At 44.1% G+C, this 127529-nt stretch overlaps 2 protein-coding genes and 1 long non-coding RNA gene across 5 annotated transcripts; 1 reads left to right on the forward strand and 2 right to left on the reverse strand.

The window, feature by feature from the left end:
• Positions 1 to 1086: 1086 nt before the first annotated feature.
• Positions 1087 to 75152, forward strand: TNIP1 (TNFAIP3 interacting protein 1). 3 transcript variants are annotated; one of them, XM_053296665.1, is made up of 18 exons: positions 1087 to 1359; positions 31395 to 31565; positions 34043 to 34165; positions 43458 to 43546; positions 44382 to 44453; positions 53128 to 53346; positions 61629 to 61723; positions 65484 to 65574; positions 65987 to 66073; positions 66461 to 66526; positions 67141 to 67272; positions 68258 to 68386; positions 68512 to 68634; positions 69838 to 69963; positions 71038 to 71118; positions 72082 to 72276; positions 72860 to 72950; positions 73914 to 75152. In XM_053296665.1, exons 2-18 carry the CDS (start codon positions 31433 to 31435, stop codon positions 73955 to 73957), a joined length of 1896 nt encoding a protein of 631 aa, XP_053152640.1. In that variant the 5' UTR covers positions 1087 to 1359; positions 31395 to 31432; the 3' UTR covers positions 73958 to 75152. The 3 variants fall into 3 exon arrangements, with proteins under 3 accessions (XP_053152640.1, XP_053152639.1, XP_053152641.1); XM_053296664.1 differs by lacking the exon at positions 1087 to 1359 and adding an exon at positions 1733 to 1862; XM_053296666.1 differs by lacking the exon at positions 1087 to 1359 and adding an exon at positions 1733 to 1862 and having other exon boundaries at positions 53128 to 53319.
• An 840-nt stretch (positions 75153 to 75992) lies between these two features.
• Positions 75993 to 90721, reverse strand: GPX3 (glutathione peroxidase 3). The gene is made up of 5 exons (XM_053296667.1): positions 90524 to 90721; positions 82410 to 82563; positions 78901 to 79018; positions 77858 to 77957; positions 75993 to 77082 (listed from the first exon to the last, which is right to left on the reverse strand). The coding sequence occupies exons 1-5, from the start codon at positions 90608 to 90610 to the stop codon at positions 76870 to 76872; spliced, it is 672 nt and encodes a 223-aa protein (XP_053152642.1). The 5' UTR covers positions 90611 to 90721; the 3' UTR covers positions 75993 to 76869.
• Positions 90722 to 114172: 23451 nt separating this feature from the next.
• Positions 114173 to 119885, reverse strand: LOC128342062 (uncharacterized). Its single transcript, XR_008314750.1, has 3 exons — positions 119730 to 119885; positions 115611 to 115700; positions 114173 to 114405 (listed from the first exon to the last, which is right to left on the reverse strand). It is a non-coding gene; the product is annotated as an uncharacterized LOC128342062 (long non-coding RNA).
• Positions 119886 to 127529: the final 7644 nt, after the last annotated feature.

Here is a 127529-nt window from a genome sequence, read left to right on the forward strand (position 1 = left end):
ATATATATGCTTTCACTCATGAGACCAACATCTGCTGGAAAACTTTATCCCAACAACAGAAAAGGATAACTCCTTTGGTATTTATGTGTCGAAATAGACTTGACAGCATACTTTACCTTTAGAAAGCAATCATTTTAACTCACTCAACATCTACTTACCTGCTGGCCAAAACTCTGAGACACCACCACCGCCACACCAGGGAGTGAGCTCCTTCCCTCATATAGATGATGTGTTTATAAGGTCATTTTTATTTTATTTAGCCTCTTCCATTCCTCCAAACCATTATGACGATGATGATGTTTTTAAGACTGTGAGTCCCTTTGGGACAGGACTATTATATCCTGTCCCCAAGGGTCTATTAAGTTTTAGAAAAAATTCTAGCTGACATCCAAAGTTACTCAATAGCACTACTCAGAAATTGTGCAATAGGATTTCCTCTAGTAAATGTAGTCAGGATGTCAGCCACTTTATGCCACTATATGGCACAGTCCATTGTAGCTGCTTCCATTTAAACAAATGATCTGCAAGTTCCTCCAGGACCTAACAGCCAGATCCATCTATTTTTATTCTTTCTCTCTCTATGTCTGGTTGAGATGAATTCATAAGCTCCCCCCCACCGCCCTTTTAGCCACTAGTAGTCAGCTCAGTCTAATGGTGCAGCGGGGACTTGCTTAGCAAGCAAGAGGTTGTGGTTGCTGCTATGTTTCCCAGTCTATGAGAAACCCCTATATTGGGCAGCAGCGATATAAGAAGATGCTTGAAGGCATCATCTCATACTACTACGGGAGAGGCAATGGTAAACCCCTCCTGTATTCTACCAAAGACAACCAGGCTCTGTGGTCGACACCGACTCGAGGGCACAACTTTACCTTTACCACCTCAGCCAAAGAAATGGACTCCCTCGCTCTGTGATTCTCATGACAACCTCATTTAAACTTCTTTGTTCGGCCTAACTTTCGCGTAAAGTGTTTTGTTTCTAAAACGAATAAGCTTGAGAAAACCAGTCAAGTCCTCCCTAGTTCCAACCCCCTATTGCCAAAGGAGCAGAAGACGGGACTTGGTCTCTGATGCTGTTGAGGGCAGGACTAGAACTTGAAGGTTGAAAAATGGCAAGGAAGGAAGCAGGTTCAGGCTAGAGATTATGCGGAATTTCCTAACTCTCAAAGCTGTTCGACCGCGGAATAGTCTGCCGCCTGCACACGACGGCGAGAAACCAGTCCTTTGCTAGAAATTTGCAAACAGAGGCAGGCTGGCCATCTGTTAGGAATGCTGTACTAGCAGACTTCTGCAGCCGACCACCAGATTTCCAGGGTCGCTTTCGGCTCTGTGACCACATGCGGAAGGGCAGAGAGGACGCAGGTCAGTCCGTGTTTACAGCTCTGAGAGCGTGTTTACTCAGAAGTAGGTTTACACACAAGTAAGTGTGCTTGTTCTACCCGCTAGAGCAGTTAAGAGGGTCGGTGGGAGATGTACCTCGACGCTATAGTTAATGGCCGGAAGTGCAATATTTTTGCATTTTTAAAGTTGCATTTATAATGCTTCAGGCCAAACAAACCACTCGCGTGGTCTCTGCAGATGTCAGTTCAGCACGTCGGCCCGTGGGCTTTCCCTAGTTCCGCTCCTCTGAGCAATTTACGCAGCTCCCTTTATCGCTGAGGCTGAGAACGTTTTGTGCTAAAAGGGGAAGTGTGCTGATTAGCTGTTCGGCCTGTCAATCATAAGCCAGGGAAATTCCAAATGGGCGGTTTTGACTCACGCTTCCTCCTGGGCAATCGGAGAGGAAGTAGTAGAGGAGATGTCAGCCGTGTAGTTTCAAGGAATGCCGGGAGCAGGTTGGGTCCCTATCCTTAGATCTTTCACAGGTAGGACCCTAGGGATCTTCCCTAGCTTTCCACTTGAGGGGGGAAAGTGAGACCATTGCCTATGCGGTGCCTCTCGGAGGAGGGCGGGTGTCGGTGCCTGGGGGCTATCATTACCAGGCTAAACCTGGATGGAAAAGTGGTACTCGTGATGATGGTTGTGAATTATGGGGTGCCTTCCGTATTTTATGGACCCATGGAGTTATGAAATAAGGCCACAGTCCTTTAAAACAAGTTCGGCTTACTCCTGTTTGATAAACTGTTGTAATTGCTCCGTGAGTTGTCAAAAGTAGGCGTGCTATATTAGCAGGGATGTCCCTTCCTTCAGCCCAAAACTGCCTGTCCCTTACAGGATGCCATTTCTCCCTTATTTTCAGCGAATGGGAAGAACCTATGGTTGAGTTCAAACCAGTTATTTTCACTAATAATGAAATACTTAATGAGCTCCAACTCCTTTCCCTTCTTCCTCCTTACCAGAGTACTCTGTGGTTCTGGTGGGCTGCGGGTTTAGGCTTGCCAACAGTCCTATATTGGGGACATTAAGCCATCAATGACTGGCTAACTTAGCATTATCATCAAAACCATGGGAGTGATGACTACTAGATAGTGTTCATGTGTGGAACCTATTTTTACTGGCTAAAAATGCTTCTCTTTCTGGAAAGCAGAATTATATTACACCCAGTTTGACTAACCATGGTTATATCAATAAGCAGAGGAGAAGCAATCTAAGTTGAAAGATATGCCATAATATAAGTTGAAAGTAGTAAAAACACATACAGCATTCCTTCTCCCAATTACTCCAGCATACTCCCTGCTTTGTGTCTCTTATTTGGGCAGTGGAATGTTAGCAGCCACTGTCTGAGAAATAGTTTTTCTTTATTTGTTTTGTATGCTACATACTGGTGATGTGCTAGATTAGATTTAGCATGGCAGCAGGATGGTGATTTGCACTGTGCTCTTGAATACCAAAGTAAGTAATAAGTGGTTATTAGCACTGAGTGAAAACATAGCTTGTTGATGTACCGTGTGCCTCATTTTGACTTGATGTACTTACTATGTGTGCTTCCTTTGATGTGAATAGGGAGGATGTCAGACTATATAACAATGGATTTAAATTTTACTTTTCCTCAGGGTCTTTTTCTTTTTAAAAGTTGACTGAAAACTATTTTAAAAGGTCTCTGGCAGTGGCAAGAATATAATATATCTCTCAGGTCAGATCACATGAAATTCACCTCCCTTGTTAAAGGATGTTGGATCTATGGTATTAATGAGATGCATGTGTTGGAAGCATGGGTGGAAAGGTCACTGTAAATTGTTGAGGCAATTGAAGTCAAGAGTCAGTGATTATAGTGCATGTGTGGCAGCAGACCTAAGGCTGCAGTACTGTGTGTGCTTATTTGGGTGTAAGTCCCATTGCATTTAGTGCTGTTTACACATGGGGGAACATAGGAAGCTGCCATATACTGAGTCAGACCACTGGTCTATCTAGCTCAGTTTTGTCTGCACAGACTGGCAGCGGCTTCTCCAAGGTTGCAAGCAGGAATCTCTCTCAGCCCTATTTTGGAGATGCCAGGGAGGGAACTTGGAACCTAGATGTTCTTCCTAGAGTGGCTCCATCCACTAAGGGGAATATCTTACAGTGCTCACACATCAAGTCCCCCAGTCATAAGCAACCAGGGCGGCCCATGCTTAGCTAAGGGGACAAGTTATGCTTGCTACCACAAGACCAGCTCTCCTCCTATATGATTTGGTTTGAGTCACAAATCTGTGTTCACACATTTGGACTTGCTACAGAGAACTGCAAATGTCTCCTTGGCAGTAACCTCTGGAGAAGCAGAAATAAAAATAAATATTTTTTTATTTTTGCTCTGGGAGAAAGATGTGTGTTTGATCAATATTAATTCAGCATCCATAGAAAATCAACTCATATTTTTCATATCATCAGATTATATATCTATAATCAAATAAATGGTAAAGCATATTCTTATTGTGGTCTGACTGTAAAAGTGACTTCTAAACTGGGGTGAATACAGCACATCTAGTTTCTAAGACACCTTCCTACTAGGAACATAGGAAGCTGCCATATACTGAGTCAGACCTTAGGTCCATCTCGCTCAGTACTGTCTACACAGACTGGCAGCGGCTTCTCCAAGGTTGCAGGCAGGAATCTCTCTCAGCCCTATCTTGGAGATGCCAGGGAAGGAACTTGGAGTCTAGATGCTCTTCCCAGAGCGGCTCCATCCCCTAAGGGGAATATCTTACAGCGCTCACACTTCTAGTCTCCCTTTCGTATGCAACCAGGGCAGATCCTGCTTAGCTTAAGGGGACAAGTCATGCTTGCTACAGAAGTCATGCTTGTTACCATGCTTGCTACTCTCTGATCAGTTTGAGAGAGGTACATGCTCTTTTAGGCTTTGCTGGTTTGGTCTAGCCAGTTGACTAATAAACTAATAAATGATAAATGCCGCCTTCTGTATGATCCCCATTGCATGTTGAGGTCCATCTCCAGTTACCGCCAGTATGTCTGGTGGTGGCTCGGAACTAGGACTTCTCTGTAGCTGCTTCTGGCCTATAGAACGCACTCGTGACACATATCCGCAGTTTAGGCTCACTATTGGCCTTTAAGAGAGTCCTTATTTGTTTGGCCTGGCCTTCCAAGGTTTTTAAATTGTTTGGGGGTATTTTAATTGGTTTTGAATTGTGTTAAAATTGTTTCTATATTGTTTTAAGTAGTGTGTTTTATATGGTATTTTATGTTTTTTAAAAAACTTGTGCACCGCCCAGAGCCATTGGATGGAGCAGTCTATAAATGTAATAAATAAATAAACAGCAGGAATGGTCCTGCCAATAGATTGCCTTTCTGTCTCCAGCAGTTGTTATCCCTAAGATATTTGGTCTGCAGAGGTTTTTGTGTGTGTGTGTGTGTGTGTGTGTGTGTATAGCATAGCTGAAGTTGTCACTCCACAGCTGTACTTAAATTTAGTTACAGTAGACTATGGGGATTTAGGAGCTGTGCCAAAAGCTTCATGGAAAAGGTGGTTTTTAAGAAAGGTGGTGAAGGAAATGAGAGAAGGCATTAGGCTTCTCCTAGGAGGTAGTTCCAGTTATAAGTGGCAGCCAAGGAGAAAGCTGGGATTGTTTGAGGAAGCAGAGGGTGGAGGCTCGAATGTAGTAGCAGGAGTGTAAAGGGTATGAGAACTGATAGGGAGGGGCACAGCCACAGAGGGCTTTGAAGGCCAGGACAGGGAGCTTGTGCTAGGTTTAGGAGCCAACCAGCAGCCCGTTAAAGGGTCTGAGGGAGTGGGGGTTGATGGGGTCACAGCGAAAGAGAGGGTTGATTTTAGCAGCAGAGTTCTGGATGGAGCAGAAGTGATCCAGGTGAGCCAGTGGAATACTGGAGAATATTCTTGCTGGGAAAATGCAAAATTTCCCCAGCTAGTGGAGCCATGGCAATATAAAGTGCTCTGTGGGAGGCAGCTGTGGACTTCACAGGCATGTATTTGGCAATATCTCTATCATCAGTGATGATGAATGACACCACACTTCCCTGCCACTATGCTGTGCTGTTTGTGTTGTTAACTAGTGCTCAGCCCACATTAAGCAGCTTAAATGGAGCTGGAAAAAATCCAACTAGTCTCAAGGCAATGTCTAGAAAAGCCCCTTGTCAGTTTCATCCCTTCCAATAATCTATGGATTTTGCCATTATTTTGCCTGCAGCTCCTCTTATGATTCCTTCTTTGCAGGCTCAGCGCTCCTCCTGGTATGCTGGAGCATAGGCCTTGCATTGGAATAACGCTTCAGAGACAATAACCTTTGGTAGACTTTGCTGATTGTCTGGTTAAGCCCTTAGTATAGCTGTCTTCAGGGCACAGAGATCAAGACAGTTGAGTAGGTTTATATGGAAGGTTTATTGTGACCCACACCTTTATTAAAAAAAACCCCAAAACCAAATAGAAGAAGAATGTTACTGCCCACTCAAAATAAACCTAGCACTCCATGTTTGGCATCTGATGCTATATGCCAAGAAATGCCCACTCTTCTTCCTAATCCATGAATCCCACACTCTTATGCGACACGGTTCCAAATGGGATATGCTCTTGCAAAGTTCCTTTCGTCCTTCCTTTTGCTCTTCACCATACAGGGTAGGCTTTTTCCAGCTTTCCACTGATGGAGACCCCTTACCTTTTCTGTGCCATATACAGGTTTCCTCTTGGAACATCTGTCACCTGCAGTGACCACACAGCACTCATTTGGGGGATCATTTCAACCAATGTCTGAAGCATTGGTTCAAACATTGAGGCCTGTACCTCCTTCCCACCAGCACTTTGATTATTGGAAGTGGGGGCACTTTTGAACTTGAAACCCTTCTATGCCTTCATTAGGTGAGGCTGAGAGAGGAGTGCTTGCTGAGGAATGTGTTCTTGACACAAGAGTTCCAGTTCCCTTACACCCGTTATCCTTTGGAAATACTACAGCAACTGTATTTGCATTGAGTGAGAGGGTCAAATGCTCTGGGTAAAACGTAGCAAGTACTAATCTGCTAAAAGAGAAGAATTGGGATCACTCAACTTCATGGTTGCAGTTTATTTGCACAGCTGATCAGGCCTTTTGATTTTCCTTGCTTTTCACATTGCTGACAGAGTCCAGTTCTGCCTGACATGAGTGAGAGAAGCTTGTCATTTTACCTGGCTTGCTGGTACGGGGTGTGTGTGTGTGTGTGTGTATGTGTTTGAATTTGATGCAGCTGTGCATTTTGTTTGCTTTTCTTGTTTACACAATTGTGCAGTTCTCCATGCCTTTTGTTTTCAGCCTCATGACTCTAGTAAGATGTCCAGTGAGCAAAAGTCTAAAGCAGCTGAGGGAAGCTGCAGTCTGGATTGGAAGTTCATATACTTGCATGCATGTGTGTGTATGCTTATTAGGGATGTGCACGAATCAATTTTTTGATTCGATTTGTGCCCAAATTGAATCACCCCTGATCTGTTTAGTGTCCGAATCTGTCCCCCGAATATGCCAAAGAATCCAAACACTTGAACAATAGTGACCACACATTTTGCTCCATAACTCCATTTCTACAAGGGCTAGAGCTTAGTTTTCTTTTTTAATTGGAATCTGGGAATCTGGGGGAATTAATAGGAGGAATCTGAATCTCGAATCGATTTGAATCTAATCTGGCACAATTCGATTTGGACCTGAATCTAGCCAATGGACCACAGAGGCGATTTGTTCTGTCTTCAAATTGCCTGAATCGGCTAGATATGGGTACAGTTCAATTTGTACCTGAATCGATTCGCACCTCCTTAATGCTTATGTCTTTCCATAAAAGCAATTTAAAAACAAAATCAAAATCACCCTCAAAGCTGTTTTCTACTTTTTCTTCTTTTGCGCCACAGAGGACAAGATACAAGTATCAACCAGTGATCCCTGTAATAGGGATTCCTAGACATTTTTTACTACAACTCCCATCATCCCCACCTGCAGTGGTCTTCGGCTTGGGATTATGGGAGCTGTCAAGAACATCTGGGAATCCCTGTTACAGGGAACACTGCTATCAGCCTAGCACTTGAGCTGGACCCAGTTTGGACCATCCAGTTGCGAAAGGGAGTAAGCACTGGTTTCAGTTTACATTCTAGAAAGATTGACAGTGTCTAGCCTCATTTGATGCTCTGAAGCACATGGAGTTTCACTGCTGGTGCAGCAGCGGTTTGCTACACTTGTGTTTCTAGGTGCGTGGGCTTTTCATGAAAGGTCAGTGTGCTGTGTGTCTATTTGCAGGTTGTGCAAGGCAGAGCTTGTGGGAGGAAGGAAACATGATGCCAGCAGTTGCAGTTGTGCCCAAACCTCCGCAGACTAGAAAGCTGTCTTTGCCATGATGTGACTGTCAAGTGTTGATTGCTCTTATGTGACTTTTACCTTTTAAAAAAAAATTGTTTTCTATTGCAGCCTATCCATATCCTTCCATTGTTTTCTCTTGTGAATACAATTGTGGATATTTCTTTCTATTTGTGTGTAAGCCTTAACATGGGTGTCCATGGAAATGTGCAAAAATCCTAATCCATAAAACTTTCAAAAATAAATTATTCTAGATTTGTGCAGGATAGTTTGTGAAGCCATGCTCATATATGTTGGAGTGAAAAGTTCAGATTTCTATTATTAACAACTGAAACTTTTCTAGCTAATCTCCTCCTTTTGTTTATGTGCAGTGTCCAGTCTAATGCTTATTTAATGCCATGTGTGATTAGATATTTTCTTTCCTCTACATGCAATGCCTCTCTTCATCTCTAAAGCTGGCAACAATTTATCACCCATCTCTGGACTTAAATCGTCTTAACTGTTGTCATCTTTTCATATTTGCATTGCAATTATGGGGGTGAGAAGAAACACAGTAGTGTTGTGTGTTTTCCTTTTTCAGCGTTTTTTCTTTATCACAAAGACATTCAAGTTCCCTGAATTATGTCTGGGAGTATCTGTGGAGCAAACTGGTCTGGAATAACATTTTTTGTATCTGATGACACGGACTATAGTCCAGAAGAAAATAAACTGGCTAGTCTTGAAGGTGCCACAAGGCTTTTTGTTGTCTTTGCCACAACAGCTACCCCTTTGGAAGGGACATTCTGTAGCCTGCTAGCTGATTTGCTGTTCTTTTGCCTCTCCCCTATCCTCTGGGAGACCTGTGTTTTAAAAGGCTGCTATAAGTCTACTCTGTGAATGCTATACTTTGCAGTTTTTTCAGCATAAGCAGCTGCATAGCCTTGTCTCCTTCTTTCACATTCACACAGTGGCCTCTGGGAAAATGCCTTTCACACAGATGCCACTGGGAAGCCCACAGGCAAGGGCATGCCCTCTCTCCTGCTGCTGCTCCCCTGCAATTGGTATTCAGAGGCATTTTGCCTCTTAGGCTAGAGGTGGCCTATAGCCCTCAGTAGCCACTGATAGACTTGTCCTCCATGAATTTATCTAAGCCCTTCTTAAAGCTATCCAGGCTGTTGACTCTACCACATCTTGCAGCAGAGAATTCCATAGGTTAATTATGTGTTGTGTGAAAAAGTACTTCCTTTTGTTGGTCCTAAGTTGCTTGGGAATCAGCTTCACAGGAGGAGCCCTGGTTCCAGTGTTATGAGAGAGGCATAAACATTTCTCCTCTCTGTAGGGGGCTTCTTAACCTTGGGCCCCCTGATGATGATGTACTACAACTCCCATCATCCTCAGCCACAAAGGCCATGTCTGGGGATGATGGGAGTTATAGTCCAACAATATCTGGGGGCCCAAGGTTAAGAAACCCTGCTCTAAAGGTAAAGTGTGCCGTCAAGTCGATTTCGTCTCCTAGCGCCCACAGAGCTCTGTGGTTGTCTTTGGTAGAATACAGGACAGGAGGGGTTTACCATTGCCTCCTCCAGCGCAGTATGAGATGATGCCTTTCAGCATCTTCCTATATCGCTGCTGCCCGATATAATACCAGCGGGGATTCAAACTGGCAGCCTTCTGCTTATTAGTCAAGCATTTCCCCACTGCACCACTAAAGGTCTACACCATGCATAATTTTTATAGACCTCTATCATGTTGCCCCTCGGCCATCTTTTTTCTAAACTAAAAGCCCCAGGTGTTGTATCCTTACCTCGTAAGGAGAGTGCTCTAGGCCCCTGATCATCTTAGTTGCCCTCTTCTGCACCTTCTCCAGTTCTATAATGTCCTTTTTGAGGTATGGTGAATTGTACACAGTACTCCAAATGTGGCCGCACAAGATATTTGTATTGACATTATGATATTAGCAGCTTTATTTTCGATCCCCTTCCTAATGATCCTATGCATGGAATTGGCCTTTCCCCCCGGTGTTAGGAGATCCTCAGAACGGGTTATGGAGTGTGCATGCTCGAGACAGAACTGGACATGTGACTCTTTGTAGGCGTAGCTGCCTCCCAGTTCCAGTTCTGTCTTGCTCGGGACTAGACGGCAGTTGAGAGAGCTCTTAGTGTATACAGTCTTTTGTCTTCTGTCCTAGTATGCATCACTTTACACTTGCCATGTCTGCCATTTTGTTGCCCACTCCCCCAGTTTGGAGAGATCCTTTTGGAGCTCATCACAATTTGTTTTGGATTTCACTACCCTAAATAATTTTGTGTCCTCTGCAAATTTGGCCACCTCACTGCTTACCCCAATTTCTAGATCATTTTTGAATAAATTTAAAAGCATTGGTTCCAAAACAGATCTCTGAGGGACCCCACTTCTTTCCTCTATTTAGAGAACTGTCAGTTTATCCCTACCTTCTGTTTCCTGTCCTGCAGCTAGTTAGCAATCCACACATATGCTTGTCCCCTTATCCCATGATGATTCAGTTTTCTCAGGAGTCTTTGAAGAACTTTGTCAAAAGCTTTTTGCAAGTCCAAATATACTATGTCAACTGGATCAACTTTATCCACATACCTGTTGACAATTTCAAAGTATGCCAAAGGGTTGGTGAGGCAAGATTTACCTTTGCAGAAGCCCTCAGCAGTGTCTGTTCTTCTATATCAGGCCTGCTCAACTTAGGCCCCCCAGCTGTTTTTGGACTACAACTCCCATAATCCCCAGCCACAGTAGCCAATAGCCAGGAATTATGGGAGTTGTAGGCCAACATCTGCAGGAGGGCCGAAGTTGAGCAGGCCTGTTCTATATGCTTAACAGTTTTATCCTTGAAAATGCTTTCCATCTGTTTGCCTGGCACAGACATTAAGCTAATGGCCTGCAACTTCCCAGATCCGCCCCCCCCCCCCACCGCTTGACCTCTTTTTGAAAATCAGTGTTACATTGGCTGTTTTCTAGTCCTCTGGTACAGAGCCTGATTGTAGGGATGAGTTACAAATTTTTGCTAAGAGGTCGACAATTTTACATTTAAGTTCTTTAAGGACTCTTGGGTGGATGCCATCTGTCCATAGCGATTTGTTAATTCTTATTTTTTCCAGTTTAGAGGTCATCTCTCATCACCTCTATCTGATTCAGTTCTTTAGCTTGTACCCCTGGAAGCTCAGGAACATCCTGTGGCAGCTTCATTTATTTGCCACTTTGCTTTCCGCCTAGTCCCAAGCCATGTAGGGCATCTCTGTTTGCCCATATAAGCCTGCCAAGGCCTTCCATTCTGCATCACAAGCCCTGCTTGTGGCCATGCCACTGACTGAGATTTGATGGGCAGGGACTAGAGGCAGGGTCTTCTTGGTTGTGGCCCTTTGGCTTTGGAATGCCCTCCCAGGGAAGTTTTGCCACTCTCACATTCTTAAGGTTTTTAAAAAGCATTTGAAAATCCTATTCTTCAGAGAGGCCTTTTTGTGCTTTTTATCTGCTGTTTGTATCCAGTTGGTTTTTAAACATTTTTAAAGTTGCAGTTTTAGGCTATTTTTATCAATGCATCTGTCTCAACTGTCCACTTTTATTTCTGTGTTATTTTGTGGCTTCTCTGAGCCACCCCAAGCAGCATTGCATTGGAGGCAGTGTTCCCTCTAACAGGGGATTCCCAGATGTTGTTGACTACAGTTCCCAGAATCCCCAAGCAAAAGCCATTGCAGCTGGGGATTCTGGGAGTTGTAGTCAACAACATCTGGGAATCCCTAAAATAGGCAGTCCAAATAGGTGTCTGGGATACATCTGGAAGCATTAGTAGAACACAGATAGTGGCATGGAAGCAATGGTACAGTGAGAGGAGAGAAATCAGTTTTTCGTACACTCGGTGATTTCACAACATAAGCCCTTTCTAGTGTTGCTACAGTTTATAATGGTTCACATTTGCTTGTGCTAAAATGTCTTTGGAGAACATGACTGGAAAGACACAGAACTTCACCTGAATTTAAAAATGTACTTGTGATGTAATCCTGTGCTTGTTTACTTGGAAGACTTACTTACATAATGCAAGCAAGCTTGTTTGGGAATGTCTTCATTCGTTTGTACTGGCTAAGAGCCCATTGTATAACAGACCTGGGGTCCCTTAGCAGTCCACAGGAATCACTATGACTCATATTTTGTTACTGAGAGCTTATTGGGGATAACAAGGATGGAGCTGAATGAATTTGGTTCATACCTCCTAATACGTACAGGTATTAACATGGTTTGAGGTGAGGAAGAATATTGGTTAGTAATAGTTTGATCTATATCGGTGATTCATAAAGAGACTTCCAAGAGGACTTTAACCAAGTACTTATAAAATTCCAGATTGTCAGCACAGGGAATTGCTGTAGATGCCTGACCACACCATGACCCAAATGGCAGGGAGTCCTGAGCAAAGGCCAGGTTCTGTTGACACATTGATTGCACTAGCTACCATTTGCTGTCAGGCTCAATTTGAAGTACTGGTCTTGGCCATTAGTCTTGCATAGCCTACTGGGATCAGGCTGTCTTCAGGAAGGTCTGCTCCCACATGAACCTGGTCATGCTTTGAGAGTGGTGTCTGAAGCCTGGCTCTCTGGACTACCCTTGACTGAGATCTGTTTGGCTTATTATTATTGATAGAATCAGGATCCTGCTTTTCTACAAATTTGTACTCATAATGGCAAATCAAAAGGAAGAGCAGGATATAAATGTAACAAATAAAATGGCTGTAAAGACCACCATATACATTGCTACCAAAAAAGAAACCCTGATATAAAACGTACAGCAGTAGCCATCTAAGAAAATATTTCAGTGTTGAAAGACTTAACAGCAATCTGTGTTTCTGCGATAAGGAACATTGCAATATTCTCTCCTAGGCAAGAAATTATTATTATTTTTTTTAACATTTTATATCCTGCTCTTCCTCCAAGGAGCCCAGAGCGGTGTACTACATACTTAGGTTTCTCCTCACAACAACCCTGTGAAGTAGGTTAGGTTGAGAGAGAAGTGACTGGCCCAGAGTAACCCAGCTAGTTTCATGGCTGAATGGGGATTTGAACTCAGGTCTCTCCGGTCCTAGTCCAGCACTCTAACCACTACACCACACATACTCTCGTGCACTGCTTTCTATGCTGTGTTACAAAGTGCTGAGTCTATGGAAATTAGAACATGGGCTAGAGGTGTGTAATGCTTGGGATCTGTGAACAGGCAAGGTTTCGTGGTTGGTCGTGGAATACCAGGTGTTGCAGTGATGCAACATACCCAGTTTCAGAGTAAGAATGTAGTCTATATACAGAGCAGAACTAATGAAGAAATAATGAATATGGCACTTGACAGTAATGGAATATACAGATTATCTAGACCAGGGTTTCTCAACGTGCGAGTCCCCAAGACCTTGTGCCAAAACAATCGAGTTGAGTTGTAGATGGTGGACTCTCCTTGCCCCAGTCAGTTTGTCTTCCCAGTGTAGCCAAATGAGGAACCAAAAAAGACTTAAGTCACCAGTACACATGGATTGGGAAGTAGATAAACTCTGTGAGAACATTTTGACCCCCGCCCACACACACCCCTCAAAAAGCAAAGTGCAGAGGTGCCTTGAGAGAGACTAACAAAACAAATGCTATGCAAAACCTATCCTAGATATAATAATTAATAATCATCATAATACTACAGAAAAATGTTGTTATGTTGGTCTCAGGGAGCAACAGAGAAGAGAGGAACGCAGCAGTAGTCATTCTTAAATTATCGTCATAGTCATGTTTACTTGGAAGTAAATCTCACTGCTTTCCATAGGATTTACTCCCAAACAAGTTGGATTGTAGCCTTAGGCCAACTTCTATTGATGGGGCAGAACGCACGGGATTCAGATCTGGACCTGCAACCCTATCCACAATTCAGGCTAAACCTACTCATAGTTAGGGTGCTTCTCAAGCAGATACTTGAATACAATATGCCTGCTTTGTTATGAAGGATACCAAGGACATGTCCCTTTATTGTACATGGAAGCAGGGGCCCAACTTCTATTTCCTAAGTAACCTCGTTAATGAATTTTAAAAGAAAAAGTTGTGGTGTACAAATATCAAAAATAAAAATGCCAAGTAATACACATGTGCCCTACACAGTGGAAATGGTCCTTGTATATTTTGTTCATCAAAATATAAAATGCCATGCAAGAAGTCATCCTCAGTGTGGTGTCAATTGTTATGGATTCTTAGTTAACAGTCAGCTGTAGGTCACTTTGAATTTTTCAGAAAATAATATTTCAAATCCGCCAGCCAATGCAGACTAGTTGTCTCTGTCAGGGTGTTGCTCTGCTTACTCATGTCTCAATATTTCTCCTTAGAGTTATGAATAAGTAGTATGCTTGCAAACCACAGAGTACTGTTCATATCCATTTTACACAGCTAGGTCAGAGATAAGCATGTGCATGTCCTCTTAAGAGTCACTGGAAAGCACATATCCTATTGCATTTGGAAAGTCCCCTGACTTTCATAAGAACAGCCCTGCTGGATCAGGCCCAAGGCCCATCTAGTCTAGCATCCTGTTTCACACAGTAGCCCACTAGATGCCTCTGAGGAACCCACAGGCAAGAGGTATGTGCATGTCCTCTCTCCTGCTGTTGCTCCCCTGAAACTGGTATTGAGAGGCATTGTGCCTCTGAGGCTGGAGATGGCCCACAGCCACCAGACTACTAGCCATTGCTAGACTTGTCCTCTGTGAATTTGTCTAAGCCCCTTTTAAAGCCATCCAAGCTGGTGGGCATCACCACATCCCATGGCAAAGAATTCCATAGATTAATTATGCGCTGTGTGAAAAAGTACTTCCTCTTGTCAATCCTAAATTTCCCAACCTTCAGTTTCATGGATGACACCTGGTTCTAGAGTCGTGAGAGAGGAAGAAAAATTCCTTTCTGTCCACGTTATCCACTCAGTGCATAATTTTAAACACCTCAATCATATCTCCCATTAGTCACCTCTTTTTCAAGGTAAAGAGCCCCAGATGCTGTAGCCTAGCCTCATAAGGAAGGTGCTCCAGGCCCCGGATCATTTTGGCTAACCTCTTCTGCACTTTTCCGGTTCTACAATGTACTTCTTAAGATACAGTGACCAAAGCTGTACGTAGTACTCCAGATGTGGTCACACCATAGATTTGTATAAGGGCATTATAATATATTAGCATATTAATTTTCAATCCCTTTCCTAATGACCCCTAGCATAGAATTGGCCCTTTTTACAGCTGCCATGCACTGAGTCGACACTTTCAGTGAGCTGTTCACCGCGACCCCAAGATCTCTCTCCTGGTCAGTCAACTGTCAGCTCAGATCCCATCAGCGTATATATGAAGTTGGGGGGTTTTGCCCCAATGTGCATCACTTTACACTTGCTTACACTGAACTGCGTTTGCCATTTTAGGAGCATAGGAACATAGGAAACTGCCATATACTGAGCCAGACCATTGGTCTATCTAGCTCAGTACTGTCTTCACAGACTGGCAGCGGAGTGGGCATTTTGCCGCCCACTCCCCCAGTTTGGAGCAATTTGTTGTGGATTTTACTACCCTAAATAATTTGGTGTCATCTGTAAATTTGGCCACTTTGCTGCTCACCTCAACTTCTATATCATTTATAAACAAGTTAAAGAGCACTGGTCTCAGTACTGATCCTTGGGGGACCCCACTTCTTACCTCCCTCCATTGTAAAAACTGTCCATTTATTCCTACTCTGTTTCCTGTCCTTCAACTAGTTACCAATCCACACACAAATCTGTCCCCTTATTGCCTGTTGACACTCTCAAAAACTCCAAAAGGTTAGTGAGGCAAGACTTTCTCTTGCAGAAGCCATGCTGCAAGGCCTTTTCTTCAGCATGGCCTTTTCTTCTTTCTATATGTTTAACAATTTTGTCCTTAAGTATGCTTTCCATTAATTTACCCAGCACCAAAGTTAAGCTGACTGCCCTGTAATTTCCCAGATCTCCCCTGGATTCCTTTTTGAAAATTGGAGTCACATTGGCTATTTTCCTGTCCTCTGGTACAGAGCCTGATTGTAGGGAGAAGTTACATATTTTTGCTAGGAGATTGGCAATTTCACATTTGAGTTCCTTCAGAACTCTTGTTTGGCTGCCATCTGGCCTGGGCGATTTAATTTTTAGTTTTTCAAGACAGTTTAGAACATCTTCCCTTGTCACCTCAAATTTCCAGATGCAATGGGATATTGGATTGCTGACACCTGCACTCTTCATCCTTTGACCTCTTACCTTTGCTGCTTCACATAGCTCTAATCAGTATTGTGTACAAACCATGAGCTTTCAGTTAGCACCCTGTTAAGGTTACCCATCTGTCACAAACTATTCCTTGGAATCTTCTGTGGAAGAGACCCACCTCCTTCCAGGGACAACAACTTATGGCCTCTGATTGGCTTAGAGGTTTTTTTCTGAAGAGGTGCTAAAAGGGAACATCAGTGGAACGAGGCAATTAATGAGGTAAAGAAGAGCAAAATGAGAGTGGCTCAGGGAAAGCTTGAAAGCTATAACAAATATAGATGATAAAGTAATATGAACATGTAAACTTTATAGTCTGTATATAGGCGTGACACATCATCATCCGTAGAACAAAACATGCTACTTATGTGTGATGATATTGTACAAATTAATACTGGCACATACCGCTCAAGCAATTCTTTCTGTTTTGTTTTATTTATTAAATTTCTATATCACCTCACCCAGATGGCTCTAGAAAGTTTACATAAACAAAAAAACATGAACACAAAATTAAAACCACTTAAAAATCACTAAATGCCAGGTTAAAAGGATGTGTTTTCAGGACTCTTTTAAAGGCTGGTAAAGATCTTAAGCCTCTAATATCTATAGGGAGCGCATTCAACAGCCCAGAAGCAGCTACTGATCCTGAGTCACCAGACAAGCTGGCGGCAGCTGGAGATGGACCTCTCTTGATGACCTTAATGTGTGTTGGGGATCATGTGGATGAAGGTGCTCTTCAAAGAAATTTGTCCCTGCTTTAGGAAACCATGAGAACTCTGCAGTCATGTGATATAATCATACTGGTTCCATATAAAAGCAGTGTAGATATTACCAGGGTGCTGTGGGATGTGTTTCACACAGCAAAAATCCTGTATGATCCAAGATGTAGGTCAGAATTAAGAACTAATCAAAGAATTTTTCATGTAGTATGGCCATAAGCTCATGGCATAAGACTTTATTTCAGGCACCTTGTGCTTTTCTCTCTCAGAAAGGCTCACAACTGCAGGGGATCCATAGGAGAGTTTTGAGCTCATGTTTAATTCTCTTATTGGATTCAACTGGCCTTAGCTTTGGCTGGATTGTGTCTTTGCTTCAGCAACAGAAACTGGTCCTAGAAATATGTCCTCCCTTCTATATTATGTGTCTCTGTGGAGAATCTGTGTAGGCCAGATTTATAACACAGTACTGTGAGCATTTCTGTGCATTTCACTGGGTTTTGTTTTTGCTTTTTAACATAGAGCGCTAGAGAAAAAGGGCAAGTAAATGAAAAGGGATGTTTCTGCAAAGAAAGGTTTCAAGGTTGAGACTGTGGGGACTGACACTGCAGAATCTAACAGAATGATGGATTTTTTTTTAAATGAGAGAACAAAAACAACGGGTTTCTATAAGGAATCCTTAATTTCATTTGTACATTTATTTTGCATCATTCATATCTCATATTACAGACTCAATCAAATTAATGTTGCACAGTTTAGGTTTTGCAAGCATTCTCTTCTTCATGCAGACTGCTGGGAATGGGGCCAGCCCTACCATGGAACTGGCTACTCCAGGGGACAGATTGTGGGCCAGTTCTTGGGACAGCAAGGCAGGCCAACCAGGGCCTTTCCCATAGCAGGTGTGCAGAGGGAGGGAGGCTAAGTAGCACCATGCTACTCTCCCTCTTCTCTTCCTAGTAGAAAGAGAAAGAAAGGGGAGAGAGATCTGAGAGGAGGACTTATTGGGTGGGGGTGAGTTTAGCAGAAACAAACAAAAAAGGGATTGGAAGGGGGTGCTGTTTGGTGCTGGCTTTGCTTCAGGCAATAGATCGCCATGGGCCAGCACTGACTGGGAATGTTCCCAGTGGTGGGGGGTGGGGGGGAGTCATAAATACTATCTATGCAGTGATTTGTTACACATTATCTTTAGGTGAGTTAGTAATCTTGTTTAACTTCTTAAAGATGTCCAGTAACAATACAGATCGCTTCTAGAAAGCCTCATTGTTGCAGCAAAATATAGGGAGGCTTCAAAATCTCCTTTAGCTTTAAAGCAATTTTTAAATGTTTCTGTATGCAGGAACAGAAAGACATATGTATAGAACGGACCATACCTCCGTGAAAGATGGTTTAATGAATATGCATGACACCCCTCTGTAAACCAAGGAAATCAATTTTCTAAAAGTTTATCAGCAGATCGCAATCACTCCAGAGTTTGGGGTCTTCCAATGAAATGGATTTGTAGCAGATTCAAAACATACAACCAGTTCAAGGCCCCTGTGTGCCTGAGGCAGGGTGCCAAATCCTGCCCACCTTTGTGCCTATGCTCTGCCCTTTCTTCCCCCCTTTTAAAAGCAAGGGGCAGAAAGGCATCTTGCCATCTCGCCATTGCCTCAGTAATCTACAGCCTGAGGTGACCACCTAACTCTGCCTTATGAAAGGGTTTCCCCTACATATAACAGGGGGAATAATCACACACCTCATAATTAACTTATAGAATTAGTGATCACATGTGATGCCAACTTTAAAATATGTGGTTCTAGTAAGAACTAATCTGCCTACTTTCCTTTCACTATCCCTACAACTGGACTATAATTGGTCCAAAACAGTTAGGCAGTTCACAAATTAGCCCATTTGCATCTCAAATGTTCACATGTCTGCCATCTTGAACTGGGGTGGATGATATTGCTACAAACTACTCCCTTGAGCCAGCCCTATGTGTCCCCTATACCTGTAGAAAATTTGGTTCAAATCGATTAGACTGTCTACAAGTTAGTCCACTTGCACCTCAAATGCTTACACGTCTGCCATCTTGAATTTGGGTGGTTGACATCATCACAAACTATGCCATTGAGGTGTCACTGTGGGTCACTCACTACAACCATACCAAATTTGGGTCAAATCAGTAAGATAGCCCACTTTTGCCTCAAGAATTCATGTGTCTGCCATCTTGAAATGGGGTAGATGGCATCACCACAAACTATGAGTTTGAGGTGTCCCTACAACTGTACCAGATTTGGTCCAAACCAGTTCCCACTTGCACCTCAAACGTTCACGTGTCTGCCATCTTGAATCAGGGTGGATGACATCACTGCAAACGACGCAGTTGAGGTCTCCCTACAACTATACCCAATTTGATTCATATTGGTCCAGGCACTGCAAAATTATGGGGGGGGGGACACACACAAAGAATGCTGAGTGATCTCATAAGCCTACTGTAAAGTAGCTAAAAATGGCCTGTCCTCTATAAACAGATCCATCAGGAGCTATTGGCAGGGACAGTGGACTTCTTATTAGCCGATACTGAGGACAGACCACTGGGAGGTTTGAGGTCTTTATGCCTCACTTGCAAGTTTCCCAGGCAAGTCCTTGGTCTGCTTCTGCGAGACAATTGTTATTCTTTTCCACATACGAGAAAAGCGCTTCCTATTTGAGCATGGTACATTTACATCCTGGTCAGCAAGTCAGTTATCCAAAGGGGTCCAGTGTTCCCTCTAACAGGGATTCCCAGATGCAGTTGACTACAACTCCCATAATCCCCAAGCAAAACCCATTGCAGCTGGGGTTCTGGGAATTGTAGTCAACATCATCTGGGAATCCCTGTTAGAGGAAACACTGGAACCCTTTGGTCTGATACAGCAGGTTTCAAGTGTTCACATTTTGAGTTCTCCATTGCAAGATGTGGCTTTCCTTATCACAGAACCATCCCAACCCCGTAAAAACATAAAAGAGCAGTTTTGGCAAAGCTTTGCCATAAAAGGAGAACAGCTGTAGATGTCAAAGGAGGAACAGGCAGGTGAGTCCCACACAAAGACTCCAACTGCAGGAGGATGACATGAACAAGTGATCTTAGCCACAGTATAAGAGCGTCCAAGATTTCTTCTGCAGAGACATTTCCCAATTCACAAAACCTGACTGTCAGGAATGGCGGGGATTTTCCAGCTAATCACTGAAACCTGGCAGATCCAGCACCAGAACAGCAATTATGTTTCTGGTGGTTAGGAGAGTGGGGAATTTTTACCCCTCCAGAGAGGAAGATTTAAAGCAGCTAGTGAGAGAGTGTTGCCTAAAATATTTTCAAGAGCTGATACAGCCATTCTGAAATAAAAGTCTCCATGTTGTATTGATCTAGAGGTGCTCTCAATGAGTCATTAAAATACTACTTTAAAATTCCTACCAATTTATGCTGTGGTTATATGACTAAGAAGGAGGCATATCTCAACTCTAAATATGCATACTCATGAGTCCCAATGACTTCAGTGAGGTTCACTTCCTAGTGAGCCTGCAAGATTGGAATTTTGCAGAAATGGAATCCAAGAGCCAGTGTGGTATAGTGGTTAGAGTCCTGGACTAGGACCGGGGAGACCCGAGTTCAAATCCCCATTCAGCCAAATACTTGCTGGGTGACTCTGGGCCAGTCACTTCTCTCTCAGCCTAACCTACTTCACAGGGTTGTTGTGAGGAGAAATTTAAGTATGTAGAACACCGTTCTAGGTTCCTTAGAGGAAGAGCGGGATATAAATGTAATAAATAAATAATAAATTCAATATTACACAGTTCTTTACGCACCCTCCATTGAGTGCAGTGAGGGACTGTGGGATCACATGGGATCCTCATGTAACTCCCCCATTCGCTCTGCCTGTGTGCTGCCACGCAAACACGATTAGAGTTCTACGCGCTCCACAAGATCAGAAAGCACATCTCTGGCCCTCAGCAATATGTTTCTAATCTTAGAGAGCCCTTCTGGAGCATTTGCACAACACCACACCCAGGGGAATGGGGGAGCTGCATGAGGGTTCCCATCATGCTCCTGCAGTCCCCCAAAGTGTGCACACTTCTTTGGCCAGGCCGAAACCTATCCTAGTTTGGGAGCTCCACACTCTCCTAATCTGCTATAGTCTCTGGGTGTAAAGCCAATCTGGAGATGGCAAGCTTGCTCATGTGCTAAGCCGCAGCTGGGCAGGAGGGCTTTTCCTCATTCTGAAGCTGGGGATGAAATCTGAGTAGGGCATGCTCATTCTGCCCATGTAGGACTTGGCACATGAACAAGATCCCCGCCTCGGGACGTGTTTTGCACTCACAAATGACCAGAAGTTAGGGGCACATGCAGCCTCCAAACTTGGATAGGAGGCATTTCCTGCCATAGCAATCATTGTTTGAACCTTTTCTCCCTGTATGTTTCATCCTTTCCATTCTATATTTTCAAATATACAAGATGAGTACAGGGCTGAAAGCAGAAAAAGGTCAAGGCAGACTGGGCTAATTTTTAAAGTAGCTCCCCAAAAACAAGCACTGGCCCCATTTTTAACTTGCCAACCAGGAGCAAAAACTCATGACTACATTCCAACTCCCAAAGAGCTTCTCTCCAACCTGAACAGGTAGGGCATGCTCAATAACTAGTAGCTACTATGGCCATTTACATTAAGGAAGTGTCTTTGTCTAACAAAAATGTCATCTTTGAACACAGCAATAACAGCTCTCAATATGTGTTTCCATCTGTTGGGTGGGGATGCTTGAAAACGCAAGCACCATGTAACCCTAAAAGCCAAAGACACATCAGAAGAATTCAGAATGAAAACAGCAGGCAGGGGGAATGAACGACTCTGTGAGGCTATTATGCCTCCGGTTTCCAAACTTTGTGTTTGCCATGATTTAATGTAGGGGGTTTCCCTTGAAGGAAACCACCACATCTTTTGAAGGGAATGTTTTGTAGTAAACTAGCAAAGAAGAACCCTTCTAAGGATATGCCTTCTTGGATAATTTCTCCCTTGGTACGTGTCTATAATGCTGTAGTGTTTGCAGAGATCCTGAACTTACAAGGAAGATCATAAAAGCTTTTGCGCGTCTTGTCTCTCCCCACTGTTTTCAACCCGCCTGCCTCATTTGGAGGAAGGCGGGGATGAGGAAGGGAGTCTTTCTCCTGCCTTCTCTCTGACTCCGTCTGTCTGTCCCTCCCCCTGCAGTCAGTCAGTGGCGGCCACGGCAGCGAGCGCTTGAGTGCCTTTTCTTTTAGCAACAGCATGCTCACCCCAGCCAGCCCTACCCCAGGGAGCAGCCATTCTTTTCCTATAGTTTGGGAGGTGGGAGAGCTCTCACCGCTGTCCTGCTTTGCCACCGCTCAGCAGTGGCTTGAAAAGGGGTGTGTGTGTGTGTGTGTGTGTGTATGTGTGTGTGTGTGTGTGTGTGTGTGTGTGTGTGTGTGTGTGTGTATATATATATATATATATATATATATATATATATATATATATATGTATGTATGTCAAAAAGCAGGAGAAGTTGTATCCCAAACACGACAAGCATTCCCCACTGAAAGTCAGGACACCCCGCACAGTGCAGGACCATTGGCAACCCTAATTCAAAACGACTGGGAGACAGAGAGAGCCCTTATATATAGTCTCTTGAAGAGGATACATCATTAGAGGGGGAAGGAATCAAGCAAGGTTTGATTTTGTGGTTTTCTTTTCTGAGCACTGCTGCTATAACTATCTGGTTTTGCTGGATCTGACTGACAAAGTCAGTCAGTTTTTATTGACACAGTCACAGATCAGCGAATACTCAGGCAACATACAGGCTCGGACTGGCTCACTGAGCAGCAAGGCATTTTCCCAGTGCACCCTCACCTGGTGCGCCCTGCTGCTCTCACTGGGCTCTCCCCGCGCCAGCTGCCCAGCTCCCCTTTCCCTGTCCAGAGAGCCCCACCTCCTCTCCTTCCAATTGGTCATGAGAAGTAGGCTCAGACTGCCCTTAGGGCAACATGGCATATTCCCGGTGCGCCCCACCCACCCCACCCCACCCAGTGCGCCCCACCCTACCCCTGTGCCCCAACTCCCACCCTTAATTACCCATTCTGCTCAAAACCCGGCCCCCTCCCCACATACATTCCACCACCCTCTCAGTGCCCCCAGTCTGGCCCTGGCAACATTTAGAGATCTCCAATCTTTCTAGTCAGAAAGTTTAAAAATTACATAAAAGATGGCCTGGGAAGTTTAGATTGACAAAGGCAGAACTTGGGTGCCTACCTTCCTTGAGTTATGATTTGTTTTGTTTGTGAGATAGTGTTGTGGTGAGAAATAGACACAGGTAGGGGTGTGTGTGTGTGTGTAAAATATTTCTTGGTGACTGCTGTGAGGAGCTCTATGTCTGACTTTGAGATTAACTTGTGCTTCACTCACTGCTCTGTAATCTGTATTAAAGTGTACTCAGTCAAAAAAGCTTATGGCTATGCTTCCTGCCAAGGGTGCTGCTATGGCAGCTGCTGCAATGCTAGAAATGTAAAAGGACTTATAATTGTGTGTGAGAGCAACATGTGCCAATAATGTTACTACAGCACAGACACTGTGGCTGGCAGTGGTCAGTGATTCTTTTTTGGCCATTTTTAGACTGTGTTTGAAATGTGTGTTCTATATTGCGTGGGATAGATGCCCTTTTACTGTGTGCTTGCAATGTTTTTCAAGGCAGGGTTGCAAAATGCATTCCACTCTGAGTGCAGCTTGTTCCGGGCCTAAAGAACAATGGGAAAACTCGAAACACCCTATTGTTCATGTGTAGCAGCTCCTAGGGACACCAAAGTGGGTTGGGTAACAGGGCATGATGGGTGCTACCCATTACCCAACCCACAAAAGAAATGGGCAAGTGGGATTTTAAACAAAATGTTTAACCTGTCTCTAAAACCCCCATAGGATTCTATGGGGAGGGGGTTTCCTATGGATCAATGGAACAAGCTCGAAATAGAACATAAAATCCATTTTGTGTGCATCCCTAACAACAGGTGAGAGATTGCAGGATGTGGTGCAGATGACACCATCACTTTGTATGATTATCAGCAGCAGATTGTATGGGACAGCAGATGCTAGCCTGGATGCACCTTTAGGGACCCGTCATTAGCCACAATAGCTAAAGAAAGAGTCACATTCAGTGGCAGCATACCTCTGAATAATGGAGCAGATGAGAACCACTACCTTCATTCCCTGCTTTTAAACTTCCTAAAAGCATTTGGCTGGTGCTGAACCATAGAACACCTCTTTAGTTATAGGAGGCTTGAGTGTGGGTCACTTGCTGGTAGAAGTAATCTAAGTGGCACACAGAGGGTAACACCCAGACCCACAAATGGCTTATGAGGTATTATTATTATTATTACTACTACTACTACTACTACTACTACTACATTTATATCCCACTCTTCTTCCAAGGAGCCCAGAGCGGTGTACTACATACTTGAGTTTCTCTTTCACAACAACCCCGTGAAGTAGGTTAGGCTGAGAGAGAAGTGACTGGCCCAGAGTCACCCAGCTAGTTTCATGGCTGAATGGGGATTTGAACTTGGGTCTCCCCGGTCCTAGTCCAGCACATGTGCATCTCAGGACAGGATGCATTTATTTCAGCACTCCTGCTTTGCCCTGCGGATCAAGGACAAGTCAGCAGATTAATGTTACCCAGATGACAATGAAGCAGAAAGCATAGCAAAGCGGTGAGACAGAGTCACTGGCTCACCAGGTGACACATGAGTAAAGCATCTATTTTGGGAGAATGTTAGCAGCTGACAGGAAGCTGATCAAGATATGGAGTTTGAGTCTGTGTGTGCATGTGCGTGCAAGCCTCCATATGTGCTAATCTCATATAGCACAAGTGCCAGCAAAAGAAAACCCTAATCTCTGCTAGAAAATCAGCTAAAGGTTGAGCGAGGCCACATGAAACAGCAGCATCCCAGATGTGGGACCATCAATAGCCCTATTCTCACATTATATTCAATGTTCAAACAACATATAGTTTATACAGGTACAGAGTACACAGGTACAGTTATTTTATATTGAACACAGGGACAGCAGTATACTTATCTGGATTGAGGGACCTGTACCCAGGTTCACTTTTTAAATGAACACAGGTACAATCATTCACAGAAAAACAAGTACAAGTGTACATACTTCAGTACACTCATACAACATGATGTCTGAATAGGGCTAATAGCGCTCTGCATAGCTCCAGGTGGGCCACAGCTAGGATCACTATACACAGCTTTACAAAGCAATGTCATTTATTTTATTATTGATCACTATCTTGCCTCCTGCCCAAGGAGCTCAGGGAAGAGTATATAGCTCCCACCTTTTATCCTGACAATAACCCTGCAAGCAGGGACGTAGCAAGGTTGGAGTGGACCCTGGGACAAGAAGTGTAGATGAGCCCCCGAGATCCCCATGTTCTCCTCCTCCAGCCACCCATGTTTTTGCTGCAAAAAAAATTGTAAGGTCATGGTGAAACCTGACACCTTCTCAGCATGCTCTTTCTCTTGCTTTTATGCACACACACACACACACACACACCCTATCTCTCTCTGTATGCATGCATTCATTCCCCTGCTTCAATAACCTTTAAAAAACACAAGTGTGTACCTACTACAATTTTCTCATATCCAGACTTCATCAAATGTGAAGAGCAAGAAGTGTGCTGTCACCCAGCTGGTCCCCACCACCCCTACTCAGGGCCCCAGGGACAATTCCCCCCACACACCTTGGTCAGTTATAGCTAAGTCCCTGCCTGTAAGGTTAGGCTGAGAGTGCATAAATGGCCCAAGAACATCCATGGGGCTGAACAGGGATCAGCCCTCCAAGATCCTAGTCAGACACTAACCATTACACCACACTGTCTCTCTATAATCACCAGATGTTATCAAATTAATCTACCCTCCTGGAGAAGGATGAGTGGACATGCTGGCCATGTCATTCTGAGGTTCCCAATTAATTTGTTCAAGGTCTGGAACTTATCCAGTTATGTGGGTTAGAAGCTTCTCAGTAATCAAACACACTAATGAATGGATACAATACCAGTGAAAGTGCTGTAATTAACTTTTTTCAGATGACCACACTCCTCTTCTCATGTATTCATTCAACGTGTGGAGGGGAAGCAGGATCATGGCTGCTGGACCCACTCCAACTTCCATGCGTCTGCTGAATGCACCCAACCGTCATATGGCAGGCATGTGAAAAGAAATCCATGACTGTCATGTCTAGTTCAGTCCTTACATGCAGTTAATTGGAACAGCATATTCCAAACCCGATCCCCACATTCTGAAGGGTCCAAAGGACCCTGAACTGACATTTGTGGGATCAGGTCAGATCCGATCCTGACATCTGCAATTGTGCTCAGTCCTATCAAATAATGCCTGGCTAGGAAGCCAGCCTCTCTCTGATACATGAAGGAACTCTGGGCAAAGTCCAGGCAGCTTTGAACACTCACACCTAGGACTGTCATCTCATTAAAGAACTCTTGCAGAGCAATCCTAGGCAAGTTTATTTGGAAATTAGCTTCAATGTGGTCAATACCTCTTACTTTCAGATAAATATGCAGAAGATTGCAAAAATGATCCATTGGTTAACTCTGCAAATAGATTTGCATATATGAAAATGATTTCTGAAGCAACACACACTAGATTGGTCACTCACGCACTGAGGCTCCCCAACTGTCACCAAGCTAAATCTTCCACCATCCCCAACTAACACCCCCCCCACCCCCAGCCTGCCCTGCTCACATATAAAGCAGGAGCGGAGCGGGGTTATTTTTTAGATGGAAAGCAGCAAAATCCTCTCCTTCCTTGCATTAGTGTGTGTGGTTCCCTGTGTTGCTTGAGCTAGAGATGGTCAACCTCATGGAGCCCCCCAACCCGGCCCACAATGTTGTCGCCCGTGGAAGGTTTCTTGGGGAAAGCAATATATGTAGCTGACTGGCGAACCCGGTGGTTCAACGGCAGCTAGCCTGCCTAAATACCCCTCCCCCTAAATGAGGTTAACGGAGTGGGCGCTCTGTTAACCTTGTTTTTGTAATTGTGTGTCAATGGCGGCCCCTTGGAGCCATGGCAGACACACTTGGATGGGGGGGGGGAGGGACCCCAAGATTGCACAGTGCACTCGCTTGGTGCAGTCTTGGGACTCCGGGGACCGGGGTGCTGTACAGCAGCTCTTCCCTTCCCGCTGAGCTCCCGAGCAAGCTGCGGCCAGGCACGGGAGCACGCAGCCAAAGCTGCTGCTCGTCTGGGCAGCTGGATCGGCCGCCCAGCAACGATCTACTGCTCGTCTGCGGGGAGAGAAGGTCAAGCCTGCTCTCCCTGCAGAACCCTTTAAGGTTTCATTCGGAAGCTGTCTGTGTCTGTCCCAAGTGCCCCCCTGCACAGCTGCATTTTTCTTTTTACACACATACATCAAGTGGAGGATGGATATGTGCCACCGTATAAGGCTGTAATGATTACCCCATGAGGGGACTTCAGGCGCCTTAACATCCCATTCAGTCCTTGCACCATCAATCAATGATCTAACTAAGAAAGGTTCGCCAGCCAGCACTCATAATCACGATCCCAAATTCATTACAATATCACCCGAGCCACTTCGATCTGCCAACTTGGTTTTAAAGAGAGAGACTGACTTATTTTGAAAGACATAGTGGTGTTCTCAGGAAGACGCACACCCTCACATTGAAGTCATGAGACAGTGTCTTCAGGCTTGGGACATGCAAGAGATGAAACCACAAGGTAGCTTTTTCTCTGCTTTGCCCACTGGGCTAGCAGCACAGCCATTTTAAATGGGCCCTCGACTTATTACAAGTAGAATCAAACAAAGTAAAGATAGAGAGGAAGAAGTCAGCTTTGTTGAGAAATGGGAGAAGAGGATACATACAAAATCTGAAACACCACACCCACCCACCCCCTGCCAAAAAAAGGGGGGGAAAAGCTTCAGCTTCTGGGAGTAGATGAGATCAATGAAATATTCAACTTTACATCCTGAAGGTCTCCCAGAGGAAGAGAGCTGGTCTTGTGGTAGAAAACATGAATTGTCTGTCCCCTTTGCTCAAGAGAGTCTGCCCTGGTTTGCATTTGAATGGGAGACATGTGTGAGCACTGTAAGAGATAGTCCCCTTAGGGGGTGGGGCCACTTTGGGAAGAGCACCTGCATGCAGAAGGTTCTAAGTTCCCTCCCTGGCATCTTCAAGACAGGGCTGAGGGAGACACGTGCCTGAAACTGTGGAGAAGCTGCTGCCAGTCTGGGTAGACAATGCTGAGTTAGATGGACCAACAGTCTGACTCTGTAGAAGACAGCTTCCTATGTTCCTATGTCTTGATGTAAAATGGAACAGCAAAACCCTCATGAATGATGCTCACCCTATTGCTTACCTTGAGAAGACGGCTCTCTCCTTCTCCCCGAGTGCTACTACCGATAAAAACATTCCCTGTTTTTATGCCCATTCACACATTACTTCTGGGGGCAGAGACCAGTCTTTTCCATTTATTTAAATATTTTAAAATTTCTATACTGTCTTTCATTAAAATAATCTCAAGGTGGTTTACACAACATTCAACAATATAAAACCATTAAAAAGCTATACAATAAGCATTAAAATGAAGTACAAAAATACAAATCTAATTAAAAGTTTAAAAAATATGTACAATATAACCATAAGATACAAAGCAGCAGAAAACAAAACACTCATCTAAAAGCCTGGGTAAAAAGCCAAGATTCTATTTGCTTTCTAAAAACTGTGATGGAGACTGGGGAGTGGAGGCTCACCGGGAGAGCATTCCAAAGTCTGGGGGCAATGACCGAGAAGGCCCTGTCCCGCATGCATGACAGGCAAGCCTCCCTCATTGTCAGCACACGGAGCAGGCCCCCTCTGATGACTAGTAGTGTGTCCGAACCGGTCCGGCGGCCATTCCAAAGAATGGCCGAACTGCCGGACCGGTCCGGCCCTGCCTGGTTCAGGTCCGGGTGGGGGGTATGCCTTTAAGGGCGGGAGGGCTTGCTTAGCCCTCCCGCCTCCTTGCCCCCGCCAGCGCCCGTATTTTCCAGTATAGGGGCGCTGGAAACCAGCCGCGCCCCCGCTGCCGCCGCGGCGAAAAAACTCCCAATGGTACTGCCAGCCCTCCCTCCCAGCTAGCTGCCCGCCCACCCGCTCACCGCTCACCCGATAGGAAACGAGAGGAGCTCCGGCACAGAGCTCCTCTCGTTTGGAAGGCCTCCGGCATAATGGTGTTTTGTGCGCGCGCGCATGCGCGCGCCACAAAGCACGCCGTTCGCCGGAGGCCCGGTCTACCCGCCGGGAAAGGGCCGGGTAGACCGGGCCTCCGATCGCTGGGTAGACCGGGCCTCCGGCGAACGGCGTGCTTTGTGGCGCGCGCATGCGCGCGCGCACAAAACACCATTATGCCGGAGGCCTTCCAAACGAGAGGAGCTCTGTGCCGGAGCTCCTCTCGTTTCCTATCGGGTGAGCGGTGAGCGGGTGGGCGGGCAGCTAGCTGGGAGGGAGGGCTGGCAGTACCATTGGGAGTTTTTTCGCCGCGGCGGCAGCGGGGGCGCGGCTGGTTTCCAGCGCCCCTATACTGGAAAATACGGGCGCTGGCGGGGGCAAGGAGGCGGGAGGGCTAAGCAAGCCCTCCCCGCCCTAAAAGCAAGGCCCCCCTTCGTTGCCGGTCCGGACTTCTCCGGACCGTGCACATCACTACTGATGACCTCGTTGAGCAGGCTGAAACCCTTGGGAGCAGGCAGTCCTTAAGGTAGCCAGGGCCAAACCATTTAGGGCTTTAAAGATCAGAAACAGCACATTGAATTGGACCCGGAAACAGATTGGCAGCCAATGTAGCTCTTTCAAAATGGGGGTAATATGGTCCCAGCGGGCACCTCCGGATAACATCCTAGCTACCGCATTTCGCACAAGCTGCACTTTCCGAATATTCTTCAAGGGCAGCCCCACGTAGAGCATGTAATAGTAATCCAGCCGTGACGTGACTAAGGCATGGGTAACTGTGGCCAGATCTGTCTTCTCGAGAATGGGATACAGCTGGCACACTAGTCGAAGCTGTGCAAGGCACCCCTGCCCACTGTCTCCACCTGAGCTTCCAAAAGCAGAGCCAGGCCCAGCAGTACCCCCAAGCTGCACACCTACTCTTTTAAGGAGAGTGCAACCCCATCCAGAACTGGTAGAATCTCCTCATCCCAATTGGCTCTCCTACTGACCAACAGTACCTCTGTCTTGCCTGGATTCAATCTCAGTTTGTTAGCCCACACCCAACCCATCACTGCCTCCAGCCCCCAATTCAGGACTTCCACTGCTGGACCTTCACTGAGAGGTCCAGCAGGACCAATAGGGATGTACCCCCCATCTAGTGCCCGGTGTAGGTCATCACAGCGACCTAGACACTTTCAGTCCTATATCCAGGACAGAAACCAGATTGAGAAGGGTCTCTGATGGCTGTAGTAGTCATATTTAGAAGGTTGACTTCCATCTTGAGAAATATGACTGGGTTGGACCATGGGATGTCTTCCTAGAAGCAAGTGGGAGCAAGAATTTTATTCAGATTTTTCTAAAATTTTAAAGAAAATTTATCTTAATTCTTGTCTTGTGTGATGAGTGAGTGCTTTCCTGCAGCACCCAATAATGCCTCATAAAGTCTAGCACTGTGATGTGGCACAGCTATGTCAGGGTACTGCTCATTAGAAGTTGTCGACTTGTTTTATTTTTGCTTTGAGAAGTGATTAAAAAAATATTTCCCCCTTTTTAGATTAACCTCCCCCACCCCCTGTCTCCGTCTTGTAATGCGAATATATTTGTATATTTTGCTTCTACCTGCACTAATATCCCAGGATAAGTTTTGAATTATTTCCCCCCCCTCCCCCTGCATTGGTTATATTTACATGGACTTAAGCCTTGCTTTCCTCATCTGAGTGGCTGTCTAGGTTGGAGCTTCTGTGGCTTCAGGGCTATTGTTCAACTTTTAACAGGACCCTTCCTTCTTTATGTGATCCTAGTCAATCTGGGATCATACAGTGGATACAATGACATCACAGAGCCAATTGGATTCAGCTACATGATTCTGTATATGTATACAAAATGCTCCCAGTCTCTTGATGGTTAACCACAGAAGAGCTTGAGTGCTATGGATCATAGCACTACCTGGGTTCCCTCTTAACCAGGCTGTTGAAACTTACTTCATATTCTGGTTAATATGGGAATCCTGGTTAGGGTTAATAATTGGTTGAAGTCAATGCAGGCATAGTCGTTAAAGCCATCAGGAGAAGAGCAAGGAAATTCATGTTGAAGAGAAGAGATAGTGAATAATCTTGCAACCTGTTCCTGAGTGCTTAATCATGGTTAAGAAATTAGTAGTGTTATGTCTATGCCAGACACATGCAGTGTTCCCTCTAACAGGGATTCCCAGGTGTTGTTGACTACAACTCCCATAATCCCCAAGCAAAAGCTCTTGCAGTTAGGGATGCTGGGAGTTGTAGTCAGCACCTGGGAATCTCTGTTAGAGGGAACCCTGGACACATGTGGATGCTGCCACCAGTGACAGAAGGCAATTCTATCTGGGAAGCTCTGAAGTCCCAGTTGCTGCGGAGTGCTACTATTCTCCCCTCTATTAAATGTGTTTAAATGCTGTTCCAGCATTCTTAAAGGATCTGCTCCAGGAACACTAACCTTCTGATCTGTCATTTCAGGCATGACTACCTGGGAGTCGGATAATTAAGCTGCAGCCATGGAAGGCAAGGGGCCTTATCGTATCTATGACCCTGGCGGGGGGACACCAGAAGAAGCATCTGCTGCTTTTGAACGCCTGGTGGAGGAAAATACTAAGCTGAAGGAAAAGATGCAGGGGATTAAGTCTCTAGGTAATGGTGAGGATGAGATGGAAGCTGAAGAGTGCAAATGCTTGATTTCCAGAGTTTGTGACAAATTTAGGAAAGCAGCTTTATTAAGCTGTAGCAATATAACTTCTGTGGCCACTTAGAAATTGATTAGCTGCAGCTCTTCCATAGAGAACAGGTTTCTTCATCATTTGCCCCTGCTAACTGGGCAAAGAGGCACCTTTTTAAAGTGGTGGTTCTCTGCATTAAGCAGGAGGAGAGCAACTGGCCTGATCCATCCCCAGCTCAGCATCCCTCCAGTGGCCGTTGCTGGTGTCTATGTCTCTTTTTAGATTGTGAGCCCTTTTGAGGACAGGAATCCATCTTATTTATTTATTGTTTCGCTATGTAAACCACTTTGGAAACTTCTGTTGAAAAGCAGTATATAAATATTTGTTGTGTGTAGTACTAGTTGTTGCATGAAGCAGGCTGAGAGAGTGGGTTGAGGTACGCTGAAAGATAACTGTAGTTAATGTTATGAGAATACATAGATTAGAGTGGAAAAAATACCACTCTAGCCTTTTAATAAAGTATAATTATAACCATTTGCTTGAGTGTGTTAAAGTCCGACGCTTGATTAAGATGACCTGTCTCTTATGTGCTGCACCACCAACGAGCCTTATCTTTTGGTGATAAGGATGTCACTCTACCATCTAAAAAGATCTTGCCTTGTACCTGCACACCACTGATGTGTGCCTCTGGTACTGATGTAAGGAACTATACATACGTACGTACGTGTGTGTGTGTGTGTGTGTGTGTGTGTGTACACAGACACACACACTCTCTCTCTCTCTCATGAATGGACTAAAAACACTTCTAAAAGTTACAACAGCTTTGTGGAATGCAATATAGATCTGGGCTTTTAAGCAGTGCTGCACACAGGAGACATTGCATTAAATTGTCCTTGAATACTGTAGCATCATCTGGTGAATAAATGACTATAGTTCCATTGTATGGAGAATGATCCATAATCCTTCTCAAATGCTGGCAAACCTTCTTGAATGTGTTGTTAATCTTCCAATAGCATTTTCGACAGATGGTGTCTAGGACTGGAGCCATAACAGGAAATATTTCCCTTCTATCCTTTTTCTATTCAGCAAGGTGGCTGATTTGTGTCCTTTGTCTGCCCTGGGACTATTAACTGCTTTATAGTCGTCCCTCACAGCCTTAGAGGATGCAATAGGGATGTGCACAGAATGGATTTTGTGTTTTATTTTGAGCTCGAAATAAAATGTGAAATGGTCAAAAACAGTGGTTGAGTCAGCTGTTGACGAAACAACTAAACATTTCAGGTGTTTTGGCCATAGGGAACAGTGGGGAAACCCCATTGTTCACCATGGGTAGCTCCTAGGGACACCAAAGTGGGTTATGTGATAAGACATGATGGGTGCTACCTTTGACCCAACCCACAAAAGAAATAGGCAAGCGGGCAATTTTTAACAAATGTGTAACTTTGCTCCCAAACCCCATAGAACCAATCAGCAAGGGAAAAATGATTCTCCAAAATGCCACTCGAAATATCAAAACGTTTCAATTGAAATGGTGTGTGTTGGGGGGGGGGGTTGTTTCAAGCTCGAAACACTCAAAACAGCCAGTTTTGGGTTGAAATGTTCACTGTTGAAACATTTTGCACATCCCTGGGATGTAGAGGGGTGTGTGTGTTTTTTGTTTATTTATTTTGCTACTCTCTCCTTCTGCCATATGAAGTTTTTAACTCCAGGAAGTGTGACTCTCTTGGACAGATTCCTGATGTTACAAACTCCACCTGCAGGGAGAAGAGAGCAGTGAAAACCACACCCCCTCTGTAGCCCTTCAGAGAACTTCATCCATTAGCATTAAAACTGAGCTGTGCATATGTATATCTGAAGTTCTTTGTTTGTTTCTTTGTTTCTTTATTTATTTTACATTTGATATCCTGCTCTTCCTCCAAGGAGCCCAGAGCGGTGTACTACATACTTAGGTTTCCCCTCACAACAACCCTGTGAAGTAAGTTAGGCTGAAAGAGAAGTGGCTGGCCCAGAGTCACCCAGCTAGTATCATGGCTGAATGGGGATTTGAACTCGGGTCTCCCCGGTCCTAGTCCAGCACTCTAACCACTACACCACGCTGGCTCTCTACATGCAGTACAGGATCAACGCGCATGTTAAACATTGCTATTAAACTCAGATAGCTTCATGAGTGATCCTTTCCGTATACAGAGATTGTCTCCATGATCATGCTGCTGCCTACAGTCAGATAGTCCTTTGCGCTACACTTCATACCTGTTGAACTTTTTTTCTTTTTCCAGAGAGTGAGTGAGTTTAAATAATATATGAAGTAGTTGTTAGAATGGAAATGCAATAAAGCAAGGCTAGGAATTGAAATTGCTTTTGGATCACACTAACTCTGCTGCACAAACCACTGGAAAGAATGACTGTGTAAATACAAAGGTATTTTAAATCATGTATTTGCTGTTTTGCCAGGGGAGTTATTGGAAGAATCACAGTTGGAAGCATCCAGACTACGTCAGAAAGTGGAGGACCTAGTGAAGGACAATGAAATGCTGAGATCTACCTCCTCTCTGGATAAACTAGCTGAAATAGCAGGTATGAGCATAAAAGGACCAATTAGTGACCATCTATCAATATATGTACTTGGGAACAGTGCTCCCTCTGAGGTGTGCGCATGCACACAAGTTTTTATATGTCCATCCAGTTAATTTGAGATCCTTCTCAGGTTGAATCATGAAGGCCCCATTCTGAATGCACATGTGCACACACTGCCTTGATATTGCCACTCAGAAGAAAACTCATTCCCCGCACAGGTGAAAGAAACTAGAGGGAACACTGCTTGGGAAGACTTGGATTGGTGTGTGTGGGAGGGGAGTTACATTTCACATAGTGAGGAAGCCTGTGGTTGTGGGGAGGTGAGAAGAAACATCAGGTCATAGGAAGCTGCCATATAGAGGTCATAGGAAGCTGCCATATAGAGGTCAGACTGTTGGGGACTTCTGGTTGGACTGCTAACGAGGCTGCATGCTTCCCACAGGGGAGACCAAGGAGGAGTTATTTTGGGGTTTTTTGAGTCTTCATAATACCACCACCACCACCACCCTGGATTAAAGGGTTTGGATCAAGATTGCCCATTGCATCCCCCGGAGCCTGCTCCTTATCTCAAATGCTGTGCCGGAAGGTACAGTTTTGATTCAAGTTGAGCGGTGGGGGTTGGGATTCATCAAGCTGTACTCCTCCTTTGGAAATCCACGGACAGAAGCCTGTCAGGCATCCAGTTTCTTTCGGTTTGGATTATAATTAATGGTTAAAGTTCAAGAAGTTCACCCCGAAGCGTGGTCAGTGATAAATTGCTGGAATTCTACTTGCTGTTGTTGTAACGATTGGATTGATGTCAAGCCGTTGCTGTGAAGTCCTCGTGAGTTTGCCAACCATAAATTAAGGTTAGGAATTTGATCTGTGTGTTGAACGGATGGTTAAAAGCTTCAGAACTTAAAAAGCAAAGCAGTTGGGACTATTTTGTTAGTCCTCCTGAGAGAGTTAAACTTAAGGAACAAGTGAATTGTTGTTTGCTGCTGAATATGTCCATCAGAAAGTGCACCAATTAGATGAAGAAGGCGGCTCATTGAACCATGGGAAAATTAAACTTGCGGTGATAAGATAGAATGGTTGTGGTTTGGAGCTGAGTTTATTGGGAAATAATTGGAGGCCTGTACATTTTTGGATAACAAGGAGACTGAATCTGGCTGTAAGAGCTGTATTGCTGGGTTTGAGCGTTCACATATTGAACGTTCACATTTTGAACTATGAGAACAAGAGTTGAAAATAATGCAAAAAGCTAAACAGCAGAACCAAACACAAGCCAAAAGGCTTTCTGTCTCAAACGCAAGCCTGGGTGAAGGGAAAATGCCTTCAGAGTTGAATGAGACACTAGTTGCTATGAAACAGTTACTAGAAGCTAATTCTGGCACCTTGCAACAAGTTAGTCAAGTCATACAAACATTGAATAAGAGAACATCAAATATTGAGGAGACAGTGAAAAAATTAGCTGATGACAATAAAGAATTTAAAAGAAGGGTGGAAACTTTGGAGCAAGACTTAGGATCATTAAGAGATGATAGGGAGAAATTATTAGATCAGATGGCTTTGCTGGAACTGAGGCAAAAAGAGCATTTTCTGAGGTTTAGAGGAATCCCAGGAAAAACTGGGCAAGATATCAAAGTGCTTAAGGAGGAACTTGCACTACTTTTGGGAATTTCAGTTGAAGAGATGGAAAAGCAGATAGACTCAGTTTTTCATGTGAATTCGGCCTATGCTACAATAAACAAGGTACCCAGAGATTGTATGGTTCAATTTAATTCCAAATCAAATACAGAGCAGATACTGTAAGCACATTTTGCTAAAGCCCTTACCATTGAAGGCCAACAGGTAGAAGTTTTGAAAGAAATACCATCCAGGAGCTTAACGAAACGTAAGGATTACAAATTTTTAACAGATGCTTCAAATGCCAATGGAATACGCTTCAGATGGGAAGTGCCTGAAAGGGTCTCCTTTTTTAACAAGGGGAAGAGGAACAGAATTACAGAGCTCCTCAAAGCGCAAGAATTTTGGCATAAATACAAAAAACCTTTAATTTCAGAGCACCCAGTGCCTTGAACACACAATTCTAACTAGTCAAGATGGATTACAGAATAGTCTCATGGAATGTCAATGGACTAAATAACAGAACTAAAAGGACTAAAAATTTTCATTTTCTTAAAAAACAAAGTTTGGGCATTATATGCTTACAGGAGACACATATTAGAAAACAAGACAGAAAATATTTGATTAATAAGGCCTTGGGGCAAGAATTCATTTCCTCTGACAAGGGAAAAAAAAAAGAGGGGTAGTGCTCTATGTGAAGCAACAATTTGAATCCAAGTTGATTTTTAAAGATGAAGAGGGTAGGGTGCTTGCTCTGGAAATTATAGCTGCCAGAGTCAAAACGGTGATAATTGGAATCTATGCACCCAATGAAAAAAAAGTAGAATTCTATAAATATTTAGAACAGAAGATGGCTGAGTTATCAAATGCTAACTTAGTCTTACTGGAAGATTTTAATGGGGTCGTCTCTACAACTTTGGATTGAAAATCGGATACGTCTGAAAAGAATTTGGAAGGCAGGCTACCAAAAGCCTTCTTTGATTTAGCAGAACACATGGATCTGTATGATTTGTGGAGAATTAAAAATTCAAATGCAAGGGAGTATACCTATTTCTCTGAAAGATACAACTCCCACTCAAGGATAGATATGGCCTGGACATCTAAATCTATTACGTTGTGTATGAAAAGAATGGATATTTTGCCCAGAACTTTTTCAGATCATAATGCAATTTGCTTCACATGGAAGAAGACGGGAACGGTAGCCTTTCGCTGGAGACTGAATGAATACTTGTTGGAAAAAAGCGGAAATTGTGGAGAAAGCCAAAAGGAAGTTAAAGAATTATTTCGAACTGAGTTTAAACCAAGGAATGGACAATAAAATAGTTTGGGACGCAAGAAAAGCAGTTATGAGATGCTTTTTTATACAACAGAATGCATACCTTAAAAAACAAAGGGGATTGAAAAAAAGAGAGATTACTGATGGAGATTTCTAAAAAAGAAAGAGAACTCCTATTGACTAAGGACAAGCAGAAAACTATTTAAGTCATTAAAATGCTTCAGCAACCGCTCTCTATGTTGCTATTAAATGAAATTGAACGGAATTTAAAATATGCGAAGCAAAAGACATTTGAATTTGCAAACAAGCCAGGCAAGTGATTGGCTTGGAAAATTAGAAGTGAGAAAAAGAATAAGCACATTTCCAAGATATCAACAAAAATGGGCTTTCCTATGATGAAAGGGAAATAAAAGGGGAATTCTTCAGATATTACGCTGAATTATATAAAGGAAACAAAAGTAGAAGATATAAAAATCGATAAATTTCTGAAGACACAAAATATTCCACAACTTTCCAAGGATCATATAGAAATTATGAATGCACCGATATCAATAATGGAAATAACTGAAGTAATAAGCCAAAGCAAAGCCAATAAAGCGCCAGGGCCCGACGGCTTACCAGCTTTGTACTACAAATCTTTTAAAGATCAATTATTACAGCCTTTGCTATGGACGATGAATGATATTTTGCAAAGAGGAAATATGCCGGAGTCTTGGAAGTATGCCAGCATTGCAGTAATTCCAAAACCGGATCAAGATTCAATGCAAGTTAAGAATTACAGGCCAATCTCACTGTTAAATAACAATTATAAACTTTTTGCTGCCATTTTGGCAAGGAGAATGAAGGTTGTACTAAGATCAAGCAGGCTTTTTGCCAAAAAGGCAATTAAGAGAACAGTCCTGAATGTATTGGAGTATTATGAAAAACATAATGATAAACAGATAGCTATGATCTTTCTGGATACAGAGAAAGCATTTGACAGTGTCTCCTGGCAGTTTATGTGGAGGCTGCTGGATGCAATGGGAGTTGGTAATAATTTTATTAGGGCCATTAAGACAATATATTTAGAGCAATATGCTAAAATTATTATAAATGGGGAACTATCAAATAATTGTAAAATACAAAAAGGAACTGGACAAGGCTGTCCACTTTCCCCATTACTTTTTATATTAGTTCTGGAAGTGCTTTGTAGAAATATTAGAGAAGATGAACAAATACAAGGCCTGAAAGTAGGGAGACAGGAGTATGAACTTAGAGCCTTTGAGGATGAAGTGGTGTTTTTTCTAGAATATCCATTAGAGAAGATCGGAAGGCTCTTGGAAAAAATAGAACAATTTGGGCAATTGGCTGGGTTTTGTATAAATAAGAGTAAAACGAAGGTGTTGACAAAAAATACAGACCAAAAATCCATGATAGACTTTATGAAATAAGCAAATTGAAAGTGGAGAAGAAAATTAAATACTTGGGCGTCTGGCTGACAAAATTCTTTGTTTTCAAATAATTATATCAAAACATGGAATACAGTAAAAATTGATTTGCAAAGATGGACTAGAATGAACTTATCTTTAATGGGAAGAATTTCAGTTGTGAAGATGAATGTTCTACCTAAAGAACATTCCAAACTATTTCTTTTCCAAACTATTCCTATAATTAATACGTTAACCTGTTTCAAGCAATGGCAAAAGGACATAGCTAAATTTGTTTGGCAAGGGAAAAGACCAAGAATTAAATTTAAAAATTTAACAGATGCTAAAGAAAGAGGTGGTCTTACCCTGCCGGATTTCAGGTTGTATTTTGATGCTGTTTGTTTGACGTGGTTAAAAGAATGGATATCATTAAGAAATCCCAGAATACTTGATCTGGAAAGATTCGATAGAAGGTTTGGATGGCATTCATATCTGTGGTATGATAAAACCAAGTGCATAAAGATTTTCTTAATCACTATGTAAGAAGGAGTCTAATGGGAGTGAGGGTAAAATACAAAAAATGGCTGGAATCTAAAATTCCACTATGGGTATCCCCGATTGAAGCTTTGGCACGTAAAGAGACAAATATGCAATCTGAATGGGGTACCTATAGGGACTTGTTATGTTCTCAAGAGAAGGGCTGTAAATTAAAAAATCTAATCAAAGTACAAAATTTGCTTAGAAACTGGTTTCAGTATCATCAGCTAAACGAAATTTACAAGAAGGATTTTAAAGTTGGTTTTGAGGATCAAATGTTGAGATTCGAGAAGGAGTTGTGTGAAAATTATGAAAAATTAGTCTCTAAGATGTATAAGTTGTTGCTTTTGGAGGATACAAGAGATGAAGTGGTTAAAACGATTATGATAAAATGAGCTCAAGATGTGGGACATAATATAGATATGGCTGCTTGGGAAAAATTATGGAAAACTGATTTAAAGTTCACTACATGTTATACTTTAAAAGAAAATTATTATAAGATGATGTACAGGTGGTATTTGACACCGAAAAAATTAGCATTAGTGTATAAAAATGTTCCAAACAAATGTTGGAAATGTGGACAATGTGAAGGAACTTTTTTCCATATGTGGTGGTCATGCGGGAAGGCAAAGGCTTTTTGGGATATGATATATAATGAGCTGAAGAAAATTTTTAAAATGACATTTCCTAAGAGGCCAGAATCCTTCCTGCTGGGAATAACTCAAGGAGAGTTCTCTAGAAGAAACTTAACTTTTTTTATGTATGCAACCACGGTGGCTAGAATAGTATATGCGCAGAAATGGAAAGACACTAAAATGCTCTCAAAAGAAGACTAGTTGATAAAAATTTTGGAATACACTGGGGAGGGAACTTAAAACCTGCTCTTCTCAGAGTGGCTCCATCCCCTGAGGGTAATATTTTACAGTGCGCACACATCAAGTCTCCCATTCATATGCAACCAGGGTGTACCCTGCTTAGCTAAGGGGACAAGTCATGCTTGGTACCACAAGACCAGCTCTCCTCCTCCTTGTGATGCCATCGGCTGCTTTGTATGGTGATACTAGGAAATGTAAACCCTTGCTTAATTAATTAATTTAATTTAATATGCACACCAAATCCATTGTGCTCCTTGAAGAAGACAAATTTACTGCAACATGAAAACATGTATAGCAAAGCTATGAAGACTCATTTTTTTCATCCCAGCTTTTAACTAGACTTAGAATTTTAAAACTGTTTTAATGTTTTAAACTTGTTTTAATTGGTTGTTTTATTGTAAACTACCCAGGGCCATGAGTTTTGGGCAGTATATGAATATGTTAAATAAAATAAATAAATCAACGTAGAACTAGCTTGCCCACCTAGCTTGCTCTAAGATAAGAGAGTGCTTGTCTCGGTGGCATATTTTTCCCACTAGACATAAAGCATGTTGGCAATGGCCTAAACCAAAGCTATGTGATACCATAACATTCTATTTTTAAATGGTTATTCTTAAACTCTTTCAATAAAGATGCTCCTTGAACTGGTTTTAGAAATACAAATAAGAATCCTGGGGGTTTAAAGTATTATGAATATGGATTTTTTGAACTTCTTTCATTATTGCCGTATTTCCTTGCAAATATAAAAACATTTTTGAGTGTTGGCAGAGAATTGTGTAGCACAATTTCTGAAAATAGTGTGACTGTTCTGGGCATGGCCAAGCCCGACCTTAGGGTGGGGCGACCAGGGTTGTAGCCCCAGGCCCCTTGTTTGGAGGGGTTCCGCTGTGCCAACAAGTGGTGGGCAGCCATGCAGACTGCCTGCATGTGCGGCAGCCTGCTGCCACCATGTGTGCTTGCCTAGGGCAGGGGGGATACAAGCCCCTTGCTCCCTGCGCCTCACGCAGGGAGCACGGCTCCACTTTGAAATGGGACCGTGTGCTCCGTGTTCACAGAGTGGCCGGGAGCTGCTCCCCTGGCGTTTCAGAGTGAGGCCACGCCCCCTGCTGCATCTGACATCAGATGACATCAGGCACAGGGGGTGGGCCCCGAGCCCCGCACCCCACAAGGGATGGCTCTGGGCCTGGCTTTCAATTCCTGTGACACAAATGCTGTCCCTGGAAGTATCAGCAGGATGTGGCAATAGTCACATCATCAGCTTATCCTCCTGAGAGTGATGGCTCTAAGTTAGGAAATGGCAACCTTTAGACTGGTTCAGACATTCAAAGCAACCTTATCTGGCCCCATGGTGACTACCAAATGTTAACCAAGGTATGCTTAAAACAAACCTTTGCTCACAACTTTACTTGTAAAGAGAATAAGTAGAGACTCTGTGCATTACAGAGTAGTTCAGAACACTGGAGCCAGGTAGGTCTCTGGGTCATCTAGGAGAGACCATATTACTACTCTGTTGAAGGAATTGCACTGGCTACCGATATGTTTCTGGGCAAAATACAAGGTGCTGGTCATTACCTATAAAGCCCTTAACAGCTTAGGCCCTGGCTATTTAAGAGAACGTCGTCTTCACCATGAGCCCCACTGCCTGCTAAGATTATCTGGAGAGGTTTGCCTGCAGCTGCTGCCAGCTCATCTGGCAGCTACTTTGGAACGGGCCTTCTCCTTTATTTCACTCCTTGTTGAAATGAGAGCCTCCCCATCTCTGGCAACTTATAAAAAGCCACTGAAGACACATTTATTCACCCAGCCTTTTAATTAGATTTATAGTTTTAAATAGTTTTAATGCTGGGTTTTAAATGTGTTTAATCTTTTAAATTATTTTAATTGTTAATTGATTTAATGTTTTAAATTATTTTAATTATAAACCGCCCAGAGACACAAGTTTTAGGTGGTATAGAAATATTTTAAATAAATAATATTATGGCAAAGGTATCCTACTGAAAGCTGGTCTGGGGACAGATTTCTTAGTTTTGATGGGAGGAAGGACCAGAAATAGGTCCAGTGCTTGATGTCTAAAAATAACCTTCTGTTGTCCAACCCTACTGTGCAATCCTTCTGCATCCTGCCTGCCAAAATCCTTCACCAGCACTCCAGTCCCCTTACCTCCTCAAGTCTCCCAGATGTCTGCCTGCAAAGTTCCCTTTCTGTATGTCACTGATTATCCTCCGAAATCTTCTTGCATACCAAAACAGCTGCTCCCCCTCCAGTACTGCCAGCCTAAACATTCCTGTAATGACACTCTCTGATGCCTGAACTGCTTATTTAAATAAAGTGTGGGAGAGGCTGATTGAGTCATGAAGTAGTAGACATTCCTTTGTAAAGAAGTCCTCTGACACACAAAAGTTTTGAAAACTTCTGCTTTAGGGGGCAGCCTCTCCCATACCTCGTTAATTGAGTTCAGCACAAGAGGTAGGATATTTGCGGTTGGGGCTGCCAACCCCCATGAATTGTCCTGAAATTTCCAGGAATCGGCATCAGTCTCCAAGTGGCTACTGTAAGCAATCTTGGAGATTTCAGTGGCTAGATATAATTAAAAATTGCGGGATGGAGGGGGGGAGGAAACTCCAGTAATAGCTTTAGTCAGAGTTAGCAGCCCTACATGCAGTAATGTAAAACTCCTTCAGTTGAGATCACCAGGCCTGCTCCTTTGAAATCTTTAGATAATCTGTAAAAAAAGATATCTTTCCCAATAGATTTCCAGGATTTTTTAAAAGTTTAGGGTTATTTAAAGCAGAATCTTCTACTACAATTACTACTAAATATTTATACCCTGCCACAGAAACAGCAACCATTTATCCTCCTGTGCGAGCTGAATGGGCTGCAAGTGGAAATGTTGAAGGGCGATTTTGATCTTTCAGTATTACATGTGCTGTGCCCACGAGGAAAGGGGGAAATTTCAGCTGACACTGAGCTAAGGCTATTTGTATACATTTGCATTGCACACCAAAAATTGCTCGAACCATCTCCTCTGAGACCAGCCATTGCTTTCTGCATGTGGAGAAATGCAGAGGTATGTGGAGTTGTTTTTTAGGGTGTGTGATTAATGGGACTCTGGAACTGCTTAAAACAAGACGGCAAAATAGTGAATGCCATGACTTTAGACCGAGGGTGGGCAAACTTGGCCCTCTAGCTGTTGTTGAACTACAACTCTTAAATTGTGGCTGGGGGTGATGGGAATTGTAGTTCAACAACAGCTGGACAGCCAAGTTCCCTAGCCCTGCTCTAGATTCTTGGACATACTTTCTTAATTGTTTGTATTAACAGTTCGTTTGGTTTAGCCATACCTGACGGGGCCAGTTAAATACAAGTAATGGTTGCGATGGGGTCATGTTGTCTTCCCGAAGAAACTAAAACCCATTTCCTGTAATTCAGGAAGTGAGATTCCCTCCCTACTTGTCTGTGCATACATTTTCCTTCTTTGCCCTCCTTTTCCTCCTTCCCTTTTCTGTACCTCTTCACTGCTGTTATTTCTGCCAAATCATATCTCTGGAAACAGAAACATGTACTTATATTATTTTACTTCTCTTTTACAGGAGGAGTGCCAGATCGTTGTTCTTCCCCAGTAGCTCCAAGTGAAGCCCAAAAAGAGCTGGAAAAAGTCACACAGAAGCCATCCTCCAGCGTAAGAAATCTTGAGTGGTAAATTGTCTGGGTAAATACAATGAGTAAAGTTGCACTCCTGTGCTCACTTGCTAGGGAGTAAGCCCCATTGTACTCAGTACGGCTTACTTCTGAGAAAGCATGCATAAAATTGGGTTGCTAGATTGCTAAGTGAACTCAAAGAAGGGAATATATATAAATAGTTCTGATGAACCATTGGAATTTGAGGGTTATGCCTTTTTAGTACAGCTTTATTCTTGGAAGAAGGGAACTGCTGAATTGGAACTGCTGAATTCCATAGCAATTGGCCCTTGCTAATCCTCACTACTACTTTTGTGAGGTGGGCTATCAGAGAACCCATTTTACAGATGCAGAACTGGGGCTGAAAGAGCGACATCTTAAACCACCCAGTGAGCATTATGACAAAAGGCTGTATCTTATCCCAGCATCTTGCATCTGAAGATAAAATAATTGTTGTATTCTGGCAAATTATTTGAGAATGATCATAGCTCTATTTCACTCTGTAGCATCGAAACTATAATTTTCTAATAGTTACTAGGTAGAAATTATCTTAACACTTCTCTAGTTTGGATAACATGCTACCTTGCTATCCACGTTCTCTTTTGTGTGGAGAAATTTGCAAGTTAACATGGCTAGCTGCTCAAATAAAATATATCACTTCACCTGTTTGTTTTTAAAACAACTTGATCACTAGCATAAGCAGTTTCTCCCTCCAGACTTGTTAAACTTGGTTAAATGGGTTAATAATGTAATCCCTGCATTGTTCACTTCAGTGAAGCCTGGTGGGATTTAGGATGTTTAACTCTATTTTCTTTTCCTTCTCCAACTCTCTACAGGGGTCGTCTTCGGAGTTTGAAATTGTTGGTGCTGAAGAGAAGAGGTCCTCCCAGGGGAGCAGCAGGAAATCTGTAAGTGGATCTAAAAGTTTATTTAGGCTGAAATGTGAAGAAAAGTCTTATATGGACTGCTGTTCAGCAGCTCAGAGTGTATAATGTGTTGTGCAGTTATACTGCATGTTGCTCCTTATGAAATTTAGATAGATGGGAATGTGATACGGGGAACAGGGGGCTAGGGAGCCACCTAGAGGAAGAAAACCAAACTAGTCAGTAGGCAGTTATTGTTACATCATATACAGTGTGTTTCAAAATAAAATAAGCAAACAGTAAGATAGGTCCATGAACCAAGTTGATTATAGGACCATTTTCGACCGTGGAAAGATGGCACATAGCAAGGAGGGAAGGAGTGCATCTGAACCAAATGTGCTGGGTTTATTTTCCATTTGTGCACTACCCTTTTCCTGGGAGCCCAGGGTTAGTCAGCAAACTAAACAAATCGGTGAGCAAAATAACCAAAAAATTAAACATTCATTTTAAAATATCTAATTAAAAGCCAACAAACACAGCCACAAAAATCAAACTAAAAGGCAGAGGCGCTCTTACCCCTGGATTTTGGGGTTGAAGGCCAGGGTCTCCACAGTCCCTGGGGGACCTCAAATCCTCTTTGGTCTGTCCCAGGAAGTGTGGTCACCTGGGGGAGCATGAAGTTGCTTAATTTGCAGGGGAGGGTGAGCCTCCAAAGTTCTTTAGGTTCAGGTTCCAAAATTAGCTAGGTGCACCTCTGAGAGGACAACTCCTCACTGGCCAAATACAGTCTTTAATAATCTCTGGAAGACCAGGATGCGGGTCTCACGATCAAGGAGACCCACCTTGGGTGGGTTAGCGAGGAGGGCGGGCTTAGCCTGCTCTCCCTGCACATGAGAAGTCAGTCGGCTCCGGGCGGCCTAATCGGCCGCCCACATGACTGCCAACTCCGTTACGGAGTCGGCAGGGGCTGGGGGGATCGGGGGCTGCGCGGCCCCCAGAAGTTCTAGTATGCCCTGCTGCTCTTGAGCCTCCCAGTTGGAGGGTCTACTTGTGAGTCTTCCAAGCTGCTTTTTCTTTTTAACCCTGTAGGAGAAAAGGTATACATGTACTTGCTGTGTTCTTCCTTGTGGAGCAAAAGACAGCTGGGGAGGCAGTTTTGATAGGAAAATGGTCCACGGGGAAAGAGGATTGCCTCTTCCTCCCCACAGCTTCCCTCTGCTGCTTTGGGTAACAAAATTAAAAAACCAAAAACCCGTCAGAGACAACCTTCTTGTAACTGTGCTTCACAGGGAGCTTTCCCCCTGAGAATGAGTTTTTCTAGGTATGTTGCTAGGCCACCAGCTGAGTCTACTTGCCGCTGGTGTGCTGCCATCCAAAGAGGATGTGACCACAGAAACCATGCACATGCTGCACCATTTCTTCACTTGGCCCCTTTCCCAGAACAAGCTGATGGGAACTGTCCGCCTGAGATACGAGAAGAGTAATGCAAAAGTGCTGCTGTTGAGAGGGTTTTTTTGCTCATATATGCAAAGCTCCTTGTGCCGGCTACTTCCTTGTCCTGAGCTAGCAGTACATGGTCTCACAAGCCTGAAACCACATGCATCAGGTCAGGGTGCAAAGGCATTGATGAGGAGAGGATCTGTAAAGCCCTGAGTGACGAAACTGGCTGGAACAATCCAGGGGAGCCTTTAACTCTTTGCACCTTGGGTTTTAATCAAGTGGAACTTGGTTCAACAAGGCCTTCTGCTTGAACTGTGTGTGTGACATATTTAGCACTTGCCTTCAGTACTGCCCCGCCTCTCTTTCACTGATGTCTGAAGATTTCAGTCTTTAATTCACTGGATGAGGTAGAGAACGACTGCTAGTTTTTGTTTGTTTGTTTTTTACTTGGATAAGCAAGATTGGATTTGAAGAGCCTGAGGGGTTCCTCCAGAGTTAGTTTTGCACTCGATCTTACCTCTGTACCTAGCTCCATTGCTAAATCCTAAATGCATTTTTAAAAACCCCAAAACTAAGTGGCCTACAAACAATTGATATTCCAAAACAAATTTGCTGTTACTTCCCCCAACTGCTCAGGGGCTCTGCTATATTGATCCAGCTTGAAATTGTTTTCAGCCGATGGCAGGACAAAAAATGGCATCAAAGTCTCTTACTGTCCAGATCAGGCTCCTGTGCACACGATGAAGGAATATTTATGGCTGCTTTCTATCAAAGACCAATCTCTCCTTCCCTTACCAGTGCTTTTGTTCCCAGAGTCAAGTCCCTCCTACTGGACATATTGTTTGTGTCTTCTCTGGTGCTGTTATGCAAAGAAAGGGGGACTCCCAACTGTTCTAAAATGGCAGCAGAACAAGTTTATTCATGCACTGCTGTTGAGCCCACATAGGTGAGGCTAGCTAAAGAGAAGGTTAAAGAAAACAATGGTGGTTACATAAAAATAAAACCTTGGAGATTTGGGAAAGGTGTGGAACAGGCAAAGCGTCAATGATTGAGGAACTAGGTGGGGCAAATAGTTGTTTCTGCTAACAATAAACTCAACTTTCTACCCTAATATATAGCAAGGTTGTATCAGTTGTTCTGACAACACATAAGATTTCTTTTGCCTAAAAAAAGGTTCACAATCAGAGGTGCAGCTAGGTGATTTTGGTACCTGGACCTAAAGGCCTTTGGAGCCACCGTGCCCCACCCCCCACAGTTGCAAATGAAGCATCATCCCCCCCCCCCATGCAAATATGCATTAGCGGAAACACACAACTTAACATATCCCCATCCCACATATTTATTTCCCCACTTCCCCCTTGGTCTCTGAAGGATCCAATACTTATGCAACCGAATTTGTAAGAATGCAAAGCAGTACAAGACTCTTGGTTGCTCACAGCTGGGGGCCAGGGAGAAACCAAGTTAGTATTTAATTCTCAAAAAGAGAGATGTGCACTCAGATCTTTGTTGAAGCCAGGCCCTTTGCCCTGGAAGCACTGCCTACAATTTCTCCCAGAGGTGCAAGGAGAGTGCTCAGCAGTAAACAAAAAATACACTCTTCACGTGCTCAGAGGCACACTTCTTTGGCTTGCCTTCATATACCTAAGGACTAAACAACAGCTTTGAAAACAGCTGGGTTCCAATGAAGTTCCCATTTGGGTTCCAATGAAGCCCTGTGGCTAAACCTTTCATGGGGAAGAAAAATGGGGAGTTTCTCTCATTAAACAGTCAGAGTTGCTGTGAGTTCCTTCCTTTTTGCAAAGTGGACCTGCCAGCCCCATGCGCATTGCTCTCCCCTTTGATTGTGAGGAGGATATGCAGAGACACGCCATATAAATATACAGAAGGGGCAGCTTCCCTGGCCCCTTTCCACCCGCTTGCCACATTACATCTGGACACTGCTCCTTCCAAAATCCTTCTGACCTCACCTTCTACTACTAGGCTGACCCAGCACCTCCTTGCTCCAGCACAGCAGCAAGAGGGGGCACCTGGACCGGGATGGGACCCTGCTGCTGGATTACATCCAAGGAAGCATGCACGGGGTCAGGGCCATACAGCCCAACTCCATTTACTCTTTATTCGGGAAATTGTAGCAGCCTCTCCTCAGCCAAATATCTCAGAGCAGTTTACAAAAGAGACAGCTCAGCCAATGAATACAGCTCAGCCCGCCCTGCCCCCTCCGCCTGAATTTCTTCCTGTGTTGAAGTGAATACTTACTTGGGAGTAAGCCCCTTGGAACACTAAAAGACAAAAGACTTGCTCCCAAGCATAGCTATGCATAGGGCTACAATGCTGTGATCCTCCCTTGTAGAGTAAGTCCTGTGGTCATGGAGAGCAAACAGTAGGGCTTACGTTACTTCTGAGTAGCTAGCTAGCTATGCATATTGGGCTGCAAGGAAAGCTACTTGCAGACTGGGTGGGGAGAAGCAACCCCCTTCTCCACTTCTCTGCCCTAGATGTTCAGGGCAAGAGGAGGAGGAGAGAGGAGAGGATGCGTTCATTCTTCCCACAGCCCATCCACTTCTACCTTAGTCTACACCAAGATAAAGGTTTATTCCCAAGTAAGCATGCACGGACTTGCTGTGGAGTCAACTGAGGAGTGAAAAGGGTGCACTTACATGCAGTGTTGCGGTACGCTTCCCCTAGCGTGCATCACTGCCTCATAGCAGCCTCCGCTCCCTCTTGCTGGCTGCCTTGGGCCTCATTACTGCATGCCCTGCATCAGTCAGATCACATGCTTGCTCTGCACAGTGAATGACTGTGCAGAAACACCTTGGCCCTCAGAAGCATCCATGGAGGCAGGCAGGTGGGCTGCTGCAGCCCACACTCAGCCCTTGGAGTCCCCCCTCCCCTGCCGCCATGCAGGTTATTGGGGCCCATGACAGGGCACAATTGGACATTGGTGGGGGCCATGCCAAGGTGCACATGGCCATCCAGCAGTACTGCCACATGGGCTATCTTCAGCAGTGTCGCTGCCCACGATGCTTCCACCCAGGAGTCCCCCAATGGTGGTGGGGGATTTTGAGCCTGCCCCCTGGTGGAGGACTGGATCTCAGACCAGAAGTCCAATCCGAAGGGCACCACTGTTCACAATCAACCTCTACAATTTTTTATATGGGAAGTTATTGTTAAGGCCTTGTGAATGTTCATCATTTTTTCTGGCGTATCCAATCATTCTGAAACAAAAGCAGTCCCAAGTTCTGTGAACAGGAAGCACAACCAGAAACCAATATGCTCAGTTTAAAGCAATAGGCTGCAGAAAGTGCATGAGACGTATTGTGATATATGTGGAAGTAACTATATGGGAAGTATAGAAGAACGAAAATGGGAAAGAGGCTCCAGGTCTTGCGTAGGATGAGAAAGACTGATTCACAAGCAATTACTGTTTCCACGTGTTATGGCTTGAACATCTGGAAACATCTGGGATTTCTGCACTAATTACCTAAAGGCAGAACCTTCTCCAAATAAATTGGTGCAGCTACCACCTTTTAGAATAAGAGTTCAAGATTCTTTTGACTACTGCTGGAATGCACCGGGCATATATGTCATAATTTTCATCTTAGAGTGCCAGCCTGAAGCTTCATTTCCTTTTTTGGGTTTTTTTGAAAGTGTTTGTCGGGATCTAGTATTTGACATTCTTCAGCCACAAGTTTGTTTCCTTCAATAAATGTACTTGTAGAATAACATCTGCCATATTTCAGTAGATAATAAGGTGGTTGACACAACCACAAGGAGCTGGGCTGAGCTGGGGAGAAGGCACGAGCCTACCTGCCTCCCCCCAGATGACCAGAGCCTGACCATGGCTCCTCCGCCCACACTCCCTCACAAGTGCCACGCGAAAAGACAAGTGACGATTGTGTGTGTGGCGGGGTGGGAGGAAGTCGGGTTGCCAGGTATCCCACAATGCACAGCACTGCCTGGCCACTCTTTCCCTTGGGCTCTATGATGAAAATGGCTGCTGGGAGCAGCTGCCAGCAGCACAGCAACACATACAGCCAGAAAGGGAGATAGGAGGCACACGCTTGCCCTCCTACCTCGCTTTCAGTCTGGGTTCTTAATCAGGGCTACCCAGGGGAGGAGCAGTGGGATTGGGAGCGACCTTGGGGCTTCTCAAGACCAGGCCTAACTGGGCTTGCCCTCCCTACCCAGGTAGGGCTGGTCAAGAGAACAACCTCAATATCTATTGTCAAAATCTGTGACGATCTCAGCAGCCTCAGAATTTCAGCCTTTGTGAAATTGACAGGGTCTGGTTATTGTGAGTCTGATGGCTGCATTTGAAAAGTACTGCTAACTCTTTCTTCCTAATGGCCTTGTTTCCTATCTGGCTTTCCAGTCATGGAAACAGAGTGGTGCAGTTGTGGTAGTGTGCAGATGCAAAAGCTGTTAAGGACGTATAAAAACTAGCTAGAACCTGTCCAGAGTACAGGTTTCTTCCTTGAAATGACTTATTTTGGGGCTAAAAACAGATGAGGTAATAAAGGTATAGCATGGAAGACAGTTCTTCTCAGCATGGCTCTTTGTATCTATTTCCCGTATGAGTCAAAGCAAAAGCCATGAGAGATGGATGGTCTCTTGCAAGACTGGGATTTTTTTCTGGACCAAGTTCATTGGGGCAAATCATAAAGGGGAGGAGATAATGAGTCAGCCACTAAGCCTTGGGTGACAAGTGGTACTTCCCAGCCTTCCACCTTCAAGGGATTCCTTTCTGATGGGCTGCATGTGAGTGACTCTTCTAGCTGGCATGCAGCCTTATCAGGGTGTTTGCTATGTCTAGGCAACGCAATAGCTGTTGCCTGCTTGGAACTCTTGACTCTGAACGGTGGCTTATGTCTCCCAAGCAACCAGTCAGTCATAATCCCGGCTAGGTTGCTTCTCAAGAACTATGCTGTGGAGCCAAGAGGCTTGGCAGCATGAACGTAAGAAAAGGTGTGGCTATGTGTCTCTGTATGTTCAGGGCAGGTGTGGTGTGCCTTGCACCAGAGACTGGTTGTCCCTTATAAAGGCAGTGCATTTCAGTGGAGAGCCTCTGACAGAAGAACCTGTGTGAAAAAATTCTTTGGAATGGAATTTACTTTTACAGCTCCATTGGTAAAGATCGGAACTGGGAGTGGGAATTTATGTGGCATTGTTGGAAAGGTATCTTCAGTCAAAATTGAAAGAGTGAAGGAAGGTTGGCTCCAGTTGCTGAAGTATCTTCCGGTAAAGGTAAAATGCTGTCGAATCAGTGTTGACTCCTGGTGACCGCAAAGCCCTTTGGTTTTTCTTTGGTAGAATACAAGAGCAGTTTACCATTGCCATCTCCTGCGCAGTATGAGATGATGCCTTTCAGCATCTTCCTATATCACTGCTGCCCAATATAGGTGTTTCCCATAGTCTGGGAAACATACCAGCGAGGATTCAAACTGGCAAACTCATGCTTGCTAGGCCAGTCATTTCCCACTGCGCCATTAGGTGGTAGTGTGGAGATGAGAGAGGAATTAGAGTGAATTCTGGAGTCCACAGGATAGAGTGTGAAGATGACTCGCCTTCAGCTTTCTTGGTTAGTCTTTCATTTGGCAAAAGCTTATCTTGCTGCTTACCTGAAAGGAGGATACTGTAAAGAATGGGAGTTGTTTCCCATATGGAACTGAATTTCTAAAATGAGTAATCCAGAGCTCAAGACACCATACTGTCTGTCCTGGAAACCCTGTTCCTTAAGTATATGGGGGCAGGCTGTTGTTGTTCAGAGAAGATGGAAAGACACAGGCACTGAATTTTATTTCATATATTGCTAGTCTTTAGCACTAGTACTGAAAATAGATTCCCTGAGGTGCCTAGTCACAAATTGTGACCATAGTATATGCAAAATGCTCCTCAGGGTGCAAAACAACAACGCACAACTTCCAAGCTAAAGGCTCCACTGGACTTTTCCTGACAGTTAAATATGTTTGCTCCTGCTTTGTATCTTTTGGTTATATTGTACATGTTTTTAAACTTTTAATTAACTTTGTATTTTTATATTCTATTTTAATTCTTACTTTGCAGGTTTTATGGTTCTGTATTGTTTTAAATGTTTTGTAAACCACCTTGAGATTATTTAAATAAAAGGTGGTATAAAAAATTAATAATCAGAATAAATATATAAAATATATTGAAGTGTCAGAGAGAGATTTCCATCACTCCAAAGCAGCCATTAGAAGCTCAGCCCAAATTGCTGCTGGGGATCTGAAAAACTTAAAAGCTGTGCTCTGCTGCTTTGGGTGTCCTTAAGATGTTTGAAAGCAAAGTAGTTCTCTTTAGTGGCTATATCTAAGGTGCCTAACTTGTGTCCGTGTAGAACCAGTGGAAATGAGAGCAGAGAGGTCATCTGGTCACTGGTAATGTACCAAGAGTAGTGTTACTTGGAAAGTGTAGAGTAAAGGTGAGTGCCATAAAAGCACTGAACACCTCAAGACTACTCAACTTTGGCCCTCCTGCAGATGTTGGCCTACAACTCCAATAATCCTTGGCTATTGGCCACTGTGGCTAGGGATTAAGGGAGTTGTAGTTCAAAAACAGCTGGCGGGGAGGGCCTAAGTTGAGCAGGCCTGCATCATCCTAAGTGAATATTCTAATGGAAGAGTGGAGAAAATGCTGGGCATAGCTCAAGTTTAACTTCTACTTAGGGAATCAGAGTTGCACTTCAAATAGCACCCTGGGCATTTTAGGTTTAGACTGTCAAGAGAGAATGGTCTTCTTATTCCTGAATTTTGGTGCTTCAAAAATGCATAGATCTCATCATTATTACTAGGGCGCTGGGCTGTCACTCTAAATCTCCATGAATAAAAAGTAGTTCTGAAGTGGGAGTTGGGGAGGGAGAGAACTTTGTTTTGTTTTTAGTTGATGCACAGATGCCATAGTAGAATAGGCATTCTCACCTGTGTGAGAGAAGAGGAGGAAGGCCTTCTTACAAAAGCCACAGTGGGAGGCACCTTCTGTGCAAGTTCTTGTATTTTTCTTGTAAAAGTGTTTTAATCAGACTGCAGGGTGGCTTTTTAAAAAGGGGTTTCCCTTTTAACAGATAGGCAGGTTTTTAACTGATTGTTCTAGCTGATGCAATTGACTAAATGTTGCAGCTAATGCCAAACTAAATCACTCCAAGAAGACTTTTGTCCACCAGCCTTGGCATTGACAGGAGCCTAAAACTCCTATCTCCATTGCCTAAAACTACCTCTTGCCCTCCTTATTTTCAAAGTGTCTGACCTTTAAGCATCTTTTGCAGGACACAGAGCCACTTCAGAACGAAGACATCGACCTTATGCTCCACCTGCAGCGCCTGGAGAACACACTCAGCGTCTTTGCTGAGGAGTCAGATAAAACTCAGCTGTTTGCCCATCTGGGGCGCATGGCCCTGGAGTTCAACCGTCTCTCCTCCAAGGTGCACAAGAATGAACAGAAGACATCCATTCTTCAGGTCCGAAGGCTGCTGGCAAAACTGCTGGTGAACAGTTAATTTGCTTCTTGTTTTCCTTCAAGGTCATCTTGTATCTTCTCTTTCCTTTCCCCCATTCTCTTAAAAAGTAAAATCTGAGAGCCAAAACAGGTGTGATACAGAGCATGGGGAAGGTACTCACCCATGTTAAAAGTTGGAAGTATGTCATTTTAAATTCATATACTGTTTGGATTCATCTCTTTTCTTGCCTGTAGTATCATCATACCAAGCCACCTTTTGGGAAATGGCTTTAGCAAGTCAGAGGCTGCCGGTTCAAATCCCCACTGGTGTGTTCTCCAGACTATGGGAAACACCTATATCGGGCAGCAGTGATAGAGGAAGATGCTGAAAGGCATCATCTCATACTGCACAGGAGATGGCAATGGTAAACCCCTCCTGTATTCTACCAAAGAAAAAACACAGGGCTCTGTGGTCGCCAGGAGTCGACATTGACTCAATGGCACACTTTACTTTATTGTCATACCAGTGGTATGCTTGTCCACATCACACCTTTTTTGGCCTTTTAGAATCTATTACACATTGAGGCGATTCTCACGATCGGCCAAAATCGGGCTAAGGGAGCCTAGCCCGATTTCGGCTGAGCGTGAGAACCACCGGGCTCGCAGGCGAGCCTGGTTTTGCCAAAGTGGGTGACACGCTTCTGCAGCCCTCCCCTTAAGCAGGGTACCCTGTTTATTTGATCATGTTGCCGCGGCATGGCTCCGTGCCACAGCAACACACGGAGAGACCCCCGTCTGGGAGGCTGCAAGTAGCCTCCCGGGCTCGGGGGTCTCTTCACGATTCCCTGCTCGCTTGTGTGGGGCATCCTGGAACTTCCAGGGGCCACACAGCCCCCGATCCCCGCAGCCCCTGCTGGCTCCGTGACGGAGCCGGCAGTCGTGTGGGCGGCCTACCCAGCCGCCCAGGGCTGCAGGACTGATCGTCTGTGGGGAGAGCAGGCTAAGCCCTTCACGGCAAGTCTCACTGATTGTGAGACTTGCCTTGATAAGTTTTCCTCAACATCTACTGACTCTCTCTCTCCATAGTTGTTGCTTTTTAATATTCAGTTTTATTTATTTAAAATACTTATACCCTGCCCCTCCAGTACACTACGGTTCAGAGCAGCTCACAGCATTAAAAAAAAAAAGATACAAAGTAAAATAAGATTAATAAAGTTAACCAAATTTAAGCTAATGAAGTTAAAAACCAGGCTAAAACCACATTTAAACTGTAAAGTTCCAAATTAAAAGTTATTTTAAAAGCTAAAAACGAAGAACTATAAAAACGAAAGAACTTGCCAGATATAAACAGAGATGAAATGTTAAAAAGCCTCTTTAAAAAGATGTGTTTCCAATTGTTCTTTAAGAACACTGAGGGAAGGGAGCATGGCGAAGCACTGAGGGAAGGGCATTCCAAAGCTGAGGAGCCACAATTAAAAAGGAAAATGTGTGAGTGGTTGGCTCAGTGGCACTATTCCCATATGATGCCTATGGGGCTAAAACTAAGAAGTAGCGGGGCTATTCACACAACCGTGTGGGTGGGTGGACAGGGTGGTGGGTTCAACCTGATGATCGCTCTTTATCCTTTCGGTGCATAAGCCACACGATCTGCACTGTTCCTGGCAGCACAGAGGAACGGAGGCTGGGACTTGTTTCCCCAGTCTCCACATATCCCACAAGGCACTGCACAAAGAGCGTGGTGCCTAGGGGGATTCCGCTGTCAGACAGGAGCTGTAGGCTCCTGTTTCTGTGTGTCCTCTGCTCTGTGGTGCCGAGGAGACACACAAACCTGGCAGCCGGGTTAGAATATAAGAATATAAGAACAGCCCCGTGGATCAGGCCCAAGGCCCATCTAGTTCAGCATCCTGTTTCACACAGTGGCCCAACAGATGCCTCTGGGAAGCCCACAGGCAAGAGGTGAGGGCATGCCCTCTCTCCTGCTGTTGCTCCCCTGCAACTGTTACTTAGAGGAATCTTGCCTCTGAGGCTGGAGGTGGCCTATAGCCCTCAGACTGGTAGCTATTTATAGACCTATCCTCCATGAATTTATCTAAACCCCTCTTAAAGCCATCCAAGCTGTTAGCTGTCACCACACCTTGTGGCAGATAATTCCATAGGTTAATTATGTGTTGTGTGACAAAATACTTCCTCTTATCGGTCCTAATTTATTGGCAATCAGTTTTATGAGACGACCCATGAGTTCTAGTGTTTTGCAAAAGGGAGAACAATGTATCACTATCCACACCATGCATGATTGTATAGACCTCTGTCTCCTCTCAGTCATCTTTTTTCTAAACTAAAAAGTCCCAGATGTTGTAGACTTGCCTCATATGGAATGTGCTCTAGGACCCCTGATCATCTTGGTTGCCCCTTCTGCACTTTTTTTAGTTCTTAAGATACAGTGACCAGAACTGTACGCAGTACTCCAAATGTGGCCGCACCATAGATTTGTATAAGGGCATTATAATATTAGCATTTTTATTTTCAATCCCCTTCCTAATGATCCCTAGCATGGAATTCACCTTTTTCACAGCTGCCTCACATTGACTCAACAGTTTCAACAAGCTGTCAACCACAATCCCAAGATCCCTCTCCTGGTCAGTCACCGCCAGTTCAGACCCCATCAGCGTATATGTTAAGTTGTGGGTTTTTGTCCCAATATGCATCACTTTACACTTGCAAATACTGAAACACATCTGCCATTTTGTTGTGCACTCCCCCAGTTTGGAGAGATCCTTTTGGAGTGCCCTTATCCCATGACTGCTAAGTTTTCTCAAGAGTCTTTGATGAGGAGCCTTGTTGAAAGCTTTTTGAAAGTCCAGGTATTCTATGTCAACTGAATCACCTTTATTCACACACCTGTTGACACTCTCAAAGAACTTCAAAAGGTTCGTGAGGCAGAATTTACCTTTGTAGGTGCCATACTGGTTCTCCCTCAGCAGGGCCTGTTCTTCTATAAGCTTAACAATTTTATCCTTAGGAATACTTTCCATCAATTTGCCTGGCACAGGCGTTAAGCTAACCAGCCTGTAATTTCCCAGATCCCTCTGGATTCCATTTTGAAAATCCGTGTTATGTTTGCTACTTTCCAGTACTCCAGTAAAGAGCCTGATTGTAGGAATAAGTTATATTTTAGCACAGAGGTCGCAATTTCACATTTGAGTTCTTTAGGGACTCTTGGGTAGATGCCATCTTGCCCTGGCGAATTAAATTTCCATTTTTCCAGACAGTTTAGAACGTGATCTCTTGCCACCTCTATCTTACTCAGTTCTCTATCCTCTGTTCCTGAGAAGCTCAGTTCATGCACAGGTATACGTTCAGTATCCTTTGCCGTAAAGACAGATTCAAAGAACACGTTTAGCTTCTCTCCATATCCTCCTTAATAATTTCTTGCACTCCCCTCCTCAACCATGTCCCTGGCAAGTTTCCTGCTTCTGATGTATTTAAAGATGTTTTTGTTGATCCCCTTGAAGCTTTTAGCTAAGTGTTTCTCAAACGCTTTTTCTGCCTCCCTTAACTGTCTCCTTGCATTTCTTTTGCCAGAGTTTGTGTTCCTTTCTGTTCTCTTCGTTTGGGCAGGCCTTCCAGTTTCTGAAGGATGTCTTCCTCCCCTTTATAGCTTCCTTGACTTTACTTGTTAGTCATGCTGGCATCCTCCCAGATTTGGTGGTACCTTTCCACCTTTTTGGTATACATTCTAACTGGGCTTCTATTATTGTGGATTTAAATAGACTCCATGCATTCTGGAATGAAGTGACTCTCCTAATTTTCACTTTCAGTTTTCTTTTCACCAAACTCCTCCTCTTAGAGACGTTTCCTTTTTGGAAATTCAAAGTGTCTGTGTTAGACTTCCTTGGTGATTCTCTCCTTGCATGTATGCTGGACTTGATCACACTATGGACACTTTTCCCTAAAGACACTGACATCTCGCACCAGGTCCTGTGCACTGCTCGGGATTAAGTCCAAGGTCGCCTTCTCTCAGTTGGTTCCATGACCAGCTGTTTCTGGGGCACAGTCATTCAGCGTATCTAGCAATGTGGCTCATTAGAACAGCCTCAGTGGTTTGCCTGAATGGGTTTGTGGCTTAAAGACAAACTGTACACTATGCACCCTGCATTAAGCACATGCTTAACATTGATGTACTTGTTTCTTTTAAACTAAATAGCAGTCCAATTGGAACTGTGGCATGGGGAAGAGAGAGGCTTTAATCTATATCTGTCCTCTCCCACTCCTGCTTGTTTGCCATGGAAGAAAGCTTCCATTGATGCCTTTTTCCCCTATGGTAAATGGCAACCATGTCAGGGAGATTGTGATCTGGACTGGTACCGTAACAGAAATAGAGCCAACAAAAAACACTTCCTGCTTAACCCCCACCCTGTACTACAGTCCCAATCTTCAGGGTGCTTTTAAAAAACAAAATCAAAGGACATTAGGGTCAAACATATGCTTAAAGTGATGTGACATTAGATCTTGCGGTGCAGCTTGAACCAAAGATTTCTGGATTGCAGCTCTTTCTTTTATTCAGTGTGCCACATCAGCTCTGGTAGCAGTAACCAGACCCTGTTGAAGAAAAGTGCCTGCCCTTAGACCATTACTATTGTCGGTGTTTGGGTGCTTCTGAACTTCATAAGTACTAAAGCCATTGACACCATGGCCCAGTTTTTGGCCTTGTAAAGACTCCTGAGAACAATGAGGCCTGAAACAGTGTTATCGTACTGGAGCTGTTGTCAGGAGGTTTGGGTTGGGTATTTACAGCCTTGAGTAATATTTCTTCAGGTATCCTTTCTCTGCTTCCAACAAGGATGTGAAACTTTGCAGGAATATGATGCATACCCTTAGTGAGACAAATTTCTAAAACATCAGAAACATTTTCAGGCTGCAAGCTAATCACTGAAAGGTCTGGGTAAGGAGGAAGACGTGCTTCCCCCAGGGCAGACTATTACATAATCCCCCAATATAAGGGCAATATAATGCATGCTTTCTGTCAGTAAACTCTACCAGGGAAGTCATCAAACTGCAAGAACTGTGTCACTCTTTTGTTGTTGTTGTTGTTCCCTGGTAATAATGGCCTTCCTCTTTCCTTCCTGTCCCTGGAAAATAGTTGGCTGATGAATTGAGAGAAGTATAATCTCTACCGGGGTACAGATCTCCCCCCCACCCACCAACCCGCTGCCCCCTTGGCCAAACTTAATAATTATTATCTTCAGGTTTATCTTATGTTGGCGTTTTGCTTTTTTCACGTGAATTCCATCTCTCTCTCTATATATAAAAGGCTTAGGTGGTCTGTGGCAAATGGTGCATGGCAAGCCCCGCCCACACAGTACTTTACCAATCAGAGGTAACAAAGCAGGAACACCATGGTGATTGGGCAGTGGGAATCCCATATGCAGATAGGGAAAAGGAGCCAATGATGGTTAAGGCCAGTTGGAATGCAGCTGTTACTGGGGGGAAGATTGTAGAGAAGAATCTATATATACTAGCTGAACCCGCACAGATCATCTTTGCGCTAGGACTTTGTTGCTCTCCTTGCCCCCCACCACAGCCCCTGCTTTATTGCTCAGTGTCAGCCACCCACTCTCACCCCTGCCCGCTCCCTCCCTGCTGTTGCTGCTACTACTGTGGGGAGGAGCAGGAGTGGTGTGAGGGTGGGGAGGTCTCTGGGGTTAAGGGGCTGCGGTTTGGCCAATCGGCACTGGCAATGCTGCAGCTGTGACCAAGAGGGGTGAGGGGGATGAAGGAGCAACCAAGAGGTGTGAGGAGATGATGGAGGGGGAGGAGCAGGAGCGCAGCTCAGGTGAGGGTGAGAGAACTCTGAGGTGAGGGCGGCTGTGGCAGGGGGTGAGGGGAGCAATCAAGTACTAGCGTGCAGATGCTCTGTGCGGGTTAAACTAGTTCATCATTATTTACTGTTGCATTGCAGAGTGGCTCTCAGCATTTATATCTCAACAACCAACTTGAAGGCTTTGCAGTTGTCTGTCAATCTGTGCAAACAAATTGCCTGGATTTCACTTTTTGTCCAACACAGTCGATTTCCATGTGTGTTGTTTGTGGTTACTGGTGACTTCTAAAACTAGTGGAGCAATGGGCAGGGCAAATTTCGACAATATTTATTTGTTTATTCATTCATTCATTCATTCATTCATTCATTCATTCAATTTCTGTACCGCCCTTCCAGAAATGGCTCAGGGCAGTTTATACAGATAAATAATAAATAAAATGGTTCCCTGTCCCCAAAGGGCTCACAATCTAAAAAGAAACATAAGATAGACACCTGCAACAGCCACTGGAGGTACTCTCCTGGGGGTAGATAGGGCCACTTACTGGGCCAATACTGTCAAATATTGAAGGAAAACCCCACAAAATAATATCCTTCCGCCTATTTACAATGAGATTAGGAACACAATCACCACCGCTGCTGCTGCTGCTACCACCACATTTTTCCTTTCCCCTCCCAGTCTCAGGGCTATTTACCTGATGCCTGTGCTTGGCTCTAAAGTAGAGATTAAATAGGTAGCTGGCAAATTTCGGTGCTGCTCTTCCTCTGGGCTCTGCTTGGGGAAGGAGGAAGGCCCAGAGCCAGAACAGTCTGAGAGAAAGGCCCTTGGCAGGGCCCAAGCAAAAGGTGGGGGGAGGAGGAGTAATAGGGACCTATGGCAGATTAACATAGTAGCAAATGTAGCATTTGCTACGGGCCCTGCATTTTCAAGGGCCCCACACACCCGGCTTCCAACTGGAAATTAAAGTTAAAACTTTACCTGTTTTATTTGGTCCGTGTTAGATAAAATATCCCTTTTCCGCTAAATGTGCCTTTTTAAGAGAAGGCCCAGCACAGCATCTGTCCAGTGGCTGTTGCTGGTGCCTACCACATTTTTCTTTTTAGAGTGTGAACCCTTTGGAGACAGAGAATCATCTATCCATTCTTTATTTGTCTATGTAAACCACTTTGAGAATTTTGATTGAAAAACGGTATATAGATGTTCACTGTTGTTGTAGTGAGTGTGAGTTTGTGGCTTGGTCTCCCATACTCCAAAATATAGCAAATGAAAAAATTGAATTACTTTACTATGCAAGTAAATAATTTATGTTTTAATATTTATGCACATTTTTTAAATTTAGGGCCCCTTTATAACATATGCTACAGGCCCCGCACTAGCTTAATCCGGCCCTGATAGGGACACTTGATGAGGATCTGGGCATTTAGAAAAGCCAGGAGTTAGGCTGCTGTGCCATTCCTAATGAAACTGAGAGTTGTGCAAACTTGTTTCTATTTGTGGATGCCCAGAACATGTGGAGATCTAACGGAGCTAAACAGAAATGGAACAAACAACACTGTAATAGCTGCTACTGGTCCAGGCCCTCCTCCAGATCACAGATTCTAGACCTCTGGGTTTTCAGCTTGGAAACTTGGTACTATTCTGTTTGTTAGGAACAGGCATTTAATGCTCATTTGAGCCATGTGGAAAATCCATAGAAAGCTAGATTTAATTACTACTATTACTACTACTATGAATACAACTATGACTATTTATATACCGCTTTCCAACATTTTGATAGATAGATAGATATGGTCCCCTGTCCCCAAAGGGTTCACAATCTTAAAAAGAAACAAAAGATAGATACTGGCAAAAGCCACTTGGGGGGAGGGTGCTGTGCTGGGGATGGATAGGGCCAATTGCTCTTCCCTTGCTTAGTAAAGAATGTTTTGAGGTAAAGAAAAATATATTTTGGGGTGGAGAGAAACACGGTTTAATCAATTGTGTTGGGGAGGAAGACAGTTCGGGGAGGAGGAAAAGATGGTTTAAAGTTTTGCACTTAAATGAAAAAACCCTATGGTATCTCCTTAGCATGCTGGGAGATGTAGTTCCACACACTCTGTAAATGGGTGTCTACAGTGTGGATGGGGCAGGCAGGATACTTGGCCCTGCCAGAACTTTGAATTTAGTGAAATGTTTTAGTTCTAGCCCCCCTGCTAGTCTGCAAGAAACCTAGAAAAAGATGTTTGAGACTATCCAAACAAACATTTTTCTTTTCTTCTCTCCCCCCTCTGCAAATTTAAGTAAGGTGTTTCCCCTTATGCTTCCCTCCTGTCTGCACCCCTGATCTCTACCCTCCTATGCCCTAATGTTAGGGAAGAAGAAATCCCATTTTGGCCTTCATGCTAGAATCTGCGACAGTAATCAGTGGGACAATGGGGTAGGAAATTCAATGTCCCACCAATTAGGTGACCTCTTGCTAGAAGCCCCTTGGTAAATATACTTACTATTGCTTATGTGTGTATGTTTGTTTATATAGGCATTGTGTGAGCAGTTGAGGAATGAAAATGAGGAACTGAGGGCAAAATTGGAGAAGGAACTGGAACAAAGGAATCAGGCTTCAGAGAAGCTGAGGTGAGTGTATAGTAGGTTGGAAAGGGATGCCCAGGCAAGTTAGCGTACTGGACAGAGCAGCAATTCAGGGTTTTCCTAGGTGTTTCTGTTGTGTGATGCCATGGAAGTTAATCCTGAAGTCTGCGGCAATGTCCCTCTGCCCCTAGAGATCTACCTCACTCACCCACCCCCACCCCCGGTTTGGTGTTATAGGAGCCTTTAAAAAGATCATCTGCCCCAGAGCAGTGATAAAGATCTGTAGGATTATCTTCCATCTGACTTGTGCAAGCCACAGAAGTGGTGGAGCCACTCCTTGAGAAATGGCCAGGCTGGCAGGAAACCCCAGATGGTGAGAAACAGATTTCCTCTGCGTTGGTGGTACAAGGCAAGCCCCAATACAGGGCCAGAGCTTCCGCTGTATAAAAAGATAAACCATGCTGCAGATAGAGGCTCACAGCTGAGATAGCTTTTGGCGGGGAAGGTGTCTTTTGATTTCTAGACTCCTTGTTTCTATGGTAAGGGAAGAATCTACCACGGTGAGGGATCCTACAAAAAGCCTCAAAAAAGAGGCATTAAGAAGAGTGGTGGTCCACCTTGAGGGAGAGAGGGTAATACTGGAAATTCCTCAGTGAGCAATACTAGAGTAAGTTTCAGCCTTTCCCTGGCCCAGGTTCATTTTGAAAGGAGTAAGAAATGGAACAAATGCCACCCTAGAATGCCTCATTGGTGCATAGAATGTCCCTGCTAACTGAGCAAAGAGGCACTTTTAAAAAGTGGTGATTCTCTTGATTTAGCAGGGGAGAGCAACTGGTCTTATCCATCCCCAGCACAGCATTCCTCCAGTGGCTGTTTTTCTTTTTAGATTGTGAGCCCTTTGGGGACAGGGAGCCATTTTTATTTTATTTTTCATTCATTTATATTTATGTAAACTGCTTTGGGAACTTTTTTGAAAAGCGGTATATAAATATCCTTTGTATTGTATTCATATTCATTGGAAGTGGTCAGAGTTGATCATTCCCTTTCCTTTATAGAATTTGGGGTGTATGTATGCTCAGATATTGTCTTTGCTTTAAAAAAAAAGCCTTTTGGTCTGCTATCACAGTGGCAAGGTTTCTTAACAGTTGTGAAGGTGGTGTAGAGAGGTGAATCCAGGCAACAGAGAGGTTGTGGGCTCCCAGCGGGCCTTTGGGCAGTCAATTTACAGTTTTTTTAGTCACACTGATGACATTGTGTCCTCGTGGCTTCAGCTAGAAAAGGCCAAGCTTTTCTGAAGAGTCTAATTTCAGTGTCTTAATTATTCCCTTCTAAGCTTTGTTCCATAGAGCTTGCATTCATCTGGTCAGGCTCATGGACCAGAAGCGTTTTTTTTTTCCAGAAGTGGTAACTAACTATCTCCAGCTTGGTAACATGCTGCCCCCTAGAGTAATTCATAGACTCTGAACAATTCTCTGTAGTGAATTAGAGCTGCAATATTAGCCTTCGTGAAATAGACAAGGAGAATGTCTTGTATTGGACCAAATTCTGTAGATGAGAGAGTGAAAGGGTTCTCAACCTGTGGTACTCCAGATGTTGTAGAAGTACAACTCCCATCATCCCTGCCATAAATTGTGGCTGGGGATGATGGAAGTTGTAGTTCAGCAATATCGGGACCCCCTGAATAGTGGAAGCTTTAGAACTTGCATTGATTCTGTGATAACCCTGGGGTTCTTTAGAGACTTCTTGATCTAGTCCTTATCCTGGCACCCTGGGAATGGAGATTACTAGGTAAATTACAAAACTCAATAGCTGCTACCAGCTACTAGGTTGCAGCAGAACTGGGCTGCAGTAACATTATTGAAAGGAGCAATGCAGGATAAGAAACATTATGTGGGATAAGAAACATTAGAATTCCACACACACCCCACACACACCGATCAGGACATACAAGTTTACTTAACTAAGAAGTTAGGTTTATTAACCAGCACAAAGAGCACCAAACTGCAGTTAAGGAAATAAAAAGGGTCCTAGCTTCATACACTTTCCCTTATTTATATAATAGAAAAGTAGGTTATAGTTCATGTGGCTACAGAATATCCAAAAGACAATCATTTTGAGTCAGAAATCAGTTTTTCTCTGTTCTTCTGACAGAAGATGTAGAATGGAATACTGGGAGCATAGCTTCTGCAAACTCCAGACTGAAGACGCTTAACACAAAACTTGACTGTTCATTTATAGAAAACCTGGTAACAAAATTGACACAAGGGTGTGACCTTCTTTAGGAAGGATTTCCTGTTTAGGATTCTGAGCAGGGCAAATCTGGGGTTGTCCTAGCCATTGCATATTCAGTGTCTGTAGTCATAAATGATTGCTACGTGCAGATTTGCTTTGTAGAACAGAAGGCAGCGTGACCCATTCAGATTTATACTAATAGAATATTCTATTTAATTTCTATTACCTAACTGTCAATGGCATTTTTGCTATTTTGGGCAAAAATGAGCAAATTGACTCCAGTCTTGTTTTAGATCAAAAATAGGTGGTCGTGTTAGTCTTTTTAGAGAAAAAATTGTGAAGACAGTAAATTGTACCTTTATAAGGATCAACCACAATGTCTTATGCAAGCTTTCATGTTACAGATAACCTTTCTTCAAAATGTCTTAATAAAGTATTGCTTTCTCTAAAAAACAAAACAAAAAAGCAAAAAAACCCTAAAAGCAGGAAAGGATTTTCTTCAAAGGAAGATGAAAAGATTTTCAGGTTACACAGAGGCATGCTAGGACAGAAGTAAATGGAGGATTTCCACTTGGAAATGTAAGCTCCAACAGCTGTCAGAATCTCTCTAGTACCAACTGAAATACACTGATCTTTGAAATGCAGAGAAATTAAAGGTATTAGTTTTCTGACACTAAGAGGAAAGTGATTTCATTCCAAGGGAAAAGTCTAGAAGAGAGGAGGAAAGTTTTTGCATTCTAAACATAGTTGAAGAAAACAGTCTTATGTTGGATTTGGGATTTATTTTTTATTTATTTTGCTTGCATGCTGGTTGATTTCCCAAAGTGGTTTACACAGAAAAATAAATAAGATGGTTCCCTGTCCCCAGAGGGCTTACAGCCTAAAAAGAAACATGAGGTATACACCAGCAACAGCCACTGGACAGATGCTAGGGGCAAGTGTTCCCCCACTAAATATAAGAAAATCACCACTTTAAAAGGTGCCTCTTTGCTCAGTTAGCAGAAAGCATACACTGGTACATTTGACTGACCCACACGTCCGAAATATAATTTCTGGTTTGGTATAGCACAGCTGGCTATGCATTTTGAGCTTCATCTCATGATGACTTCCTGATAACGAGTTATATCGCTGCTGTTGCTGCCACCAGTGACAAAGCTTTCACTAACTTTAGCCAAGGGAAGAGTCCTATCTTCTCCCTGAGGTTCCCTCAAGAATCTCTTCCCATATGACGATTCTTACATTTGCTATGATTTTGTACTGCATTGTAATAGGTGTTTTGTGTTATTATAATTTTGTTAGTGACCTTGAGAATGCTGATGGAAAGGCAAAATGGAAAACAAATACATACACTGAAATAATAAGACTGTCTTTAGGAGAGATTCTGTAGGAGGAAAGACAGAAGGTCTTTGCTCTGTTGTTAGACTTCTAAGTAGATCCTCATTCTGCTTTTGTGTCCTGACTGCTGGACCTTCCACTTCAATCTGCATCTGCAAACCCAGGAGTATGCCTTCTTCTTTCTAATACATTTTAAAAATTATTTTTCTCTTTCCCCCCACCCCACAACCCAATGTAGGTGTGAGAATCTGGAATTGAGGAAGATGGTGATGATGGGCAGCAAAGAAGGAATGAAAGGAGAAGGCATAGAAAGTGCTGGAAAGCAACAGGTAGGAACCTTTCCCTGTAAATCAGGCCGAGGGTCCATCTGGCTCACTATGTCATTTCTAATAGTGGCAAGTCGCAGCTTCTACCGAAGGAAACTTCAAGAGCAGAGCACAAAAATGAAGCAATCCTTTCTTTCTGTTTCTTCTGGGCACTATGAAGTTATTAAGGACATCCCCAAGCATGAAGGCAAAATGTTCTGGCTATTTTTGCTAAATAGCCATTGGGTCCCTTTCTCTCTCCCACTTGTTCTTGATACAGGAAGTGGTGGGAGAGAGTAGGTCATGCTGTCTAGCACTTTGAGTGCTAAGTTTGGAAGAGAGAGGCATGGGTGGATGCAGCTACAGGGTAGTAAGCTTCCTGCCATGAGAGCCAGAGCTGCTTGGAATGATCTTTTGTGTGCCTGCCTTTTCAAAGGGAGCCGTGGTGGAAAAAGCAACAGGGAAAAACGTGTTGGGGACAAGTGAGAAGAAAGTGAAGATACTTGAGCACCAGCGAAATGAGGTGAGTTGGACATCTGCCTCAAGTGACCTAGACTAGAGAAGAGGTTCTCTGGGCATGTTTAGACCACTTTCCTTGGAAATGCCCACATCTCTGAGTTGCTTTGAAAATAAGTTTGGTGAACCGGTCCATGGCAGTATTATCATGTTGTGTGAGCAAGTGTTTGCATGTGATGCTTGTCTGGCAAGCTGTGTTGCCAGACAAGAGAAGCCTAAGACAGCATTGCCGTGGCTGCTAACAGTTAGGCTTGGCAATGTGTTCAGAACCTCAGTGAGGATATCTGGGACAGAGGGTTGCTGGTCAGGCTAGAAGGTGGTGTTTGGCTCAAGAACTGGATCTGCAGGAACTGGGGCTCTGTACCTCAAGGTAACTTGCTGCATTTCTTTCTAGCTGTTGGAGGTGAATAAGCAGTGGGACCATCATTTCCGGTCTATGAAGCAGCAGTATGAGCAGAAGGTAATGGTAGTGTTTGCTTGAGGGCCTGCCTAGTAGATGGCAGTGATACATAATGAGTTCCAGATAGCAGAATGAAGGAGAATTTGTCTCGCTGTCATTGGCAGGGGGAAGGGATATTGATGGGCATGCCTTTACTGGAAAAACTGAGTCTCTCTCTAGCATTGACTTTTGGATCAAACTTTAATTCTTTCATAGTCCTCCCTTTCAGCCTTTACGTTCTTATTGAAGACGTTTCTTTTCTGCCAGGCATTTGCCCTTTAAATCTCTATCTACTTTTTTTTATTTTAAATTTAAATCTTGGATGCTGTTCTTGTCTGTACAGCGCCCTGAATCTGTGGATTGGGTGGTATATTAACTCTCAATTAATTAATTAATTAATTAATTTAATTAATTAAAACATTAGAGTTTTGTCTCCATCTCTCCTGTTAGGGCCAAACTACATGGTACACTGAAATTTCATGTTTGGAATATTAGGAGTCAACCTTGATGAAACATGTAGTTTGCCCCTTACTAGACTGCATAAAAAACCTAAGCATCTATAGTGTGTAGTTTGCTGCTTGTTTCATGTTATCATGATTCTAAGCTGAAACGGATGGCCTCTTTCCTCCTGGCAGATCACAGATCTACGGCAGAAGCTTGCTGATTCTCAGAAAGCACAGGGGGAGTTGGAAACAGAACGGGAGCACAAGCAGAGGGATTTTGACCGCAAGCTTCTCCTGGCAAAATCTAAGATTGAAGAGGAGGAGGTGAGACTCTCTGAGAAATCAGTGGCTGTATGCCAGTTCTTCAGATGAATTTACTAAAATCCAGCTGGTTATTCAGTTGTCATAACCTACTTCTCGCTTTCAATCCATTGGCAGCAATACTTGCAAAAGTTTAATGTTACCACATCTGAGTCTAAGCAGTTCTGTCAGAAGGGTAATTTTGTTCAAGTTATTTATTATTACCCTGCTTTTCCTTATCCTGAGGCAACTATTGCTATAAAATATTTAAAATAAAATAAAATCAATATAAATAATACTACAACTGCTAATAACAGCACAAAGGTTACTCATTCCAATGAATGGCTTGAGTGCAAAGAATCTCCCTCCTGTCCCCAAAGAGAATAGTAGACTTAGCTAAGCAGGCCTCACAGGAGAGCATTCCTCAAAGAATGCATCCTAACAGAAAAGGCCCTGAGCTTAAATGAGATTAAATACACTTTCAGTCCAGTGCAGTATACATTTTGGTTCTCTTGCATTGTGCTTGATTCTAAATATCATATTCTGTATTCTCTGGAAAGCTTCCTAGCTTTCCACTGGCATCCTAAGTTGGGATCTAATTTTCTAGAGGGACTCTTCCTCATTTCACCTTCATTCATATCAATGCAGCATAACACACAAAAGATGTGATGAAAGAGCTGATAGAGTGCTGACTCTAACATTTGAAAGTGGATCAGGCTCTCTTGATACAGGAGAATGAAGATTTTTGGAATATCTGACTATTGTAGCCAGAAGCATTTGGTTGGTGTGCAGGTGTCATTAGGCTTCTTACATGTATAGTGCCATTCTAGGGCAAGTGATCCCCAGAAGTAAAGGCAATCTACAAAACAGGAGCCTGAACTGGGGAGGTGTGACGATTTCCCTATATTATCATTGGCTTCTCTTTGCTCCCAGTTCTTCCAACTCTGTATTTTGGGGTTAGGCACCAATGGCTACCTTGTGTGATTCTTATGCATCGGCCTCTTTTCAGGCAGAAAGGGAGAGACTTAATGGGGAGGTGAAGGACCTAAAGCAAAGGGTGAAGTTCCTGCAGGATCAACTGGCTCCAGTCACCAGGCAAAGGGAGTATCAGGAGAAGGAGATTCTCCGGCTAAACAAGGTGGGTAGTCTAGAATAGTTCAGTATCTCTTGCCATCTCTGCAACTGATATGAGACTGCTAGTCTGCCAAAAAATTTTGCTATGTAGAAAATGGTTTTCTAATTGTCCTCTCTGTCTACCTTCAGGCCCTCGAAGAGGCCCTTAACTTTCAAGCCTCTGCTGCTTCTGCCTTCAACAGCCCTATTGAGCCCAGCATGAGCATCCGACATCAGGAGGTCATGACCCAGAACGAACTCCTGAAGCAGCAGGTATGGAACACTTCCATAAAATGATTAGCCTCCATTTGGGCCGATCTGGACCTTTTTACCTTGCTTGACTGTGTGCTGTTGCTTCTTGATGTTGAGTCCATGGACTACCTTTTTGCTTTGGCATGTCAAAAAATGTGAACCGTCTTGCAGTACTTGCCAGCGTTTGTAAGTTACGATGAGAAAAGAAAAATTGCCATTCATTTCTGCATATGTCTTATAAGGACAGTAATTTTTGGTCATCTTTTCCCTTAATATGAATCTTTTGTAATCTGTTTGTTCTACAAACCTGTGCATAAAATAAGCACCTATGCTCCCTTCAGGGCTTGCATATTTAAGATAATAGGAGTTGTAGGTTGTTGGGGAATGTAATACTCTATAGTTTTTTCTAAAGTATGGTCACTACATTTAATCACACACAGTATGAGGAGCAAAGCTCAATTTGCTACTATATGCCTAAAGCTGTTAGTGGTGCTTTTCAGGTTCCTGGTTCTTCCTGTCCACCCTGTTTATTGTGCATTGTGAAATACTTCATATTAGATTTGCGAAGTATTTTCCAGTCTTTCACCCTCACAACAAAATGATGAGGTAGGCCTCCATTATTCCCATTTTACGGATGGAAGACTGAGACTGGGACATAGTGACTCTGTCTAAGCTATGTAATGAGCATGAGGCTGTGATGAATCTAGAACCCAGGCCTCCCAAACTGAGGATCCACACCATAGTTGCATGTGGTCCATTGGGCCACACTCTTGCTCCATCTGTACTCCTGGGTTTTCAAAGCTTGCAGCATGAATATTATTGTGCTGAAGGGACAATTTTTCCTTCTCTGCACTAGTGAGGGGAGCATGGTGGAAGTTGTAGCCTAGGAATTTTACTGGCGTATATAGGACAAGGCTGCTCAACTTCGGCCCACCAGCTGTTTTTGGACTACAACACCCATAATCCCCAGCCACAGTGGCCCATATCAAGGATTTGGGGGGTTCTAGGCCAACATCTGCAATTGGACCAAAGTTGAGCAGCCCTGATGTAGGATAAGCCATGAGTGCATGCCTTTCACAGTGATAGTATGGATTTTGAAGTTATGCTTACACAAAATCTGCAGTACATGGCAGAGCATGTTACCTCTTTCATGTGGGAGCAGTCCCACATAGCACACCCTGCTAGTGTAGTTGAATGACTTCAGTGCCGCCTCTTCTCTGCCAGGTGAAGATCTTTGAGGAGGACTTCCAGCGGGAGCGGAGTGACAGGGAGAGGATGAATGAAGAGAAGGAGGCGCTGAAGCAGCAGCTGGAGAAGGTTCAGAAGCAATTAATGCTCACCAACAACCAGGTAAAGATTCAGAAAAAGAATGCTGATGTTGAGGAGGAGATTTCACCTAGTACTTTGACTCCAGGCAGAAGATTGCTATCGAGGTCATGTGCTATGATCTTTCCATCATTCCAGGCCATTGACTGATCTGATCCAGGCATCCTATGTTTCTGCAGGTGTGCTTATCAAAATCTCCAGATAACTGTGATACAGCCACCTTAGCAATTATTACTTCCTCCCACCTCTCTCTCTCCCCCACCCACCCGCATTTTGTTCCTTTTAGCCATCCTGCACCCAAATTACCTCTCTCCCTCTCCATAGCTTGCTAGCTTGCTGCTCTTTGGGCTAACAATCTTTGGTGATCGCCTATCATTTCCTTTGTAACTGCACTGGTGTAGTTGCTGTACTATCCTCTTCCTCTCGGAAGATATCTAGGAGGGAAAAAACATCTTTTGCAAGTTAAAGGAATCTTTGTAGAAGTCTACAAAGTTGTACAAAAGCTGGACCCAGCTGACAAGCCCCAGTTTGGTCACCTTACCCTAAATGATGCTCACCACCACCCTTACTCCTTGCTGGTTTTCAAAAGCATGCAGTGCAAGGGGTGCTTGGGCAACTCCTTGTTAGAAAAAGATGAAGAAATCACTTATTTTGGAAGGCAAAGCAGGGAGGAAGAAGAGATCAAGTATTTGGACAGAGAAGAAATGGGAGCCACAGGAACATGTGGTCACATGCATGGCTAGAAGTGATTCTGGCTGTCGATTGCAATCCTGTATAGTCTCTTAGTTCTCTTTGTGGTCACCATCCAACCTTACTTTCCCTTCCTCTGAGAATATTCCTGTGCATCCTCTTCCCATATCTGCCAAGAGGGGTAGAACAAGGGGAATGCCATAACTTGCTGCTTCTGGTGCTCTGCTTTGGCACTGAGAATCTGATACTGCTAAGTTGCTCTGGTTTAGCAGCTCTGAGAATCGTGTTATACCTGGTCCACTTTAATTTGCCTGACTTCCTTGAAACAACTACCAGTGTGCAGTAGAGACAGAAGTCTTGGCTTCTCGCTTACCTGTTGTATTCTCTCTTCCTATACCTCCATATCAGCTCCGGATCTTTAAAGAGGACTACCAGAAGGAAAAAGAGGAGAAGGACAAGCTCAAGAAACTGCTCAAGCAGCACAAGCAGGTACTAATGCTTAACCAGGACAAAGCACTAGCTGCCCTATCAGACCATGAAGGATTAACCAGTCCTGCATGCCTTGAAAATAGCTAACACCAGGCATATGTTGTTGCCAGATAAACTGGGTGCTGGAAGTGGTGCTGAGAGATGAAATCCTGCAGACAAAATGGAAGCCGGTTGGTGTCTCACCTTCTTGGCCCCAGTCACAAACTACTTTGCTCTAAAATATCCACTGGGTTGAAATTCCTGCAATGGACTTTACTACTTTTGGGAAGTTAAATTCATGGGAAGTTAGTCATATTTGTCACTTTGGTGAAGGGACAGCTCTTTATTCTTCCTTCCTTTAAGTGAGACAGGCTTTGCCATACAATAGCCTTTGCTAAGGAACAGTGCATAGGAAGAAAACCAATGCAGCTTCCCCTTTTGAGGAGCTGCTGTGATTGAGTTCTTCAAGAAGGAGGGGATGAGGAGGAGGAGGTGTGAAGGAAGCATGTCGCAATGCACTCTCTGTCTGTTGAAGTGCTACCTACCATGGTGCTCTGCAAGGATAGGGCTTCTCCAGGCTTGAAGCCTAGCTCCTAAATTAAGCCCGATATCCCATTAGATCTGCAACTTGAGATTGTTTCTTCAGAGAGTTGCCTATTTCTATATCTGGTGTGACTTAAAACTACTGCATATTGTGCCAGACAGAGACAGATTTTGCTTGTCTTGCCTTAAATAAAGCACTGGAAAGCAGCTCCTTTCCCCCTAATATTCTTCTCTTAGCTCTTCCTTCAGGAAACAGTAAAATCCTGTGAAGGGGCCATAGTGTTCCCTTGGTCTCTCCTAAACTGCATGCAAAGTACAGATGGGTCATAATGATCTGACACAGAATCTTCAGATACTCAAGTGGTGGGCTCAGTCAGTCGCTAGCTCCTTGTTCCTCTGGACTGGTGCTAGGCTGAACCTCCTGCTTTTTCTCTCTTTCAGCACTCTGGTGACAGGTTGCACCCAGAGCCACAACCAGGACCCGTGGCTCCAGTCTGCCCCATGTATCAGTTCCCATGCAGCCCTCCAGGCCAACCCCATATATACCATGGTTACGAAGACTGGCAGCAAATCCGCTACCCACCATCACCAATGGCAAATGAGCGTCCGGTTCAGAATTACCACCGTTTTCCTCCTGTGAGTTGACTCATAAGAGAAGCCATCGGAGTTGTGGAAAGAGAATTGGGCTTTGCTAACTCAGCAGAGAGGCGCCTTTTAAAAGTGGCGATTCTCACTTAACCAGATTTTCTGCTTAGAATGGTGATTTAGCAGGGGGAGAGCAACTGTCCCCATCCAACCCCAGTTGTTGCTGATGTTGACTTTCATTTTAGATTGTGAGCCCTTTTTGGGGACAAGGAACCTTCTTTCTTTCTTTATCTTACATTTTATTTTATATTTTTCTGTGTAAACTGCTTTGAGCACTTTTGTTGATAAGCAGTATATAAACATTCCTAGTTGTAGTACAACTAGGAACTGGGCAAGTAAGCACAGAGCCCACCATTGTCCTCATTCTAAAAAAGAGGCAATGCCTTTCAGAAATGTGCCGGGTTTTTTGTGCAAAATTCCTTGTGCAGGAGACTCCTCAGAATGAAGAGTCCTGGGTACACCCTTGCCAGTGCTTTGTCCAGTTTATATGCTAGTGCCATTTCGGGATAGAGAAGTGAAGTTTCCATTTTAAAGCACACAGTAACCCTGCGCCTTGATTTCTTGCTCTTTTTAGCCAGAATACACCTGGTGTCAACCATGCGTTATATCACAGAATCAGAATTCACAAGCAGTGGATGGTGTGAAACAACTTGCCAAGGAATCTGGTAAGAAAAGAGGTTCAAACAGCTTTGCTGAGCTCTACTATAGGCCACTTTGGATGTTACTTCTTCTTGCCTGCATCTTTACAGATCAGCTGATGCACTTTGATCACCATGCTGGAGGACTCACGAATCCCTAGGGTGGCTTCACTGTGTAGGATGATTCACCATGTGGCTCCTTTCATTGCACAGGGAGTGTTCATGCCACCACAAGATACTGGTGGCATGTCAATCCACCATGCAAAAGGGATGGTCCACTCCATGTAATAGTGCCACCATGTAGAGCATTTACTATGTAGAGGCTATTTTAAGCAGCTTTCACATTGGTATTGTAACACAAAAACTGGTTCTGTAGAAATAGAAAAGAGGCTGGTGTGTGTGTGTGTGTGTGTGTGTGATATACCTGAAGATGTGCTTTTTTGTTGTCTTGCAGACCAGCAGTGTGGGATCAGTCCAAGACTGTAAGCAAGAACTGTGCCAAGGGAATGTCCTTCCTTGGCTGCTTGACCTTGAAACATTGTAAACAGCTTATGACCAGTCTTGCTTGCATATCAGTTAAAATATTAAGTACACACTGTTATTATGCAGTTGAGAGGGATAGTTTGCTTAATAGTAGACTATTAAGTCCACTGAAATATAAATTTGGAAAACTTTGATTTCAGTTGCTGAAATGGAAATTTGGAAAAATTTAAAAATCTGTCAGGGTTAAAATTGGAAGTATTGGATTTCACTTTCAGAATCTGTGCTCAAAATTCAAAGTTACCAGATACTGAATATCAGATACCACAGTTTGCCTAACCAGTGGTCACCTGGCTCTGGATTATTGTGGAATTGGGGCAGCAGGTTCATGTCAGATCAATCCCCTATGAAACGAATGCATGTATTCAGCTAGGAGTAGCAGATGGTTGATTAAAACAAGGGCTTCATTAGTGTCTTTGTAATATGGTTGGTGTGTGTTCTGCTTTTCAGATCCTACAGCTCTTGGGTTACCTAAAAGCCAAAGGCCCACTTAACTCCTTGGCTATGTGCAGTAGCATCGGAAGCAGATTTGCGGTACATACGTGAACCTGCATGAACAGCTCACCTTCATGTGCTTCTGGACACTGTTCACATTTGTTGCACTGGGTAACTGAGGCAACAGCATCTTCAGATTTTCTGATGACGTATGGCATTTGCTGCCAAGGACTGAGCAGAGCCCAGTGCTCTGGGAAACTCTCCAGTTGAGAAACCTGCCTGGCGTCTTGGATCAAATCTCTCAGCATTTTGGATCAATAAAAGTGAAAGCTTACAAAGAGAGGATTGAGTTCTGGGGGCACCAAGATCTCACTCGGTGAATAGCTAGGATGATGAAGAAAGCAGCTAGGCAGAAATCAGGTGGCTAATTTTAACATGAGCTGTACAAGAAGAAAAAGCATCAGTGGAAAGAAATGGAAGATGGGTGAGATTTTAGACTGAGTGGAATGTGCAAAGATGGCCACTAAGGTAGCAGAATGTTCCTTGTTCCATAATATCACAATCTCTTAAGACATAATTATGCCCTTTGTTTTGTTTGTTTTTTCTGTAAAACAGAGGGAGTGGTTTCTTTTCAGCATGATTACTCCAAGGGATTGTTAATTTTTAATCCCCCCACCGTCTCTTCAAACAGAAAGTAACAATTGCTTCCAAAATGTTCACAATCCAAGGACAAATTCATACATAAGAACCTAAGAACAGCCCTGCTGGATCAGGCCCAAGGCCCATCTAGTCCAGCATCCTGTTTTGCACAGTGGCCCACCAGATACAATCTAGAAGTTTTGTGTTTGGGGATGGGGGAAGGCTTGTACATCTGTTTCTGCTCAGTCATATCTTTCAAGTAGTCCACCTTTTCACTGAGTGTGCAGTCTGTCATAGGAAAGTATGTGAATTGTACTATAAAAGACAGAGGATTAACTTCAAACTTATCTACATCTCTCTATAGACCACACTTTCTGTATATTTACAGAGACACTTGCTCTGCATTGCCATTGTACTTTGAAGTGCTAATATTTTTTGCTATCTAATCTTTTTCTGTTTTGTGAAGTGCATAAAAATGTGCAAGTAAACTTTTACCCAAAGTGTGTATTCCCTTTTTGTAAATGTTTATGGCATTTTGTGTAATTGACTTAATTATAAATATTCTTTTTGGTTTGATTTTATCCTTAATAAAGTATGGGTTTTTCCATGCCATAAGGAGCCTGGAGTGTCATATCAAATTCATGTGCTCTTGTGTATTCGGTGAGTTATTTTACACTGTAGGTGCTGAGAAGAAAAAGTAGTAAGCAACAAGAGACAGTGAAACATGCCCCTTTCCCCTGTAAGAAACAGGAAGGAGAAAATATGTTGGCTGACATAAGAAAATTATTCCAAGCACTTATTGAAATTAAAAAGACAATTGCCACCTTTTAATTTCAGTGGGACTACTTTGAGTACTTTTCCTCATATCTGCTGGTATACCCAAGCAGTATGACCAATCTTCTCTTTGAATCTGTACCTGTACAAAGTGCAATCCAGGAACAAAAAAAACTCCACATACAACCATCCACAAGCCTCATACTCTGAACTGCAAGAAGTAGATACAGAATGTATTCAAAATGGGAGCTTAGTTTTGATCCACACCCCTTGCTGGAGTGGGGAAACTTGTCCCTCTTTTAAAAGGGGCAGTTTTCAGCATGTTAACACTTGAGCCAAAGTGTGTGAGCTGCAAACCAGGAAGTCCTCTTTTCAAATCTCCCCTCAGCCACAAGCTCACTTGCCTTAGGCAAGCCACCATCTTCCAATCTTAGCCCCATTCCCCAATGGCAATACGAGAATACAATGGTCCTGTAAGGTAGGTTAGTAGGTAACACTGATAATGTGTAAATTTCTTTGCAAGTTCTAATCATATTAAGTGTTTATATAGTTGAATATTAATAGTAGTAAAGAGCCCTGAACATCACGATTTACAAATTTGGGAACTAGCTGAAAGATCAAAACATTTGAGTGAATGAGTTTCCAAGCAGCCAGGATAAAGGAGAGTACTCACAAAACGAGTTGAATTGAGTGCTTGCGGTCTTTATTGTGCAATTTTATACACAGAGTGAGTGTGGCGGTGGAAGAGACTAGGATCTTGGAGCTGATAAGGAGGAATACATCTCTGCAAAGGCAAGTTGTGGAGCAGCCTGAATGCACTAGAAGGGCTACTCCACGACCTTGCAGACTTGGGTTAGGTCCAGTCTTCAGGAGCTTTCAGACCTAACCGTCATACTGATGCATCTTCCTGGTCCACAGAACCCTTTCTCATCTCACCTGCTTTGAGGAGAGAAAGCTTTGAGAAACTCCAGTCCATGAAACACTCTACTTGGGAAGGGTCCATTCTGTTTCCTTGGAGAGGGAGTGGACTGTGCTTTATCCAGAGAGGTCCAAAGTATTGATTTCACCTGAGGGATATGCCTGTACTCAAAAAGTACAGTATGATGCAATGTGTTGGCAGAGGATTGTGAACAAAGGTCAGTGGTGATGATGATGATCAACCACATGGAGGATGTGAGCTCTAGTCCATGAAAGCTTCTGCCACAAAAGATCTGTTAGTATTTTAAAGTGCCCCAGGACTTTCCTGTGGGTATGTGGAGTGTGGCCTGGTTCATCAGACCTCATGGCCACAGACTATGGCTGAGTACTTTTTCCATAGCTATGCTAAGGGGAAGCACAAGAGAGCCCTGTGTTGCTACTTCCTCATAGCTTAGAGTAAAGCCAAAAGTAGACCTATAGTCAGACTTTCTATACAATACAGTATGAACATGTAAGTAAATAAAACTGGTTGCAGAGCAGTTTTGCCTCCTATGAAGTCTTTTGGTTTTGATCAAAGGATGAACTGGTTCTGGATAAAGCAGCCACTTCCCTCCCTGCCTTCCCTACATCTGTATGGACTCTAACCATGCAACAACCTATTCTGCCGCATGTATCTTATGATGTCATTCTTCACAGTGGCGATATTTGTCCTGGGAAACCATCTCATCACTGGCTTGCCCTCAGGACTGACTAGAAATTTCTCAAAGTTCCACTTGATATCATGAATCTTCAGAGGCTCCCAGAACAATTTCTTAGGGTCACCAAAACTTTCTACGACTGGTGGACAGGAGTTCTGCCAAGAGAAAAGCAAAGATATTTTTAAAAAAATAAATAAATAACTTCTATTGTTTTTGCTGGAATTCAAGTCAATAATCAGAAAAGCTCTCAAAAAAAAAAAAAAAACCCCTGCAAAGCTCTGGGTTTGCGTCTTCATTAAAGAGATAGAGTCAACTTGGAACAGGGCAAGGAAATCAGCTAAAATATATATTTCATGCTAATTTCATTTAAGTCTACAAAGGGGCAAACTAAATGGTACACAATGAAGCACTAGCATTTTTTGTATTAGTGAAAGAACCTCAGGAGCCTCTGCTTTCTCAGGAGGAAAGCAGTGGGAGGGAATGAGGTGCTTAACCCTTTTCCATGCCAGCTGTTTTTCTGCTGGTCATTGCTTTTGTCCTGTGAGGCTGCAGGTGGATGGTGATCCATCTAACAACCCGTAACTTTCTATTCACCAGCTTTTCTTTGAGTAAATAATATTCATTGGCCGCTGGCCAGCATCCCCACTAACTGTGCAGCCACACAATGGGAAGCAGCGTGCCTACATTGGGCCACTTCCTTAGCTCCATGGAGCTGATTGTGCAAGGGGTGGGTGGGTGATCTTTGCTAATATCTTCTCTCAGAAGTGCCCTTCACCACCAAAAATATATCCCTGAGAGTTGTGCAGCCTTTAGGAACACATTTTCTAGTTGTGCAGCTTATTGGGGATGATGGCTATTGTCACTTGACTGGTTTTCCTCAGTGTCTTCCAGATCCTGTGCCTGATAAGCCAGGAAGTGAGGTTGACAAACCTTTAGGAAGGTGTAGACTTTCTGTTCTTTCTCCCCATTCACATCTCCTTTCTGAAAGATTGGGAAATTTGGGACAAAACCTCTCCCAGGTCTGACATATCTGAAACCGAAGAAGAAAACTAGCAGTCTTTCACGGAGAGGTTGCAACAAGAAACAGCTTTTTGTCTGACCCCGAACAAGATCTATAACCCCCAGCTCTTCCCACTCAGGACCCACATACTTTGCTGCCCAGGATATATGAATGCCTTTTTCACCATTACTGCCAGAGAAGTGTAGGAAAGAGTGCCTGGAGGCTTTACACGCAGGGCTTCTGCCCTGAATCTCTTTCAGAAGAGAGAGTGTGTGTTCACACACCAGCCAAACTTACCTTGAAGTCCCTTCAAGATTTTTGGACCCACTCCACACACAAATCAGGCTTTGTGATGTGAATTCTAGCTTATCTTGACGTATATCCAGGTTTTTAAAATGCTGGTTTTAAGCTACTTTTTTGAAAATGCCGGCGCAAATGGGAGAGGCACTGAAGTAGAATCATTAGCATGATAAGAGGCATGCTCTCTTCAGAAATGCAGATCTATCTCTGCAGAAGCTCTCCCCCCCCCGCCCCCATTGGCTAGAAGGAAAACACGGAGCCTGCCATGTGGACTTGTTTCAAAAGAAAACTGAGAACAGAGGGGAGGGGCTGCTTCCCTCAATGCCACGAGTGTACTTTGAAGTGGCTTCACTCAATGTTTACCCCGAAGCCTGAAGCCAAGTGTGAATAACTTCCAGGTATCCATGCATCTATCTGTTTGACAGTCTCTTTGCCAGAAAGAAGGTATGGTGGAAGTACTCTTGCATGAGATCACAGCATATTTTATCTCTTGTGCCCTTTTTGCTAAAGAGATGACCAGAAGAGAATAATGGAGCCAAAGCAGAAGATGATAGTAACACTGGCAGAAAAGTAGCTTGCTTATGATCCCTGGTATATTCTGAAGAGCTGCAGCATCAGTCTGACACAATCCAAGCTACACAGAATCACTTGTGTACCTTAACTGGTTACTCACTTCAGGGCTGGAAGGATTTCTGAGTTCTCGCCAGGTTCTTGTTTTCCAAATTGATTGCTTGGGAAGCCCAAGATGACAAAGCCATAAGGTCCCAGTTCATTTTGTAGTGCATTCAGTTCTGCAAGATACATGTAACTATAGTCACCAACACAAGTCTTACAGCTGGCTTCAGGCACTTCAAGGCAGAACCAATCTGGGGACACACACATCCACACCAAAGAGGCAGTTCTGCCTGTGCAGTTTTACATGGCAGTATACAGAGGGATAGCTCCAGTATCTTAGGAAAAGGTTCTTCTAGGAAGCCAATCGCTGACATAATGAGGAAAAGTTGTTTTTATATTACATTTTTATATCACCCCATCTGGTAGCCCAGGGCAGTTTACAACCAATAAAACAAAAATTAATAATTAGTCAAAATAGCATTTAAAACAGTTAAAAAGTTAAAACAGTTTAAAAAAATACTGAAGGCCAGACTTAGAAAATTAGTCTAAAGGACTCTTTTAAAGGCCATTAGCATTGTTAAGCCTTGGATTTCTGTGGGGAATATATTCCATAGTCTAGAAGCAACTGCAGAGAAAGCCTGGTCCCAAGTCCCTAACTTGTCCTTTTAATTTCAGTGGGAATACCTTTGATTCCCATTTTATGTAATACTTTTGATTACAGAAGTAATTTTCCTTATGTCAGTCAATTTTATCATTACTTTTGGCCACTGAGAGGCTGATTCTTGGGATGCACTTATATTATGCAATTGTTAGTTGTATACCAGTTTAACTTTCCTAGTTTCTCCCAAAGAAAGTATTGTTGAAAATTCCATTTTGAAGATTCCTCCACAACCTCAAACAATTACAGGACCAAGGGCTCATGGGGGAAGAGTGAATTACAATTAAACCAGTTTGATTCTGTAGCCTAGATATGCCAGGGAAGAGGCCTGAAGCCTGTTTTTATGCCAGATCTCATGCCTGGAATATGCATAGAAATTGCATATTTTATGCACAGTTTTTACTCATGCCTAAACTGGCTATGAGCACACGTAGGCAGCCTTTGCACATAATGGTCCAACAAACCAGCAGTTTGCCTCAGTCTCCCCCACCCCCACCCACTGCACCACATGCTACATGCTCCCAGACAATCCAATGTGCAGTCTGGGAAATTGCAAAAAGGGAGGCATTCACTGGCTGTACATGTTGCATGAAAGACAGCCGTGGCAGCCAATTCTGTAGGAGAGGGGTAGGATTCCTACCTGTAGAATCCAGAAGAAAAAGTTATGGTATGCAAGGACAAGGCAGTAATATGCAGGAATATTAACAGTTTAGTATTATTTATAGAGAGGCAAGTACAGTCTGCCTTCAGTGCTCTTGCAGCTGGCTGTTTCTTAGCCTCACCTCTTCTCCAGGACTGGAATAGAAGTAACTAAAGCACCATTCATAAGCTAGTCTAGCCCAAGGAATGGATTGACCAAACACAACACAGTACCCTCAACCCCACTTAGGATGTGGCGGCAGAATCTGGACGACACAATGTTTCGTTCAAACCCAAGGTCTTGGCAGCGAAACTCACTACAGACCTAAGGTACAAATTAAGGTTTGTGGGCTAAAACAGACCTGCAGTTTGGAGACAAAACCACAGTTTTCTGCATTTGGACTACCACAATTTTGAACCTCTGGCATGTTTGCCTCCAGTTTACCATTATGGTCAAAGGCGGCCACTGTGTTATTCTTTTGATTAACTGAATGTGTATATACACAGTATTCTGTCTGAACAGTGCTAATAAAGAAGAGAATATCATGGAACATGTGGAGAGGTCATGTTCAGCCCCACCGAGTAATCTCAAGTACTTTGCATACTGTTATGACAGAGGCTTTATTTATAGAATGTATTAACCACTTTTCATGTCATCCCAAGGCAATGCACATAATTAAAGCAGCAGTTAATATTCAAAGACAGGAGCATAGCAACATTAATATTCAGTCAGGGGCATAGCAACAATGGTGTGGGGGAGCACAAAAGCCTGGAGCCACCAGTATATCTGGGGGTGCCAGACACCTTCCTCCTGCTTAGAGTGAGGATTCTTGCACCCTTGTTGTCACCTCGGGGGGTGGGGGTGGGGAGAGACTGCCCACACTTTTCCAAACCATTTCCCAATAAGTGGCAGAGTAATATCCCATCCACTCTCAGAAGCAGTGGGAGCACATTCTAAGAGCAGGTGGGAGGCTGTGCTTCTCCAAGCTGCTTTGGTGGTGGGGATGGCTACCTCTCCGAGGTGTTAGGGGAGAGTAGAGCTACTGAGCAGCAGTGTACCCTCTAACAGGGATTCCCAGATGTTGTTGACCACAACTCCCAGAATCCCCAAGCAAAAGCCATTGAAGCTGGGAATCCTTGTTAGAGGGAATAATGCTGAGGAGGCGGAGCTACAGCAGGGTGGGGGCAGGGCCCCATCTTAATTTCTCACTCCAGGGTGAGGGTCCAGCCTTGCTACGCCACTGTTGAAAGTAATCATGTAAAAGAGCAAATGGTCCCCGTCACAAATTCAAACAAACATTAAAAGCCTGGGTGAGGTCTTTAAGTGGCAGTGGGAAACTGAAAGGGGATGTGAACACCTTTGGGAAAGGCATTCCAGAGCCAGGAAGCAATCACCAACAAGGCCCTGTTCCACATGCATGATAAACAGGCCTCAGCTGGAACTGGCACGTGGAATAGCCCTTCCACCTCCATGCACCAGCCTTGCTCATATGGTGAACAGATTCTGCTGATCGTAGACCCTGAGGCATTCTGGGCCCACACTGATTAGGGCTTTAAATGTTTAAATGTTAAACCCCTGCTAACTGGGCAAAGAGGCACCTTTTACCGTGGTGATTCTCTTTATTTAATAGGGGGAGAGTAACTGGCCCTATCCACCCCCAGCACAGTACCTCCAGTGACGGTTGCTGGTGTCTATCTTATGTTTCTTTTTAGAATGTGAGCCCTTTGGGGACAGGAAGCCATCTTATTTGTTTGTTATTTCTCTGTGTAAACCACCCTGAGCTATTTTTGGAAGGGTGGTATAGAAATTGAAATAATAATAATAATAATAATAATAATAATAATAATAATAATAATAATAATAATAATAATAATAATATTATTATTAATAAACAACAGCAACAACATTGACAATAAAATTCAGCCATCCCAGGTCCTTGGGAAGGACTCGATGTCTGGATAAAACAAACCAGTCAATAACACCTGTCTGACTGTGTAAACAAGAAATAATAATAATAAAGCCAGAACCTTGAACTAGACCTGGAAGTGAACTGGTAGCTAGTGCGATTCCTTCAAAATTAGAGTGATATGATCACACCATCTGGCCCCAAATACACTCTGGCAACAGTATTTCGCACCAGCTGAAGCTTCTAAACACTCTTCATGGACAACCCCATGTAGTATGCATTACAACAGTCCAAACACAATGTGACCAGGGCATGGATAACTGGGGCCAGATCTGACTTCTCTGATCAGTCTGCAAATCTTACCCAAGTACTGCAGTGTGAGTCCTCAGTAGGTGGCCACATTTACAAAGAGGATCAACTTCCCAGCATACCTCTGGAAGGGGATATACTCATCACCATTTATGGTGACAGATCCATAGTCATAAACTGTTCCTGCTACTGAGTCATAGCAGTCTACCTGGAAGAAAGCAAGAGACACCATGTGAAGAAGGAAGAAGAGAAGAGAAGAACATAGCACATTTGTATACCAGTTTTGAAAGATGGTGCTCTAACACTTCCTGGATCCACCCCCACATGGCCCTCAAAGCCCACACAATGGGAAGGAATCAGATGAGCAATTGCTTTCTGTATGATCAGACAACGTATGTTGGAGAGTGAGGGGGAACTTCCTTAAGCAACGCCTCCAGCATTGTGCTGAAAGGGTGGGATAGAAATGCTTTAAATAAATAGACCTAGAGAGCACTCTGTCAATACCACAGAAACGGGAAGGGACTGAGGAGCGTGAGAGCATGCTCACTTAAACAGAGATGTAAACAGAACACTTTTTTGTGTGTTCTCCAAGGTGGAGCCACCTCTCATAGAAGGAGATCTGGCAGAAGAAGCCCACGCTGGATTTCTCTCTCTCACCAAGCATGCTTCTATAATTTCAAAAACAGTCATTAATGCATCTTGGTTATGAAGGTTAATTCATCGGTTGATTTCCTGCCATTCATTGGACACACATGAGGAAAGTTAATCCACCCACCTTACACAGTTTGTCCTGCCCTGTCCATTATAATGGCTGCTATTGGACTTCTACAGCCTGCTCTATACATGCAGCAAAATGAGGTGATAGAATCCTGAGGTGGTAGAGGTCAGTGGACTGTACCACCCCAGACTGCAAGTGAGGGATGCCTTTTCGGAATGTGCTCTTATGTTTAAAAAAACCCAAACACCAATGAAAATGAAGAATTAGAATATCAGAGGGATATATACAAGTCCAGTCAGCTCCCAGCTATATTAATTTGATACTCACATGATATTTTGGTACACCATGCATGATATTTTGGTACACGCATGATACACCAGCATGGTGTAGTGGTTAGAGTGCTGGACTAGGACTGGGGAGACCCGAGTTCAAATCCCCATTCAGCCATGATACTTGCTGGGTGACTCTGGGCCAGTCACTTCTCTCTCAGCCTAACCTACTTCACAGGGTTGTTGTGAGGAGAAACCTAAGTATGTAGTACACCGCTCTGGGCTCCTTGGAGGAAGAACGGGATATAAAATGTAAAAAATAAATAATAATAATAATAATAATAATGTTTTTCACATAGAAGAGCATTAAAAATGTGATCTGCCTCCTGCAGTCTGAAGTGGTACAATCCATTCTACCATCTTGGGACACTGCCACTTCATTACTGCCTTTGTGCTTCCTGTGTAGATGAGGCCCACATCCTCCTTGACTTCAGCCGTTTTGTTCTTAGAAGGACACGGTCAGTTCACAGTGGATTTTGCTAATTACCAGGGTCTGACTAATTGCTGTGTGTGTGGCTGGAATTCCTCCCCATCCCTTGCCATTATATTCACTAGTCATAGGGGCAGGTCTCTTCACTATGCATCCTGGCCCATATCTAGTATGGAGATAGGTAGAAAAATTGGTATTTCCTTCCATGTCAGAAAGACTAGGGACCATGGATGCTTTCTCATCATCCATGGTATTTGTTTTATTACATTTTTTATTCCATCACCTTTCCTCTAACTAAGGGTGTAACACAGAAGCCTCTCAAAGGCTTCTTTCTGTGTTACTTTGTGGTCAAAGCCTCTCTGCCCCTTGCCATTTTATCTTCACAATAACCCTGTGAGGTAGGTTAGGCTGAGAAGTAGTGACTGGCCCAAGGTCACCCAGTGACCTTCATGGCTGAGTGGGGATTTTGGACTGGGGTCTCCTCGGTCTTTTTGGCACTTTAACCACTACGTCATATGTTCTTATATAATGTGGCTTCTGAAGCTATATGCTCTGAAAGCTTCCTTCTGCAATGTACCTGCTCTCTGCTTGTAGCACCCACCAGTGAATAGAGTGAGGTGGGTGGGGATAATGGGTGGATGGCCCTGCTTTACACCAGAATGTTAGACTGTCTGCCTCTTTGTCCTTCCTGAATCCCATCCTTGATTATGTAGTTTACCAAAACAGCCTCAACCTCATAGAAGGGCAAGAAGTGGCCCAGTCCATGGAGACATCCTTTGTTCACTTAAAGTGAGTTAAGTGTTCACTTAAAGTAAGTTAAGACCACATGATGGGGGAATGAGGGCAATGGTCTATTAATGTTTGTTCTGCTCACCTAAGAGATGCATGATCTTAGCAAAGATAAAATGCTGGGTATATGCTGGCATACCCAGGAGGAGCGCATAAAGAGAAAACAGCCTCCATGTGACAAGTGATCCCTGCCCCTAACATTTTAGCTGTGATTACATGGGGGTTGTTGAGAATCAGTGGTCCTATATGGACCACTGACTTCACATCTAGTGAAGCAATGGAAATTATTTGTGGGAAGCTCTTCTAAACCTTATGGCTGGAACAGGGAACACCACGCCAGAGGGAGGGTGTGTTCAGCAAAATTCCCACCGTGCAGATAACATGCGCACCTGCACCCACCCTATATCCTCTGGTATAATAATTTATAAAAGACCCAGTCTGTAGAGCAATTTGAGATAAAGGAGTAAGCAATAGCAATAGCACTTACATTTATATACCACTCTATAGCTGGAAGCTCTCTAAGCGGTTTACAATGATTTAGCATATTGCCCCCCAACATTCTGGGTACTCATTTTACCGACCTCTGAAGGATGGAAGGCTGAGTCATCCTTGAGCCCTTGGTCAGGATCGAACTTGCAACCTTCTGGTTACAGGGCGGCAGTTTTACCACTGCGCCACCAGGGGCGCACCAGGGTAAGGTGGCAACTGTGAGTCCTTCTTTGGCTCCTGTACATTTAACATGGCAAAAGAACTTTGACAGCTGCAACGTCTTCCATCATGACAGTGCTGTGATGGAAGAAGCCACCTCTGTTGAACCTCTCCCTTCTGTGCAGCTAGTTAAAGGCATAGGGACATCCATCTGTCTCTTATAAAGGAGATAAATAGTACAAAGTGTGCACACACGTGCAATATTGGGTGCTGAAAGTATATTCTATCGCAGCTGGTCTATCAACAACAATTTATAATCCGTATCTAAGGAGCTGGTCCCATTAACTGGCTCTTGATGGTCTCCTAGATACACATAGTTACTAGATTCTGACTGTTACATTTAATCATTCGTTTTGCCTCTCCTGCAGTAAGCCAGAAGTCCAACTGATTTGCGTCAGAAGCAGACGCTGGGTCACAAATCAAGTACTACCAATCCATTTCTAAATCCATTTTGTCTTTCTGTTTGCAGGGACAGCTCCAGAATGATAGAGCTGGATCCCCTTTACCCTTGACATTTATTCCCCCTGGTAGATATTTAATCATGAAGATAAACAAAACATGCTTATCTCTCACTGGGGGAATGGGATATGGCAGCTGCCCAAGAGCTGCAGATGTGTGCACAAGAAGAAAACCCTCTCACAGGCTTAACACAAAACCAGGGTTGAAGCTGGCCACTTGGGTGTAACCAAAGGCGTATGAGAGAGCCCACTTCCAAGAACACAGATGTTATTGTTAAAATAATGCTTATTGATACAAGTTTTGGGCAGTATAGAAATATTTTAAATAAACAAACAAAATATATAATAAAGTACACATTCCTAACCAACCCCAATCAGAATTTGTTCCCATTAAAAAGTCATACCTGAAGCAATTTACTTTTGCTTGACTAACAAGCAGAAGGTTGCCAGTTCGAATCCCCACTGGTACTATACTGGGCAGCAGCGATATAGGAAGATGCTGAAAGGCATCATCTCATACTGCACAGGAGGAGGCAATGGTAAACCCTTCCTGTATTCTACCAAAGACAAACACAGGGCTCTGTGGGCACCAGGAGTCAAAATCGACTTGATGGCACACTTTACCTTACGAGAGGACTAAGGGTGAGGCGGGAGAATGTTATACTGGGGTAGTATGTTAAAACCTTTCTAAATTACCTTTCCGATTTAAGGACCCCAAAGCTGTTCACAAAAACTAAAATAATAAATTCTCAAACCCAGTACAAAATTAAATTGTTTTAATCATTTTATTGTTTAATTATTGTTGGTTGTTTTAAATTTTGGTTGTAGTGTGTAAACTGCCCAGAGATGTATATATATATCAGGCAGTCTAAAAATAAATAAATAGACAGACAAACACAACACAGGAGGCAACCATTTTGAGACCAATTACAAGAGTCACAGAGAATGAATGCCACAATATCTCAAAAACAAGCTGAAAAATAGCAATGGCTAGTTTAAGCATAGGAGTTATTCAAAAAGTATTTGAACAGTTTAAAAACAGTTAAATGCACATGGGAGCAATTAAAGGTCTAGGAAAGCAATGTCAGGGAACTATATTGTGTTAGATTAAAAAAAAATAGTTGTTTTGTGGGGGGGACATGAGTCCTCCTATGTTATGTTTAATGCATGTACAGTCTGGAGACATGCACACATTATGTGGACATTCACACATTATGTTCAGCACATGTACAACCGTAAACATTCTAGCTGTACCCTGCATATGAGAGGGCCTGTACCCTGGTTCACTTTTAAAATTAATGTGAATGATGAATGCAGCATTCACACAAAACTGTGTTAACGACAACATAAATGAGGAACAGGGTGGGTGGGGGTCTCTTCCTCCTATGTCTTCCTATGTGGGCACCCCCTACCCCACAGGTGTGCACACTTCCTGTTGGAGTGAGTCGGTGAGTGACCAAGCCGGTGCTCCTTATGCCTTTCAGCTGCTTGGCCACCCACTTGCTCTCCTCGGTGCTGCCACCCGCTGCTCCTGGGCAGCTGGCCTGCCATGGCATGTTATAATCACACTGGGAGACAGCCCACCAGACAGGAGGCATCTGTCCACAGGGGTGAAGGGAGCAGGTCGCTAAAGCCGGGTTTTGCCTGGGGTACCACCAATCCTTGGGCCAGCAATGACATAGGGTCAAAACAAAGTAAGTGTCTGTGGTTGTAAAAGTATTAGTAACCACACCTTCTTTCTGATGGGTCTGTGTGGGACTACTGAAGCATCCAATACGGAAAGGGCCTCAAGGAAAGCTGAAGTAGGTTGTTCATCATGGGAACAGGTAAGAGTTCATAGCCTCTCTAGTATACTATAAAGTAAATGTTGTGTCCTTACTTAGGGTTGTTTCTAAGGGTGTTCACGGACCATGTGCGGCAGTTCGATCCCAATTCGGACTGACCCGCCACTCCGCAAACTGGTTCGATTGGACTGGCCAGTTGGGCTGGCCAAACCAATGAACCAGCTCAGACCAGTTCAGAATAGAATCACTTCAACCGCCCAGTTTGCAGTGGACCAGCTTGGCTGTGAACTGTTCCATGCACACCCCTCATTGTTTCAAAAGGTATATCAAACATGATCAAGGTGGACTGGTTGCTTCTTTAAACATATGCTAATCAGCCTTTTGCACTCACCCAGCCACCAGAAATCCCTCAATCCACTGCACGAGGAGTGTGGTGCATTGGGGGATTTCCCCACAAGCCAAGCGCTCTAGGCAGGCAGCCCAAGCAGCCATATAACTGGGTACTGCCGTAGAAGGACACACTCATGCCCTTTTACCTTGGTATTAGCCCAGGGGAGAAAACCAGGCTACCTGGCAGGGCAGCACTGGGATCAAGTCCAATCCCAGTGCTCCACATGAGCAGTCCTATGGGGTAGGGCTGTGCAAGCCCAGGTAGGGCTACTCATGTGAACAGCCTCACTGTCTTCTACCGAAAGGCAGGCAAGTGTGGGGAGAAAAGTATCAGCTAGGAACAAAGTTGCTATCAAGCTTTCTCTTTCATGCAACTTGCTTGTGTCACGTTAAAATTCCATCGCTGGAGGTTTCTGCCATCACAGTCACACTGCCTGCAAAGATAGCCCTTGGAATAAACAAGTCACTGAGGCTCATCCTCTCTTGCCTAACCTTGTCCTTTGGACTGATAATATTGGTGTGTACTAGAGAGCTAAACCTCCCATGAATCTAGTAATGCATCACATGCAGTTCCCCCTTTTCTGTTGGGATTAAGGTCTGCCTGATATGAAGCTATAGGATTCCTGCTTCCTCTTCTATCTTTTCCACAGTCCCTTTCTCTACTAGGTCCAGATTTCAACTTGGAGAAAGATCTGGGATTTGAGAGGAATCTTCTGTGTTTTCTTTAAAAAATATGGATGGATTTGTGAAGCAAAGAAGTACTGGTGCAGAGGGGAGCAGACTTACTGAACTGGCAAAGGGTAAAATTTTACAGCCTCCTCTTCCAGGCAGCCCTCTGTGCCACCTGAAAATATGTCTCTGAGGGCTTTGTAGTTCTCAGGGATATATTTTTGGGTGGCATAGAAGGCTTCCTGGAGAAGTGGAGGTTGACAAAGATCATCCTTCACCAGTGCAGTTACTCTCTACAAGTGCTGTTAGTCTGCTCCTCTTGCTGCACTGATGCTTCCATGCTCTGTATGTCAGCCAGTGATCTCATTCATTTTCACAACAGTCCTGCAAGGCAGAACTGTATTGCTTATTGTACACTTGACAAATTGGCTTACCAGGTGACTGCACAGATTGCAAAAGGATTGAACCCAGATCAGATTTGCAAGTTCACATTGACTAATAATCCTGGAAAATGTGCAAAAATTCCCTGTTCAATACTCTCTACTAAGCTCACAAATAGTCTTTCACTTAGCAAGGCAGAACTAAAACATCCTGAACATTTTTTAAAAACGATGAAATAATGTCTAACATTTTATTAAAAATTCTGTTCAAGTATCATTGTGAGGGAAAGCAGGATAAAGTGTGCATGTTTAAATGGGACAAGAAATGGTAATCTCATAGATTTTGGCATATGGGAATAGGTTTGGAAACACTGGACAATTTTTCATTACGTTCAAAGCAACAGAAAAGTTTTTACAAAATAATGAGCAGATGGTATGTATATTTGCCCTGGAGAAATGGCATAAGAAGAACACAGCCTACAATGATAGACAATGGAAATGTAAAAGGTAAGGAGGTAGTTTCTTCCACATATGGTAGCTGTGTGAATATGTTGGACAATAAAGGATAACAGTCAGATGAAATTCAAACTATAACACACATCAAATTGGACTTAGATCCTCTCTTTTTTGTTTGTTTGCTACTTCTACCAAAAGCTTGCCAAATTAATTTTGCATATGCTAGCAGCAGCTATAACACAAAATTCTAGAAAATGAGGGTAACACTGAGTTGCAGAATGGGAAGCAAAGTTATATCATTTTGCCTTAATGGCAAAATTGACAGCTTATGCTAAGATAAAAGAAGGAAAACCTGAAATGCAACAGATTTGCACAAAACTGAATATTTGTATTAGCTATTGTCAAAATAAAGCACTGTCTGCCACAGATATATGTATTTGGCATGTGATAGTGTACAAATACCCTGTATATGTGAGATTATTTACATCAAGTTGTTTTTTTGGGCTGCGAGTCTGCCAGCTAAAATGTCAGGCATGGATGGGGCATAGTGACAGACTGATAAGTAAAATGCCCACCATTCCACTCCCCGGTCTGTGAGAAGCAGCTAGTATAGATTGAGAGACAGGCTCTCTTTGTCCTCTAATATAATACAGGTATGAAAAGAAAGGCTCACAGATATATGTAGATAATTGATTTCAAAGAGAGGTGGCAGGAAGAGCTAAACATGTACTATGATCTGTCACTAACCATTCTGTTTAGAATTTTGTCCCTTGTGGGCTGTCATTGGTCCCTATTCTGCCAAATCTGGTTGGTTACTAACTTGCTTGCTACAGATTCATAGAAGGCATTTGCAGTTCAGTATCTAGTATCGGAGTACTGGATAATGTAAGCTAAAGAGCTAGCTGTTGCTCATCCTCACCAAGCCCTCTATTGGATACTGTGATGATATCGAACCAGAATATCCTCAGAATAGCAGAATATCCTTCAGATCCCAGAATATCCCCATAAGACACTGTTTGGACACCCACACCCACTGAATAGTACTAGAATGTCTTACCTTCCCTTGTTCCTGTCCCCAGTTTGGCTGAATTAAGCCAGCTAAGAAGAAGGGGAAAATCCACGGTCCCTTAAGTTTCCCCTTCATGATGGTGGCAGCAGGGGCAAGGGTGCAAGTACCTTCTCCTTGCCCCCACAAGGAGTTACTGCCTGCTTTGGTTGTCTCTGCCTCTCTCAGTCACCCAGGCTACTACCTTCCAGAACAAAAGCTGGGATAAATAAAGGGATGAAGCCGAGTGCCTGTAGCCAATCGTGGAGCAGCAGGGAATGGAGGGCTGCTCCTGTAGATATTAACCATGTGGGCTCTGGGCTCAAGCATAGATCAAAAGTTAGCATGTCATGTGCTGCTTTGGTATGTTAGGTAGTAATTCGTGTAAAATCTGCCTCGGAGAGAAACTCAGAGAGGGTAGAATTCAGACTGATGGGGAAAATACAGAATATCCCTAGGTGTTACACAGACTGTGCTAAAAATAACATGGCAGTGGTGTGTAGCAGCACAACCAGAAAGCCACATCCCAAGCATTCATTATGCCATTCCCATGCCCCTCTAAAAGCAGAGCTGGCACAAAGGCTTGGCAATGCTAGGCAGCTGCCTACGACCCTCAGGTCTCCCGCTGATCCCGAAGCCCACCCTCGTGCTCATAGGGGGAGTGACTCACTCAGGACCATTCAGCTAGGAGGGGCCCATGGAGGGCAGATTGCCAAGGCCCCCTGGAACGTGAAGCTGGTCCTGACTAAAAGCAAAAATAAAAAATAAAAAATAGATAAATCTCCCTGACTTTTAGAATTAAAGATTTGATTTTTCTACTGATGGAGGAGGGAGGGACTGGATTGGGCCCCTGTTTCTTATATCCAAGGCATAAATGCAAGAGACAGTCTTAGTCTTCTCATATGGACTGAGAAGTCTCTGCGCCTTGTCACACTTATTGGCCAGCATCCTGACAAAGCATGCAGCTCTGCACCAGGAAGAAGCGTCCCCTTTCTGGAGAGCTTTCTTTGCTCCACAGCACCTTTCATGCAAGGTGGGATGATTTTTCACCAGTCTCTCCTTCCTCCCCTGAAGTTCCCTGCATCTTCCAGAAACATGTCCTTGGGGGTGGGGTGGGGGTTGAGGTGGTGCAGGACAGGGCTGCCATATGGAAAAGAAGACCAGTTTCCTGTACCTTTAATAGATCCTCAGAAGAGGGAACTTCAGCAGGTGTGGCTTTTCTTTCCACTGCATGACAAGCTGCACCTGCTGAAATTCCCTCCTCTGTGCGCATCTGTTGAAGGTACAGCAGACCTGTCCTCTTTTCCAGATGGCAGCCCTAGTGCAGGGCACTTATGGGGGAAGGAGAGAGTGGCAAAAATAAAGACACCCTCATCCATGACAGGTGCTGTGAAATGAAGGAAGATCTCTGCAGTGGGGACCCTTCTTCCTGGAGCATGGCTACATGCTTCGTCAGGATGTCAGCAGTGATTCCTAGGTACAAATATCCCTGCCATAGTCCATAAACTGTTCTGAGTTATCCCCATGCACTTATCACCCTCCAAAACATTCTGGGACAACTTTTTACACTTGAGTAAGGTTTGAGTAAGAACAATCCAGTAGGTGTTGCCACCTACATCACATCCTTTATAATTAGGTGGATAGGAACTTTGGGATAACAGGCAGCTGGTTGAATTGGGTCTACGTACACTTCGGGTCTATGCATACTCCAAGTGGCTTTCCAATCCAACAGTTTTATTATATCAAACTGTAATTTCACACATATAAAAATAAACTTAGGATAACATTCCAACTACCCATCTTATTTCTTGATGATAACAACTGGGGAAAATAAGTTTTTTAAAAATAAAAATAAAAATCTTCTTTTGGATCTGTTCTGTAAATTCTTATCTTCACTGATTTGCAGCTGATATCTTGCAGATGATGTACATAAAGACTTTTCTTACAATAAATTTGTGATTGGCTCTAGCAAATGCATATCTTTTTCTAGTTGCCAAGGTGACTATACAGTATAAGAACCCTCAATAAAGAAGTGAAACATTTTGGATGAAACAGGCTCTATCAAAAATGAAGCAGGAAATAAGGTCCCAAAGTAGATAAGCTGAAAAGCCCTAAAATAACTAATCTATTTCCCCAAAAGATTTGGCAAGACTACAATGGGGTTAAGTAATGAGGAACTCCTTGAAATGTACACTATGTTCTTGAGACACCTTGTGCTTCCACAGTGCTTGTCACTGATCTGGAAAACAGTTGCATAGAAAGATGGGAGACATTCAGGGGTGAATAACTTCTTGATCTGTAGGAAAGTATAGCATGCCAGTATGGATCTCAGGGGTTTGTTTTTGTGCTAAAATGAAGGAAAAGGTCAGGTTAAGGGTTTAGTGCTAATTATCTTTAGAGTCCTCACTCAATCTTTTCCTTCGGGTCTAGTGGCCAATCACTTCTCTTGTACTTGAAATAAAGAGTTGCACACATCGTTTTCTGAGGTTATCCAAAACTGTGGAATTGTCTTACTTTACAGTGGAACTAGCAAATGCCTGTCCTTTTTAGTATGTAAATATAGTCATGATATGCAAATATATGATTTACAGTTTATTAGCACTGAGGTGGAGGTTTGATTTTTTAAAATGGAAGTCCCCCATCAACACCACCAAAACAATGTTTAATGCCGGCATAGTCAAGTGGGCTATAGGGTTGATACTGCCTTTCGATACCATCAACCATGGTATCCTTTTGGGTTGCCTGAGTGAGGTGGTACTGCTTTATAGAGATTCTGTTCCTACTTCCTACCTCTCTGGCAGATTCCAGATGGTGTTGCTTGGAGACTGTTGCTCTGCAAAGCAAGAGCTAGAGTATGGAGTTCCACAAGGCTCCAGACTGTCTTGAATGATCTTTAATATCTACATGAAACCACTGGGAGAGATCATCAGGAGGTTTGGTTGTCATCAGCAGGGTGTTATCAATATGCTGATGACACCCGGATCTATTTCTCCATATTGACTTCACCAGGAAATGGCATAACTTCCCTAAATGCATACCTGGAGGCAATAATGGGCTGGATGAGGGATAACAAACTGAAGTTGAATCCAAATAAGATGAAGCTATCCCTCTGCCCCATGGGGTACCTGGTTACCCCACAGGGTATCCCAGTGTGTGGAGGGACAGTTGGGACCCAAGAGATGGTTTAGATCTGCCTATTCTGAATGGAAAGATCAGGTACATAGCTTGGGAGTGCTCCTGGATCCAAAACTCTCCTGGTTTCTCAGGTTGAGGCAGTGGCCAGGAACGCTTTTTATCAGATTCAGCTGATATGTCAGCTATGACCATTTCAGGAGATAAAAGACCTTAAAACAGTGTTGCATATGCTGGTAACCTCCAGGCGTGACTACTGTAATGCTCTCTAGGTGGGGCTGCCTTTGTACATATTCCAGAAACTGCCATTGGTATAGAATGCGGCAGCCAGATTGGTCTCTAGGACAACCCAAAGGGACCACATAATGATGACTTTAAAAGAACTGCACTAGCTGACGATATGTTTCCATTTGAAATACAAAGTGCTAGTTATTACCTACAGGGCCCTCCCTCCATGGCTTGAGTCCAGGTACTTAAGACAACACCTTCTCTGTCATGAACCCTGTCACATATTAAGATCATCCAGTTATGGTTGCCACCAGCTTGTTTGGTGACAGCTATGGACCAGGCCTTATCTGTAGCTCTGGGCCTCTGGAATATGCTCCCTGTCAAAATAAGAGCATCTCCTTCTCTGTTTGCTTTTAGGTTGAACGTCAAGACACACCAGTTTTCTTAGGCTTTTAACTAAAATTAATTTTAAACTGTTTAATTGTTTTTATCCTGTGAGATTATTTTAACTTTTTATTATGTGAAATTGTTTTAATAGTTTTTACTGTGTTTTATATTTGTGGTGATTTAAATTGTGTACACTGCTTAGAGATGCACATATCAGGCAGTATATAAATATGATTGATAAAATAACAACAACAACAACAACAACAATAATAAAAAATAGTTACAGTATTTGATTACCCTAAAAAATTATCAGGTTGTTCACACGCGCAGTCCAGAGCAGGCTAAGGCAGCCAAGCTTGCACTTGCCTCTGTGTGTGAAGCTGCAGCAGCTGAGTGGCTGCCAGTGGGGGGCTGGACCCACTTGCACAGTCAACCTCTTAAATGAGGTTAAGGGAGTGCTTCCTCCCTTAACTTCATTTTCCTGTTCATGGGTATCCCTGTTGGGATACCCATAATGTACTGCAAACGCACAGGGTGCATTATGGGAGTTCTGAGGGCTGGGGAGACACATCCTGTCCCCCGACCCTCCGTGCTGCCGGGAACTGCCAGTGATCATCTGAGTGGGTAATTCCCTATCTGTAGGGAAGGTAAGTTTGAGCAGCCTTCTCCACTTTCCTCCACCAAGCCCTTCTCACTGATTGTGAGAAAGGTCTCAATGTGTTAAAATGATCAAAGCCACTGGAAAAGAGTAGTATCAATTAGGCTGCCTTTTCCTCTGGTCAGGTCTGAGTCATTAATTCCCTCCCTCTCATTCTAGATCAACGGGCACAATTGCCCCCTCTCCCCAATAACTGAATGGTCTAGCTGGGGGGTTCCCAACTGCTGGTACTCCAGATGTTGCTGAACTACAACCCCCATCATCCCCAGCTACAATTTATTCATCAACATCTGGAATACCATTGGTTGGGACCCCCTGGTCTAACTGAAATGGCAGGAATTGTCCCAGAATTTTGACCATGTCCTCCACTTTCAAACTAAAGTGCAGGTGGGAGTGAAATTTTGGCAGTATTCACATGAACATAAACAGCATTAGGTACTTCTGTTTGGGTTTATTCAGGGTGATATCATTTAGGGACAGAGCATATGCAGAAGGACACAGGATCATTCTCTGGTGTCTCCAGTTAAAGGTTCTCAAGTGGGAAGATCTTGCTATGACCTTGAATTTCTGTTGCCAGCCAGAGTAGGCACTAGTTCTGGCTGGATTAGGTGGATTCGGTAGAACTAAGCTAGGTCTGACTCAGATGGATGAGAACAGGACTGTGTGGATTCAGTCTGACTTAGTATATGACAGCTCCTTTAATTTTAAAACCAGAAGTACAACATGCAGTTTCAACAACAAGAAGTCATGTGAGGCTATCCCAGAGTTCTTCTTGGTTCTGCTTTCTAAAATGCAAATTGATATGCTCTCTGCAGTGGATGGAACTACCCTACGGATTTATTGGGCCTTCCTCCTCTTATATCCACAAGTACAAACACTGCAAGAGTCAGGGCATCAAAGTGAGAAAAGAGATGCTGGCCGTATTTATGCATAACGTGGAGCTGCAGTTGAATGGGCCTGAGGTTCTGTGGACATTACATCCAAATGCGGGCAACCTGGGTTACGCACAGTGATGAAACAGAGGGTTCAGATTTGGAACTCCATTTTGAACCCTTGGGTTGTAATGAGTTTCCTTGCCACAACCCGAGGTTCCATACAGCCTGCAGTATGTCCGAATTTGGAACCTCAGGCTGCTTCCCCTGGAACCGGAGTTGAGAGAGGAAGCTCCTCCCTCAGCTCTGGCATGATTGGCTGGGCAGGCTGTGTCCTTCAGTAGAGAAGGAAGCCTGCACAGCCAGCTCCCCCTTCTCTCTGCAATCTTGCTGACTGCAGAGAGACTGCTCTCCAGTAGGTCTGAATTAGGACAGGAGAGCGGGGGGGGGGGGAATCTCAGGTGGTTCCACGTTACATGCGAATGTGGCCACTGACTCCTTCAAAGGAGCAATAATATTCCAATCCTAGCAGTCCAGTCCTCTCATTGCTGCTGCCTAATATAGGTGTTTCCCATAGTCTGAGAAACATACCAGCGGGGATTCAAACTGGCAACCTCTTGTTCCCTAGGCAAGTTACTTCTCCACTGCACCATTAGGTGGCAGCAGCAGCAGCAGCAGTAGTAGTAGTTTGATGTTAATGTTTGAGTTAAAGAGTATGAAGGACTTGATTCAATCTGTCAAGTTAACACAATGCAACAAGCATACCTGTACACTAAAGTCATTCTCATGACTGAAGGGGTAAGGGTTGACAGGGAGGCAGGCTCCTCCCTGCACACAATCAGTCCTTCCCATTAGGCTCCGCCACTCATTGTGGCACACGGTCAGAGCTGCAGTGAGCAGCGCTCCACCCGAGCAACCCTACCTGGGTAGGGCTATGCAAGCCTGGGTAAGGTTGTTCATGTGAACAGCCCCACTGTGTTTGTGAACAGACCTTCTGGTGTGGGGATGAAAAAAAGAAAGTCAAGGAATAGATTAGATTGAGTTTCAGAAGCCTAAAGAATAATTGCACTAGCCAAGGAGGATGTTTTGTGGAGGCTTGGGACATCGGGAAGTCTTGATGCGGGTCTTATTGAAAATTGACAAATCCTGAGGGAAGAGATTGGTCACTTGTGAGGTGTGTTGGGGTGACTGAAGGTAGGTGTTGATCACTAGCCTGCCATAGGAAACAGGAAGCATGTAGACTTGGAGCCTGGGCAGGGCTCTTTGCAGTGGGCAAGTAAGAGTTCCCTCTCCCTTTCAGTTTAGACTGATGATCCTCTGGTTGGATATTGAGAGAGATTAAGTATAATTTTTCAGCTTTACATAATGTACTACTGGCCAGGTTGTCATAAGTGTTTTGTGCCCCACTTTCAGGGAGATTAGTATTGAAAACAATAGAGAAATTCATTCTAGTTATCTCAGCAAGTCCTATTTTCTGATCCGCTTTCTGAGCAAAGACCAACACGCCCGCTTGGAAATGTCATCTTAAGCATCCAGTGTGCCTCATTATATTCCACTATAATCAGTGTGAACCTTTCTCTGTGCTTTTATAGAATTTCCCCCCAGAATTCCAAAGGAAGAGCAGTTGTAGAAGCCCCCAGGCTATGGCACCCCACCTCTGAGCAGTAGAAAGCTCAGGGCAGCTTTTGTCCAGCCAGATATGAAGCCACTTTATACGGAGTGAGACCACTGGTCCATCTAGCACTGTCTACACTGACTAGCAGTGGACCAGGCAGGTCCGTCCACTAGGCAAACTAGGTGGCTGCCTGGGGCACCAAGCGGGAAGGGGCACCAATGGCTCGGGTCATATGTCAGCCCCGCCAGGGTGGGCGCTCCCCATTCCTGTCATCCAGCTGACCTCCCACTTACTCTCCTTGAAACCTCTGCCAGCCACTGCTGCCGGCTGCTTCTGGGCAGCTAGTGTGCCATGGCACATTATTATCACATCGCCACATTGCACAACAGCATCATTATAACGCACCGCAGCAGGCCAGTGCAGGAGCAGCAAAGAGAGCAAGTGGGTGGCCAGGCAGGCGACAGGGATTGCCCATCCAATGGGAGGTATCTGCCCACGTGGGCAAAAGGGGAGGTGGGGAGCACCCACTTTGCATGAGAGAGCGAAGGTAAGCACCAATTATTTTGGTACCCATTCAGAGGGCTTATATTAGACAGACAATGAATGGGATAAAGAGATATCATTTATTTATCATGTTTATATCATATTTCTATACCACCTGATATAGGCATCTCTAGGTGGCCTGGTCATGAGTCTCCACCAAACAAGCTGGCAGCAATCTCTAAATGCTCTTGGTTCTAACCGGACCTCTCCAGAAGACCATAATAGGCGACAGGGTTGATCACAGAGAAGGCGCTCGCTTAAGTACCCTCAACCCAAGCCGTTAAGGGGCTTTATAGGTAATAACCAGCACTTTGTATTTCGTTTGGAAACATATCGGGGATTGATAACTCATAAGGCAACAGAGCACTGATGAGGCCAGGGCAGTATTGAAGCAGGACGTGGTAGAACATGCTTTGACCACATTTGTGAGGGCTGGGATTTGCTAAAGACTGAGAGCATCACTGCCTGCATATTCCATTGCACTGATCCATGTTCTAATTATTTTGGCAGAGCAGGCAACCAAAAGAAATGGCCAGTGGCTCTTGCCAAGTGCCTTTGAGATCTCATTACTGTTCATCCATCCAAGGACTGAACATGCCCCACCTCTTAGGGTTCCAAGCTTGGGGTGATCAAAACTGTTTACTTTATCTTGGAGCCAAATTCAATATTATTAGAGATAAAGTCAATGCCATGGAAATGACTGGCAGAGGGAAGTAACCTCAGGGCAGCTGCGAGGCAGGAATGCATGACACTGCTTGCTTAGGTCAAACAGAACCGGACAGCCACAAAAAGGGCAAAGGTCTGCCAGCTGGATGAAAAAGGGAGGACAGCAGATACTCCAGGGACTCTTAAATCAGCAGAGTATATCCTTTGTTAAAAACAAACTAGAGAGCACAGGCAGTGTCTTGTTGCAGTGGGATGGTTAGATGGTGGGAGACCAATGCTCTTCAAGGGATCATGGGTATTGCTTGACAGGGCTGGCCCTTCCATGAGGCAAGGTGAGATGGTTGCCTGAGGTGGTGGGTTACTGGGGTGTGAGCAGGGCAGCAGGATGCCCTCCTCCTCTGCCATCATAGTAGCTCTTCAGGACCAATCCCACCCTTGCAAGCTTTGCAAAGCTTGCTAGAAGCACAAAGAGGAGGAGACTGCTGGCAAGCTTCTTTCCACCACCACTTGGTGCCACTTCCAAAGCTTGTGAGGGTCACTTTTGGAAGGGGACTGTCCTTCATCATGAACATGGGGTGTGGCAACATTTAGCACCTCCCCTCAGGTGCCTCAATCCCTTGGGCCGCCCCTGTTCCTCAAGGAGGTAAATAGGGGGCTGCCAGGGACACAGGAAGCAAGCTGGTCTAACGTGGACCACCCCAGAAACGCCGACTGCGGCAACACAGGCCATGCATCCTTTCCTCAAGCCTTGGGCCTTTGAACAAAAGGAGAGCCAAAGGTAAACAGGGAACAAAAGTCATTAACGCTTAGATCAGGGTTAGACTGGCAAGAAAAACAAAACCTAGAACAACTTTCCTGACTTTGCCTTGAGCTATTCATGGCTGGCTGACTGGCTGAGGGAAATTACTCAGAGTTGTCCCATTAAAATTAAAAGGATGAGTTAAGAAGTTCTTAATTTCTTAACATTTTGCTCTGCTGTATATGGGCCACCATTATTGTTATTTCACACAGCCCTAGGATTGTGCATGATCCTCTAAAAAATAAGCAAAAATTAAATAACAAGACATATCCCTGCCTCAAAGACATTACAATCGAGCAGCTTTCGCTCCTAAGCGACTCCCTTCTTTGTGAACTGAGTTCTGAATCACTATCCTCAGGCTTACCCTCCCTCCTGTCCACTAAGTATGGACTGGATAGTGACTTTGAATGGGTACTTCCAACAAGACTATTTCCCAAAGGCAACAGACATGCCTCCCCTTCCTTAGCTAGCAACAGGTTCAGAACAGCTTTTAACAATAACACGAGCAAAAATAAATAAAAATAAAAAGAACTCTCGAGGATCCATAGGTCAATCGAGGGCAAGAATCTGTTTCCAGATGTGGCCAACAAGCTGCCTCTAGGAAGCTAGCAATTAGCAAAGAGAGAAAAGAAGCCAGCAGCCCTGCCCTTTTTGTTTCCTCTGGTATCTGATGCTCAGAGGTACACTGCCTCTGAAGAAAGAAATTCCATGAGGCTATCACAGCTAAAAGCAGGCAATAGATCCACCCATCCTCCATGAATCTGTCTGAACTAATCCTATATAAAGAAAACTGAAGACCAAACTAGATGTGACATTTTTCATGTTTCTGCCCCTTATAAAACAGCGGGGTGAAGGTCTGTTTTTAACATTAAAGAGGGTCCTGAGTGAGAGAATATGAACGCTTCACTCTTCCTTATCTTCTTTTCCTGCTGGCCACTATGTGAAATCCTATTCTCATCCCAGCTCGTCTCCCATACCAAAAGTAAGCCAGGTTGTGAGGAAAGTATCTGGGGAAACGGACAGGGCAAGACTTCAGCCCTTCTTACCCACAAGTCCCTTGTGGTAAGACACCCCTAATCTGCAACAAAGTCACCTCAAGTGGCGCAGCAGGGAAATGCTTGACTAACAAGCAGAAGGTTGCCAGTTCGAATCCCCGCTGGTACTATACCAGGCAGCAGCAATATAGGAAGATGCTGAAAGGCATCATCTCATACTGCGTGGGAGGAGGCAATGGTAAACCCCTCCTGTATTCTACCAAAGACAACCACAGGGCTATATGGGTGCCAGGAGTCGAAATCGACTTGATGGCACACTTCACTTTACAGGCACATAAATGTGGCTGCTGCCAGAGGTACACCTAGGTAATTATGGAGCCTGGACCTAAAGGCCTTTGGAGCACCCCCTGCACCCTCAGCCACCTCCCGCCCCTGCGCTGCAAGTTAAGCATCATTTTTTAATACATAGGATCTTGCAGGCACAAATCACCCCACCCAGGAAAAACTAAAGATGATTTGGGGGCCCCCAGGGGGTGTGGAGGCCCTGGACTTTGGCCCCAAAGCCCAGGGGTAGGAGTGCCTCTGGCTGCTGCCATTCCCTTTTGTTTGGTCCTAAGACAATACAGCTTCCCATGGAAGAATGGGCAGTGGAGTGTTAGGGTGTCTTTGTGAAAATCTGGTTTATATAAATAGGGAGTGGTGGCTGGGAGAGAGCCTTCATGGGCAATGCTAATTGTCCAACAATTCCCACCAGTGTTTAGGCTGTTCCTGTCAAATGACTGCTGTCAGCATTCAGGACAGTCTTTTCCAACCTACAACCTGTTCCTCCTGACACTAACATGATAGGCGTGCCTGCTTCCCCCACCCCCGCAAGGTACCCCCTGTTTCACATGGCTGGCTTAACCCTAGACCCCTTGGTTCTACAAAGTGGACACTTCAATTCACATACCTTAAGGCCATACACATGGCCCAATAAGCAGGCAGGGCGGACGGCTTGCCGGGAGGGAAGCTCCTGCCTGCCTCTCCATACACCAGCCGTTTGGGTCCCTTGGCTCCGCTGCTTGCCTGACCCGTGATCAGTGCCATGGTGAGTGGCAGAGCAGGAAGCCAGCGGAGGGTGTCCCCTGGCATCCCGCGGAAGGATCCTCCCTCAGCTGGGCAGCCTTGCCTCCTGGCTTTGTGGAGGAGGAGGGGAGGGGGCTACCTGCAGCCTGGGCACACACACTACCTCGAACCTGGGGTTAAGGGCTCACTTGCCCCCTTAAACCCAGGTTAAAGCCTGGGGTAAATTCCCAAGCTTGGGGCTTGGGGCTGAGGCTTGGGGCTGATCTCAGCAGTGCACATGGGCAGCCCGGACCAGGCTGGGTTGTCCAAGCCTGGGCTTGGCTGCCTGTGTGAATAGCCTCATTGTTCTACTCAGTAAACCACACCCTTGCCTATTCCAGAGTGTAACAGGGCTCCTTAGGGTAAAGCTGGTCCCCGCAGCCCACCACAGAACTAGTCTGACCACACCAATGGCACCACAGAAGACACAGGAATAAAAGCTAACTTGTCATGCTGTGTCTACTTCTGATGACTTGTGTTTAAGAGAAATATTTTTAAACTGTTGCAGGTGAGCCGCAGCTGGGCGCTTTCCAGATCACCCTCTACAACTGGGGTAAAATGCTTCGGCCTGGCAGGCTCGAATGGAAAACAATCCTCAGAACCTACAACAGGAAGATACGGCTACTTTTTTGGAATGGACATGCAACATTTTAGCACGAAAGCACAGTGATAAAATCCGAAACCATGTGAACAGCACCCTGCTGACAGCGTCGGGGCTGCAGTGTCTCAATACAGGAAGTACGGAAGCACCAGTGGCAGCCCGTGAATGAGCTACTGGGGGCGGGGGCAGCAGGAGGCATCTTTAAGAGTCAATGAATTAGGTGCTTACCTCCGCTCCCACTGCCCCTAAACGCTGTTGGGCGAAGCAGCCCCTGCCGTGGGAAATCTCCTCTGCCACTCACCTGGCCGCTAGCGGGGGCTTGGCTCCATAGAAGCCAGGTGAGCGGCGGAGGTGATTCCCCACCACAGGGGCTGCTGGGTGGCACGCTGCTTCACCGAACAGTGTTCAGTTGCGGCAGGAGTGGAGGTAAGCACCAAATTCATTTACTCTTAAAGGTGCCTCCCGCTGCACACACACACCCCGAGGCGCGTTCAGGGGACGCCACTGGGAAGCACACTTAGCAGATACGTTGTGACACTGTTGTAGGGGCTAATCTGGAAAGTGCCCAAGAGAGAGGGCATACCCTCATCTCTTGCCTGTGGGCTTCTCAGAGGCGTCTGGTGGGCCACAGTGTAAAACAGGATGCTAGACTGGATGGGCCTTGGGCCTGATCCAGCAGGGCTGTTCTTAAAGAAAGAGAGCCAGCGTGGTGTAGTGGTTAGAGTGCTGGACTAGGACCAGGGAGACCCGAGTTCAAATCCCCATTCAGCCATGAAACTAGCTGGGTGACTCTGGGCCAGTCACTTCTCTCTCAGCCTAACCTACGTCGCAGGGTTGTTGTGAAAGAGAAACTCAAGTACGTAGTACACCACTCTGGGCTCCTTGGAGGAAGAACAGGATATAAATGTAATAATAATAATAATAATAATAATAATAAATTATTATGTAAAATGGAACTACAGGGAACATCTAATAGTAAGGGAGCAGGTGGACAGGCTGTTAGACTTACAAGTCTTCACAACATTTGACCCTCAGATTGGTTTCCTAGGTCTGTAATTCAAATTTACTTACATTGGCTACAAGGTACGTTGCATGTAAAAGTGGCTCATCTTCTTTCATTTTCTATTCCGCTTAATGACATTCATGTTGGAAGGAAAGGACTTTGCGCTGTCTCTTTGCCTCAGACAGTGGAGGACAGACTAGTAAGTCAGAGGGCTAGAAGGTCAAAGACATTTGGTCATCACTTCCTGCTGCTCTGATGCTATCCCTTTGAAATGTAGATTGCTAATCTTAGGGGATTCAACTTCCTTCCTCCTTCTTCCTCTTCCTACCTGGCTGTTGACCTTGCAACATGGCAAGTCTCTTGCCCTGCACCATATGGGCAGAGAAGATGGTGAATCCATCTGCATCCATTTAGATAGATAGATTAGAGATCCTAAATCCTCACTTTCCTATCTAGAATGGAGTTCCTTAATAAATACCTTTTTATATTGATTTGAAACTAGCAATTGGCTCCAAGTTACTTTACTCTTAGCACACATGCATGCATAACTAAATCCGCTGTGTTTGTGCCTCTGTGCACTCTGCTATATTGAAAAAGGGATTCTCTCACCACAGAGAATTTCCAACATGTTATGGGCTCCAGCCAGTTATGGGAGCAGTATTTTGAGCTGCGTGTGCTGCAACTAGATAGTTAGGTTTGTTCCAGGAGATCCATTGAGATCTAGCGTGGACACTTTGAATTGCTAATCTACAGCAACTGCCTTTTGGAGCCGGTGAGCATGGCTGCATACCTGGAGGGAAAACTCAGGCTTACCATCCTGGAAGCGGATAATTACTTGGAATGGAAGACTCGACTGAGGATTGCACTGAAAGCAGAGGGACTCCACCAAGTTACTGAGGAAGACCCCCCGCCAGATGGAACCTCGGACGCTGAGAAAAAGGAGAAGGAACTCTGGCTAATTAAGGACCGAAAATCACAAGCGATGATTGCAGCTTCCGTGAGTAAAACTTTCCTTTATGCTATTTGTGATCTTGGAACCTCAAAGGAGATGCTAAACAAGCTAGATTCTATGCATATGAGGAAAGGATGGGCATACACGTTTAATTTACGCCGAAAATTGCAAGATCTCCAATATAAAGATGGGGACTGTTTCTCTACTTTTATTGGGACTTTGGAAGATTTCTTTTTTCAATTTAGACAAGCAGGAGAGGAATTTACAGAGAGTCAAAAGCTGGAGACTCTGTTCTTGAGCTTGCCTGCTTCCTATAGCACTATAATTGGGCAATTGGAAACCCACACCAATCTAAACTTTGAAAAGGCTGTAGAAACATTGTCTTCGGAGGCTAACCGAAGAAACCTTTTAAACTCACGCTATGAAAGTGAACTGGCTAGCAACTTTGCTCTTAAAGCAACAATTGATCATTCCAGACGTAACCCGAGATGGGGAGGGAATGCTGGAGGAAATGCTGCAAGAGGGAACCGCATGGGCACCTCACATTTGCATACAAAGAGAGCAGATTACACCAGAGAAACTCAGCCCAGAGAGAGAGGTCACATGACCGCCAGTGCTGAAATGAGGTCAGCTGGAAACAAAGCCTTCAGGTGTTTCCTGTGTAACGAATTTGGCCACCGGGTGGCGCATTGTCCCAAGAATCAGACCAGGAGGTCTGGGAATATCAGTCAAACAAAGGAGAATGAAAATAGAGATTCCAAGTATACAGACAGACATTTCAACAAGAACTATAGTGTTAATTTAATGAAAAATAATGAAAAGCTGATTTTAGATTCTGGGTCATCTGTCCATATTTCTAAAAATCTAAGTTTCTATACTGAACTGTTTGATATTCCTGAAGAGACCGTTTATTTGGGCAATAATACTACAATTAAAGCAAAGAAAAAGGGCGAAGGAATTTTATATTGCAAATTGCTGGATGGATCTGTTAAACCATTTTTTCTGAGAGATGTTTTGTATATCCCTGAATTCTCAAGCTCCTTGATTTCAATATCCAAGCTAGAGCAACAAGGCTGTGAATTGTATATTAAAAATGGACAATGTGTTGTTACCCAGAATGGAAAAGTTTGCCTTGTGGGCTCGGAATTTCAAGGTCTTTATCATGTGGAAGAGCAATTTACAGACAGAGAAAGACCAGCCCAGTCCAGACCTGAGGCATACCAGCCTAATGTAATGAACCTAGCCAAGTTGTGTCAGCATGGAAACTGCTTACAATTATGGCACAGAAGACTAGGACACAGAAGTGTTGAATCAATTCAAAACATGAAGGAACAGGGATTAGCTAATGGCATTGATTTTGTACCATGTGACACTGTAACTAACTGTGTTTCTTGTCTCGAGTTCAAAGCAGTAAACAAGCCATTCCCAAAGCAGAGTGAAAGGAAGACGAAAGGACCCTTGGATCTGATCCACAGTGACATATCTGGACCACTACCAGCAACCATAGGTAATCATAAATATTTTCTAACTATAACAGATGATTTCTCAAGATACACGTGTGTTTATTTACTGAAGGAAAAATCAGAGATGCTGGAGAAATTAAAACAATATGTGGCGATGGCAAGCAACAAATTTGGCTGGAAGCCAAAGATCCTGCGCACAGACAATGGAGGAGAATACATGTCCAATGCTACACAGCAGTTCTTGAGAGAACATGGAATTGTGCATCAAACTACGGTGCCCTACTGCCCGCCCCAAAATGGAATCGCAGAAAGAATGAACAGAACTCTACTGGACATGGTAAGATGCATGCTTGCTGACGCACACCTCCCACAGAAATTCTGGGGAGAAGGCATCATGACTGCTACATACATACACAACAGAATGAACACAAAACCTATTGAAACAACACCTTATGAACTTTGGCATGGTCATAAGCCGTCCATGACGCATCTGCGTGTCTTTGGAAGCACGGCTTACTCATACATCCCAAAGGAAAAAAGGACTAAGTTAGGGCCTAGGGCCACAAAAGGGATTTTTGTAGGCTACGCAGCACAATCCAAAGCCTACAGAATTCTGGATCCTGACACCAACAGGATAACCATAAGCAGAGCAGTGTGTTTTGAAGAGGATGAAAGAGCTACACCTTCAGAGGGGGCCTACACTGAAGCAAGCAACCAGACCAAGCACCCTGATGACTGGATTATGCTTCCTGATCTCAGAGGAACTGAGGAGGAGGAGGAGACAGCAGATCCAGATCCAACCACACTTGACACAGAGACCCCCAGCGATCCACCAGACGCACCTGAGGTGATAGAAGAGACCACAGAGGGTGAGGTGAGGCGATCAACGCGCTCAAACAGAGGTGTTCCAGCTCCGAGGCTGTCCTACCTCGCAAGAACAGCGGAACAACCAGAACCTTCATCATGGGAGGAAATATCCCAGCTACCACAACCAGAAGCCCAGAAGTGGAAACAGGCTGCAATTGAAGAGCTTGAGGCTCTACAGAAAAACAAAACCTGGACTCTTACTAAGTTACCACAAGGAAGAAAAGTTATTGGCTGCAAATGGGTTTTCAAACTCAAACATGATGCTGATGGTGAGATTCAGCGCTACAAAGCCAGATTAGTAGCAAAAGGATATTCACAAAAATATGGAGAAGATTATGATGAAACCTTTGCACCAGTGGTTAAACATACCACAGTAAGGACTCTGTTAAGTATTGCTGCTAGCAAAGGAATGCATGTTGAGCACCTAGACGTGAAAACTGCATTCTTGCATGGTGAACTAGAAGAGGACATTTACATGCAACAACCACCAGGTTTCTTACAGGAAGGCAAAGAGGACTATGTATGCAAACTGCAAAAGAGCATTTATGGTTTAAAACAAGCTGCCAGAGCATGGAATATAAAACTGAATGATATGCTGCTTCAAGCAAACTTCAAAAGAAGTGAAGCTGATCCCTGCCTGTACACGAGATGCAGAGATGGGAAATGGACTTACATTTTGGCGTATGTTGATGATTTGATTTTTGCCTATGAAAATCCAGATGACAGCAAGGAAATAATGGATCATCTGAACAAAGAAGTGGAAGTCAAGAAACTTGGCAACATTGCACACTACTTGGGCATTCAAGTACAAAGAGAGAAAGATGGAAGTTTCCTGATCAACCAAGAACAGAAAATTAAAGACTTGATAAACTTGCTCAGACTGGAAAATGCAAATCCTACACCAACTCCAATGGAAGTGAACTACATAAAGCAAGAAGATCAAACTGAGCCACTATCTGACAACCATAGATATCGTGAAGCATTGGGTAAGCTTTTATACATTAGTACACTCACTAGGCCAGATATTAGTACAGCAGTTGGTTTACTTTGTAGAAAGACTGCATCACCAACAGTCAAGGACTGGAATGCAATGAAAAGACTTGTTAGGTACCTAAAGGGTACTGCACACTTTAAGCTCAAGCTGCCAGCTAATAGTGAACCAAAACTAGAAGCATACGTAGATGCAGACTGGGGTGGAGATATAACAGACAGGAAATCCACCAGTGGTCACATAATTTTCTATGGAGATGGAGCGATAAGCTGGTCAAGCAGAAAACAAGACATAGTAGCATCATCAACCACTGAAGCGGAATATGTATCAGCTGCACAGGGCTGTCACGAGATACAATGGCTGTGTCAACTACTGAAGGACCTAGGTACAGATGTACCACAGCCCATACCAGTGTATGAAGACAACCAAAGCTGCATTCAACTCTCCAAACAAGAAGATGTAAAGAGGAGTACCAGACATATTGATGTGAAGTACCATGTAGTGAGAAGTCTGCAGAAAGATGGACTAATCAAGTTGCTCTACTGCCCGACAAATGAAATGCTCGCAGACTTACTCACTAAGCCACTACCAAGACCCTGCTTTGAAAAGCTGAGAGAGAAAATGAATATTGTGAACTGAGTCACGAGACAACGAGAGGGGGTGTTGGAAGGAAAGGACTTTGCGCTGTCTCTTTGCCTCAGACAGTGGAGGACAGACTAGTAAGTCAGAGGGCTAGAAGGTCAAAGACATTTGGTCATCACTTCCTGCTGCTCTGATGCTATCCCTTTGAAATGTAGATTGCTAATCTTAGGGGATTCAACTTCCTTCCTCCTTCTTCCTCTTCCTACCTGGCTGTTGACCTTGCAACATGGCAAGTCTCTTGCCCTGCACCATATGTGCAGAGAAGATGGTGAATCCATCTGCATCCATTTAGATAGATAGATTAGAGATCCTAAATCCTCACTTTCCTATCTAGAATGGAGTTCCTTAATAAATACCTTTTTATATTGATTTGAAACTAGCAATTGGCTCCAAGTTACTTTACTCTTAGCACACATGCATGCATAACTAAATCCGCTGTGTTTGTGCCTCTGTGCACTCTGCTATATTGAAAAAGGGATTCTCTCACCACAGAGAATTTCCAACAATTCACACATGGACACAAATAAATCGAGAGAGGCTCTCAAACTCAAAGGCACATTAAGTGTTTGTGAAAATGCCATGTTGGCTCTGCACGTGCAATTTTAATTATGGGAGAATAGTCCGCAGTTTGATATGGAATCAGTCTGGTGATTACAAGCTTTCCTGGACATTCTTAGGGGAAAATATTCATCTGATTTCAATACTCCCCCTTGGAAATTATAGTTCCCAGCAGCTGTAATAGTCAATAGCTGTTTGGAAATTCCATTGTCTCTACATTCCAAAACAAATATACCCAGCAACAAGAGGGCATGTGTTGTATTCTATCTAGCAGTCTTTAACATTTTGTTAATTAGAGGTTTGTCCCTCTGGGGATACTGAAGAGAGTGTGGGTGGGGGAGTCAGAAAGGGAAAGGAAAGGAGAACAATGGAGTTGGGTTGTGTGTGTTTTAAATAAAGCTATAAAACAGTATATTTGTATATTTGTTACTCATACACATGATCTGATTGGAGAAAGAAAACGACATAAAAGATTTGCAAGAAAAAATTGAGCAATTTGACCAAAGTGGAGAGAAGATATTCGCCAAACAAAAGACTGACTTCGGCATTCTGGTCATGTATTTCACAGCAATCAGTGAGAATTTTACCAAGTGTAAGAGATAAAAACATTTAAAAACTTTGTAATTCTTCAAAGCATCTGGCTTTGTAGTTCATGTAGTTTCACATAAATTAAGGAGAGTATCAGTGAAATAATGAGATGCAGCATTTTATTTACTCTTGTAACAATTGTGCACATGCACCTACAAATTTTGGGCACCTCATCTGGTGAATGTGCACACCCAGAAAATCACAAACCTAATTTTACGTTAGCATTTTTGAGTAAAATGCTTTCCACACCCACTTCTCTCCAACAAAGACCAATTCCCAGCAACCGCCCTCTAGGTCCCACCCACCCGGTATACTGATTGGCTGCCCTGGAGTTCACCAGCTTGTCAGTCAAGACAAGAGTTCACTCCCTGTTAACTCTTTAGAGGGAGAGAAGGCTGATCATGACAGGTGTGCATGTTGTCAATTGTTTTACAATCTTTTTCTTATGCATTTTCAATTTCTGACCCTGTTATGTTTCCATTTTGTGAGAGAGATTATTTAATATTCCCACATTTAAAATAGGAAACTGGAAGAAACTGGGAGGAGAGCTGGTCTTGTGGTAGCAAGCATGACTTGTCTCCTTAGCTAAGTGGGGTCCACCCTGGTTACAAATGAATGGGTGACTAGAAGTGTGAGCTCTGTAAGATATTCCTCTCAGGGGATGGGGCTGCTCTGGGAAGAGCATCAGAAGGTTCCAAGTTCCCTCCCTGGCATCTCCCAAGATAGGACAAGATTTTTAAATTTATAGGACAAGATTTTTTTATTGAGCCAACAAACTACCAAAGCATACAGTACGTTTCCAAAGCAGGGGCGTAACTACTATTAGGCAAGGGGAGGCGGCTGCCTGGGGGCCCCCACGCCTCGAGGGGCCCCCCAGAGGCAAGTCACATGACTATATATTGTGAAGTGTGTGTGTGTTTATCAGCGAGGGGCCCATTTTAAAATTTTGTCTCTGGGCCCACTCCAGCCTTGTTTTGCCCCTGTTCCAAAGCACAATTATATACAAAGTGGTTGTTTGTACATGATATATCTACAAAGATTTACACACAAGGATTTGGAAACCCACAAGGTTATGAGGTATATGCAGGTAGTACTGTAACTCGGGGGTGGGATTACAAGGCACATCAGGTTATCGGCGGGGGGGGGTTACGTCCAACGTCCATTTCCACAATTTGTCCCATTGCTGTTCAGAAGAGATACTCTTGTCTTTTTGCACATAACCATACAAACTTTTCCAGAAGAGATTTACTGTCTCATCTGCGTGAACCTCTTGGTCGCGTCTTCCCTCCCTATTCCTATGCATGAGCATTGCATAAATGACATACAGGTTTACTAACCTGATTACGAGAAGGGGAACGTTCCAATTCCCTAGTATGAGGGCACCCGTTCCGTCCCGTTTCCTTGAAGGTTTCTTTCTGGGACCTTGAAAAGAGGTTCTATCGCTCAAACCTGAGGTTAGTTCTTCCCAAGTCTGTTTTTCCAAATCAGGCCACTCTAACAGCTTGCTTACTCCCTGCCACACTCTTTTGACTACCACATACTCTTTTAAGAAATGTGAGTGGGTTTCCCTGAATGTTTTGCCTAGCTCACTAGCTTTCTGTTTGCAGGTGATTTTAGGACACTCTTGCTCATCCTCTGGGAGCCATGGCTTAGCCGCATTAAGTCGCAGTACTTGGTGGTATAAGCACCACCTTGTTTCCCATAAATGGAAAGCGACTTTTTTCTCCTTAAAGAGTGCGATAGGGTGATCGGGTTGCAACAAGTACTGTGAGGTGCGGTGTTTGTAGCATTTACATTCTAAATCCAGTTTTAAAAAATCCACTTCTAGAATCTCTCCATAAATTGTTTTCCTTAGCTGCTTAACTGAGGAGGATCCTTTAAATAGATCCGCTTCAACCTTCCATTTTTAAAGTGTGAATAACAAATCTCTCAAGTAGTCCGGGTGTTGAGAGAGAGATTCCTGCCTGCAACCTTGGAGAAGCCGCTGCCAGTCTGTGAAGACAATACTGAGCTAGATAGACCAATGGTCTCACTCAGTATATGGCAGCTTCCTATGTTTCCTATGTTCCTATGATGACCCAAAGCAAATACTTTGCAAGTGAGTGCTTGTTGTTGTTGTTTTAAATAATAAACCTCATCAAGAAATGATATATCTTCCCTAAATATTATTTTTATTAATTTTTTTTACATTTATATCCCGCTCTTCCTCCAAGGAGCCCAGAGCGGTGTACTACATACTTGAGTTTCTCTTTCACAACAACTCTGTGAAGTAGGTTAGGCTGAGAGAGAAGTGACTGGCCCAGAGTCACCCAGCTAGTATCATGGCTGAATGGGGATTTGAACTCGGGTCTCCCCGGTCCTAGTCCAGCACTCTAACCACTACACCATGCTGGCTCTCAATACCTGCCTGGAGGTAGTAATGGGCTGGATGAGGGATAACAAACTGAAGTTGAATCCAAATAAGACAGAGGTACTGACTGTGGGAGGAGAGGACCCAAGAGATGGTTTAGATCTGCCTGTTCTGGATGGGTTAAACTCCCCCTGAAAGATCAGGTACATAGCTTGGGAGGGCTCCTGGACCCAAAGTTCTCCCTGGTTTCTCAGGTTGAAGTGGTGACCAGGAGCACTTTTTATCAGCTTCGGCTGATACATCAGCTACACCCATTTCTAGAGGCAAATGACCTCAAAACAGTGGTACATATGCTGGTAACATCCAGGCTTGACTACTGTAATGCACTCCATGTGGGGCTGCCTTTGTACATAGTCCGGAAACTACAACTGGTACAGAATGAGGCAGCCAGATTGGTCTCTGGGACAAGATGAAGGGACCACATAACACCAGTTTTGAAAGAACTGCACTGGCTGCCAATATGTTTCTGGGTGAAATACAAAGTGCTGGTTCTTACCTATAAAGCCCTTAACAGCTTAGGTCCTGACTATTTAAGAGAGTGCCTCCTTTGTCATAAGCCCTGCCATCTGTTACAACCTTCTGGAAATGTCCGGTTATGGATGCCACCGGCTTGTTTGGTGGAGACCCATGACCGGGCTTTATCTGTGGCTGCCTCAAAGCTTTGGAATATGCGTTCTGCTGAAATAAGGTCATCTCCTTCTCTGTTTGTTTTCAGGAAGAACCTCAAGACTCTCCTGTTTTCACAGGCTCTTAATGAGAGTTAATTTTAATAATTCTAAAACTTGTTTTAATATTTATTTTATTCTATTGTTTTTTTAATGTATTTTAATTTGTAATTTATAAATATTTTAAATTTTGTACACCGCCTAGAGATGTACATATCACGTGTTATAGAAATACAAGTGTTTTCAAGCCCGTTTAAATAACGGGCACTAGTAGGGGAGAGTTCCGCCGCTCGCCTTCCTTTCCCGCCCACCCGGCGGGCTCCCTCCTCCATCTTTCCCTCCCTCCCTGCCCTTTCTCCAGAGACCCAGTCACCGGCCGGGCAGTCTCCGCTGCCGGCCTCGCGGCCAGGCCGGGCCCTTCGCGGTTGCCTCCGTGCCGCCGCCGGCCTGCACTCCGTCCCCGATCTCCGTCTCCCTGGGGCCGGTCTCCGTCTCCTCTGGCCGAGGCGGCGGTTCTGCTGCCACCTCGGTCAATTTCCCCCGCCGCCTCTTCCCCGGCTTCGCGGCGGCCGCTTCTGGCCTTTCCGCGGCCAGGCGAAGCAACCAAGATGGCTGCCTGGTCCCTGTGTCCGTTTTTGCCTTGGCTGTACTGGGCATGCGCTCCGCGCATGCTCAGAACGGCCGAGGGAGGCACGGACACACACCTTGGTGTCCACAGATGGACACCAAGGCTTTTATTAGAGAGGATGAAAGCGAGAGAGAGAGAGAGAGAGAGAGAGAGAGAGAGAGAGAGAGAGAGAGAGAGATTGCTGGATATGGGGTGCGGTTCTAGGTGATGCTTGCTAAGAAGGTTTTGCAGGTCATTCTGTGCAGCCTAGCAGGGAATAGCCTTCCTCCTTTCATTCACCTGCAGAGCAGTGCTCCTGCTCCTGTGATTGGTCTGGCCTGGAGGTGGACTTTGGCAATGGTCTCATTTTGAAACATGATTGAGAACTGAGGACCTGCCTTCTGAAAGTGGGTAATGGGGAAGGCAATTTGTTGTAGACACAGTGCCTCTCTCCTCTTCCTCTTCCATTTCCTGAAGCCAGTTGCTGGGGTGGTACTGGAACACAGCTTGGATTAGCACAAATCAGGGTGAAGGCTTTACCCCAACGGGCTCTCCAGCAACAGAGCATCCTCTTCTCCCCCACCCACCAGCTGTACTTGGGAGTACTGGCTGAGAGGAAAGGGCAGTAAGGAGAAGGGGAGAGTCTTAGTAGTATGAAGTGGGGGAAGGAGAGAAAGGTATGGTAAAGGAAGAGCTCAGGAGGAGGAGGAAAAATGGCAATCATCTAGAAGCGGAATACCGAACTTGGCCATGGCATAGGCCTGTGTAACCTAACAAAAAGAAGGAAGTGGGTAGAGATGATAAACAGGCTCAACAGACAGGACATTTTAAGACTGCAGGGCCCTCAGGAACGTGTGTGTATACACATGGGCAGGGCTTCTGGAGGGAGGGGATGTACACAAATCATCCCCTTACTCCTCTTGCATCCAGTCCACTGTACAAGAAGGACTACACTGGATGTCAGTCAATGTATGCAAAGCTGGCAAATTTTTCAGTTCTGGAAGAACCTGCAACTCAGCACATGAACCGGTTAAATATAGTCAATCCAGCAATCAGATTTATAAGTGACATATATCCATTCTACAGCTATCCTAAAAGTGAAATAAAAGGCCTTTCTATAACACTCATATTTGAATCATGGATTTGACAGTAAAACATTTAAACTAAGTTGTACTCTTAAATTACCACTCCATTTGGATTACAGAAGTGAGTAAGTTTAAGGTGAATCAGAAAACTCACTTTGCATTAATGCCTACGAGTTTTAACCAGCTCAGCTAGAAGTGGGATATAGCATACTGTTACATGATGTGTGCTGAACCAGGCTCTAAGTGGCTTTTGATGAGGTGATCTGTCCGGAGGACAAAAGCAAGCAGTCATCCCAGAAGGTGTAATCTCCCAAAGCAGACTCTTTAATCTTCTGAATGGCTCCAGGTAAAGGACTCTAGTTGTGTTCTTGGCGGGCACCATTTGTCTTTGGCAGTATAAAGCAGCTTCATTTTATAACCGGGCTTGCTCATATAATCTTTGTTCCTTGTTCGTCGATAGCTCCTGTTAAGGACATGGATTATATGAGACTTATATCTATTGTGCTGCTGGCAGGGTATAAAGAAGGCAGCTCACAGGCTGCAACCAGAGAAGCAGGCAGAGTATCCAACATGATATTTCCTCCTTGCTGTTGTTCAAACCTCATGCTAGGCGTGAATGGATTCCCAATGGCTTGGGAATGACTCCAAAATGGAATGAAAAACTGCATTGGCATAATGAAGTTTAATCCTATGGAAAAGCCTTGCCATCAAAATTGTTTAAAACAAACAAGTAGCATGAAGGACATCTTTAACAGGCAAGACCATCATCAAGGTACCATTCAGATAGTCAGTGAAGTTCATAGGTACATATGAAGCTGCCTTATGTGGAGTCAGGCCATTGGTCCATCTAGCTTGGTCTTGCCTACACTGACTGGCAGCGGCTTCTCCAAGGTTTCAGACAAGAGTCATTCCCAGCCCTACCTTGAGATGTCAGGGATTGAACCTGGGCCCTTCTGCATGCAAAGCAGATGCTCTACCACTGAACTACAGCACAATCCCCAGTTCAGGAAGTCCCCTCCCCCTGGCCCCGCCAATGTTTCAGCTAATCAACTGATCATGTTAAGTATTCCAGATTTATTGGTTGTATTATTTTCTTACAGAAAATATGCAGTTTGGGGTACTTATTTCACTGTTTAGGTTTTTTCTGGTTACTGAAAATATAGGTTTGATTTGTTACAGTGATTTGTTAGCCCCCTGTTAACTGAGCAAAGAGGCACCTTTTTAAAATGGTGATTCTCTTTATTGAGCAGGGGGAGAGCAACTGGCCCTATCCAGCCCCAGCACAGCATTTCTCCAGTGACTGCTGCTGGTGTCTGTCTCATGTTTCTTTTTAGATTGTGAGCCCTTTGGGGACAGGGAGCTATTTTGTTTGTTTGTTTGTTTGTTTCATTATGTTTATGTAAACTGCTTTGGGAACTTTTGCTGAAAAGTGCTATATAAATATTTGTCGTATTTGTAAGATAATTCAATAGGCTGCTGCAGATTGCTTCTCATCCTGACACTGATTGTTCCTGATAAGTTCTCCACATCCCTTTACTTAGTATAAAATTAACACCTGACTAAAGAAAACCACGGGGCTCTGTGGGCGCCAGGAGTCAAAATCAACTTGATGGCACAAGTTTACCTTTACCTTTAAAGTTTACCTTTTACCTTTAAAGAGGCACTAACCTTCCCTGGATGCTTGCTCATATGTAGACAAAGCTCTTGCAAAGTCCCTCCTGCAGGCCTTCATCCTGTTTTTTTGTTCATTTTTCTAGGCTTGCGATAAAGAAAAAGGAGTAAGCTGAAGTAGTGATCGCCATTGACCTCTTGTTTTTGGAACCTAGCCCACTCTGTACAAAAATTTAAACTGGATTTGCATATTATTCTCCATTCTCCAAACAGCTTGTTAATTTGTGTGTGGTTAAATTTTGGTAGGAAGAATAGGGTTTTTCTGATCTTGCACAACTATGGCATTTTCAAATTGTGATGGCAATATTTCAAGATTACTTCCCTCTTTTTTGCTCATTACATCAAAATAATTCACTATGGATATGGATACATTAAATAAGTGCAGTGTTCTATATGCAAAAACAAAACAAAAATATGAAGTTCCTTGGTCAAAAGGAGATAGAAAATTGTAATGCACTACAAGAGAATGCCCATCTCTTCCATTCTGTAATATCCCAACAGGTGTGGATAAGAACATGTCAGTGCTCAGCATGCCCTCCTGTTCCCTCCCTTCTTTCCAGTCCATCCATGTATACAACCAGTCTTATTGTCATTGGTGTTGTTTTTAAGATGATGGCAATAGTCCTGTATAGATTCTGCATGGAGCATGGTGCGAAACTGAAGAAGAAGCCTACTCTGGGAAGAGCAGAAGCAGCTTCAGGAGGTGAGCAACCTCTTCTAAACAGAGCAACATCTAGCCTCCCCCACACCCATCAAACTAACTAGCAGGAGGAGGGGAGATTTTGAGGGGCTGGTTTCTCTTTAAGGGATAAGTCCTAGTCTCTCTGTGTGTGGTTTGCCAGGGTTAGCATTTGCCAGGGCTAGCAAACTCCTGTGTTTTTGTTTGTCCCTGCCTGGAAGAGGTGGAGTCAGCTAGGGCTGTGGGAGGGCCCACATTCCTTTGAGACACATCCTGTAGTCTCTACATAAGAGGTGAAGGCCTGAGAGCATACCCAACAGCGATAGCAAACAGGACATTGGAGTTTTGCAGAAGTTTCGTGGGAAGTGTGCATGGAAGCCTGGAACAAGCCCCTGTGATCACAAGGAGCTTGAGGGAGAAGAGAAGGCAAGTACAAATCCCTTCCTCATATAATTACTAATCTCTCCCTCATATTCATGAGAAAGGCTGTTGAGACAGTTAAATAGCTGACCATTACAGCTGAGACCTATCTTTCTAATAAACTATCAAATAAATAGATAATAATAAACAGATAATAAATTACTTCTAATAAACTATCTCTAAATACTGTAAACAGCCAACAAAACCAGTATGAAGATAGAAAGTCAGCAGGGGAGGGGGCACTTCCCAGTGTATTGCACAGCATGCCACATGAATGACTATTTGCCCCATGGGCAGAAGTCATGGGTGTGTGTTCAGTGCAAGTTGCTCCTGGCTCTCAGGGAACAAGTTCATTCCCTTGAGACCAAGGTGACGGATCTGGAGAAGCTCAGAGCAACATAGAGACATGTGGACGAGACCTTCAGGGATGTGGTAGAGGCATCCCACTCCAGGGCTGATAGCTCCTCTGCTGTCAAGAAGAATGAAGTTCTTGGGGAAGGAGGACATCGGTCTGAGGAAGAGGAAAGTGCTCCTTTAGAAAGGACCCTTCTGAGGAAAATGAACTCATATCCTCTCGCCCAGGGGATACTCTTCTAGGGGGTGGGAGCCTCCTTATATTGGGTGATTCGATCATTAGAGGAATAGAGAGATGGGTTTGTGACCCATGTGTTGACCGCACAGTGACTTGCCTGCCTGGTGTGAAGGTTGTGGACATCACACAGCGTCTAGATAGACAGTGCTGGGAGGAGACAGCTGTCATGGTGCATACTGACACCAATGATGTGGGGAAATGTAGTCAGGAGGTCCTGGAAGCCAAATTTAGATGTTCGGTAGCGTATTGAAGTCCAGGACCCCCAAGGTAGCATTCTCATAAATGCCACGTACAGGTGCAGTGAGACAGGCAGAGCTGAAGGGTTTCAATGCATGGATGAGCAGAGGCGTAACTAGGGAAAACGGCGCACGGGGCAAGCACTGAAATTGCGCCCCCCCCCCGCCGCCCCCCCCCAGCATACATGTGACTGACACACATGTTTCAGAAAACTTTTATTTTAAAAATTAAAAAAATTACAAAAATTACCAAAAATTTCAAAATGCGATAAATAACCAGAAATGCGATAAATAACCAAAAATCCAATAAATAACCAAAAATCCAATAAATAACCAAAAATCCAATAAATAACTTTATGATTATGAATTATGATGCAATGATGATACTACATTATACTTAGGTTTTTCCTCACAACAGCCCTGTGGAGTTGGCTTGTATCCCAAACATCAGAATTATGATGCAATGATGATACATGCTACATAATACTTAGGTTTTTCCTCACAACAACCCTGTGAAGTTGGCTTGTATCACAAGAACCTAAGTATTATGTAGCATGTATCATCATTGCATCATAATTCTTATAAGGATAAGACTCATACTTAAAAAGCGCTCAGAAATAGGTGTAGTTGGCAAAGAAAATCCGCATGCACAAGCATTTATGTTGCATGGCCACATTCCTTTTAAATTTTTATATTAAGAAAATATATAGACCCACACTCTCTTGCCCAAAATATGACATTTTGAAAACCAACGTTCTCATTTATGACAGGTACCAAAACCAATACAAATGATAATGGTTTCATTCTTAACCTATTGCACAACAGCTTTAAACAGACATTCTCAACTGAACAGAACTAGAGAATGAATGGAAAGCTACTCTAACAAAGAGACTTCTGCAACCAGTGACTTGGAAAAACTACACAGCTCATGCTTGTGATTACTTTCCTAAAGAGGACAAAGCCACACAAAAGTATTGAAACTATGGCTCAAACTCAGCCAGGAAGGAAGGAAGGAAGAACCCATAAAACTATGAAGCATGTTTTTGTTTTAAACATGGAAGATCCTGCAACCAGACGCATAATGAATTACACTGAAGTAAGTATTTGGAATGGAACTCAATTGAATTAACAGAGCAAACGACAACCCAGTTAAAAATCAGATATATATGTATTGGGATATAAATCTCTCCCCCCGCCCCCATTCCCTGGGGCTTAAACTCTACTACTTCATTTTAACTGGGCTGTATGTGAGATGAGGATCCATCAAAGCCGTCCAGCTTAACTAATTTGTGGATCGCAGCCAAATGCCTGCAGACAAAACATACATTACCTACAGACATATACAAGTTGATGATGAAGCTAACAAAAGAATCTCTGCAGCGGAGCGAACAACTAGGAGGAAGAGCAGGGGATCCACCCAGACCCCAATCGGATACAGACAAAGGAGTGAGATAGCAACTTCAGCGCCGCTCTGCAAAGTGCCCTCGTCCTCTCGCCATTGCCAGGTGCGGAAGCAGAGGCAGCTGCTCGGGCACCACACGCTCCCCCGCTGTGGCGGCGGCTGCTGGGCAGAAGCCAAGCACAAGAGGCTCCCGGCCCAGAGGAGGACCCCGAAGTAGATACCGGGGAAGGCAGAGCATGCCTTGAGCCGGGCCATGCCGCCGAAAGCTCGAACAGGGGGAGGAAGGTGGGGGGGGATTACTATTATTGTTATTTTTAAAAGGGAGGGAGGGGAGGCAGAAGGGCGAGAAGAAGCAGCAGCAGCAGCAAACCTCGGCTCCTCAGCTGCTGCTCTTGGTCTGGTGGTCGAGCCGGCGGACGGGCGGGGGCTGCAGAAGCCAGCCCGCCGTCTCCAGCACAGCCTGCAGGGGGAGCAGAGGAGAAAGAGAGGACGGCGGGTGGAAGAGACCCCCCGCCCCAGCCGGCAGCAGCTTCCCTTCGCTTGTCTCTCCCAAGCAGAGACTGTTTTGGTTTTGTCCCCCTGGAAAGGGCACAGCGCGAGCGGGATGGACGAAGAAACCCAGCTGGTGGGGCAATTGTTGCTGCTGTTTTCCCAGCGTTGTGAGGAAGTAGCAGTTGAAGGCGCGGGGCGGTATATCTCTGGTTCGCATGGGAACACAAAAGACAAACGAAAACCGAAGGTAAAGACATAAGGCAGACTACCCCCTCCACCAAACAAACAAACTCACAGGAAGAGAATCCTGAATCCTTCCTCAATGCTCCGTCATCCTTGGTGCTTGTCCTCCTGCTCGGCTCGGCTGGCCGCCGGGCCGAATCCTTCCTTCCTCCGTCCCCGGCAAGTGCACGTGGCGGCGAGCTCTCCCAGCCAGACACGCATGCGCGGCGTGTCCTCCCAACACGCATGCGCTCAGCGCAGACTCTCAGAGTGTCTGAGCTGAGACAGAGACAGAGTCACAGCCGTTGCCTTGCCGACGCTGCAATTTGCAAAGCAGGCAGGCAGGCACTGCACTACAAAAAGCAAATGCGGCGGCGGCGGCGCCCAGTGCCGGAGCTGGCGCCGGGACCGGGGGAGGGGGAGGGGGGACCGCTGCAGTGCACGCACACACAAAAAAATTTTTCTCAAAAAAAAATAATAATTTCCGAAAACGGCAGGGGGTCTTCGGGGGAACTTTTTGGTGCCCCCTAGCGGGTGGCGCCCGGGTCACGTGCCCCCCTGCCCCCCCTATCGTTACGCCTATGTGGATGAGACGTTGGTGCCGGGAGGAGGGGTTTAGATTTTTTAGGGGCTGGGATACATTTTGGGGCAAGCAAAGCCTGTACAAAAGGGACAGGCTGCACTTGAACCAAGATGGAATTAGACTGCTGGTGCTTAAAATCAAAAAGGTTGCAGAGCAGCTCTTAAAACAATGCCTGGGGAATAGCCGACAGGAGCTGAACAGTATTGAGTTCGGCAAACGCCATCCTTTAAAGTTTAAGGGTACAAAATATTCAGATAAAACAGAAGGGGACAGAGCAGAACCACATAAAGAGCAGACGGGAGCCTGTGCCAGCAGGTCAAAGAGTCAAAAGAATAGCATACATCAGGGTAGAGATTCAGCGTATAGGTGCTTATATGCCAATGCCAGAAGCCTCCGAGCCAAGATGGGTGAGCTGGAGTGCTTGGTTGCTAACACAGAAATAGATATAGTGGGCATAACAGAAACATGGTGGAACAGTGAGAACCAATGGGACACTTTTATCCCTGGGTATAAACTCTACAGAAAGGACAGGGAGGGGCGCATTGGAGGTGGAGTAGCACTGTATGTTAAAGAAGGGATAGAATCTAAAAAGGTAGAAAACCTAGGTGGACCGGAGTCCTCCACAGAAACCCTGTGGGTGACAATACAAGGCCTGAAAGGAAATCTGCTACTGGGGACGTGCTATCGCCCTTTGGATCAAAATGCTGACAGTGACTGGGAGTTGCAGCAGGAAATCAGGGAGGCATCAAGAAGAGGGAGGGCAGTAATAATGGGTGACTTCAATTACCCACTCATAGACTGGGTAAATTCACAGTCAGGTCATGACAAAGAGGTCAAATTTCTAGATATGCTGAATGACTGTGCCCTAGAACAGTTGGTCTTGGAATCAACTAAAGAGAAGGCGACCTTGGACTTAATCCTGAGTGGCACAGAGGACCTGGTGTGTGGCCATTGTCATCAAACCTTTAGGGAACAGTGACCATAGTATGATTGAATTCAGCATACATCTGAGGAGAGAATCACCAAGGAAGTGTAACACAAACACTTTGAATTTCAGAAGTGGAAACTTCTCTAAAATGAAGAGTATGATGGGAAAAAGCTGAAAGGGAAAACCAGTAGAATTACTTTGCTCCAGAATGCATGGAGTTTACTCAAAACCACAATACTAGAAGCCCAGTTAGATTGTATACCCCAAAGGAGGAAAGGTACCACTAAGTCCAGGAGGATGCCAGCATGGCTAACAGGTACCGTCAAAGAAGCCATAAAAGGGAAGAAGACTTCCTTCCAAAATTGGAAGCCTGTTCAAATGAAGAGAACAGAAAGCAACACAAACTCTGGCAAAAGAAATGCAAGATGACAATAGGGGAGGCGAAAAGAGAGTTTAAGGAACATTTAGCTAAAAGCATCAAGGGGAATAACAAAAACTTATTTAAATACATCAGATGCAGGAAACCTGCCAGGGAGGTGGTTGGACCATTAGACAATGAGGGAGTAAAGGGATTATTAAGGAGAATATGGAGGTTGCAGAGAAGCTAAATGAGTTATTTGCGTCCATCTTCATGGCAGAGGATACTGAGCATATACTTGTTCCTGAACCAGGCTTTTTGGGGATGGAGGCTAAAGAACTGAGAACTAAAGAAGTGACAAGTGATGATGTTATAAATTGTCTGGGAAAACTGAAAACTAGCAAATCATCAGGGCCGGATGGCATCCATCCCAAGGTCCTCAAAGAACTCAAATGTGAAATTGCCAACCTCCTTGCTAAAATATATAACTTATCCCTGTAATCAGGCTCAGTACCGGAGGACTGGAAAGTAGCAAATGTAACAACAGTTTTCAAAAAGGGATCCAGGTGCAATCTGGGAAATTACAGGATGGTTAGCTTAATGTCCATTCCAGGCAAATTGATGGAAATCACCCTCAAGGATAAAATTGTAAAGCACATAGAAGAACAGGCCCTGTTGGGAAATAACCAGCATGGCTTCCACAAAGGTAAATCTTGGCTCACAAACCTTTGGGAGTTCTTTGAGAGTGTCAGCAAGTGTGTGGATCAAGGTGATCCAGTTGACATAGTATCCCTGGACTTTCAAAAAGCTTTCGGCAAAGTTCCTCATCAAAGACTCCTGAGAAAACTTTGGAATCATGGGATAAGGGGTCAAGTACATGTGTGGATTGCTAACTGGTTGAAGGACAGGAAACAGATGGTAGGTATAAATGGAGAGTTTTCACAATGGAGGGAAGTAAGAAGTGGTGTTCCCCTGCGATCTGTACTGGGACCAGTGTTTTTAAGTTATTCATAAATGATCTGGAAGCAGGGGTAAGCAGCGAGGTGGCCAGATTTGCATTTGATACCAAACTCTTTCAGTTAGTGAAATCCAAAACAGATTGTGAACAACTCCAAAAGGATCTCTTCAAAGTGGGGGAGTGGGTGACAAAATGGCAAATGCAGTTCAATGTTGGCAAGTGTAAAGTGATGCACATTGGGATGAAAAACTCCAACTTCAAGTATACTGAGATGTCGGTGATTGACCAGGAGAGGGATCTTGGCGTTGTGGTGGACAGCTCATTGAAAGTGTCAACTCAATGTGCAGCAGCTGTGAAAAAGGCCAATTCCATGCTGGGGATCTTTAGGAAGGGGATTGAAAATAAAATTGCTAATATTATAATGCCCTTATACAAAACAATGGTGTGGCCAAACCTGGAGTACTGTGTACAATTCTGGTCGCCACATCTAAAAAATGACATTGTAGAACTGGAAAAGGTGCAGAAGAGGGCAACCAAGATTATCAGGGACCTAGAGCACCTTTCTTATGAGGCAAGGCTACAACACCTGGGGCTATTTAGTTTAGAAAAAAGGTGGCTGCAGTGAGACATGATAGAGGTCTATGAAATTATGTATTGTGTGGAGAAAGTGGTTAGAAAGAAATACTTCTCCCTCTCACATAACACTAGAACCAGGGGTCATCCCATGAAATTGATTGCCAGGAAATTTAGGACCAGCAAACGGAAGTAGGACCAGCAAAAGTGCAGTCCGTCCCTTTTGTACAGGCCTTGCTTTCCTTGTCATTCTGTCATTCACATCTTGCTATATTGTCCCCTATATCGTGATTCTAGGAGATAATTATTGTCTCTAATTTTAGAGCAGTTCCCTGGCAGGCCTGACTCCTTTTATCTTAATACTACTTGGCTGACACTAATAATGAAGTCACCAAAATAGTAGCTAAATCTATTTATGGGGCTATAAGAGAGACATCCCGCCATGGTTTTTTGTAATGTATTTTTAGCTTTATTTGCATTACATTTGCTATTCTTTTTGATATTTATTGAACCTCTGTATATTCTTCCTATTGTTTTTCTTCCTGGTTGGCTTAAGGCTGTAATAATAAAATTGATTGATTGACTGATTGATTTAGGATATGGGCTCATCATCCATGCAAGGGGTCCCTTCTAAAGGAGCATTTCCCTCTTCCTCAAACTGATGTCCTCCTTGCCCAAGACTTTCATTCTCCCTGACAGCAGTGGAGCTACAAGTCCTGGAAAGGGATGCCTCTATCATATCCCTGAAGGTCTCATCCACATGCCTCTCTGCCCCTCTGAGCTTCTCCAGATCCGCCACCTTGGTCTCAAGGGAACGAACTTGTTCCCTGAAAGCCAGGAGCTCCTTGCACCGAGCACACACCCATGACTTCTGCCCATGAGGCAAATAGTCATACATGTGGCATTTGTACTTACGTTCTCTTCTCCACCAGGCTCCTTGTGATCACAGGGGCTTGTTCCAGGCTCCCCACACACTTCCCGCTAAACTCCTGCAAAACTCCAACACCCGCTGTCTTTCTTCCCCTCCCTTCTCTCTCTCTCCCCCAGATTTTGTTCATCTTGTTTCCTCATCTAGTTCACACAACGGCAGCCTCCTTCTCTGGCAGGGGCTCTTTCCTCCCTCGCAACCCCTCTCTTTGCAGAGCCCTGCCCACTGTCCTTTTTAGCCTCCTTTCCAGTCGGCTTATGAGATCCCCCAGCATTCTGTGTGTGTATCCGTGTGTTTTCCCCAGCCCTATCAACATTGCAATGCCTGGACCAATATGAACCAAATCGGGAACAGTTGTAGGGACACATATGGACACCACAATGACGTAGTTTGTGATGATGTCATCCACCCCAGTCCAAGATGGCAGATGCATAAACTTTTGAGGTGCAAGTGGGATAACTGGTGCAATTGGATATCTGCTTAACCAATTTTAACCAAATTTGCTACAGCTGCAGGAACACATAAGAATGCCCAAATAGCATAGTGATTGATGATGTCATCCACTGCAATTCAAGATGGCGGCCATGTGAACATAAGCATAAGGCATAAGCGGGCTAATTTGTAGACTGTCTAACCAACTTAAACCAAATTGCGTACAGCAGCAGTGAGTGACACACAAGGACATCACAATGGCATAATTTGTGATGGTGTCATCCACCCCAATCCAAGATGGCAGACATGTAAACTTTTGAAGCGCAAGTGGGCTAACTTGTGAACCACTTAACCAATTTGAACCACATTTGCTACAGCTGCAAAGCTGCAGGGACACATAGGGATGCCCAAATGGCATGGAGTGTAATGATGTCATCTACCCCAGTCCAAAATGGTGCATGTGTGAATGTTTGAGGCAGAGGTGGGCTAATTTGTGGACTGTCTAACTGATTTGAACCAAATTACGTACATTTGTAGTGAGTGACACACAGGTACACATCAGTGGTGTAGTTTGTGATGATGTCATCCACCCTGATTCAAGATGGCGGAAGCATAAACCTTTGAGGCACAGTGAGCTAACTTAACCAATTTGAACCAAATTTGCTACAGCTGTAGGAACACATAGGGACACCTCAACGGCAAAAATTGTGATGATGTTATCCAACCCAATTAAAGATGGTGGACATGGAAACTTTTGAGGTGCAAGTGCACTAACTTGTGGACAGTCTAACCGATTTGAACCAAATTTGCTACAGCTGAATGGACACATATGGTCCGAATGGTGTAGTTTGTGATGATGTCACCCACCCCAATCCAAGATGGCAGATGCATAAACATGTGAGGTGCAAGTGCACTAATGTGAGGACTATCTAACCAATTTGAACCAAATTTGGAACAACTGTAGTGAGTGACACAGAGGGACACCTCAATGATGCAGTTTGTAATGATGACATCCAACCCGATCCAAGATGGTGGACACATGAACACATTTGGGTGCAAGAGATCTAACTTGTGGACCTCGATTTGCATCACATTTAGTCCAGATGTAGAGACAGTGACAGCAAAGTAGGGTGATTAGTTCTTACTAGAACAACTTGTGTATAAATATAGATTCCTCTCCTCTACAATCAAGAACATCTTCCGACCAGAAACAGTTGCATTCCAACTGACCTTGACCATCAAAGGCTCCTCCTCCCTATCTGCATATGAAATCCCCACTGCTCAGTCATCACAGTGCTTCTGCTCATGAACTCTCACAAGAGCTGCCACACACAGGATTATCCATGGGTACGCCTTAGAGAATTATATATAGAGATGGTTAAGCTGAAATTTTTAACAACCCTTTAAAATGTAATATGAGCTGAATTGTGCTTATTATTTTTAATGTTCTATTGGTTTTGTTTTATATTGTAGCTGTTCTTTTTCTCCATTGAAAAAGTATAAATAAAATGTTTGTTAAAAGGTTGTTGTGAATAGGGATATGAGTTTATCCTTGATTAGTATTTGGAATGTGACAAAAGTATGTTAAAAGTCATAACGCTGCTTTGGACTATACCTGCCAGCATAATGAATGTCTGTGCATGGCTTCTCAACCTTCCTGCCACATGCCATTCTGTCCCTGCATATTTCTGTACAGGACAAACTGTCCAAACAGTTCCAATCACATGGTTAATATATCCTTTAAAGTAGTGTTGTAACTACAAAATTAGAGGTGTGTCTCCCCTCCCCATCCCCACATGAGACTATGCAGGTTGGAACAGTGTGCCAGGTCAAAGGGTGTGGGGGGGGAGATGTGTGAATGCACACACCCACATTCTCACACAAACAATGGGCAGGTCAGTTAGACAGTATCATCCAAACTGGCCCTTAATCACTGTGGATGACCCTCTGAAAAACAATTAATCTGCGGGAGGCAGAGTGGAGACTGAGACGAGTGCTTGGCAGATTGTGTGTCTGGGGGAAACTATTTTTGAGGTTTGAAAAGGCAGTGGGATAGAGCTGTGAGCTGGGAGAAGACAGTGTGGGGGTTCAAGACTTCTAGGGGTCTCTGATGTAGGATAGCAGACCTGCCATGAAGGAGTGCTTCGTTGCCTCCACATGCTCTCTTTGCATATTTGTAAATGAAGTGGCATTATTACAAAATGCCATAAGTCTCCCATGCACTGTCATTCAAGGGACACCAGACCTGAAAAACGGCACTGTCCTTGGAATCTATCACCACACAAGGAGAATGGGGTGTGTGCGCAACAGTATTGTACAAGTGGAGACTCACAACAAAAAATTGTAGAGTTTATGGCTTCTGCTGGGTACATTTATCAGATACCGCCCCCAGCTGTTTGTCCCTAACATTGGTATTCAGAGGTACACTGCTTCTGAACACAGAAGTTCCTTTCCTAAACTTCTAGGAAAGTGCCCTTTTGAGGATCCTGATGAAGAGCATTGTTTCTCTTAAGTGTTAAATAAGTCTGTTTGACAAACCAAGCTATCAGTTATTTGAAGAAAATACCATCTTTAATACATTTGTCAGATTTGGAAATGTGCAATATTAAATATTATTTATCATGACATGATTATTTATTTATTTATTTATTTATTTATTTGATTTATATGCCGCCCTTCCGGAATGGCTCAGGGCAGTTTTAAACAAGGAAACAAGTTCAAGACCCATTAGTACAGTGGAGGATGCAGGTCTGAAAGATCAATTGAGGGTATTCTCATGCGCAGCCAAGACTGGGCTAAGGCAACCAAGTCTAGGCTTGGCTGTGCGTAAGAACCAGCAGGAGGCAAGTGGATCCCGGATGCGCCTCCAAGACAAACCCACCTATGGAGTCCGCATCTTAAAAGAGGTTAAGGGATGTTTTGTCATGTGGCACTGACGGGCACCCACCCATCACTGGGGGTATCCCCACAATGCACCACACACTCGCATGGTGCATTGTGGGAGTTCCAGGGGCCAGGACGATGCATCCCAAACCCGCACCTCCACACTGCCAGGGGAAGAAGTAGACTGTCTGGGTTTGTTGGATCGCATGCCCTGACCCTTCCAGACCCAG

Source organism: Hemicordylus capensis, chromosome 2 (genome assembly GCF_027244095.1).
Source record: "Hemicordylus capensis ecotype Gifberg chromosome 2, rHemCap1.1.pri, whole genome shotgun sequence".
Classification (NCBI taxonomy): Eukaryota; Metazoa; Chordata; class Lepidosauria; order Squamata; family Cordylidae; genus Hemicordylus; species Hemicordylus capensis.

Coding starts and splice junctions, on each gene's coding strand:
- TNIP1 (XM_053296665.1), top strand. CDS start 31,433: ATGGAAGGCAAGGGGCCTTATCGTATCTATGACCCTGGCGGGGGGACA. Junction 31,566..34,042: donor GCAGGGGATTAAGTCTCTAG/GTAATGGTGAGG, acceptor CTGTTTTGCCAG/GGGAGTTATTGGAAGAATCA. Junction 69,964..71,037: donor TAATGCTCACCAACAACCAG/GTAAAGATTCAG, acceptor CCTCCATATCAG/CTCCGGATCTTTAAAGAGGA.